The following is a 144,179-nucleotide window of genomic DNA, read 5'->3' on the forward strand; positions in this document are numbered from 1 at the left end:
ACGTAATCGTGAATTTAAAACGGGAAAAGAAGAGACTCCACCTGGCCTGTCTGGGGTTCAGACGTTTAGCATTCTGTAGTTACTGTAAATTCTTATGATCAGTAAAGGTCGTTATGGAGTGAGGGGAACCTTCCAAGAGATGACGCCACTCCTCCAACGCCAATTTAATTGCGAGAAGTTCCCCATCACCAATGGTATAATTTCTCTCTGCCTGAGAACATTTTTTGGAGAAGAACGCACATGGTTGACGTTTCTTTTTAAAGTCCTGAAGAAGCACAGCTCCCACCCCCATCGAAGAAGCGTCTACTTCAATAAAAAATGGGTCCTCAGGATTTGGTCTCCTCAAGAGAGGTCCAGAGACAAAGGCCTGTTTCAGGTCGTGAAACGCAGAGACAGCCTCGGGAGGCCAGTCTTTGGCATTCGCACCCTTCTTGGTCAAAGCGATAATAGGCGCGGCAATGGAAGAGTAATTCCTTATGAACTGCCTATAATAATTTATGAAGCCAAGAAAGCGCTGTGAGGCTAGCGGGAAGGGGCCAGTTGGTAATGGCTGAGACCTTTCCGGGATCCATGCGAAGACCCGCACTAGAAACAAAACATCCCAGAAACAGGACCTCGGAGCATTCAAAGGAACATTTCTCCATCTTGGCATAGAGATTGTTCTCTCTAAGGCGCTGAAGTACGGTGTGTACATGGTTTCTGTGAGCAGGCAGATTTTCGGAAAAGATGAGAATATCATCCAGATAGATGACAACAAACTGGTACAGTAGATCCCTAAATATTTCATTGACAAAGTTCTGGAACACAGCTGGAGCATTACACAAACCAAAAGGCATAACCAGGTATTCGTAATGCCCGTCCCTAGTGTTAAACGCGGTCTTCCATTCGTCACCTTCCCGTATTCAAATGAGATTGTATGCACCTCTGAGATCCAACTTAGTGAAAATGGAAGCCCCCTTCAACCTGTCAAATAGCTCAGATATTAGAGGTAAAGGGTATTGGTTTTTAATAGTCACAGCGTTTAAACCTCTATAGTCGATGCAGGGTCTGAGGGTACCATCCTTTTTGGCAACGAAAAAGAACCCTGCTCCTGCAGGCGATGAGGATTTCCTGATGAAACCTCTCTCCAGATTCTCGGCGACATACTCAGACATGGCCTGGGTCTCTGGAATGGACAAAGGGTAGGTGCGACCCCTGGGCAGGGTTGCTCCAGGGACAAGGTCAATAGCACAGTCAAAAGATCTGTGGGGAGGAAGCACCTCAGCAGACTTCTTGCAGAACACATCCCGGAAATCGCTGTATGCCGCGGGAAGATCAGACGATACAGATGTGGTAGCAATGGGAAGTTTCCTCTTGGGGGTCACCTTGGGAAGACAGGATGAGAAACACGAAGGACCCCAAGCCAGGATCTGCCCAGAGACCCAGTCCACATGTGGCGAGAGGAGCTGTAGCCAAGGAAGGCCCAATACAATGGGGGTAGAGGCCTTGGGTAGGATGAAGAAGGAGATCCACTCCTGGTGGAGTATCCCTACCGACATTCTAATAGGTAGCATCTGGAAACGGATAGGGCCCCCTGGGAGCACAGTGCCATCAATTGCCGAAACTACCAGTGGAGTAGCGAGGGGAGAAAGGGTAAGCTTCATAGAAGAAGCAGTTCTCCAGTCCATAAAATTGCCGGCAGCCCCGGAGTCCAGATATGCTAGGACCGATTGGGGAGAAGTGCCTACATGGAGGAACACCGGAAGAAGAAGATGAGAAGGTGATGTTTCTGGGTCCAATACTCCACCTTCCAAATGTATTAGACCCGAGCGTTTCCCGGACGAAGCGAGCAGGAGTCACGAAAATGACCCTTGCCCCCACAATAAAGGCACAAGCCCAGAGTTCTGCGTCTAGCACGTTCTTCGGGGGTTAGTCTGGTCCGGCCCAGCTGCATGGGTTCCTCAGCAGACAGAGGATGCTCCACAGGGCGACGGGGAAAAAGCTCAGGCTGACTAGGACCTAGGGGGTGCTGGTGTCTTTTTTCTAAGGACCTCTCCTGGAAACGAATGTCAATCTGATTGCATAAGGAAATTACATCGTCCAGACCGGCGGGGATAGCTCTTCCTGCTAATTCGTCCTTCACTCGGTCAGAGAGGCCATGTAAAAAGGTTGCGACCAGGGCCTCATTTTTCCAGCTCAATTCCACTGTGAGGATACGGAACTGAAGTGCATATTGTCCCACTGAACAAGATTCTTGGCGAAGGCGTAAAAAGGCACTAGCTGCAGAAGAAACCCGAGCTGGCTCCTCGAAGATATTACGAAAGAGCTTCAAGAAGTTGGACAGGCTGGAAACCACTGGATCATTTTTCTCCCACAGGGGAGCAGCCCAGGCTAAAGCTTCACCGGAGAGGAGGGAAATTATATAGGCTACCTTTGCCCAATCTGAAAGAAAGTTTTGAGGCTGGAGCTCAAAATGAATGGTGCATTGGCTGAGGAAACCCCTGCAGGCCTTGGAGTCCCCAGAGAAACGGGACGGAGCTGGCAGTACTAATGAATGCGTTTATGCGACTGGTACAATAAGTGCAGTCGCAGACTTGAGGCTGCAGGTTCGGGGTCCCCAAGGAAGCCTGTAGCTGCTCGAAGCAGGAAGCGAGATCTTGAAGGAATCGCATCACCTGAGTCTGATTAGATTTCTGGGTTTCAAGTCTCCGAACTATGCCCTGCAAAGGATCGACTGCAGGAAGCGGCACGTCAGCCGGGTCCATGGCTGATCAAACTGTCGGGTCCCCTTGAGGCCAGGTGACAGATGCACACCGTAGGGATTAGGAGTGCACCGCAAGATTGTGGACCCTATGGCTGACTGCTGCGGACGGGGGTCAAGGTGATAGGAAGGCAGGGCCGCCAGAACACCAAGATGGATCCCACCGGGGTTAGAACGTAAGATTCCCTGGGGCACGGAGTCTAAGAGCCAGCAGGTATTCACCAGAGCCTCGAGTGGTGAGGATGGACTTGGCTGCAACTGGCTCCAGGTCGCGACCCCCAGGGTCCCCCAGCTCACACCCACAGTAAGCAACAGGAGGATAGGGATGGTGAGAGACAAAGCCAAGGTCAGGGCCACAAGCAGACAGGAAAAGTCGGGGACACGCCAAAAGGCGAACACAGGCAAACAGGGATAGTCAAGGACACGCCAAAGTCGGTAACGGAAAACAATAGCAGAGCACACGGCAGGTAACAGGAAGCTAACACACAAAGGTTGATCAGCAGGGTTGGCTAGCAGTGCACAGGTTAATATAGAGTTCTCTGATAGGAGCTAGGGTGGAGCCATGCCAGAGGATGGATTATAAAAGCAGTCAGGTGAGGGTCGGCTGGTCTCTAGAAATGAACACATGGAGACAGGTAAGCAGACGAACTCTATTGCATAACCATGACACTCGGGTACTCAGATGAACTGTGACAGGTACTCAGGTACTCAGATGAACTGTGATAGATATTCAGGTACTCATATGGACTTTGAAAGGTACTCATATGAACTGTGACAGGTACTCGGGTACTCAGATAGACTTGGACAGGTACTCGGGTACTTTGATGGACTGGGACAGGTACTCGGGTACTCAGATGGACTGGGACAGGTACTCGGGTACTTTGATGGGCTGTGACAGGTACTCGGGTACTCAGATGGACTGGGACAGGTACTTGGGTACTCTGATGGACTGGGACAGGTACTCGGGTACTTTGATGGACTGGGACAGGTACTCGGGTACTCAGATGGACTGGGACAGATACTCGGGTACTCTGATGGGCTGTGACAGGTACTTTGGTACTTTGATGGGCTGTGACAGGTACTCGGGTACTCTGATGGGCTGTGACAGGTACTCAGGTACTCTGATGGACTGTGACAGGTACTCAGGTACTCTGATGGACTGTGACAGGTACTCTGGTACTCTGATGGGCTGTGACAGGTACTCGGGTACTTTGATGGGCTGTGACAGGTACTCGGGTACTCTGATGGGCTGTGACAGGTACTCGGGTACTTTGATGGGCTATGACAGGTACTCGGGTACTCTGATGGGCTGTGACAGGTACTCGGGTACTCAGATGGACTGGGACAGGTACTCGGGTACTCAGATGGACTGGGACAGCTACTTGGGTACTCTGATGGGCTGTGACAGGTACTCGGGTACTCAGATGGACTGGGACAGGCAGGTACTTGGGTACTGAGATGGACTGGGACAGGTACTCGGGTACTCTGATGGGCTGTGACAGGTACTCGGATACTCTGATGGGCTTTGACAGGTACTGACATTTTTACAGTAATCAATTTAAAGAGGAGGGCCAGTTTAAAAAAAAAAAAAAAAAAGTCAGCAGCTGCAAACACTGCAGCTGCTGACTTAATAAAATCACTTACCTGTCCAGGGCGCCCGCGATGTCGGCCGCCCGAGGCCGAGCCGTCCCTCGGCTCTCGGGTCCCGGCGCCGCCATTCCCTGTAAGGGAAACAGGCAGCGGAGCCTTACGGCTTCACTGCCCGTTTCCTACTGCGCATGCGCGAGTCCCGGAACTACTGCGCATGCGCGAGTCCCGCAGCGCTTTCTGAATGGGACGCGCTGTGTTCTGGAACACACAGTTCCCAGAACACAGCGCGACCCATTACCCAGAAGACGCCGCGACGAAGACAGAAGACAGAAGATCTCCGCGGAGGAGGAAGAGGAAGATTAGGATAAAGTGCCTAGCAACAGGCATTTCTGGTAAGTAAAAAAAAAAAAATTTTCTCATTTTATTTTTTTTAGATTTTTTTGTCATTTTTAACATTTTTTGGTTTTCAGGGTGGCCCTCCACTTTAATTTTATAGCATTGATCTGTATTAATAGTAATGGTCCGAAAAATGTGTCAAAATTGTCCGATGTGTCCACCATAATGTCGCAGTCACGATAAAAATAGCTGATCACCACCATTAATAGTAAAAAAATAAAAATAAAAATAAATTAATAAAAATGGCATAAAACTAACCTGTAACAACGCACTGGACCAGATCGCATAAAAAACTGTACTCCGAAGCCTTCAAAACCACTCTGTCCAAAAAGATATCTACAATAACCTTAAACCACTCTACGGAGGAAACACTCAACTCCCTGAACAAGGCATTACTGCAATCAGCAGACTCGGTAGCACCAAAATGCAGGGCACTCATCAGGAAGAAAAATGCTGGATGGTTTAATAGCTCCCTCTCCGTACTAAAGCAAGAACGCAGAAGAGCGGAAAGAACATGGAGAAGAAATCCCACCGAGGAAAACCTATTTAACTACAAAGGTCTGACAGAGAATTATCGGAAAGCAATCTTCAAAGCCAAAAAGGACCACTTCTCATATACAATCTCAACGGCCTTAAACCAACCACGGGAACTGTTTAAACTGGTTAATCAATCAATGAATCCGGTGTGCCTAGAACCCCCAGAAAGCGAATCCCAGGATTACTGTGACAAACTGTCGGATTTTTTCATCGATAAAGTCAAAACCATCAGGGAAACAATTTGTCAGAAGAAAACATCCAACCTCAGCCAGCAAATACATAAAGAGGATGTCTGCACCAACATACCGCAACCGCCAAAATTTTCACTATCCCCAATTACCGTAGACACCGCAAAAAACATCATTAATAAACTGCGTGACAGTACCTCACCTATTGACATCATCCCCACAAAACTACTGAAAGAATTCTCCGACATCGTGGCTCCAACCATAACCCACCTCATAAACCGATCATTCCACGAAGGGATTGTTCCCAGCATCCTCAAACAAGGCATCGTCAAACCTCTACTCAAGAAACCAAACCTGGACCCTCAGGATCCAAACAACCGTAGGCCGATTACAAGCCTCAACACCATTTCTAAGATCATAGAGAAAGCTGTAGTACATCAGCTACAACTTCACCTGGATACTCACAAACTCCTGGACCCGCTGCAATCAGGCTTCTGCCCGGGTCATGGAACAGAAACAGCTCTCCTCAAGATTTGGGATGACGCCCTCGAAGCAGCAGATGACGGAGAGCCGTGTCTCCTCGTACTGCTAGACCTAAGTGCAGCGTTTGATACAGTAGATCACAATACTCTACTCGTCCGCCTCACAGAAGTAGCCGGAGTCCAAGACATAGATCTCCAATGGTTCGCGTCCTTCCTAGGAAATCGGTCACAGACAGTGAAACTAGGAAAATTCCTCTCCGAAACTCGGGCAGTCACCTGCGGAGTCCCTCAAGGCTCTCCGTTGTCACCCGTTCTCTTCAACATTTACATTCGCCCACTCCTTCAAATCATCAGATGCTCAGATCTCTGCTTCCACTCTTACGCTGATGACACGCAGCTTTATTTCCGGATCAATGGAAAAAAAGATCACCAACAACAACTTGAAAACTGCCTCAAATCAATAGAGGACTGGATGACCACCAACTCCCTCCAGCTGAACCAATCAAAGACAGAGCTTCTTATCTTACACCCAAATCATAAGCCCGCAACCAAAACCTCCTGGTCTCCACCAACCGTCTTTGGGCAGACTATCTCCCCAAAGACCAAAGCGAAGAGTCTCGGGGTTATTTTAGACGCACAAATGTCAATGGATGCTTCGCAGATTCATCCCTTTTATCCCAAAGAATGACAAAGCAGTGGTAGTTGGAACAATCATTAATTCACGACTGGACTACGCAAACTAGCTTTACATAGGATTACCACAATATCAACTTGCGCGATTACAACTGATCCAAAACACGGCGGCAAGGCTGATAACAGGAAAAAAACCCTGGGAATCCATTTCTCCTTCACTGAGGAGCTTACATTGGCTAACCGTAAAAAATGGGATCACATTCAAGACCCTTTGCCTCACCCACAAATGCGTGCATAGAGAAGCTCCGCAATACCTAATGGAGAAAATAAATCATTACACACCAAACTGTAGTCTTCGATCAGCCAACAAAAACCTCCTCCTCGTGCCCAAAGCCCGGTATAAATCCAAGGGTGATCGGAGATTCGCTGTCCAAGGGCCTCGGCTATGGAATGCTCTACCAATCAACATCACTGGAAGAAAATCACCTGGCTTTTAGGAAAAAACTCAAGACCTTCCTCTTTTAGCAGATGATCAAAGCTCGCCACAGCGCCTAGAGGCGATTCAGTTCGCATTGTGCGCTATACAAGTATTTCATTCATTCATTCATCTCCTATGTTGTAGACGCTATAACTTTTGCGCAAACCAATCAATAAGCGCTTATTGCGATTTTTCTTACCAAAAATATGTCGAAGAATACGTATCAGCCTAAACTAAGGGAAAAAAGTGTTTTTTATATATTTTTGGGGGATATTTACTATAGCAAAAAGTAAAAAATTATGTGTTTTTTTCCCAAAAAAATGCAGAGGTGATCAAATACCATCAAAAGAAAGCTCTATGTGTGGGGAAAAAAGGACGCCAATTTTGTTTCAGAGCCATGTTGTATGACTGCGCAATTGTCAGTTAAAGCGACGCAGTGCCGAATCACAAAAAGTGCTTTGGTCTTTGGCCAGCCAAATGGTCTGGGGCTTAAGTGGTTAACAAGTGTTCCTATAGCGTTAGTATGGGCATTAGACTTGCGTTTATGAGCTTTAGTATGGGTGTTAGACTGGCATCAAGGAGCTTTAGTATGGGTGTTAGAGTGGCATTTTACCAGCGTTAATGACTAGTTAAAAATGCTCCTCAAACTCCCTATGCACAGAATTGAAGCATTTGATGAATGTTAAAACTGTTCCACAATGGAAAGTGACATTACAGAAAATAAACGAATTTTAACGCCCCAAAACCACCATGCAACCCGTGATGCAAACTCCTGCCAGAGTGTTTGCGAAGCGTTACCATAGACTTGAATGGGAGGTGTTGAAAAGCTTCAAACGGCTCCTGACCCGACATGAGGATTGAATTTTGAAGCAACACTAACGCTTCATGTTTTGATAATGTGAACGATACTATGTGCTGTACATTGTATCATTTGCATAGGCGTTTGAAGAGAATTTTTAACGCCCCTCAAATGCCTGCTTTTAATGCCAGTGTGAACTTAGCCTAAATCTGCTCAGATATTGTATATTTTTGAAATTCTTTATTTAAAGTTTTTTGGGCAAAATACAGTATGAGAATACAAACAGGGAAAAAAAAAGCAAAACAAAAAAACGAGGTTACACTGGAACATACAGTAGCTGAAAGTTTCAGGGAAATGGACCAGAATAGATCCACTTACTGCAAGAGGGTTTCCTACCGCAGAAAAAGCAGGGTCCCCTCATCCACTGTTAGGATTCGCCTTCCACCTTTATATAGAGTTATAACGCCAGGGCTCCAGAGTACGGTTCAAGAAAAAAAGGCGGGGGGGGGGGGGGTGTGCAACCAGAGGCCCGACCCCAACCGTATCATACAGTGGCCATCGGGGGGGGGGGGGACAAAAGCTCCCAGAGGACATGAGAGGTAACCCCCCCCCCCCAGAAGGTACATGTCAAGGCTCCTAGAGCAGGGGTTTTGAACTGGACAGGTTCTGGTGGCGAGGTCACATATAGTATATTGACTATATTATATAAAGTTTGCAAATAGTTTTTCAGCTCTTTAGCGCCACCCTTTGGGCTCCTTCTGCTAATTTCGTGTTAGTAGAAGTTTGGTGAGCGTTGATTCGCGCTTTTCATTTCACACTTTTCAGTTCGTTTCTGAACGGCCGTTCGTCAACCAGCCATGTTGCGAAATCGGAGGAATGAACAATGATTTGATTTGGTATTTTTTCTATATTTTTGGATGCATAGAATGAACTTTTTGGTTAAGTTCTATTGGCAGATAGCATGTCTAATTTTATTTGTTTTAGTTTTTTAATGCAAAATAAAAAAAATGTGGAGAATAATACTTGGCTATGTGTTTTGCTTCAAATGACAGTTGGGGAGTAGGCAGTCACATTTAAAAAAATACAATGTAAAATTAACAAGGGGCACCAACATAGTTGTATCTTTGATCTTAAAAACTACGGGATAATGGTGCTGTGGTATCTCCCCCTTTCCCAGCTCTCCTCTCTGCACAAATCTCCCCCTTTCCCAGCTATCCTCTCTGCACAAATCTTCCCCTTTCCCAGCTCTCCTCTCTGCACAAATCTCCCCCTTTCTCTGCTATCCTCTTTGCAGAAAACTCCCCCTTTTCCAGCTATCCTCTCTGCACAAATATCCCCCTTTCCCCGTTCTCTCTGCACAAATCTCCCCCTTTCCCAGCTCTCCTCTCTGCACAAATATCCCCTCTTTCCCAGTTCTTCTCTCTGCACAAATCTCCCACTTCCCCAGCTCTCTTCTCTGCACAAATTTCCCCCTTTCCCATTTCTCTATGCACACATCTCCCCCTTTCCAAGCTCGCCTCTCTGCACAAATCTCCCCCTTTTCCAGTTCTCTCTGCAGAAATCTACCCCTTTCCTATCTCTCCTCTCTGCACAAATCTCCCCCTTTCCCAGTTTTCTCTGCAGAAATCTCCCCCTTTCCCTGTCCTCTCTGCACAAATCTCCCCCCTTTCCCAGTTCTCTCTGCACAAATCTCCCCCTTCCCCAACTCTCTTCTCTGCACAAATATCCCCCTTTCCCAGTTCTTCTCTCTGCACAAATCTCCCACTTCCCCAGCTCTCTTCTCTGCACAAATCTCCCCCTTTCCCAGCTCTCCTCTCTGCACAAATCTCCCCCTTTCCCAGCTCTCCTCTCTGCACAAATCTCCCTCTTTCCCTGCACTCCTCTCTGCACAAATCTCCCCCTTTCCCTGATCTCCTCCTTGCACAAATCTACCCTTTTCCCAGTTCTCTGTGCACAAATCTCCCCCTTTCCCAGTTCTCTCTCCACAAATCTCCCCCTTTCCAAGCTCACCTCTCTGCACAAATCCCCCCTTTCCCAGTTCTCTCTGCAGAAATCTACCCCTTTCCTATCTCTCCTCTCTGCACAAATCTCCCCCTTTCCCAGTTTTCTCTGCACAAATCTCCCCCTTTCCCTGTCCTCTCTTCACAAATCCCCCCCTTTCCCAGTTCTCTCTGCACAAATCTCCCCCTTCCCCAATTCTCTTGTCTGCACAAATATCCCCCTTTCCCAGCTATCCTCTCTGCACAAATCTCCCCCTTTCCCAGCACTCCTCTCTGCACAAATCTCCCCCTTTCCCTGCTCTCCTCCTTGCACAAATCTCCCCTTTTCCCAGTTCTCTGTGCACAAATCTCCCCCTTTCCCAGTTCTCTCTGCACATATCTCCCCATTTCCAAGCTCGCCTCTCTGCACAAATCTCCCCCTTTCCCAGTTCTCTGCAGAAATCTACCCCTTTCCTATCTCTCCTCTCTGCACAAATCTCCCCCTTTCCCAGTTTTCTCTGCACAAATCTCCCCATTTCCCCTTCCTCTCTGCACAAATCTCCCCCTTTCCCAGCTCCCCTCTCTGCACAAATTCCCCCCTTTCCCAGCTCTCCTCTCTGTATAAATCTCCCCTTTCCCAGTTCTTCTCTCTGCACCAATCTCCCCCTTTCCCAGCTCTCCTATATGCACAAATCTCCCCCTTTCCCAGCTCTCCTGTCTGCACAAATCTCCCCCTTTCCCAGCTATCCTCTCTGCACAAATCCCCCCTTTCCCAGCTATCCTCTTTGCACAAATCTCCCCCTTTCCCAGCTCCCCTCTCTGCACAAATTCCCCCCTTTCCCAGCTCTCCTCTCTGTATAAATCTCCCCTTTCCCAGTTCTTCTCTCTGCACCAATCTCCCCCTTTCTCAGCCCTCCTATATGCAGAAATCTCCCCCTTTCCCAGCTCTCCTCTCTGCACAAATCTACCCCTTTCCCAGCTCTCCTATATGCACAAATCTCCCCCTTTTACAGCTCTCCTCTCTGCACAAATCTTCCCCTTTCCCAGCTCTTCTCTCTGCACAAATCTCCCCCTTTCCCAGCTCTTCTCTCTGCACAAATCTCCCCCTTTCCCAGCTCTTCTCTCTGCACAAATCTCCCCCTTTCCCAGCTCTCCTATATGCACACATCTCCCCCTTTCCCAGCTCTCCTCTCTGCACAAATATCCCCCTTTCCCAGCTCTCCTTTCTGCACAAATCTCCCCCTTTCCCAGCTCTCCAGTCTGCACAAATCTCCCCCTTTCCCAGTTCTCTCTACACAAATCTCCCCCCTTTCCCACTTCTTCTCTCTGCACAAACCTGCCCCTTTCCCAGCTCCCCTCTCTGCAGAAATCTACCCCTTTCCCAGCTCTCCTCTCTGCACAAATCTCTCCCTTTCCCAGCTCTCCTCTCTGCACAAATCTTCCCCTTTCCCAGTTCTCTCTGCACAAATCTCCCCCCTTTCCCAGTTCTCTCTGCACAAATCTCCCCCCTTTCCCAGTTCTCTCTGCACAAATCTCCCCCTTTCCTAGCTCTCCTCTCTGCAGAAATCTACCCCTTCCCCAGTTCTCCTCTCTGCACAAATCCCCCCCTTTCCCAGTTCTCTCTGCACAAATCCCCCCCTTTCCCAGCTCTCTTCTCTGCACATATCTCCCCCTTTCCCAGTTCTCTCTGCAGAAATCTTCCCCTTTCCCAGCTCTCCTCTTTGCAAAAATCTCCCCCTTTCCCGGCTCTTCTCTCTGCACAAATCTGTACCCTTACCCATTCACCTAAAAACAAAAAGCGTAAAAAATAAACAGTACACAGGTTTTAAAGTATTTTATTTAGTCAGCTCCGGCATCTCTTCCGATTTCCTCTCCCATTTCTGGCTCTTCTCCATCTTCTGGCGATGTCTTCTCTCTCTGCCAAGTCTCCTCCACTCTCTGCTCTGACCGCCTGGGGCATGATGGGGCAGTGACATCACAGGGAGTGGGGTTTTCAGATGACGTTAGTGGGTAGGCCTGTCCCATGCCAATATAAGTATTGGCACACGGCGGCCCGACAGCAGTGCAGTGGCAACACGGTGGCCCGGGTGCAGTGGCAGTGTTTGATGGGTACTGTGGCTGCATTTGCTGGGTGCAGTGATTTCATTTGATGGGCACAGTGAGACAGCGTTTGATGGGTGCAGTGGCTGCGTTTGCAGGGTGTAGTGGGAGTGTTTGATGGGTGCAGTGGCTGCGCTTGATGGGTTCAGTGGCTGCGTTTGCTGGGTGCAGTGGGAGTGTTTGATGGGTGCAGTGGCTGCGCTTGATGGGTTCAGTGGCTGCGTTTGCTGGGTGCAGTGGGAGTGTTTGATGGGTGCATTGGCTGCGCTTGATGGGTACAGTGGGTGCATTTGCTGGGTGCAGTGGGAGTGTTTGATGGGTGCATTGGCTGCATTTGATGGGGGCAGTGGGAGTGTTTGATGGGTACAGTGGCTGCATTTGCTGGGTGCAGTGGGAGCGTTTGATGGGTGCATTGGCTGCGTTTGATGGCTACAGTCGCTGCTTTTGCTGAGTGCAGTGGGAGCGTTTGATGGGTGCAGTGGCTGCGTTTGATGGGTGCAGTGCCTGCGTTTGATGGGTACAGTGGCTGCATTTGCTGGGTGCAGTGGGAGCGTTTGATGGGTGCAGTGGCTGCGTTTGATGGATACAGTGGCTGCGTTTGCTGGGTGCAGTGGGAGCGTTTGATGGGTGCAGTGGCTGCGTTTGCTGGGTACAGTGGCTGTGTTTGATGGGCACAGTGGCTGCGTTTGATGGGTGCAGTGGCTGCATTTGATGGGTACAGTGGCAGCGTATTTGATGGCAGAACAATGTACTGTATTTGGACTCAGTGCTATGCACGGGGCCCGCCCCCCTCCCCTCTCCAAGCTCCGCTCTATGTCCGCCTTGTGCATGCGCGGTAAAGCCCCGCCGTCAACTGTTTGAGTGACAGAGCTGCACAGCAAGTGACGTGGCCGAGATTCTGCATGGGTCGCAGAAATGTTTACAAATCCGGGAGTTGTAGTTCAGTGGGAGGAGGGGGTGTGACAACATATTCCGTGACCCATTGCAGTTTGCTACCCACACGAATTTTGCACTTTAGACGCATTTATAACAGTAAAGTGAGTTTCTATAGTGAAATACAGGACATAGAACTCCATCTGACTGCTTAGATGTTTAATTTTAAAAGCAGCAAACTTCTGTCAGATTAACAAACCTGTGAGATGAGCAGGGTTGCCGCTGCTTTTAAAATTCAAGATCTAAGTAGTCTGACGGAATTGTAAGTACTGTATTTCACTATATAAACTGACTTTACTCTTATAAATACGTGTAAAAAGCAAAACTCCAGTGGCTGTAAAGATATGTCCACTCCCCACTTTCTTAGCTTACTGTGGACGAGTGTGGAGTGTAGCTAGATGGTGGTGACGAAACGTCACTTCCGTAGCAAAATGCCATGGGTCGCCGAATATGTCGTACCGCGTCACTTGCACACTCTAGGCATGCCGGGAGTTGTAGTTCAGTGGGGAAGCTGTACAGTCTCTTGCACTCGCTATGCATATCGGGAGTTGTAGTTCAGTGGGGGATAACCTGTGTTCCGATGGTAGGCGGAAGTTCACACCCTCTACGGGGTTTCCTGCGTTGTTCTCGAGGGGCCTCTTCCTTTCTGTCCGACATCTTTGAGACAGCAGCAGCATGGTGAGGCTCCGGGTCCGGGGTGAGCGGGTTGGACGGGCAGAGTTCTCCCGGGTTGGGGGAGGGGGGTGTACCGCACTCGGTGTATTATGGGATGGCTCTGCACAGCCCGGGGAGCGGTCCTGCGGCTCCTCTGCTGTGTGTTGTGCTGCTGTATGTCGGTGTGCTCGGTTGGTTGGATTTGGTTTAAGCAGGGCTTTCCTTGTGCCTGAGTGGTGACAGACCGCGGATTACAAATAAAACAAACCTTACTAATCCTCTGGTTTTGTAGTTGGGATGATAGTAACGTGTGAGTGAGGCGTGGAGGGATCTCGGGTTTTTCTATAAGCTAAAAAAAAAAAATTCCCCTTCCCAGGGTCAGAGTCCCAGGTGACGTCACTGCGCTGCCTCCAGATCTGTTGGATTGGAGTGATCCAATTGGCTGCAGCACCTTCTCGTAGGGCACTGAGCGCCCGTGTTCTGTCAAAAGCTGTCCGGCCATCGGATAGTGTCCGCCCGTACTGCACAGTGCGGAGGACACGGAGACTCCGAAAGTCTCTGAAGATGAATTGAGTCTGCGAGTCCAGATGCAAGCCCCACCATGCAAGTGGACATACAGTAGCACATAGTAACATGGCCTCATGCCACGCTTCGGGGCCCGACCTCCCTTTACTCTGCAATTTTTTTTATTCTATGTCCACTTGGATGGTGGGGCTTGAACCTGGACTCGGTGCGCAGGCGCTGTTCATCTTTGGAGATGTTCGGCGTCTCGCTGTCCTCTGTACTGCGCAAGCGCACTACAAGGCGGACGGTATTCAACACAACACCGGCTCCCCCTGTAGGGATGGGACCTCACTGTCCCGAGACAACCAAAAAGAGGACAGTTCAGTCCCCACCCCGGGAGGTGCAGGTGGAAAGGGTAAAACCACTGTCAGTTTTTTGGATTAGTTGATGTCACTTCCTGTCTTAACTCAAAAGGAAGTGAGCGTATATCTTAGGTTGTTGTCAGAGCAGCAAGTGTCCCAGTAGGAAGATTCCCCTCTGTTTCTGTTCTGATGGCGACCTGTATTTTATACATTTATTTATTTTTATATATATATATATATATATATATATATATATATATATATTGTGCTTTTCCAATGAGGTCATGGGGCTATAATGTGCTCCACGCCACCAACAAAAGCACTGGCACCATTTAAATGAATGGGCACTATAGAGATGAATGTAACTTCCATTGTCCTGCAGCACTATTGGTAACATGCTCATGTGAATGGAGGACTACAGTGAGGCCCCAACAGTGATCTGTCCTCTCTGTCTGTCCTAAATTAGAACATTTGCCTTCGGTTACACTTCAGTGCCTCCATTGCTGACATAATATGCTAAATATTTGTCAGTCTTATGTGAATTCAGCTCTGGCAGCTACACGGGCTGCTGGGATCTTCAACATCCAAGGCCCCTTTTACACGGGTGGACCAATAGGAGGAGAGCAGTCTGTGTCCGCTCTGTGTAAGTGGAGCACACAGACCTGTCACCCGCCTGCTCAGTGGAGATGAGTGGTCAGGTTCCTCGCTGAGCAGGCAATACGCTGCTGTAGTCTGTCCTTGTGAAAGGGCCCCGAACACTTTATGGTGTCCCCAACTCCTCACTATAGTCCACAGCCAGCTGCTGTCATTGGTGTTCCCTCCCTGGGCACACCAGTGTGTTAGGAGCCCAGTGTATAGTGAGGGATGGTGTTTTTGAACCTTTGTGTCTACAAACATCAGAGTTCAGTAAAGTGCATGTAACGTTTTATATAAAAATAAATGTTGACAATGAGAACTTGCTGAGAAGTGTGCAGGGTTTTCAGCGGTCACTGGAGAGTGGAAATGCTTGTAGTAGGTGAGCACTTCTCAGCTGCCTGAGAGGATCTCCTCACTTTCTGTTGTGACCCAAAGCAGGAAGTTGAAGAAAATCTCCCCAAAGAGACGAAGCATTTAAACGTTTCCTTTCACTACCTGAAACTGGCTTTAGGCGTTATTATTTTTCTTATTAGTAGCCTTGCATCAAGAGAGGAGTAATAAAGCACAATGATTTTTATCAAACATTTTGTGCATACGGCTGTTTGCTGATGGGAGTTGAAATGGCAAAGGTCTGAGACACTACTACATCACCTCCCATGTGAACATGGCATTGAGCCCCTGTTCACATCCGTGTGATTTCACAGGGCAAATCTCATGTCCAATTGGAGCCCATTGCCGGTAATAGGAGCGTCACAATTGGTGCGACTTTGTGGCGCTGCACCACTGTCCAAAAGTAGTTCCTGCGCTACTTTGGCGACTTAAGAGCAATTTCAATAGACATCTGTGCATGAACCCGCATAGATGGTTTTTCAAGTTGCCCCTAAAGTCGGACTAAAATGCAGTGTTAAAGGGGTTGTAAACCCTCAAGGGTGTTTCTCCCCCAAAGGGGTTGTACATGGGTTTTATTTATTTATTTATTTTTTTTCACCTTGGTGCATTAAGTTGGAAAAAACATCTGATTACCTGAGCCCTTGAAAGTCCTGTGTATTGTCAAATCGCTGGCTTCTCGGCTCAGTCATTTGATGACTGATGGCAGCGCAGCCACTGGCTCCCGCTACTGTCAGTGATGCGGCGCGCAAGGGGGGGTGGGGGCAGGGCCGAGTGATAGTCGGCAGCTGTAGCCACTGACTATCACGGCAGTGCACCCACAAGCTAACCCCCTTGGGAGGGCGCTTCCCAGAACGGAGTTAGCTGATGTGGGGAGAAGCTGAGAGCCCAAAAGACGAGGATCGGGGACACTGTGCAAAACGAGCTGCACAGTGGAGCTAAGTATGACGTCTGTATTTTTTTTTTTTTTTAGGAGCCTTTACAACCCCTTTAATGCATCCTATGCATTAAAGTGAAAAAAATTCTGTCGCTGACCAGAACAGAATGCATTAAGATATAAAACATTTTTTAAAAATCTGCCTTTACAATCACTTTAGTATTACTGAGTAAAAAAATTAGAAATAACATTTTGAAAGTCTAACTTGCAGTACAGCCTATTTAAATGTATCGTTCTCTTATCCAGCCACCTAAAGACGACAAGAAAAAGAAGGATGCTGGCAAGTCTGCCAAGAAGGATAAGGACCCAGTCAATAAGTCTGGAGGCAAGGCCAAAAAGAAGGTAAACGTTTGCTCATTTGTCTGTATATAAACAGATTTAACAGAAAAAATCTGCCAGTAAGAGAATCGGTAAATTATAGGAGTGTAAGGGGGGTGTACAGTGTGCCTGAATAGGATGAAGACCCAGATATTATTCCCAGCTTGAATGGATAGAACACACCACCTGAATTGATGGAAACTCTTAAAGCGGAGTTCCAACCTTAAAGCGGAGGTCCACCCTAAAATGGACCTTCCGTTCATCGGATTCCCCCCCCCCTCCGGCGCCACAATTGGCACCTTTTCAGGGGGGAGGGGGGTGCAGTTACCTGGATAATCCAGGTAACTGCACCCACTTCCGGGCTAGCTCTCTGCGGAAAGGGGCGTACATTATGCCCCTTTCCGCAAGTGCCCCGCTGCCTGCTGGGAAACACACAGATCCCAGAGGCAGCGGGGACCGTCCTCATTGCGCAGCGCATGCGCAGTAGGGCACCGGGAAATGAAGCCGAAAGGCTCCATTTCCTGATTCCCATACCCAAGATGGCGGCGGCAGCACTCGAGTGTCGATCTAGAGATCGGCTTCGGGCGCCGACATCGCGGGCGCGCTGGACAGGTAAGTGTCACTATTTTAAAAGTCAGCAGCTGCAGTATTTGTAGCTGCTGACTTTAAAAAAAAAAAACGCGGACTCCCGCTTTAAGTGGACCTTCCGCTCATTGGAACCCTCCCCCCTCCGGTGCCACAATTGGCACCTTTCAGGGGGGAGGGGGGTGCAGGTACCTGTACAGTACAGGTATCTGCACCCACTTCCGGCGTAGATTCTGCAGAAGGTACGCCCCTTTCGGCAGAATCGACGCCTCTTTCCGAAGGTCCCCCGCTGCCTGCTGGGAAACACACGGATCCCAGAGACAGCGGGGACCATCCTTATTGTGCAGGGCGACTCGCGCAGTAGGGAACCGGGAAATGAAGCCGAAAGGCTCCACTTCCTGATTCCCTTACCCAAGATGGCGGCGGCAGCACCCGAGAGACGATCGAGAGATCTGCTTCGGTTGCCGACATCGCGGGCCCGCTGGGCGGGTTAAGTGTCAGCAGCTGCAGTATTTGTAGCTGCTGGCTTTAAAAAAAATAAACGGCGGACTCCCGCTTTAAAGACAGCAATACCAAATGTTTAACTTTATTTCTTAGATCATGTGATGCAGGGCTTAACCCTCATAGCAGTATACTTAAAGGCTAACGTGTTACCAATGTACTGGCCCCCGCTGCCATGATCAAATTGTTCTTTGTATGAATGGCCTACAACTGCTAACATCCTTTGCGTCTGTTGGCTTGTAGTACTTCATGAACTACTACAGCACTATTGAGCGCTGTGGTAGTTCATTGATTCTTTCCTATCAGTGTGACACTGCCTGTCCCTAGGATGTACAGGCAGACGGCTCACACTGACAGTCTGCTTGAGACCTGCATGGCATCAGCACTATGATTGCTGGTGCAATGCTTTCCAGACTCCAAATAAATAGTGCATGCCCTTCTTACCTCCCAAAAAGGTACATATTTTTTTGAAGCAGCGCTCCACCCAAAATGGTAAGTTTTGCTTTTAAGGCCTCCACCCTGGCTCCTGTTTGTGAAATGAAGCTTTTGGGGAGCAGGTTCCCACTTCATCACCTTAGGTGATCAGAAGCTGAAGTCCTGGTCTGGTGGCCTGTTTTTTGAGCTGCCTTACTTCTCCCTGGCCTCTGCATGTATTCAGTGCTTCAGGTTGGTCAAATGGCGCCCCCCACTCCCTGCAGTGACTCGTTACCTTGTGGGAGATGCCAGAAGACTTATTTTCATTATAAAATTGAGTGTAGGTAATAACTGATCAAGTGAGTTAAGGGCTTAATGATAAAACTGCATATGACTATTTTCATTTTATTTTTTTCTCAAGTAGAAGTGGTCAAAAGGAAAAGTGAGGGACAAGTTGAACAATCTTGTGCTCTTTGATAAAGCCACTTATGACAAGCTGTGTAAAGAAGTTCCCAACTACAAACTTATTACTCCAGCTGTGGTGTCTGAGAGGCTGAAGATTAGAGGCTCATTGGCCAGGGCTGCCCTCCAGGAGCTGCTCAACAAAGGTAAGCATTGGATTGCGTTGTGTTAAAGAGCTATTGAGATTAGATCTATTTTTTTTGCGTGCTATAGGTTCTAAATTATAGAGAACGAAATATAAAAAAAAGTAATGTCCTCTTCATGAAACATTGAACTTGCAGGGCAAACCGACAGATTCTTGGAGCCTGTGCATACTTGTTCCTTTGCTTTTATTTTGTACAGATGTTCTGCATGCTTTTCCACATTTAGGACCCCTCAGTCATAAGTAGCCTTGTGATGTTGCTCATCACCTCTACTTTTAACATATCTAGTGAGGAAACCCGTCCCTTTGGGCTAAACCCACAGCTGTCTAATGACACCAGTACAGTTTTGGTACCAATATCCACCCTTAATGAATTTTGCATAACTGTTGGTGAGCTGTTTACCTTTTTGTAGTAAAATAGGTCAAAAAGCCTTCACAAGAGATTGGAATTCATTCACCTTTTATGTAACTTTATTTTTCTTTATTTTTTTTCCTTCAAAGGTCTGATTAAGTTGGTGTCCAAGCACAGAGCCCAAGTCATCTATACCAGAAACACAAAGGGTGGAGATGCACCTGCTGGAACTGAGGAAACGTAGGTGTTTTGTGTGTTTCTTTTTATATATATGTCTGTGTATGTGTTCTGGGATAACTCCCCAGCCAAGACTTCAAATCTGTGAAGGGTTGAGCTTTGGAGGTTTCTTCCCTCCATCACCGAGACAGGAAGTGAGGAATCTGATTTAATGTCAGTTTTTTTTTTTTTTTCTATCTGTGACCCTTGCTGTTCTGGTGATATCCTGTATGCCAGAGTTTGGGCACAAGTAAGCTGACACCTCCGATGGGGACAGATGACGACAAAAAAACAGAAAAAAAAAAGTGGGCTAACAAAATGCAATGTTTTATTAAACGTTGATCAATTATGAATGATCAGACAGGGATATTTGGCCCGAAAATATGCTCTTTCCTTTAGGGCACCCTATAGTTCTGCATTTTAAATGCTTTTGTTCCGCTGTGTGTAAATTGAGTTATTGGTTATATAAACAGGCCCATAGATAAGTCGGAATGTTTTTGTAAAAGTGGAAGTAAACCCTCCTATTTTCCGTCAAGGAAGCTGCCATCTTGGCCTTTGTTTAATCTTCAACTGCCATGGTGCTGCACGTGTGATCAGTTATAACACCTGCCATTGTGATGGTTTGCAGTTTCTTATTCTGTAGAATATTTTGGTAAACTTTCAGATTTTCCCCCTCAATGATGGCAAGTGGTCCAGACCCTGGGCGGCAAAGCAAGTCCAAATCATAATGTACCCTTTTACCATTGGGGCTTGATTTTGTAAGCTGTGTGCCCTTTATGCGCCATACATAGTACTGTTTATTCTTCCTGTACAATTCAAATTCAGTTCAGGGAGCTCTGAGAACCAAGCGATCGGCAATGTTCTCTCTGTTCTCAGTATTTGAGGCTCTGGGGGACAGATGCAGCACCCACCTAGATGAGTGTTTCTTAAATGAAAACCCATAAAGTGGTTGTAAAGATAGGTGTGTGTGTTTTTAGTATGTATGTAGTCTTCTGTGTGCAGTAGCCTCCCCAGCACCCACTAATACTTACCTGAGCCTGTCTCGATCTAGCAATTTTGCACGAGAGACTCTGCTGTCTGGGACTCTCTCACTTGGCTGAGGCTGCAGGGAAGTGGCATTGGCTCCCGCTGCTGTCATCAATGAGGGGAGAGAGAAGGCCAGGCTGCGGCTCCGTGTCTGAATGGTCACATGGAGCTGGGGCTCAGGTGCCCCCCATAGCAAGCTGCTTACTGTGGGGTGGGTCAGGACCACAGAAGAGGGACCCAAGAAGGAGGATCTGGGCTGCTCTGCAAAATCAGAGCAGCAGGTAAGTATAACCTGTTTTTAACAAAAATACTTTAGTATCACTTTAAGCACATTGTGATTATGATGTGGACCAGATCCCATTTTATGGAAAAGTGCTTCAGAAAATAGTGGTTCACATACATACTTGTCGCTATGTGTTGTGGGTGTCTTTTGTATAGTGAATCTTGCATGCATGGGAAGCCTGACTGATCACTGATTGTCTGTCTGTGTTCATGTGATCTAAGGCTAAGCAAATTAATAAGAACTAGGACATCTTGCCTTAAGTTCTCTGTCATTTAAGGATATTGATCTCCAAATGGATCTAAGCATTAATACATGTTCTTTCATTGCAGGGCCTAATGGAAGGATCCAACTTTTCTATGTACATTAACAGAAATAAATCCGTCTAAAAAAAACAAAACTGCTTTTTTATTTTGTTTGCTTTTAAAGTATATGCTTTACAGCCAAAAAACCCATGGGACGATGTAAAAAAAAATATTTTAAGGAAAAGACATCTTTTAAACCCCTTTCACACTGGGGCGTTTTTCAGGCGCTTTAGCGTTAAAAAAAGCGCCTGTAAAGCACTTGAAAGAAGCCTCATCTGCAGTCCCAATGTGAAAGCCCAAGTGCTTTAAGAACCCTTTCACAATGTCAGCGCCTGAAAAACGCTCGTAAAGCGCCGCTTAAACTAGCAGCGCTTTACCAGCGTTTTTCGAGCGTTATTGGGGCGCTTTTAACCCCCTGCTAGTGGCCAAATAAAGGGTTAAAAGCGCCCACAAAACGCTGCTGATAATAGCATTTTACAGGCACTTCCCATTGATTTCAATGGGAAGGGGCGCTTTATTCACCGCTCCAAAAGCGCTGCAAAGAAGCTGCTTGCAGGACTTTTTTTGACGCCCTGCCAGCGCAGCGCCTTGGTGTGAAAGCACTCGGGCGTTTACATTGGGATTGCAGTTGCAGCTTCTTTCAGGCGTATTTTTTTAACGCTAAAGCGCATGAAAAACGCCCCAGTGTGAAAGGGGTCTTAAATATCTAAACCTAAAAATGCATATATTACTGCTCATCAGTTCTTAGACACACCTGCCATTAGGCCATCTGTATCAGAACAAAAAGCTAGAAATGGAGTACAGAACCCTGCCCTTGTTTGCTATTGATAACCTAAAGGGGATGGTTCTGTAGTCATTAGACAATCTCCAACAAGATCAGTAGGTATATTTTGAACTTATTGAGCATACGTAACCAAACCTTTTCAATTTAACACACCAAAGTACCAAATGGGAAGCCCATTGTTTGCATGATAACTTTTGGCTTGTTGTAGCAGTAAAGTGTCTTGGATTTCTTTAAAGCAGGGATCTCCAAACTATCGCCCTCCAGCTGTTGCGTAACTCCCATGAGGTGTTGTAAAACTGACATTCACAAACATGACCAGGCATGATGGGACTTGTAGTTTCTGAACTGGAGGGACATAGTTTGGAGACCCCTGCTTTTAAAGAAAGCTAAAGTGTGGGTCCCCCCCCCCTCATTCTGTCTTGTAGACTTGACAGGTGAGAGGATTTCTTTCCAATATAGGGGACATCCCCTCTGACAGTTATCATAGGCACAAGTGTTCCATCAGAAGATTTTGAATTTATTACTGTTAAGGTGGGACATCAAACCCTCATTTTCATTCTTGGAGTTATTGGTGATCAGGACAGTTGGAGTGAGCGGATCTCTTAATAGGGGACACAGGCTGGTTTCTGACAGTGACTTGAACAAACACCTCCCTAGTCAAACTAAGGGGGAAAAAAATGCCTTTCCAAGGTTAAGTATTACTAAATGTGCTCTGACTTTGTGATGTCTGTTTTGGGTCACTAAATGGATACATAAATGTTAGTGTTGCCCGCATACATGGTTCATATATTGTACAACTGCCTTCCATTTCAGGCACCTTTTGACTCTATTAGGAGAGTGGGGCTAACTAGTTGAGTGTTTTGGTTATAGAGCATTACAAATGTAAAAACTTCTGACATGTTAAAAAAAAAAATAATATATATATATATATATATGTACATACATATTTTGCCAGATACTTGAGACCTATAAACCAAAACATTTTAGGTAATTTAGCGAGAACAAATCCATGTGAAAGCTTATTACGTTCTCTTAATTACCTAGATCTAAACCCTCCTATCCCTTTTAGCCAAGGAAGCTTCCATCTCGGCCTCTATTCGGTCGGCAACTGCCAGCATGCTGCACGTGTGTTCAGTTATAACTCCAGCCATTTGAGAGCACAAGTTTTTAAAGTGCACATCTGATTTGGGGTGGCAGTTTAGATTCATAAAGTCATAAACAGATATGTGAGTGTTTAATTTAATGTCTGGGGGGGGGAGCGAAAGGGTCAGGAGTGGGATCTGAGGAGAGGATCTGGACTGTACAGAGCAGGTAAGAATAACATGTTTTGTTTCTGTCTATTTTTATAGAAAAAAAAAAACACACTTTACAATCACTTTAAAGGCCTGAGCGGACAAACTATCATCTACTACTGTACAACAAGTACACCAACTGTAGGAGGCACAAGATGGAGCCAACAAGTGATCTAAACTGTGGCCTTTGCCCTGCAGTGTCCCCTAGTGGCAGCAATGCATATTTTTGTTTTTGAAGTAAGTTACTTTCCAGGTTTTTGCTTGTCTGACTTCAGCTGCGCCTGGAGGAAGTTGCAATAATTTAAGACTTCACATAAAGTCTCAAATCTTTCATTAAGGCCTTCATATAATATAGTTTGAATACCTCATTGCACCAAACCGATAAGAGGTATGGAGGAGCTCACATAAGTGGGCCATATAATGAACTTGGTGTTGAGTTAATATTATTATATAGCGCCGACAGTTTACGCAGCGCTTTACAACATTGGGGTAGACAGTACAATACAATTCAAGACAAGGGGAATCAGAGGGCCCTGCTTGTTAGAGCTTACAATCTAGGAGATTCACTTTCTGGTCATCACAGGGGACAAAGGGGCACTCTATGGCTGGAGGAAAAGAGATTTCATCTCCAAATATGGAAAGCTTTCTTCACAGTAAAGGCCAGTACACACGATCAGAAAATCAGAAGTAAATTTTCATCTGATGAACCATCTGCTGATTTTCGGATTGCTAGTATGGTGCTTTCAACAGCTGATTGTGAATTTTCAGATGACAAAAACTGGATGTGCAGGCTATAAAATTTTTGTTGTATGAACACAATTTCCGATTTTCATTTTTAGTACAGTTTTTCACCTGGGGGAAAAAAAAAAAAAAGTAAGAGAGAGACTATGCATGCTCAGAAACAAAAGAACACATACAAAACAATTTAACACATTACTTCTGAAGTTTAATTCGGTGGTATGAGAATTTTCGTATGTTTAGTAACCTCTTCACTTTTGATATCCAGACTAGCATGCAACAAAAAAACTGACGAAAATTTGTCTGATAATCTGATCGTGTACCAGGCTTCAGAGTTGTTGAAATGTGGAATAGGCTCCCTCAAGAGCTGGTTCTGTAACATTCCACCCCCCCCCCCCCTTTTTTTTCCCCCCAAGCAAAAAAAAAAAGGGGTTTGGAAAGAAACTTTTTTCCCTGGCCTTCCATCTCTAGGTGGACCTTCTAATCCTGGGGTAACCTAATTGTACATGTTGGTTCCTTTAGAAAGTATAGAACAAACACTCCTGGATCAGGTATGGTAGTTTGAGCTGGGGGTAACCGTGCCTTCTATACTGTACCAATGGACATGTTTCAGTGGAGAAGGTAAGTTCTGGGTATGAGGTAAGGCCTCAGGTACTCACAACCCAGACAGCCAGTCAGTAAGGTTTAGATGGCTGGAAGTGACCCAAGTTACTATATGGGCAATATATACTATTTATTTAAGGTATTTATATAGCACAGACAATTTGTACATATATATTGTACATTTAAATCAGTTCCTGCCCCCAAAGGATCTTACAACTGAAGTCTCTAACTCGCATTCATACATACTAAGACCAGTTTAGATAGAAGCCAACAAACCTACCAGCCTTTCTTTGGAGTAGATGCAGACTGGAGATTAAAGTTCCTTGTGGCCCATTGCAAAGCAGAAACAGCTTCCACGGTGCTGAATGACAAAAAAGAGAACATGTGACACTCCACCCAACCGATAATGTCAGCACTCAGGCCTTCAGCGTTAACCTTTTCAGTAATACCAATCGAATGTGAGACATTCAAAGGCAAGCAGCAGTACAAACAATGCGCTTTTGGAGCTCAGCCCAATTGGCCCACTTACAGCGTTAGGCTGTGTTCACACTATTGCGAATTGGATGCTGGTTTCTCCACATCCAATACACATGACAGGAGAGTGTGACTGGCTCTCCGTAGATTGAGTTCACACATCTCCAGGGCAGCCACGGAGAGCACAGAAGAATAGTCCTGTGCATCTTTGTCTCAGTTTCAGGTCTAATTTCAGGCAAAAATTTGGACCTGAAGCGGGACGCACTGAACACCCAGCTGTGCCCTGTGGTCGTACGTAGTGTGAACCCAGCCTGAGTCTTTGGAGACAAGGCAAATACTGAAGTCAATGCCAACAGTTCTGGACTTGGGAAAGTGCTCTGTTATAACAGGTTACAAAATAACAAGAGCCCAATATGCAGTCTAGTGCCTGAAGGTCTCTTCCAGGCTAGCCCTGCAGTGCCCAATCCAGTGGAATCTGGGTGAAGATCAAGAAGTGATGTAGCAAAGAATCTCCATTGAGAAAATAAACTATCATAATAGAGTTAAGGTGTCCTTCCTCCTAATATTCTAGCAAAAAACTGAGAATCACAAATCCAACCAGAATGTACTGTAGCACAGAGCTGGAGCATTTCCTGTTCTGGGATCTTTAACTTTCATGGAATCCTGTAGTAAGACCCAAGGACATCTCTAGCGAGCCTATATGAAGCAGTTGAAAGCCGGGGTCTACGTTTTTTTTCCTGGTTTATGTTTCTTAAATTTTTTCTCTTATCGATTTGTTGAGCCTACGCTGTGCTCTATAGGTTAGTTTGAGCCTGCGCTGTGCTCTATAGGTTCGTTTGACACTTGCATGGATTGGGAATGCTGCTCTTTAGTCAATGTACAGAGGTGCTATTAATTCTTAGTGGCACTATATGAATCAGGAAAACTCCTGTGATTTTCACTCACAAAACCGCATGGTGGTGCTGCAGCAGTATGCGATTCCATGCAGGGTGATCTTAAAAACAGGATCCTGGACTTCTTTACCTGTGTTTCTATGGGTAGGACAGCCTACTGAACTGAATGCGCTCCTCTACCTGCAGAACATGGGTTGCATCAATGTAATTGAAGCATTAAAAGAGAAGTTCGGGATTTAAAAAAAAAAAAACATTTACATTCACCTAGATGGATGCACCATCAATCCGATGCTGCATCTGTTCCCCTCCGCAGTGAGAACTGTGTGATCAAACACTGCTGATTGCTCAGTTCTCCCCTCCGCTCTGAGCAGAGAGCCGGGACTATCAGTCACTGGCTTTCTGCTCCCCTCCAGTGATCACTGGAGCACAGGGCTGTGGAGGGGGCAGGAGGGTCTAGCTCAGGGGAACGGATCACTGACAGGCTGGACCAGGAGCCAGTCCAAGTTTGTTGGCAGATCCTGACCGGACGAGTGACATCTGCTGAACTGTCCTCCTGTGATCCATAGGAGAGGTATAACCTAAATAGCTTTGGTCACACTTCTCCTTTAATTCAGCAGATACACAGTAATTACTAGGCAAAACTTGGAGGTTAATGTCTCTGAATTCGTCCCCACTAAGACCCTTTTCACACCGAGCCACCCCGGGTGTCAGTGGTAAAGCAGCTCTATTTTTTAGCACCGCTTTAGTGGCGCTATTCAGCCGCTATCGGGGTGGGTTTAACCCCCACTAGCGACCGAAAAGGGGTTAAATCCGCCTGCAAAATGCCACTGCAGTGGCGCTTTGCCTGCGGTAAAACGGTGCTGCCCCGTTATTTTCAATGGGCAGGAGCGGTGAATACACCGCTGCAAAGAAGCTGCTGGCAGGACTTTTTGTGACGCCCTGCCAACGCCACAGTGTGAAAGCACTCGGGCTTTCACACTGGGTTTGCAGCTGAGGCTTTTTTCAGGAGCTATTTGTAGCGCCTGAAAAATGCCTCAGTGTGAAAGGGGTCTAAGGTTTTCTTGGTACTGACATAAAAAAAGCAATATTACTGCACCATCATATACACTGAAGTACCAATAGAAGGACACAACTCATGTCTAGCTATAGCAGTTCCCCGACCCTGGCTTCAAAAAAATTCAGACTTGCCAGCTAGTGGAGCATATTGGAAATGCGCAGTGCAGGTATGAGAAGCGTGAGCGTGCACGCAGGCACTTGATGTACTCAGGGATTTTCGCATTCTACTACAACGCTCTAGAGAGGCAGTGTTCCATCTTGCTATACCCCGCACTCTTCCACAGTAACGATACAACGAGAAAGGGGTGTCACGTCTCATTCGGCTACCCATCACATTTTGCTACTAGCTGGAGTGCGCATGCACGACACCGCCATATGCGTTTCAACAGAGGGCCCCTCGCAAGCTCGCCGTGCTTCGCTCGGCGTAAATATAATCAGACTCTATGTCCACTTGGATGGTAGGGGCTTGAATTTGGACTCGGGTGGAAAGCATATGGCATGTGCAGTCCAGCGAGTAGCCAACTGTGATGGGTCGCCATATGTGACGAAACAAGCGCAAGAGGACATCTTGTTACACCCACCGGAGTTTTGCATTTCTACGTTATTTTTAACAGTAAACGAAGCATATATGGTGAAATACAGTATTTGCAAATCGATTGGACTGTTTGCACGTTGCATTATAAAAGCAGCAGTGTTCTGTTACATTAGCAAACCTGTGAGATCATCAGGTTTGCCGCTGCTTTTAAAATTCAACATCTAAACAGTGAGTCTAATTTCTAAATACTGTATTTCACCTTATAAGCTCAGTTTTCTGCTAATAATAACTGTGAAATGCAAAACTCCGGTGGGTATAACAAGATGTCCACTTGCCCCCTTCTCTGTGTATCCTTACTGTGGAGCAGTGCGGGGTGTAGCAAGATGGCGGCGACGGAACGTCACTTACGGTACGATTTCTGACGGGTTAACAAATCTGACGTAACACCGGTGTATAGCGGAAGTAGTGGCTTGCCATTACACAACATGGCGGCGGTGTGACATGCTGATAGTTGTCAGGTCACCCCTGCGTAGAGGCGCTCGATCACCATGACAGCCCGAGGTACCGCCAGCCGCTTCCTGACGAGTGTCCTGCAGAATGGAGTGGGCAGATATGTGTGCCAGCTCAAGAGACTCACCCTTACCTTCAGCAAGGATGCCCAGCCTTCCCGGGGAGCCAGGTAACCCGCTGTGTGCCCACTGGGGGGTAATAGTACATGTGAAGGAGTGCTCAGGCCTTCTACATCTTCTCTGTATATATGTAATATTTATGTTCTATTACTCTGTACATCAGTGGGTGTATCTGCTGCTCTCTATAATTACTTCTCTTCTGACACCTTCCTCAGTGTGCCCATCAGATAACCCCACATTATACTCCTATCAGCCATGACATGACAGGTGATGTGAATAACACGAATTATCTCATTACAATAGCATGTGAATGGGATAGATTAGGCAGCAAGTGAACATGTTGTCCCTGAAGTTGATGTGTTGAAAGCAGGACAATTGGGCAAGAGTAAGGGTTTAAGTGATTTTGACAAGGGCCAAATTGTAATAATGACTCCAAAACTGCAGCTCTTGTGGGATATTCCTGATCTGCCGTGGGCAGAACGCACCAAAAGCGGGCCAAGGAAGGAAAAGCGGCAAACTGGCGACAGGATCATGGACAGCCCCGGTCATTTGATGCAGATGGCGAGTGAAGGCTGGCCTGTGTGCTTTGATCCAATAGAACAGCCACTGAGCTCAAATTGCTGAAAAAGTTAAAGGACAAGTTCATCTTTTGTAAAGTGTTACACCCGTATTCAGGGTGTATTATGTTATTGTTACAGCAGCCGCTTCACCTCTTTCCTGACCCTCTGTAGTAACAGACAGTGGGGGGATCTTCTTCCCCCCCCAATCGCTGTCACAATTTAAGCAAAAGTGGCTCCACCCACCCGGCTGTGTCATTCATTCAGAGTTCTGGGAATGTGACCACAACAAGTACTGACTGCCCTGACAGCTTGCAGTTCTCAATGAACTACCAGGGCACTGTTGAGCGCTCTAGGTAGTTCATTGGCTAAAGGTATGAGCAGACAGCGTATACTGACAGTCTGCAGGAGCCCTGCATTAAACCTGCGATATGCTGATTGTGGGTGCAATGCTTTGCAGGCTCCTAGCAAAAAATAAATAAAACAATGCACATCTTTTTAGAGGCAAAATTAAATGTGCCATTATTATTATTAATTTTTTTTTTTTTTTTTTTCTCAGCAGCCTGTAAACACATTGTGGGTCCAAGGCTAGGCTCCTGCAGACTGTCAGTAATCTGTCTGGCTGTACCTCTGATATACAGACAGGCTGTTACTGAATAGCAGGAAAAATCAGTGCACTACAAGAACGCTCACCGGTTGCCTCGCAGTTCATTGAGAACTACAAGACATCACCTGCGGTAGACGACTTTACTTGTAGTTCATTCACATTCTGTGAATATATGACAAAGCTGTGTGGACAGAGCCCATCATGACCGCATTGTTTTTAAGTTGTGACAGCGGGTGAGGGGAGAGAATCCCCACCTGCTGTTCCATGTTCCAAAGGTGAACTTAACCTTTAAAATGGAAGTAAACTCCCCTATCGTTTTCAGCCAAGGAAGCTGCCATCTTTGCCTCTGTTTAATCTTCAACTGCTATGGTGCTGCACATGTGATTTGTTATGACACCAGCCATTGGATGGTTTGATAGTTTGGCTGAGAGCACAGCCAATGTGCAGTTAGCATTCCCGGCATCCCTTTTTTTTTTTTTAACTGTTTAAATCCATGGGTTTACTTCCACTTTAATGCTGGTTTCAGAGAAAGGTGTCATAATACACAGGGCATCGCAGTCTGTTGTGTATGGGGCTGCATAGTCGCGGAATGGTCAGGGTACCCATGCTGACCCATGTCCACAACCAAAAGCATCTTCAATGTGCACATGAACATCAGAATTGGTCCACAGAGCACTGGAAATGGGCAGCCTGGTCTGATGAATTAAAGAATGGTTAGAGGGACAGAAGAATGTTTGAGATGCTGACTTGGCCTTCAAATTCTCCAGATATCAATCCAATTGAGATACTGTGGGGTGTGCTACAAAAACAATTGTTATCCATGGAGGCCCCACCTCACAACTTACAGGACTTGTATGCTACTGGTGGCTTGGTGCCAGATACCACAGCATACCTTCAGAGATCTAGTGGAGTCTATTCCTTGAAATGTCATGGTGGGTGGTCATAATGTTATGGCTGGTTGGTGTATATATTAGAGTAATCAGAAACAAAATAACAGGGTGTGTCACTTGTTGCAGTATTATAGTGTCTTAGTGCCCATGTATACCTAAACTACTAGCAAGTCTCATTTTTTTTTAACCACTTTCCACCCATGCTATAGCCGAATGACGGCTACGGTGCGGGCTTCCAGTGTCAGGAGGGTGCCAATAGATGTCCCCCTGGGGAGCACACTGTGCTCACAGAACAGGGTAAAGATGATCGGAGATCGTATCACCACAGAGTGGTGCTGAGGATATGAGAATTGGGTATATAATGCCACGTCCCGGTAAACTTGATTTTAAAGAATAGGTTTGCAGATGATGGACTTTATAGGCATAACACAGGTATATATTAAAAATGGATACATTATAGAAACATACAAGACAATTGCATTGCTATTCACAAATATGCCTGGAAGCAGGAACAACGCACCACCTACGTATCATATAAAGTAGGGATGCCCCGAATGGGTTTTTTGGTCCCGAAACCGATACCGAAAATGAAAAATACACTAGGCCGAAAACCGATACCGAAACAGCACCGATACAGAAAATTACTGTTTTTAAAAAATATTTTTATACAGGAGGTGGTCAGAGACTGGGGACATGGTACAGGAGGTGGTCAGAGACTGGGGACATGGTACAGGAGGTGGTCAGAGACTGGGGACACGGTACAGGAGGTGGTCAGAGACTGGGGACACGGTACAGGAGGTGGTCAGAGACTGAGGACACGATACAGGAGGTGGTCAGAGACTGGGGACATGGTACAGGAGGTGGTCAGAGACTGGGGACATAATAAGGCATAAGTGCAGCCAGTGTTGCCCCCCCACTGATGCCGCCAGCGTTGCCCCCCCCCACTGATGCCGCCAGCGTTGCCCCCCCCCACTGATGCCGCCAGCGTTGCCCCCCCCCCCACTGATGCCGCCAGCGTTGCCCCCCCCCCCCACTGATGCCGCCAGCGTTGCCCCCCCCCCACTGATGCCGCCAGCGTTGCCCCTCTGCAGTGAAGAGAGCCGTCTGGTTGAATAGAGCGCCGGGAACATCACAGACTGGGGACATGGTACAGGAGGTGGTCAGAGACTGGGGACATAATAAGGCATAAGTGCAGCCAGTGTTGCTCCCCCACTGATGCCGCCAGCGTTGCCCCCCCCCCCCACTGATGCCGCCAGCGTTGCCCCCCCCCCCACTGATGCCGCCAGCGTTGCCCCCCACTGATGCCGCCAGCGTTGCCCCTCTGCAGTGAAGAGAGCCGTCTGGTTGAATAGAGCGCCGGGAACATCACAGCTTTAATTTCAATAGCTGTGTGTTCCCCGTCGCGCGCCGTCACACACAGCCCCTCCCCCTTGTCCAGGCACTTTGATAGACCGATCACCCGTCCAATCTAGACAGGTGATCTGTCTATCAAAGTTCCCCGGACAAGGGGGAGGGGCTGTGTGTGACGGCGCGCGACGGGGAACACACAGCTATTGAAATTAAAGCTGTGATGTTCCCGGCGCTCTATTCAACCAGACGGCTCTCTTCACTGCAGAGGGGCATCGCTGGCTGCATCAGTCCTGCGCTATTCACCCCCATCATGGGCGGCACCAGGGGCAGGGTGGGGGCGGAGTTCCGTCCCAGGCCCCGCCCCATTTTCGGCTCAATTATCGGTAGTTTTTTCCTTTCGGCAAATTGCCGAAAAGGGCATTTTCGGCCGATATGTTTCGGCGGCCGAAATTTCGGTGCATCCCTAATATAAAGTAATATACTTAAAATGAGGGACCAAACGGGTCACTCTCCAATAGTTGATGAGGTAGCATATGAATGAAAGAGGCGGTGTGCCATAATACAGCTCAGCTCTATATGTTGTGCGTATTCACAAGACACTTCTTCAGGAGATTATGGCGTGTGAGTTTTATAGTCAAAAAAAGGGGAATAGAGACCGCATAAAAGCTGGGGATGCGGGGAGACATCTTCATGTAGCTTCTCTAGGTCAATCTGGGAGACAACCTCACACAAGAAACCTTGGGGCAATTGGTGGTGGCTTGTAAAACCAATAAGAAATGCTGATGGACAACTATTATGGAAAGTCTGGATAAATCAGGGGGGACACTAATTATATAGCTCCGTTGTCCATGTGTAGATAGTTCCCAAAAGGGATCCTATGGGATAGAAGTCTCCTGCAAGTCTCCACTTAGGTGACAGCCACTGAGCATAGTACAGTGGCTGTCACCTAAGTGGAGACTTGCAGGAGACTTGGGGTTTTAGCCCTCGCTAGCGGCCGAAAAAAAGGGTTAAAATGACCTGCAAAGCGCCGCTTTGCTGGTGGTTCAGCAGCGGTGCCCATTCAGTTCAATGGGCAGCGGAGGTGTATACACCGGTCCTTCACCACTCCAAAGATGCTGCTTGCAGGACTTTTTTTTTTTTTTTTTTTTTAGCAGCGTCCTGCCAGCGCACCGCTCCAGTGTGAAAGCACTTGGGCTTTCACATTGGAGAGACAGGCACTATGTTTAGCGCCTGTAAAGTGCCTCAGTGTGAAAGGGGTCTAATACACAGGCTCCTTCTGCATTTTTTTTACACTTATACCCCATCCCACGATCTATACAAAGAACCTTCTATCATGTGTCTGGAGTAGGGATGAGCTTTGAGTTCGAGTCGAACTCATGTTCGAATTGAACATTGCCTGTTCAGCGAACAGTGAACAATTTGGACTGTTCTGGCTTTTCGAATTTGCCGCAAACACCCTGTACAAGTCTATGGGAGAAATCTAAAGTGCTAATTTTAAAGGCTAATATGCAAGTTACTGTCCTAAAAAGTGTTTGGGGACCCGGGTCCTGCCCCAGGGGACATGGATCAATGCAAAAAGAAAGTTTTAAAAACGGCAGTTTTTTCGGGAGCAGTGATTTTAATAATGATTAAAGTGAAACAATAAAAGTGTAATATTCCTTTAAATTTCGTACCTGGGGGGTGTCTATAGTATACCTGTGAAGGGGTGCAAAATTGGTTAAATAAGACAAACACACTTTTGAAAAATTCCTTTATAAAAAAAATAAATAAATAAATAAAAGATTCCAGCGGTGGTAATCCACTCTTGCTATCCAGCGACGGATGATCATCTCTCCGGGGGCCAGCGACGGGTGATTTTCAGTCCAGCGCAGTCCATCCATGCATCCATCTTCTGTCTCCACTGGAGGACACACTGCGGGGGCCACCCGTCACCTGACCCCGCCACTTCTGACGCTAGTGATGGAAGTCAGGGGTTCCCCAATAACGTATGGGTTACCGCGCCCCCTCTGATGTAATGCAGGTTTCCGTTACATCAGAGGGGGGCGGGGTAACCCATACGTCATTGGGGAACCCCTGACTTCCATCACTAGCGTCAGAGGGGACGGGGTCAGGTGACGGGTGGCCCCGCCCTCCTAATATAAGAAACGTCAGGCGCTGGGATCCCCGCAGTGTGTCCTCCAGTGGAGACAGAAGATGGATTACCACCGCTGGAATCTTATATATTTTTATTTTTTTAATAAAGGAATTTTTCAAAAGTGTGTTTGTCTTATTTAACCATTTTTTACGGGATGAGGCCCTTGTCCACATGGTGCTTTGAGGGGTCATAGACCCCCAAAGCATCCTCCCAATGTTGAGGGCATGTGGTCTGGTACGGTTCAGGAGGGGGGGGGGCGTTCTCTTGTACCCCCCCCCCCCTCTTTTCCTGCGGCCTGCCAGGTTGCGTGCTCGGATAAAGGGTCTGGTATGGATTTTTAGGGGGACCCCCACGTCTTTTTTTACTTTGACACGGGGTTCCCCTTAATATCCATACCAGACCTGAAGGGCCTGGTAATTGAATTTAGGGGAATCCCACGTTTTTTTTTATCAATGAATGAATTGTCGGCTCCCGTAATACAGAGAACACTCATTGACTGTTCTCTGTATTACGGGAGCCGACAATTCATTATAGCCGCGAGTGATTTTAAAAGACTTTTTTTCCTGCAGAAATGACACTTTGTGCAGGGACAGTTCTAAGCATGGGAAACATGCGCCCCTTCACAGGCATACTATACACTCCCCCCAGGTACGAAATTTAAAGGAATATTACACCTTTTTATTGTTTCACTTTAATCATTATTAAAATCACTGCTCCTGAAAAAATTGTCATTTTTAAAACTTTTTTTTTTGCATTGATCCATGTCCCCTGGGGCAGGACCCAGGTCCCCAAACACTTTTTAGGACAGTAACTTGCATATTAGCCTTTAAAATTAGCACTTTAGATTTTGAACGTTCGAGTCCCGTAGACTTTAATAGGGTTCAAGTTCACACAAATTTTAGGTCTGTTCGCAGGTTCTGGTGCAAACCAAACGGGGGGGTGTTCGGCTCATCCTTAGTCTGGAGGAAGTAAACAGTGGGCTATAAGTGGAGTGACATCACTAGGGCTGAAACGATTAATCGATATTCTCGATAATGAAAATCGTTGACAACTATTTTCATTATCGATTAGTTGGTCCGCACCATGCGATCCGCGGAGCGGGCCGCGGCCTTAGGAAAGGCTGCGGCTTCGGCGCTGGCGGCCATTTTGGTACACCCGGCGGCGGCGAGCTGCGCGCTGACGTCGCCCCCAGCGCGGCGTTCAGCCTGTGTCAGCCCAAGTGAAGGAATTCTGGAGGGGTCACGCTGGGTGCCTTGCCTGCCCTCATTCAAAACTTATTTTATGCAGGTACCACTACATTTATTACCTAATCTAACCTAATAACTAACTACTATCTATTAGATACTAGTTAGTTAGTTATTATCTAATCCTATCTAAGTCTTTCCACTTGCTCGGCACAGCCACAGTTGATTTAAATAAAAGGTACAACACTATCTCTCCCCCCCCAATAAAATGCAGCTTATTATAAGCATAAAAACATAGCATATCACTGACGATTTGCGCCAATAGGCATCCCGGGACTCTGTTTGGAGGAACTTTGATCGGTGGTGAGCTTGGCGCAAATCATCAGTGATATGCTGACTGTTATTATGCTTGTAATAAGCTGCATTTTATTGGGGGGGAGATGGTGTTATACCTTTTATTTAAATAAACAATGTGGCTGTGGGGGGCGGGGATAGTGTTATTTTTTTTGCTGATCCGAAAATTGATCCAATCCATGACTCTGATCCGAGGAACGATCCGATCCATGAGTTTTTTGATCCGTTGCACCCCTGCCGGTCCGTTAGAATCCTGTTTATCCTCCCGTGTCCTACGCATGCACCACGTCCATGACCACGCAGCTACGCCTGCTTGCAATCTCCACCCAGCTGACGTCCCGCCAGCAATGCTTAGGATTCTAACTCCTCCTCCCCCCTCTACCCAGCAGCCTTCCGATAGACCCGCCGCAGAGCGCAGGAGCGTTAAGGCCTGGCCGGGCCGCTTTCCAGCGCTGCCGTGATTGGAGGTTGTGCTCTGCACATGCGTGCATCCATCTCCCGGCTTCGGGGTGCCCTTTGCTCCATTTGGAGGAGTCGGCCGAGTCACGTGTGGCGGGTCCGGACTGAGACTCCGCCCCACACCACCCCGGCACACCGAGGAGGAGCCGCTGTCACCATGAAGGGGTGAGAAAACCCGAGACACCGGAGGGGGGGAGCACTGAGTGGAGGTGGGTCATTGACACCATGTGAGAGGGGAGGAATGTGTCATCTATACTGGGGGGACGTGTGTGTGTGTGTGTGTATATAATATATTCTCTCCCCTTTTTCAGTTGTTTTTTTTATATCCGATTAATCGATTATGAAAATAATCGTTAGTTGCAGCCCTAGACATCACTCCCAGTGCAATTCACATGGGGCTGTAGTCTTGACTTTCACAATATCGTCCTTGTGAATGGATGATGCATCAGTCATGGCCACACTGAATGCAAATATCTAGAACACATTCTTCTAGAGAAGGGGTCTCAAACTGGCGGCCCTCCAGCTGTTGCAAAACTACAAGTCCCATGAGGCATTGCAAGGCTGACAGTTACAAGCATGACTCCCACAGGCAGAGGCATGATGGGACTTGTAGTTTTGCAACAGCTGGAGGGACGCCAGTTTGAGACCCCTGCTCTAGAGCATTTCTGGTGTCTGGGCAGTTTTGAGGTGGGGGGTACAGAAATGTGACCATATTACAACCTTTAAATATGACTAACGTGAATCCTGATTAGAAAAATGCACTAAGCCTTTAAAAAACAGAGCTCCAACCTTGCCCATAAACAAAATGTCTGCCACATCCCCCCCCCCCCCCCCCCCCAGCGTATGTAGAATATAATGCTCTTTTTGTCTCAGAGGGATTTAATACCAAATATTTATTTTCTTAATCCATGGTCCAGCAGTCCTCACTTGACTGGTTCCAGGTGTCTTGATCAGTCCCCTGAAGACTATCTTGCTGATCATCGGGGACAGTGTGGGATTAGTGTTGTCTGCAGTCACTGATGATGTAGAACAATCGCCATGCTTACAGCTGGCAGAAAGCAGGTACATTAGCCAGCCAAGGCTTCAGATTACAGTACAGTGATGGTGCCTGCTAACGCTCCCTCAGCTCTGTTGCCCCCATGTGACAGTGGTCAGGCCTGAGGGACAGTGATGTGGTCCACCCAGGTGAAGCATGAAACTGGAAGGTGGACTCCTTACAGCAGAGGAGGGATAGGTGCACATGGCAGATACTTTGCCCCAAATAAACAGGATGACATTGCCTCTTCAAATCTATACTTGCCTTATGTCTTCGTTCCTGTCTGCTAGCATGAGATGTTGGCTCCTTACATATTTGTGTGTATGTTCACACTGATAAATGGTAAAAGGCAAAAAAGGATTGTAGTACCTGTAGTCAGGGCCAGATTAACAAAGGGGCTATTGGAGCTGCAGCTCCAGGCCCCTTTCTCAAGATAGGCCCATTTGCCCAAAATAAAAAAATAAAATAAAAGGATGGACTTCGTGGATTGTAGCTCGGCGATCAGGAGTCGCAGAGACCCCACATTTGGGAGGTAGCTAAAGACCCACTCCAGCACTGGTTAAAATATGGGGCTGCTATCATCTATGGTTCCGGACAGGGCTTGACAAATTTGCGATCTGGACCTGTCCCTGGCCTGACATGGAGACAAGTGAGGGGAAGATGGCGCCCCCCCCCCCCACCTGTCTCCAAGTCATTGCCCATAGCTCTTAGAGGGACTTTTTATTTTTTTCAAATGGCAACATTTTTTTTTTAAATTGCATTTTAGTGTAAATATGAGATCTGACGTCTTTCTGAACCCCCCCAGATCTCATATTTAAGAGGACCTGTCATGATTTTTTCTATTACAAGGGATTTTTACATTCCTTGTAATAGGAATAAAAGTGACACAATTTTTTTTAAAAGCACAGAGGAAAAATTAAAAATAAGTTTAAAATAAATAACAAAAAAAAAAAAACAAACACACGTGAGGTATCGCCGTGATCTGTAGAGCGAGAACAATAATTCTAGCCCTAGACCTCTGTAACTCAAAACATGCAACCTGTAGAATTTTTTTAAACGTCGCCTATGGAGATTTTAAAGGGTAAATGTTTGTCGCAATTTTGAAGCGTGACATGTTGGGTATCAATTTACTCTGCGTAACATTATCTTTCACAATATAAAAAAAAAAATTGGACTAACTTTACTGTTGTCTTATTTTTTTTTTTATTAAATTATTTTTCCCCCCAAAAAAAAGTGCACTTGTAAGACCGCTGCGCAAATACGGTGTGGCAGACAGTATCGCAACAACCACCATTTTATTCTCTAGGGTGTTAGAATAAAAAATATATATAATGTTTAGGGGTTCTAAGTAAAGGGAAGGAGATAGGTGGGCAGTGAAAACAGGCAAGGGAAGCTTCATTAACATTGCTGGTTGTCATACCAATGGCCACCACAAGAGGGCGCCAGATTCCAGAAGGAAGCATGGGACCGCAGAAGGCCTCAAAGCCGGGGCCTCAATTACCGGCTGGCGGCGGCGCGGCCCAATGCGATCACGCTGGGGGGGAGAGGGGGTGTGCACGGAGACAGGATACCCCCCCAGCTGTGCTGCCCCAGGCGCCAAGTTGCTAATTCTAATCGCAAATGCGACCTGGAGCCTGGCGTTTATCGAGCCCTGGTTCCGGAAATACAGGGCTGTTTGCACAGCCTGTCATAAGCTACATACAGAGTGGCCAGTTTAACTACAAGCTGGAACACTCTGCAGCAGACAGAGGATGAACTCACAGAGCTTATAATAATTATTTGTATATTACTTATGATAATTAACCCCTTGCCACCCAGGCCTATTCTGAGACTTCTCTCCTACATGTAAAAGTCATCGTGTTTTTTTTTTATGCTACAAAATGACTCAGAACCCTCAAGCATTACATATTGTTTTAGCAGACACCCTATGGAATAAAATGGTGGTCTTTGCAATGTTACACGATATTTGCGCAGCAATTTTTCAAACTTTTTTTTGGGAAATAAATTGTTTCATTCATAAAAAAAACAGTAAAGTTAGCATTTTTTGTTGTGTACTAAGCGATGCTTTAATTTTTATTTATTTTTTTACAGGTTACATGTTTAGAGTTACAGAGGAGGTCTAGTGCTAGAATTATTGCTCTCGCTCTAACGATCCTGGCGTATGTAACCTGTGTGTATCTGGCTCTGATACTAACCAGTGCCTACCCAGGGACTGACTAGTATCTCTCCCCAGCCTGTCCCCACACACCCTCTCACCTGCTGACCTGTGAATGGGGCAATCACCCCCGCAGTGTTATTGTGTTCTGCCAGTGAATACAATGATTAGTGTTGCTAACTATAGCTGGCAGCACTGATTGTTTTGGGGAAAACCTGACAGGCTGGTTGTACTCAAGTCGCTTATTAGGTTGACTTGTGTAAAACCAGCTAGACCATGCATAGATCGACTATGGCTGGTCTCTGCTTAATTGGTGTAATTTCAACCCATGTATGGCCCACTTAACCACTACGCAGTCCCTAAACATCCTTCCACAAACCTTTACATTTTTCCTTCCCAGACTACTTCATCCTCCTCTCCTATACATAGTGCCTACTGTCATACTCTCCACACTTCTCTCCTATACATAGTGCCCACTGTCCTACTCTCCATACTTTTCTCTCCTATACATGGTGCCTACTGTCATATCCTACACACTCCTCTCCTGTACATAGTGCCCGCTGTCATACACTTCTCTCCTGTACATAGTGCCTGCTCTCGTACCCTCCACACTCCTCTCCTGTACATACTACTCACTGTCATACCCTCCATACTCCTCTCCTATACATAGTGCCCACCGTCACACCCTCCCTCCACTCTCCTCTCCTGTAATTACTGCTTACTGTTCTACTCTCCACACTTCTTTCCTGTACATAGTGCCCACTGTCATACCCTCCACACTCCTCTCCTGTACATAGTGCCCACTGTCATACCCTCCACACTCCTCTCCTGTACATAGTGCCTTCTGCCATACCCTCTGCACTCCTCTCATGTACATAGTGTCCACATTCCTCTCCCTCACCTGCACATAATTCCCACTTTTATACCATACATACTCCTCCCCTATGCCTCTTACCCACAAAAACTGTTCTTTAAAATCATACTGAATATCCTCAATGTTACCAGCTCTAGAATGGGCACTTTTGTCGGTTCAACTAAAGGAAATCTCACAGTCCTCATATTTGTTCTGCTCCATTATTAGTACTTATTTAATTATGTAATTACTATTGTGATGTATAGAGGAACATAGGGGATGTCAGCTACTCCAAATATAGCACTTAAAAAAAAAAAAAGCGTCCCTGAAAATATTTTTGAAATGTTGACAACTATGCACTTAGGCACTGCCCAAGGGCCACAGGGTCAGTAGGGGGCCCCATGAGAGGCCCCTGTGATATTAAAGTGGTAGTAAACTTTTCTAACATTACTACTTTTTAGACGCCCTGGGGTAGGTTATGCCATAATGTACAAGAATGCACAGCATATTAGCACATTAGGGTACACTTAAATTGTCAGACTGAGCCCTCCAGTGCTGTGATCAGTCTGGCGGGGCCCCGGGCACTTCCATCTTCACCCGGTCTTCCTTCTGGGTTCTGTGCCTTTGGTCATTTGCCTTGGCCAGGCTGCGTTGATGTCATTCCCACACATCCTCATGTGCATATTCTCTCTCTCTCTCTCTAAAATAGTTTGCATTTTTATTTATTGTTTATAAAAGACCCCACCAAAATCCTCAGCACCAGGCCCATGATGTTCTTAATCTGGCCCTGGCTGTAGTATCTGAATGAACTCCTGAATGCTGCACTTTTAAACCAGAACTCCTGTGTGTATATGTATATATTATATGTGTTTCCCCACGGTATGCTTCTGAATTTGTATTGAAAGGCATTGCAGCAGGTACACTTCCTGTGTGGTGCACGGCTTCCCACAAGACCAACTGACTGTCGTAGACACTCCCCCTGGGCAGCAGAAGGAGTCGGTCACTGCTGCTATGTTCTTTGTGATGCATAGAACTTCTATATAGCCAGTTTCATCTGGATGAGAAAGGGTTCGCTGCAGAGCCTGTCACTTCCCTGGGCATACGGATTCATAGGACTCGGATACCTGTGTTGTAGATCTGCACGATTCTGGCCAAAATGAGAATCAAGATTTTTATTTTTTTGCTTAGAATAAAAAGATCACGATTCTCGCGACGTAAAATCTTTCACGTTTATACAAAAAAAAAAATTGGGTTAACTTTACTGGTTATTTTTTATAATTCATTAAAGTAACTTTTTCCAAAAAAAGACCACTGCGCAAATACAGTGTGACATAAAATATTGCAACAACCACTATTTTATTCTCTAGGATCTCTACTAAAAAAAAAAAAAAAAAAAAAAAAAAAAAAAAAAAAAAAAAAAAAAATTATTTATATATATATATATATATATATATATAAAATGTGTGAATGTTTGGGGGTGTTCTGGATTATGGATGAGGCAAGTTGAAAACCCATTTAATGCCTGTATTTTTTTTTCCATCTCTGATTTTTAGGGAGTTTATTGAAGAAAAGATAGTCGACTTTGCCAAGCAGAATCCCAGTGTTGTTCTGTATGTGAATCCGAAGCCATGCAGAATACCCAAACTGGTGGGGGAATACCGTAAGTACTGATAAATTGTTTATGCCGTCAATAAAAATCAGAGGTGTCTTATGAATCCTAGCAGATCTAGAGAAAGTTGCAAGCAGTTCTAGGCTTTTATTGGCTGCAGCCCATGTTATACACTCTTTAAGCTGGCAGCACATTTAAGTGCTCTCGCACAGCACAATGGTGTGGATCTCCAGCAGTTCTACACAATGCTCTGATCAACATTACTCAGGGAGTGCTAGTATTGTCAGTCGGAGCACAGTAGTTGTGACTGGACAGGTGCATGTCGGATACTGAAGATGTGGACTGCTGTACTCTGGCACTGGGCAGTTTAGCATGGGCAGCAGCGTTGACAACTAAAAACAGACGCATGCTTTCATTTTTTTTAGTCCACCTGACTGCATCACAGTAATAGAAAAATAGGATTTTTCTAACGGCTTACCTGTAAAATCCTTTTCTTTGAAGTACATCATGGGACACAGAGCCATAGTAATTACTATGTGGGTTATAGGCCACCTTCAAGTGATGGACACTGACACACTCTAAATTAAAAAGTGCACTCCCTCTATAACCCCTACCACTGGTGGGAGTACCTCCATTTTGTAGAAAAGCAATACACATGTATACCAAGAAGGGAGGGACCTCTGTGTCCTGTGATGTACTTCAAAGAAAAGGATTTTACAGGTAAGCTGTTATAAAAAAAATCCTGTTTTCTTATCATAGATCCCGGGACACAGAGCCATAGTAGTTACTATGTGGGAAGTCCCATAGCGATGCCAACTGAAGGGAGCGAGACAAAACAAAGTAGGGCACCAAGAGACTAGAGGACTCATTCTGCAACCTGCAGTAGACTTCGCCCAAAGGCAATGTATGGACTGAAGACCAAGTTGCGGCCTTGCAGATTTAAGCCATGGAGGCCTGGTGATGCACTGCCCAAGAAGCACTAACAGCCCTGGTGGAGTGCGCTTTAATATGAAAAGGAGGAATTTTCCTCTTTAAACCATGGGTTTGAACAATTGCTTGACGATTCCATTTAGAAATAGTAGATTTCGATGCTGCCTGTCCTCTTTTAGGACCATCTGGCAACATAAACAAAACATTTGTTTACAAATCTGAGCAGTCACTTTCAATAGACCTTGACCGCTCTCACCACATCAAGAAAATGTAGTGACCTTTCTTCCACAGAAACAAAGTTCTGGAAAAAAATGAAGGCAGAACAATATCCTGGTTTAAATGGAAACCCGGTACTACCTTTGGTAAGAATTCAGGATGAGGCCACAATACAGCCTCTTCCTTATGAACAACGAATACAGCTCCTTACAAGAAAGAGCAGCCAACACTGATACTCTTCTTGCAGAAGATATGGCAACCAAGAACATCATTTTTTTCCCCGTCAAGAGGACCAAGGGAATATCTCGTACTGGCTCCAAAAAAAGGCTGCTTATATAAGCCGACAAGACTAAAATTAAGTCCCAAGGGTTCAGGGGTGACCAAACTGGAGGATTAATCCACTTTACCCCCTGAATAAAGTTACGAACCAGAGAGAGGGAAGCAAGTGGTTGATTAAAAGAGACTGATATGGCGGACATCTGGCCATTGATAGTACTCAAGGCCAGCTTCATTTCTAATCCTATCTGTAGGACTTCAAGGATCCTACCTATGACATATTTCCTGGGGTGCCAAACCCTGGATTTACACCAGGAGATATATGACTTCCAGATTCTTGACTCTGGAGGTCAGCTTCCTAGCATTTAACCAAAGTAAAACTACTGAGGCTAACTGCCCATGATCTTTCAGCATGTGGGTCTCAATAGCCAAACCGCTAAATTTAGCGTTTGTAAGGTAGGATGGAATACCGGACCTCGCGAGAGAAGGTCTGGACATAGTGGTAGGGTCCAAGGGTCCCCCACCGCCATCTTTATGATATCTGCAAACCAAGATCTCCTGGGCCACACAAATCGCCTCCTTCCCTTCTTGCTTGATCCTGCAAAGAAGATGTGGAAGCAGCAGAACAGGAGGGAATGCAATGCATAGATCAGTAAAAAACTGATCCCACGGGAAAAAAATAATCAAGGCATCTGATTCGTATGGCATCGGATCCCTTGTCCTTGACACAGAGTTCCACATCCATAACACCCCATCTTCTCGTCTATCAACAAACATGTTATGAAGGGACCATTCTCCCGGGACAAATTGTTGGCGACTCAAGTAGTCCGCCTGCCAATTCACTATTCCTGCAATGAAAATTGCTTATAGGCAAGGAATGTTGTTTTCTGCCAAGATAAATATGATTCCCCTCTTTCTGAGCCGCACAACTTCTTGTGCCCCCTTGATGAATGATAAAAGCCACACTGTTGGAATGGATCCTGATAGGACAGTTCCATAGTTTGAGCATCCAGGCCTCGAGGACCAGGCGTACTGCCCGAATCTCTAGAATATTGATGGACAAAGTCATCACCGGTTTGGACCATTTCCTTAGGACAGATGCTTCTTCCAGGACTGCTCCTCAGCCCAGAAGGCTGGCATCTGTTACCACCTTCCAGGTAACTGGTAGAAAGGATTTCTCTTTTTGAAGATTCTTGGATATCTGACGCGCATTGGGAAGCCCAGAGCTTGGGCCTTCTTGTTCCCAGTTGAGAGGATACTGTTTTGCAGCAGTCTTAAATGAAACGCGCGCATAAGGAACTGCCTCAAAAGAAGCCATCATCTTTCCCAACAAATTCATGCAAAGCCGAATAGGATTCTTCTTTGACTTCAGTTCCCTTATGTAACTGATCGTTTCCTGGGGGGGGGGGGGGGGGGGAACATCCTCTTCAGAGCTGTATCAATGATCAGCCCCAAGTACTGCAATCTCCTTGATGGATTTAAGGAGGATTTCTCTAGGTTGAGAATCCAACCTAGGTATTCCAGGTAGCTATCTGCGGTAAAAAAAGTTTGGATTAAGCGAGCTACCAAATTGATCTATGAAGAGAAGATCTAAGTAGGCTGGTATTGTTATACCTTGAGCCCTTACCCTGGCTGAGGACCTTTGTAAACACTCAAGGTGGAGTAGCTAGACTGAAAGGCAGAGCTATTCAAAACCGGTTTAGATTTTTGAGATCTAAAATGGGTCTGACATCCCTAAAAAAAAAAAAAAAAAAAAAGTTTGAATAAAACCCCAATCCTTGCTCTACCAAGGGGACCACCGATATCACTCTGAGACAAGAGATGATCCTAAGCTAGAAAGAGACTTCTTTTCACTGGATCTCTGGGAATGTTTTGATTTGAGAAAATGAGATGGGAACTCCTGCCAGACCCTTAAACTGTAGAACCACCCCCCCCCCCCCCACACACACACACACACACACACACACACACTCGAGTGACAGGGGTGCCTTTTCATAAGGCTTTAGCATTTTGTTTTGTGGGTTACCTCCCCCAGGTCCTTTCGACTCTGGGACTTACCCCTGAGGTTTACGTCTTGAATCCTTATGGTGGAGGCCGTCATGACTGCCTGGAGGCAGATGGCACTGGAGAAGAAGCACATTTAAAAGAAAAATACTTAAACTTAACTGGGAAAAAGGGGAACTTTTCCCCATTAGAAATTCTTTGGATATACTCACCATAAGGGAAACTGGGCAAGAGTTTTTTTGCATGGCACTTCGGCTGACCATCTTTCATTGTATTGTATTGTATTGTATCGGCTGGCAGAGTATTGGGCTGTGTATGGAGGGATGGCTGCTTCCATCCGACCTCTCAGTACAGAGAGGGGAGAGAGAGAGAAACTGGCGTCATATCATGATGCCGGTTTGTTTACAAGTGATCGCTCCGTCAGAGCGATCACATTGTAAACGCCTGGCATGTGCCGATCCGAGCGGGGTGACCCGTTGGGATCACGGAGCGGTGATGATCCGTTGCACCCCTAGGGACGGCAACAGGGAGGGGGAGAAGAGAGGGGGATGGCGGCACGGAGGGCAGCGGTAGATACTAAGCACTGCCACTGTGACGCATAGACGCCCTGCACGCACGTCGACTCGTCGTGGCAGCTCTAGTTGGAATCTTTGCATATGAGCATTGTCTACTGGACAAGTCAGGTGTTTGTTTACAGAGGATATAGCAGTGTTAATTGCTGGAACTCCCCATAAAACCCTTCCTCCATAGAAAAGTAGTGAGAACTTTTTCAGAGGAAAAAAAAACACAAACTGTTTATCTGCATGCTCTCACTCAGAATACATAAGTTTTCTTATCCATGAATGGATAGGAAAAGCATGAACAGATGGGGGGGGGGGGGGGGGTGGGCTTTAGTGAACCCAAAGCAGAAGTGGGCTCATCGAATGACTGACTGAGTTACTGGCAGTAAAAATGTGGAGCAGACCAATTCAGTGAGTGACTGTAAACAACCTTTCCTGCGAGCTTGATACTTTGCCTCACGTTCTGCGGAAGAGAAGACATCAGCCTTTTCCTGGTCCTAGACAGAAATTTGCCATCCCTCGCTCCTTGTTCCTCAGTGTGAGGGTCCTGACCAATGGACGGCGACCTGTTATACTTAGTCACACTAAGGGATGCGATTAAAGCATCAAACTTTTACTTCAAGCTTAAAACGGTTGAAGATAAAACCTGCTTAGTAATATACACAGGGGCTGCAGTGTTTAAGAGCAGCTGCAACACTTGCCCCTCCTGTCGGCTCACCGTGACCAGCCAGTATGCGCTGATTGTTTATCAGCGCAGCCCCCAGCATGTGCATGGCCATCCACATGTAAAAAAAAAAATGCCAATCAGTGCCCACAAATGGGCACTGACTGGAACCTCATTTACATTACAAAACAGGGATGCCCATCAGTGCCACATACCAGTGCAACCTCATTAGTGCAGCTATATCAGTGCCCTTCATTGAAGAAGCAAACTTATTTACAAAAAAATTAACAAAGAAACTTGTTTTTTTAGCTTTTGGTAACAAAATGATAAAAAAAATTGCAAACCATGCAATTGTCATTCAAATTGTGACAGCGCTGAAAATTGGCCTGGGCAGGAAGGTGTTTAAGTGCCTGGTATTGAAGTGGTTAAAAACCTTTGGTGCCCTTCTCGTGTGCCTCATAATGAGCATCCTTTTAAAAAGCAGGACATTACCGATAAATAGTTAGCAAGAACGTACATTATAATCACACTGCCAAAATGAGTGTGTGCTGTAAGACCCCTTTCACACTACAGCGTGGTGCTTTGGAAGAGCTGCCCATTCATTGCAATGGGCAGGGGCATTTTGGGAGACCTATTTACAGCGCTCCCAACTTGCCCAAAAGATGCTGTTGCAGGACTTTTTATAACGTCCCACAAGCGCACCCAAACCTATAGATTTAATGGTTTAAAAACTGAGCCTGTGTAGAGCAGGGTGAGACAATGTGTTACTGGATGATAAACAGTATAGGCACTTATTTTTATTGGGGGCCAGCCTGAAGTGATCTAGCGGGATTTCATTTTCTTACAAAAGTTATACTTTAAATCTGTCCTGACTGCATTGTAACCACCAATTAGAACAGTGATTCTAAAATCGGGGTTCCTTCAGTATTGGGCCAATTCTACCTTTCAGATAAATTCCCACCGACACCATTGGTCTTTTTAGCCATCTGTAAGGAGGTCATTTTTCCCAATGACCACAAGTGTAAGGACCATTCTTTCCACCAACAATCACACTAATGTATGATGAGTTGTATATTTCAGATTTTTAGCAGGGGTTCCTCTGTGTTGAAAAGGTTGAGAAAGGCTGAACTAGAATATGAGTGGAAATCTTAACATTTTAATCTTGTGCCTTTGGTATAACAGACATTTTTAAATTCAAGACTCATTGATGTAAGTGGCAAGTCTATGCAATCAGATGAATATTGAATGCTTTTGTTCCTTCTTTCAGTGAATGGGACTGTCAGAGAAGAAGCCATTAACAGCAAAACTGCAGCGCAAATAACAGAGCTGGTGCAGAAAATGGCCAACCAGTCTGGTCTGGAGATCATCCGCATCAGGAAACCTCAACACACAGACAACCCCAGCATTCAGGGACAGTGGCACCCCTTCACTAACAAACCATCTTCCATAAACATACACTTGTTGGATGTTGTTAGCCAACAGGCTGAATCCCAGCCATAAATATTAAGGTTAAGGGAATATTGTCATTTCTTATGGCACTGGTCATTTCTTATATACACAGCCTAATCCTTGCAAGTGACACTTAGTTTGAGCACTGCTTGAGAGAATCGGGCTGTGTGAGGCTTTCCTGGGATGGAAACAGAGAATTTCCACTCTTTAAGACATCTTTGTGAAAAGGTAGCTTTTGGACAGATAGCAGCAGAGAGCAGGGATATGTAAAAGAATAGACAAATAATGCCTACTGGTCTCAAGAAGACCTCTGTGCCCGTCTACTTCTGTACAGCTGGACTAAAATGTCAAGTTTATTATGTATAATGTTAGACATGTTTGTGTATAATAAAATGTTCATAATACCATTTGTGTTGTATAGTGTGCAAATCAATTTTGCCATACAGATAATCTGAGCCTGCTGTGCTGGCATTCAACCACTGCCAATTAAAACTTAGATTTAAGTTTCAATGACAACTCCAAGCAATATATGCAATTTGCAGTCTACAGATTGTGCGCCTCTGGTGAGGACTGCAAGCTACAAAACTGACTGTATATTGAAGAATATGCACAATAGCTTAATACATTGTAAACAAATTATTCTTGCACAAAATTCAATCATAGCTGATGGATATGTATGTTTTAACAATGGCATCTCTGCCATCCTTTAAGTGGACTTTAACGTCCATGAGGCATTGTGGGTTCTGTTTCCTGGGATTGGCTCTCAGCGGTCACATAATTGGAAGTCCATTCTGTGCAGTTCATATTATAAGGTATCTTTAACCATTTCCTGCCCGTAGGATGTCAGATTAAGTTTTTTAGGTTTTAAGTGGCGATACCTGGATAATGTCATGACGGCACTACAGGCTCTGACAGATGTAAAACACTGCCAGTTTTTTTTTCCCCTGGAAAGCAGATATATAGATAATAAAATACATATATATCACACACACACACACACCTATTTTTTTTTACTCATGTTTTTTCAGGGTAAAGGAAATATCTCCATAAAGAGGACCTATCATGCTTCATTTCTATTACAAGGGATGTTTACATTTCTTGGAATAGGAAAAAAGTAAATAAAGTGTAAAATTAAAGCACTTGCATATATGTAAACGGCGTTCAGATCCACATGTGAGGCATCACTGCGAACATTATCGGGAGAGCAGTAATTCTAGCACTAGACCTCCTAATTCTAAACTGGTAACCTGTAAATATTTTTAAAGCGTAGCCTATGGAGATTTTTAAGTCCTGAACTTTGGCGCCATTCCACGAGTGTGCGCACTTTTAAAGCATGACATGTTGGGTATCGTATTACTCGGCCCAAAATCTTTATATTTTAACAAATTGGATTATATAATTCACAAATTTTAATGCTAAAAAAAACTTTCCCCGAAAAATAGCATTTTGAAAAATTGCTGTGCAAGTACTGTGTGACATAAGTTGGAATGACCGCCATTTTATATATAATTTTTTAATTTTTTTTTAGGGGTTCTGAGTAATTTTATAGCTAAAAATAAACATGTAGGAGAGAAGCCAGAATTGGATTAAACATGTTATGTAAAAAAAAAAATGAAATACCCATGATCTAGAAAATAAAACCTTTATCAAGTTTACTTTTTCACAAAATGTACGGACACATGACATGAAAATATATTTAAGAATCTACTGGAAAATTCAGAAGTCAACACTGGATTTTGTAACATTTTAAAATTAAAGAAGGATGCAAACTGCATTGTAAAAATACTTCTAATATCCACATCACATTTACAGTTAAATACAGATAACTCAGTATCAAATAAGGAGTGCCTTGAAATTTACATATCTTCATTACGTTTCCTTTTTGTGCCAGTATTGCCAGACTCTTTTCTGTATTGATGCCTGGGAGACAGAAAAAAAAAAAAAAATCAGAGGTATGGGAGTTAAAGGTCGTAACAAAAGGTCTCAAAATAATTGTGGTTTTGCTCTGCTTTATGTGTGGGCTCACAATATTCTCTACGGAACATGGGTGATTTTCAGCTAGCTTCAAAATATGGTGGAATTGCCTAAAAATGATTGTTGCCTGGCTGTGCTAAAGATTTGCATTCAAACCAGTCCAGTGAGCAGAACATGAAAATTACACCTTTCATTAAATTGGAATCACAAATGCTGAACGAGATAAAGTATTCATAATAGGAGAGCAAAATGTTTTAGTGACTTTAGAGGTAGTACATATTTATAAAGACTGTAAGAAACATCAGTATGACAGTATACATATATTTATTATATCTCACACACATGCACGCAAATATTCACCTGGACTGCCACCTCCTCCCGCTATTCCACACCCTACCAAAAGAGGGAAGCCAGCCCTCGTCAGTTGGGGTATTGTGATCGAAGTTTGCACCCACTCTCTTTGGAGGGAGTTTCTTCAGCACCATTTTCTCTTCTGTTAAAAATATGAAAAACGTGACAAATTTCTGAAAACCTTGAGAGAGGTATAGTCCAGATCTATTTTAATTCTTTAACTAAAATATATAAATAGGGCACTACTTTTATTGTATTTTCAGAGCAGCTGTATTAAACATTTCCTATGAATGTTTGGCTCATTTCCTCTTGTATTGTCAAATACAACATTTTTTACAAACTACACTTTGGGACATTAACTTCCAGGCACATAACTATCAGCAGTTCTATGAATATGGCTATGCTTAGGGGTTGTGCCGCTTTACCTTTTCCTAGTCTGAGCTCTGCTGTATGGGGAATTTCAAGAGGCTGATAAGCCAACTTCAGGAATCTACACTGCTTGCATTTAAAAGTACACTTTTAAATTAAATGTATTCATTACTAGAGGTCTGCATTAATTTGTGTCCGTTATAGCTGTCTAGTGTTTCTCTTTAAATGTGAATACACTGTGCACAATTCTGTTAACAGGCCTATTGGAGATATCATAGTTTAGACTACATTAGGATTTTCAGTTTACATTGCAGGACACAGGGATCACTCTTCATTGCTTACTACAAAACTGAGGCTTAGCTCAGCTGGGAAGGGTTATGCCTGGACAGGGAATCCTACTTTTTATTTTTTTTTGGCTGCATAAACCAAGTAGTCATGCATATGACGTGCTCTGTGTCCTGTGATGTACTCCAAGTAAAACGATTTTACAGGTAAACCAAAAAAGTTAGTTTGACATTAATTAGAATTTTACAGCAGCAAAAAAATTGAAGCTTTACTAGATCTCCAAGAAAAAGGAACTTTTACCTACATGTAAATATCTTGGAGTACAGTTAGTTATTTATATGCAGATATCTTCAGGTGAATGACCACTGACAAAAGCTTTGCTGGAAACATCCCCCATTGCACCCCTCATAACCCCACCCAGCAAGCAATAAAAGGAGAAACCTGTGCCCTGTACGGTCTTCCAAGATACGGAATTTACAGGCAAGTCAAAATTCCCATTATCTTGTACAGGACACAGTCAATAGACCATGGAACATCTCTAAGATGACGATTTGAAGCACTTTGTGACGAAGGCTTGCATTAGCAGAGGCATTGAGATCCACCTGATAAAACTTTGAGACGGTAGTAACATAAGATCAGGTTTGTAGAACTGTGAAACAAATGCTTGATGCTGAAAAGACCAAGAAACTCGGACAGATCTAGTAGAATGAGTCCCAATAGGAAAACAAAAGAAATCCTTTCCCTTTTTGTAAGTTCTGAAAATGAGCTGCCTGAGCCGCCTAGCAATGGTGGAAGAGAAAGCAAATACAAAATCTCTGTGCCTTGCCTCAAAACTAAATAGGAATATACAAATATAATAACAAACAATATTAGAGCTGCAGCATACACTAGTAATATGTTAGTAATAACAGTGTTGTGCTAATCACAAATGCGTGTAAAGTGCCTTACACTTCAATACTAAAGAAGTTATAATACCAATTATTGGGATTAAAACAAAATAATTAACCACTTGACGTACCAGTACGCCCCCTGGACTTCAAGTGGTTATACCGAGATGATACCTGCAGCAAGAGGCTGAGGTTCAGGGTGATGCACACCGTTTAGCCCTGGAGACTGAGGGTTCTAGAAGTGAAGAGAGTTTTCCAAGGAAATCGGACATGGTTACAATGAAATCTGCCTTAGTCAGCACACCAAAGTCCGATCATTTAGAGTGCGATGGCGTACGAAGGGACAAGAAAAGGAAGTTCAATAGCTGCCCTTACGTCATTTTTGGTCCGTCGGAACAGCATACAGACAAACGGTTTTCTCCATAGGAACTGGTTCCGATGGAAAGATTTGAAACATGTTTTGTTTCTAGGTTCGTCAGAATTTTAGAAAGAAAAAGTCCAATGAAGCCCACACATGATCGGAATGTCCAGCAGAATGATTCCGTCTGACCTTTTCTGCTGGAAAGTCCGGTCGTGTGTACAGGGCATAAGAGGGTGTCTGGGTAAGGAGCTGCTATAACCCAGGCACTGACTGATGTCCTATTGCTGTGTTCCTGGAAGGTAGGCAGCCGGAGATCAGTCAGCGTGCTCCTTGCAGTCTCAGGGAAATGGCTGGTGGAAGTGCTTCAGCTGGAATATGGATTGCAACTACGTCACCACCCAAGTAGCAATGCTGAGTTAAAATCCTGGCAAATTTAAACAGGGAAACATTGGAAAAATATGACCCATCGCCCAAAAAGGAGACTTTCAAAGGGGTAGATATACTTTAAGAACACCCTACATGTAAAAACAGAACTTAGTCAAAACTACAGAAAACCCAGTAGAACTTTATCCATGATGCATGTTCCTGGGTGGGAACCAAAACTTCACCCATCATGGTGGGCATACAGCACAAGTTATATTTCAGCTATGGGTGCAATAGGCATGAAACATGGCCCTAACCCTGTGTGGCCCCCCCCCCTGCGGCTAACTACATTTGATGCACCACATGCCAAGGTGAGCACTGAATGCAGGATCCAGTGGCTGGGTCCAGTTCCCAACATGTACTTCTAAGGACAACCAATCAAAAAAAAAAAAAAACTGAATTAGCCCTAAGGCAATAAGCAGTTGGATATTGTGTTATTCGCGGAGGTGAAGAAAAATAAAAAATAGTTATAAAAGCTTCTCCGTAGGAAAAAGGGGTTAATCACCTAAGGACATCAGCAAAAGAAACTAGAGTACCATTGAGTGCATGGGGCATTATGAGAGTGTACTGGGGATGTTTCAGCAAAGCTTTTTCCAATATCCAGTCACCTGAAGGTAGTGGCATATAATCCATGGTCTAGGTTTACAAGTCCTGTGTCTTGTACTGTACAATTAAGACATTAAAACATTTTCTTTATCCCAAACACTCACCAAGTGAATGTTCCCCCCATAATTCTGTAACATAACATACGCACACAAATGTAAAATTTATAAAAAATGTTTTGCTATATTAGAGATGATTACTTTGTTTTAGGAAAGCCTAGATTTACTACATTTATAAATATATTTTACTACATTAGGGATACTTACTGTGTTTTAGAAAGCCTTCTAAAGCTGGTCCGATCTCTTGTTGTTTTGTAGTGTCTTCTTCATCACAGATCATCCATGGAGGGACAGCACCTTAATATTAGGAGCACGATATTATGACATACTGTATATGCTTTTTAGAATTTCAACCTGCAAAGGATTCAGTGAATACCAGGTTCCCCTAAAATTTTCATCAGCAACATAATGTTCAATGTGCTGGTAGAAATTAAAACCCAAAATTTCAGTAAAATACCGTACTTTAAGCTTTTAAGTTTAGTAATTGTACATTGTGACCTTCTATTGTAGGTCTGCTCACTTTTTGCATTCCATGCAGTTGGCTATACAATATTTAAGTTCACCTTTTGTACCATGTTACATATTCGGGAGGTAACATGTTATAGATGCACTGCCTCCCCCCGTTTGAACAGTGAGCTGCTCGATCTTCTCCCCTCCTCAGTGTCACAATCTAAGAAAAGCTCGGACGGGCGGGGCTCCAGTGTTCTGTAAATGTGAAAACTACAAGCACCGACAGCCTTGTAGTTTTCAATGAACTATCATGGTGTTGAGTGCTCTAGGTAGTTCATCGAGTTTCCTGCCAGAGGATAACTACCTGCCCGTATCGCAGGTATGGGCAGACAGCTACATTCTGCATGACCATGGCATTACACTCAACAATCTGCTTAGCATGGGTGCAATGCTTTATGGGCTCCTGTAAATAAATACATTTTTTTGCATTTATAATTTTTTTTTTTTGTAAAGGTGAACTTATCCTTTAAAGACCTACTAAACCTTATATTTTTTTTTTCATTTTTGATATGGTAGGGAAAGATTTAAACCCCATCTGATATTAACTGATATATATATACAGTGGTGTGAAAAAGTGTTTGCCCCCTTCCTCATTTCCTGTTCCTTTGCATGTTTGTCACACTTAAGTGTTTCGGAACATCAAACCAATTTAAACAATAGTCAAGGACAACACAAGTAAACACAAAATGCAATTTGTAAATGAAGGTGTTTATTATTAAAGGTGAAAAAAATCCAAACCATCATGGCCCTGTGTGAAAAAGTGATTGCCCCCTAAACCTAATAACTGGTTGGGCCACCCTTAGCAGCAACAACTGCAACCAAGCGTTTGCGATAACGTGCAATGAGGCTTTTACAGCGTCCTGGAGGAATTTTGGCCCACTCATCTTTGCAGAATTGTCCTAATTCAGTTACATTAGAGGGTTTTCGAGCATGAACGGCCTTTTTAAGGTCATACCACAACATCTCAATAGGATTCAGGTCAGGACTTTGGCTAGGCCACTCCAAAGTCTTCATTTTGTTTTTCTTCAGCCATTCGGTGGTGGACTTGCTGGTGTGTTTAGGATCATTGTCCTGCTGCAGAACCCAAGTTCGTTTCAGCTTGAGTACACGAACAGATGGTCGGACATTCTCCTTCAGGATCTCTTGGTAGACAGCAGAATTCATAGTTCCTTTTATCACGGCAAGTCTTCCAGGTCCTGAAGCAGCAAAACAGCCCCAGACCATCACACTACCACCACCATATTTTACTGTTGGTATAATGTTCTTTTTATGAAATGCAGTGTTCCTTCTACGCCAGATATACTTGGACACACACCTTCCAAAGAGTTCCACTTTTGTCTCATCGGTCCACAGAATGTTGTCCCAAAAGTCTTGGGGATCATCAAGATGTGTTGTGGAGAAATTGAGACGAGCTTTGATGTTCTTTTTGCTCAGCAGTGGTTTTCTCCTTGGAACTCTGCCATGCAGGCCATTTTTGCCCAGTCTTTTCCTGATGGTGGAGGCATGAACGCTGACCTTAACTGAGGCAAGTGAGGCCTGCAGTTCCTTGGACGTTGTTGTGGGGTCTTTTGTGACCTCTTGGATGAGTCGTCGCTGCGCTCTTGGGGTAATTTTGGGCGGCCGGCCACTCCTGGGAAGGTTCACCACTGTTCCATGTCTTCGCCATTTGTGGATAATGGCTCTCACTGTGGTTCGCTGGATTCCCAAAGCTTTGGAAATGGCTTTATAACCCTTTCCAGACTGATAGTTCTCAATTACTTTCTTTCTCAATTGTTCCTGAATTTCTTTGGGTCTCGGCATGATGTGTAGCTTTTAAGGATCTTCTGGTGGACCTTACTGTGTCAAGCAGCTCCTATTTAAGTGATGCCTTGATTGTGAACAGGTGTGGCAATAATCAGGCCTGGGTGTGGCTAGAGAAATTGAACTCAGGTGTGGACAACCACAGTTATAGTATGTTTTAACAAGGGGGGCAATCACTTTTTCACACAGGGCCATGATGGTTTGGATTTTTTTTCACCTTTAATAATAAACACCTTCATTTACAAATTGCATTTTGTGTTTACTTGTGTTGTCCTTGACTATTGTTTAAATTGGTTTGATGTTCCGAAACACTTAAGTGTGACAAACATGCAAAGGAACAGGAAATGAGGAAGGGGGCAAACACTTTTTCACACCACTGTACACCAGATGTCACTGGGGCACATGCTGTAAAAATGTACCCTGTCTCAATGTAGAAGTAGATTAACACCCATACAATGGAGACCAGTCACCAAGTGGGGATTAACGCATGCAGACTGCTTGCACAAATACTTGTGTGCAGTCTCTGCATCCTGGTGGCACATCGCATTATACTGATGAGTAAGATGTGTGTGTATCTCACTGGTGGTATGGATACTGAGAAGCTGTGTACTGGAGTGCAGATTGTATTGGTGCAATTAATATAAGGTAATGAGCTGTGAGTAATAAACTGTAGATCTCACTGGTAACAGATACTCAAGTCAGCTGTGTGTCCAGGAGTATAGAGATCACTGGGAAGTGAGTAGAGTATGTGCTGAGGCTGAACACTGGGGAAACACATTTATCCTCCAGCAGTTAAACAGGGAATTTTAAACCCTAGATCAGTGTTACTACTATATATAAAATAGGAAAGGATATACAAGTTTACACACATGACTATCCAATCTCCTCACCTGTATGAACATTGTCCCCATTATGAGCCACCTATGGGAGGAATGACAGCAGATTAATATTATAGCTGAGCAGTTAAATTTTTTTCTTAAAATTTTGTTAATTTTTTTTCCCACATTTATCGTTTCGGCTATTACAATGGGTTGAACAAGCCCCTTTGTGATAGCTTTTGACAGTGACAGGTACTCTTTATAGAGACATCGGGGGACATAGCATCTGATCAAAACACAGATCAGGTAGCTCTACAGTGCTGGTAAAGTGATTGGTCAGCCATATCACTTTTACTAAAAAGATGGCTCTAAAAAAAAAAAAAAAAATTGTACCTGGATCATAGTCGCTTTAGTCTGCTTTACAGATTCAAGTTTCTTAACCACTTCCCACCCGGCCAATGCACATATACGGCCGGGTGGGAGCCGTCTACTCCTGATAGGACGTTCAGGAACGTCCATCAGGAGGAGCGGGATCGCGCACGGGCGTGCCCGCGCAGCGGCGCGATCCCGATGCACCCGTGTCACCGGGACACGGCGCATCTCAGATCGGCAGGAGGGCTCTGTGATTGGCCCTCCTGATCACATGACGGCCGTGTCCAATCACGGCCGTCATGTGATGTAAACAAACAGCCGGTTGCTAGGCAATCGGCTCCTCCTCTCCTCACACAGAAGTCATCGCTGAGGAGAGGAGAGCAGATTGCTGCAGCCGGCTGATGATCAGTGAGTATGAGCTGTTTTTTACAGCTTTTTACTCACTGATCTTCAGTGTAGTGTAAACACACAACACAACACACCACACAGTGTAAACACAGTCCCCACATATGTCCCCATAACACACATGTCCCCAAAACATACATGTCCCCAAAAAATAAAAACACATGTCCCTAATAATAAAAACATGTCCCCCACATATGTCCCAATAAAATCACTTGTCCCAATGATTATGTGCACACATATGTACGTGATCACCTGCACACATATGTACATGATCATTTGCGTACATATGTCCGTGATCACACAAACCAATTATTATTACACTGAACGGAATTTTTTTTACCAAAAACATGTAGCAGAATACATTTTGGCTTAAATTTATGACAAAATTAGATTTTATTGGATTTCTTTTAAAATGGAAAAAAGAAAATATTGTTTTTTTTCCAAATTTCCGCTTTTTTGCGCTTATATCGCAAAAAATAAAAAACGGAGTCGGGAGTCGTGAATAAATACCACCAAAATAAAGCTCTATTTGTGCGAACAAAATGATAAAAATTTAATTTGGGTACAGAGTAGCATGACCGCGCAATTGTCACTGAAAGCGCTAGAGCGATGAAAGCTGAAAATTGGGCTGGGAAGGAAGGGGGTGAAAGTGCCCTGTATTGTAGTGGTTAAACATTTTGAATTTCATACTACAAAAAAATAGGATTTTTGTACTCACCGTAAAATCCTTTTCTCTGTAATTCACCGACCGACACAACTCCTCTCTGTAACTAAATGGGTTTGTTAGCCTGCCATTAGGAGAACTAGGCAAAAATTGTAACACAATACACAGAACTTTAGTCCCGCCCCAGGGGGCGGACCCTGTGCTAACAACCCTCTCTGCTCCCAGGCAGAATTCAGTACGTCAACAAGCAGTATAACGTAGAGAAAAGGAGGGGTGGGTGCTGTGTCGGTCGGTGAATTACAGAGAAAAGGATTTTACGGTGAGTACAAAAATCCTATTTTCTCTTATATTCCCCGACCGACACAGCTCCTCTCTGTAACTAAATGGGACATCCCCAAGCAGTGCCAAACGAGGGGTGGGAAAAAACAGCATTAAAACTTCATCCACAATGGCAAGTGGGAACTAGTGAAACTAAACCCACAAAAAAAAACAGCAGTGTACAGAAAAACACACCGCCATAACCAGGCATTCTCAACAGGAGAGATCTCCAACACCACAACCTTTTTTGCGGAAGTAATGCAACAGTGCATTAACAAACAGTACTGCGTTTTTATCGAAAAACAAGGAAAAAAAAAACCTCAATTGCAACTACACGGACGCCTGCAAAACTTGGTGTCGGAAGGCCCAAGACGTTCCGATAGCTCTTGTAGAGTGGGCCGCGACTGGAAAGGGGGGCACCTGCCCCTTCAAGGCATAGGCTTGGTCTACAATCTGTCTGATCCACCTGGAAATGGTGGCCAACGAGACCACCATACCCTTCTTTGGGCCAGCCACTGAAACAAACAGCGAGTCTGACTTCCGAAAGGGAGCTGTGGCAGACAAATACACCTTCACAGCCCTAACCACATCAAGAGCGTGATGGGCCACCTCTTTAGGACACAACAATGGTAATACAATGTCCTCATTGATATGAAAAGTCAAAACCACCTTTGGTAGAAAGGATGGTTGCAGACGCAACACCACCTTATCCCTGTGGATGACCAGATAAGGCAACTTGCATGACAAGGCCGCCAATTCCGAAACCCTCCTGGCCGACGTGATGGCCACTAGAAAGACCACCTTCTGTGAAAGGGTCAACAGAGGAATTGCCCTGATATTCTCAAACGGCGGCTTCTGAAGCGCCGACAACACCAGGTTCAAATCCCATGGGGGTAACGATGGACGCACCGGAGGGACTACATGTCGTACCCCCTGGACAAAGGTACTCACTAATGAGTTAGGTGCCAGGGTCGCTGAAAAAAAATACAGCCAGGGCTGAAATTTGCCCCTTATTGGTGCTCAACGCCAATTTCTGGTCTACTCCTTGCTGAAGAAACAGCAGGATCCTGGATATAGAAAAGGAGCGCGGATGCCACCCTTTCTCCTCACACATGGAGATGTAGGCCTTCCAGGTACGATGGTATATCGTTCGTGAAGAAGATTTCTGCGCCCTTGGCACAGTTGGAATCACTGAGTCAGACAGACCCCGGTTCCTCAGCACCTGGCTCTCAATAGCCATGCCGTTAAAGCCAGCGATGGTAAAGCAGAGTGAAAGATTGGACCTTGAGATAGGAGGTCCTCTCGCAGCGGCAGTCACCAGGGAGCGTCTGCCACCAGACGCACCAGGTCTGCGTACCAGGGCCACTGAGGCAGTTTTAGTGGAGGAAAGGCGTAGATCAGCTGGTACAGATTCCACAAAGCCACCAGCGCGTCTGATGTGTCTGCCCACGGATCTCTTGTCCTGGACATGAATCTCGGCACCTTCCTATTGAGATGGGAGGCCAATAGATCCACATCTGATTTGCCCCATTTCAGACACAGCAGCCTGAATATCTCCGGATGCAATGCCCATTCTCCTGGGTCCAGCATCTGACGACTCAGATAGTCCGCCTGACAATTTTCCACCCATGGGATGTAAATGGCTGACAGAGCCAGAATGTGTCGCTCTGCCCGCCGAAGTATGTGAGCGACCTCCCGAGTAGCAGCTGAGCTTTTTGTTCCCCCTTGGTGATTTATGCACGCCACTGCCGTGGCGTTGTCTGACTGTATCCTGGTCGGACATCCTTGAAGACACGTCGACCACGTGTGGAGGCACAGCCTGATCGCTCTCAATTCGAGCAGATTGATTGGCAACCTGGAATCATCCGTCGACCAGAGGCCCTGAGCCGACTGAATCCCCATCCCTCCACCCCAGCCTGAGAGACTGGCATCCGTAGTGATCACCGTCCATTTCAGAGGAAGGAGCGATTTTCTGGCCTGAATCACCGGGGACCTCAACCACCAGATCAGAGAGTCCCTGACTAGCTGGCTCACCTGGACCTGTAGATCCAGGGACAAGGGAGATTTGTCCCATTTTGTCAAAGTCTCCTTCTGTAGGACTCTGGTGTGGAACTGGGCAAGGAGGCTACCACTTGTGGTTCATCAGTAGTTTGACCGCAGATCTGAGAGTCTGCAATTTGTCTGAGGGGAGAAAGACCCTCGCTTCCCTGTAGTCCAATAGTAAACCCAGGCACTCCAGACGCTGGGTCGGCACAACCACCAACTTCTTTAGGTTCAACAGCCACCCAAATTCTCGCAGAGTCTGCATGGCGATCGCCACATCCTCCTCTAATTCTGAGGAGGAAGATGCTCTCAGGAGGAGATCATCTAGGTAACCCACGATCGCGATCCCGCGCTGTCGCAGCAACGCCAATACTGGAGCCAGTACTTTGGTAAAGACTCGGGGGGCTGATGCCAGGCCAAAGGGAAGAGCCACAAATTGGTAATGGGCTTCCCCGACTGCCAAACGCAGAAATTATTGATGCAGAAGGCATATGGGTATGTGCAGGTATGCATCCTGGATGTCCAAAGACGCCAGGGAGTCCCCTAGATGGAGTGCAGCGACTACTGAGCAAACCGATTCCATTCTGAACCTCTGCACTTTTACAAAGTGATTGAGGGCTTTCAAGTCCAAGATTGGATGTACCCCTTCCTTCTTGGGAACCACAAACAGATTTGAGTAGAACCCCTGGAAGCGTTCCGATTCTGGAACTGGTACAATCACCCCCTGATTCAGCAAGTCCCTTACTGCCCCTAGCAGAGCCTCCCGGCGAACCGGGGACGGGGGTATGCTGGAGGGGAAGAATCTGTTTGGTGGCCAAGAGAGAAACTCTATCTTGTAGCCTGTGGAAATCAGGTCGCAGACCCATTGGTCGGATAACCGAGAGGTCCACTGGGCTGCAAACTCCCGAAGGCGACCCCCCACCCGATACGCGGGTGGGGGTAAACCTTCATGCAGTAGCACTTTTGTTCGCAGGCTTGTTAGGCTTGTGGTTCCAGGGACGCTTTTGACTGTCCGTGGACGTCCTGTCGGGCTGGGAACATTTTGTCGAAGCACCGGGCGGGCTTGTGAGCGGAAAAAGAGGGCCCTTGCCTGTGTCGTGGCTCCTCAGCCTTCCTGCCCTGTGGGAGCAGTGTACTCTTACCACCCGTGGCATTTTTAATAATGTCATCCAACGAAGCTCCAAAGAGCCGGGCACCAAGGAAGATCCGTCAGGGCTTTTTTGGATTCCTGTTCAGCAGACCAGCATTTAAACCAAATCAGGTGCCTCAGCACCACAGCTGACACTGAAGCCCTGGATAACAGAGGGAGAGTATCAGGGCCGCGTCACAAACGTACTTAAGGCTTTGCACTAGTTAGTCTGCTAGTTCCACGCAGACAGGGGAGGCGTTTTGCTCTCCCAATTCACAGTGCAAAAGTTTTGCCCACTTAGTCAGTGTCTGTGACACCAGTGCGGATGCCAGCACTGGTCGCCCAGCTGACCCCACAACCGTAAACAAGGAACGAGCCACTGCCTCTGCCTTCCTGTCCATGGGATCCTAGAATACAGGAGTCCCCTCTACCGGGATCATGGTTACTTTATTTAACCTGGATAGTGGGGGGTCCACAACCGGAGGAGCCGACCAAAGGGGCCTTTTACGTGCACCTTTCCTTCCACGCACCGCCTCTATTTTAGCAACAAAAGAGTTAAGGACCGCAGTCAGAGTGTCCATGGGCACAGCGCTATCCGCAGGTGACCCGGTTGCCATAGCCTGGATTTTGGGGGAAGAAACACCAGTTTCTAAAGCCATGCTGACCCTACCCTGTCTGCCACCTGCAAGGGGACTTCGGACAGTGAAGATCCCACCCTCCAGCTGCCGCCGCGTGGGGGGGGGGGGGGGTACCTAGCACCAGACTCACCACCCTGGGGCGTTCTGTGAACGTTACTAGCCATGCCTGTAGTCCCTAGGAGGTTACCCAGTAGCAGAGTGAAGAAACTGTGTCGGCAGCAGCTGTATAGAATAGCAGTGAAACGATCTGCAGCGCTTGCACCAGCGTTCAGGGAAGAGCCATCCAGGGTCCTGTATACACAGTGGACACAGGAAACAGCATGTGAGAGCACATGTAAAGCTGTCACAAGAGAACTGCGGTGAAAAGAGCGCTCAGGACCCCCCAGACCGGGACCCTGGGGACCTTTTGGGACCCCCCAGACCGGGGACCAGGACGAACGCTAGCCGCACAGACCCCCCTACAGGTGAGAGACCCAGCGAACCCCACACACACAAACCGCTCGCAGCACATGCAGCCACCCCCCGGAGGGGGGAAGGAGGGGAAATAAGGATGTGGGAGAGAAGAGAAGGAGGTGAGGTGGCCCCAGAATCGACCTCCCAGGGAATGCCCAGCTGCTCACCCTACCGAAGCAGGGAGAGCCGTACTTACCAGTCCTGAAGAGCTGGGAGACATTCAATCACAGACCTACTCCTGCGCAGTTACAGGGTAGCTGCTGGCCCGGTATACTGTGATCCGGACATCAGTAGCCCGGTCATATGTATACCATTGAAACTCACCGACCACCTCTGGAGCTGAGGTATGTCGTGGCCTGCCAAGCCTTAGCTACGGCCTGTACACGCTCGATGGCTGGACTGGGGAGACTACAAGGATAACTTAACCAGCCTGTCACCTAGCCGGCAGTAGATGAAAGATCCTGGGATCTTCTATCTTGCGCAAAAAACATCAAACCTGCATCAAAAAAATGGACCAAAGGGCCCGCAGGGTTCCTAGGTCATTCTCCTTCACTAGGCAAAATAAAACTTCTCCAAAATAAAATAAAACATTTTTTCTCTGTAATTCACTGACCGACACAGCACCCACCCCTCCTTTACATTATACTGCTTGTTGACGAGTTGTTGGCACAGGGTCTGCCCCCCGGGGCGGGACTAAAGTTCTGTATATTGTGTTACAATTTTTGCCTAGTTCTCCTAATGGCAGACTAACAAACTCATTTAGTTACAGAGAGGATCTGTGTCGGTCGGTGAATATAAGAGAAAGTATTAATTTTGCTGTCCTAGAGAGAAGACCCTAAAAAGGATTCTGTACAGTAGGCATCACTAAAGGGTGGAACAACGGTTCGGATCCAGACTCATTGTCCCATCTGGACCCACTGCAGCTGCGCCACTTAACAGCCAATCCTTCCCCCTCAGCCTCCACCACAGCAGAGTGGAGAGTGGGAGGCAGGACAGTTCTGGACAGAGGGCAAGAGCTGCATGGGTTACCCTTTCACATTAGCCAGCTGGTTATCATCAGCTTGTTAATATAAAAAGTTAACTCCAGCAGCTCTTTCCCTCTGTCTAGAACTGTCCTGCCTCCCACGCTCAGCTCTGCGCGAGGTAGAAATGTGAAGGGGGTGCTAGCTAGGACACTGGTGTGTGGGTACGTTTGTCTTCGTGCATGATGTGAAAGGAGCAAAGAACAGGGAAGTTGTGATGCAAAGGCCCCCAGGCTTTGCACACTGATGTTACAATGGGATGAATAAGAAATAATGGAGATTTGTCCCATTTGGACAGGATCTCTTTCTGCAAGACTCGAGTGTGGAATTGGCCATACGGTACCGCCTTGAAAGTGGCTACCATGAGACCCAGAACTCGCATGAAAAAACGCAGCGACGACCACCTGCGGGACACCAACAACTTTACCGCAGCTTGAGGAGTCTGCAGCTTATCCGAAGGGAGAAAGACGCTAGTCTCTGAGGAGTCCAGAAGCAAGCCCAGGTACTCCAGGCGTTGAGTCGGCACCAACACCGACTTCTGGAGGTTCAGTACCCATCCAAACTCCCAAAAGAGTTTGCATGGTGATCACCACATCCTCCCTTAATTCTGAGGCAGAAGCTGCTCTCAGGAAGGAGGTGGTCCAGGTAACCCACGATCACGATCCCTCATTGTCTTAGCAATGCCAGAATTGGGGCTAGCACCTCGGTGAAGACCCTTGGTGCCAACGCTAGGCCAAAAAGGGAAAGCTACAAATTGGTAGTGCTCATCCCTGACCGCAAATCGCAGAAACCTCTGACCTCAGATTGGAGTAGAATCCCTGAAACCTTTCTGATGTTGGTACAGGTACTATCACTCCGCGCAGCAGCAGGTCCTGTACTGTCCCGAACAGGGCTTCCCGAAGAGCCGGAAGAAGATGAAGGTTGGAGGGAAAAAAAATCTGTTTGACGGACAAGAAACTATCTTGTATCCTGATGAAATCAGCTCGCAGACCCACTGGTCAGAAAGTACGGAGGTCCACCAAGCTGCAAACTCCCGAAGGCGACCCCGCACCCACATGAGTCGGGCGGGGGCAAACCTTCATGCAGCAACAGATTTGCTTGCAGGTTTGTTAGGCTTGCGAAACCAGGGGCGCTTTTGTCCCTCAGCGGGCACCTTGTCGGACTGGGAACTCTTACCTGCCGACCCGGGCGGACGAAAAATCCGCTTCTGAGCGGAAAAGGAGGGCTCTTGCCTACGGCGTGGCTCTTTACCTTTTCTGGACTGTGGGAGCAACATACACTTTCCGCCAATGACATTCTTAATAATGTCATCTAGCGAAGCTCCAAATAGCCTCTCTCTCCCTGGAAGGGCAAATCCACCAGTGCTTTCTTAGATGCCTAGTGCGCAGACCAACATTTTAGCCAAATCGGGCGACAAAGCACCACAACTGATACTGAAGCTCTAGAGAGCAAGGGGGTTGTATCTAAGGCCGCATCACAGACATATTTAAGGCCCTGCACCAACTGGTCCACCATCTCCACACAGACCGGGGAAGCTTGTTGCTTCTCCAACTCACGGTGCAACAATTTTGCCCATTCAGTAAGCGTCTGTGACACCAGGGCCGTGGCTAACACTGGCCACAATGCTGACCCCACCACCGCAAACATGGACCGGGCAACTGCCTGTCGGCAGGGTCCATGAAAGCAGGAGTCCCTTCCACCGGAATCGTTGTTACCTTATTTCACCTGGATACCAGGGGGTCAACAATTGGAGATGTCCATTTCTTCAGGAAACTCTCCTCAAAAGGGGTAACAGACCGCCATCTGTCTCCGGACCGAAAAGGCCCGCTGCGGCTTCCCCACCCTTGTAAATAAACTGATCAAAATAAGTTAGGTAGGGAAACACCTTAGACGTGCGGGCCGGCTTGTGGGATCCAAAAGAGACTGACAACCCTGTAGATGCCCCCGTCGTATCCTCCATCTTTAGGGTATCCTGCATTGCTGTAATCAGTGCTCCTACAAGCGCTTTTTCCTGCGCTGAACCGGACACAGAGTCATTCTCACTGTCCAAACGGTCCTGGTCCGCATCTTTTGAAACTTCAGAACAGGAGCCGCCTGCCACAGCAGGACCCAAATCTAAATCAGAGCTTTCCCCAGATGACTGTGGGGGGAAGAGGGCGTTTTTTATCCCTCTTACGCCTGCACGCCGCTTCCACCCTGGCAACAAAGGACTCCAGGACCGCTGACAGTGCGTCCATAGGCACCGCAGGTGCAGGGGAACCAGTTATCACAACCGGGATGTCTGGGAAAGAAGCGCCAGCTTCTGACACCACACTTACCCACACTGTTTGTGACCTAAGGCAAGTCACACAAAATGCCCACCCTCCTAGCTGCCACTGACTGAGCCCCCCCCCCCGCAGGACTCACCACCCTGACCCAGGTACTGCGTTGTGCTGCCACCGTCCGCTCTCCAGTGTCAGCCATGAGATGTTCTGTGTAAGTTTTGTGCTGTTCCAGAAGAACCAGTCACCCAGTGCTAGAGGTAAAACAAGCTGAGGCTACTAGAAAATGGGCGCCTCAGCAAAAAAAACGTCTGAGGGTGCAGGGAAAATGGCTGCCAAACTTCTAGAAAATGGCAGAAAGAGAAAAACTGACTGTGGCTACAGAAAAATTCCTGCGGTCCGCACGGCAGCCTCCCCACATGGCGTACACAATAAATAGCCCACCATGGCCCAAGAAACAGGGAAAAAAGGATGAGCGGACCACCAACACTCAGTGCAGCCCCCTGCCAGGACTCAGCCTCCCCCGGCCAGGTACGTGCACTGCACCCCCTATGCCCAGTCACACTGTGGCCCATAGCATGGGGAGGAGGGAAAGGGACAGTGAGAGAAGAAAGGGAGAGGGCGAGACCCCCTAGTCGACCTCCCAGGGAATGCCTAGCGGCTCCACCCTGCCAAGACAGGTGGAACCATACTTGCCCCTCCTGCAAGGACTGCTGGACGCATTCCACGGACAGACCCATCACCCGAGCAGTACGGGCTGGCTGTCGGCCACGGCACACTGACACGGAGAGCAGTAGCCCGGTCATATGTGTGCCCCGGAGCATGTAGCTCACCAGCTGCCCCTGATTCAGAGGGGGCATGTCGTGGCCAACTCAGCGCGTAGCTAAGGTCTGCTCACACTCGATGGCCAGGCTGGGGAGACTACCAGGATCTATATTATCCAGCCCGTCACCCAGCCCGGCTTAGATTGTAGATCACAGGGATCAAAAATGCAGAAAAAATAAAAAATTACCAGGATCAATGGTCCCCACCGGGAGCCAGGTCCTTCAGCTACACTTGGCAGAAAAAAACTGAGCTGCTGGAAGCAGTGTGAGGGGTTATAGCCAGTAGGACTGCCCCCTGAGCGATACTGTGCAGTTTTGCTATTTTTACATGTTCTGCCTAGTCCTCTCCTGAAGGTGGGGATATAACCCTAAGGTGTTTTTAAATTGTAAACACCCAATCTCAGAAAGAGGCTCGGTCCTCAAGTGGTTAAATACCAGGGTATGCAAACTTGAGCACAACTGTATATCTTGCTTCACGGGGCAAGAAAAAAAATAATAATATTGAGCCTGGAGATGGGGTTTCATTTTGATCAGCTACTGTGCTAGCTTTCAGCTGCAAAAGTACACTGATCATATTGATCGAAGACAGTGGCACGACTGATTTTTATATGCATGGACTGATGTTAAAACTATTTTCTACAAAAGGGGGGGGAAAAAACTGTATATTTTTTTTTACCCTCTGTCAAAAAGGCATTACATATAATAGAACAGAAAAGAATACAAAAAAGCTCCAAATATATTTTGAGAAAAAACACTGAGAAACGTCTAAAAACTGTAAAAACGGTAATTGTTTACAGAAATGATACTGCAATGAAAAAAGGGTGAGAGATTTCAGACTACCTGTTGACCGATGTATGTGAGTGATGTAGATGGCATCACAGATGGGTTTCCACGTACACTGGATACACTGCCAGAACTGGATGCTGTTGCACTGGTGAGACATAAAATCTATTGTCACTATGGTCATTTTGCTGATACTGGAGTCATCACTAACAATTCTAAACAGGACACTTTAAAACACTGTCCATTCCTTTTTTCATTGTACTACGGTCTACTTTTATTATGGACACCTTAATAACAACCTATTAACATTTTAAAAATAAAAACATTTTAAAATGAATATTGATGCATTTGTAAACATTTATTTTAACAAGTGTTACATGCATGCAAAATGGTACCAAAATGCAATCTACACTAAATGCATATGAAAATAGACATTAAAATTGATGCGTTTTCAAATGGTGTAAAATGAGATTATTATCCTTATTTTTTCATTAGTAGTATAATGAATTTGTAGTGAAATATAAATTAAATTGTATATACAAGAGCTTAACCCCTTTACAACTGCATAACACATAATGTGACATCCAGGAGGTGATATAAAATCTGGGTGCTGCATACATGTGTTCTTTTTTTGCTGGGAGCACAACCGATGGCACACTTCCAGCACTAAGACTAGACTGTAGATGACAGCCGCAGGTCTCTTACCAACTATTTGAACACGGGATCTGATCACATTATCACTGTGATAGCTTCTATTTGGCGATCACAGGGATCATATATTCTATACCCCTTAGGGTGGAACATATAACATGTTCCAGCTCCTGCCTTCCACCCCTCCTCGATCCCCCCTCCCCGTGACAGTGGGTGGGGGATCCTCTCACTGCACCAGCCGTCACAATTTAAATAACCGCACAGTCGTGCTGGGCTCTGCCCACTTGGCAGCGTAATTTATTCATAGTTTCCCGTTAATGAATGCCTACAAGTACTGTCCGCCATTGCGGCTGATGGCTTGTAGTTCTCAGTGAACTGGAAGGGCACTGGTGAGCAATCCCATAGTCTATTTATTCTTCCCGCCATTCACTAAGTGCCTCCTGTACGAGGAATGGGCAGACAGCTTACTGCCTGTCTGCAGGAACCAGGCATTGCACCCAGAATCTTCTGAAAGTGGGTTCAATACCTTACAGACTGCAGTGAAAAAAAATAAATGCAATTTTTTTTAACCTGCAAAAAGATGGGCATTTATTATTTCTTTGTAAAAAGTTATCCTTTAAGAAAAAAAGGTTTCAATTTATTTTGCAGTGTTTTTTGATGGTGGTACATAGTAATGGCATAAAAGTATACAACTAAACTTTTTTTTCTCTTTTTTTTTTTTACTATTTTGGGTCAGTTTTTCTTTGATATTACATCAAAATCGGGATATATCCATTTATTCATAGCACCAAATGAATGCCTAATATGTCCTGACAAACAAAACAAGATATAATCCACCTGAAGATACTAATGTCACGTACACACGACCGGACTTTCTGGCAGACTAGGTTCGATGGGATCAGTCCGTCGGACAATCTGATCATGTGTGGCCTAGTCCAATAGTTTTTTCAAAAAAATAAATCAGACGGACCTAGAATTAGAACGTGTAGCCGTTTGTCTTTGTGCTAGTCCAGACCAAATACGACGCAAGGGCAGCTATTGGCTACTGAACTTCCTTGTTTAGTTCCATTTACGTCATCACGTTCAAAATGAATGGACTTTCAAACGGACTTAATCCGTTCGTGTGTGGCCAAGTCAGTTTGTTAAGTCTGTCAGAACTCCACCAAAAGTCAGTCGGGAAGACCGTTGGACCTAGTCTGCCGGAAAGTCCGGTCGTGTGCATGCGGCTTAAGTGTAACTCAACCAAGACTTTACACTTTGGATAGATTGAGGAAGATTTTTTTCTTTGCTTCTGTTCCCAGTAACATTACTGTCAGTGAGATTAGTAGCGAGGAAAAATTGAGTAGATAAAAAGTAGCTTTTTATAATGTAAGAATTAACTGCGGTTTGCTCAGTGGCAAGTTTTAAAAACAGACTCGATAAACTTACTGGAAACTTGAAAAATTGGATTAAAACTTTATAACCATTTCAGATTCATGATCACAGTAAGACAAGTAATTTTTTTTTAGGTAAACCATCACTGTTAAAATAGCCTCAAAAATGGGAAGTCCTTACCTGCATTGCAAATGCACACTGGTGTCCCAAGACTCCTCTTCAGCTCCTTCATCATGTTGTATTGGCTATGCGATTCAGGAAATGTTAACAGTTTCATTTAATTTAAAAAAAATTAATAAATAGAGATATAGATCTCTCTCTCTCTCTCTCTATATATATATATATATATATATATATATATATATATATATATATATATATATATATATATATATATATATATATATATATATATATATACACACATACACACAATTTTTTTTTTTTATTATTTTTTTTTTTTTTTTTAAAAGGTCTATCTAGAAGTATCAGGTTTTCTATGTAAAACACATGTACAAGCAATAAACAGAGAATTGACAAAAACAGAGCAAAGCAAATCATACATTTTTCATGGCAGATAAGTAAAATGTAAAATACTGTTAGAAAACCAAAGAAATCAACCCCCTTTTACCCGGCTATTTGCTTTGTAGCTGCCGTATTTGTAGCTCCTAACTTAAAAAAATAAAATAAAAAACATTGGCGGACCTCCGCTTTAAAATATGGAAATTCAGTGTCTGATATGCTAATCTATAGTTGTGCTCTTAAGTTTACACACCCTGGTAGAATTTATGATTTCTTGGCCATTTTTTTCGGGAATATGAACGATAACACTACATTTCTTTCACTCGTGGTTGATAATTGGCTTCAGCCAAACACTAATCAACTGTGTTTTCTCTTTTTAAATCATAATGGCAACAGAAACTACCCAAATAACCCTGAAGAAAAGTTTACATACGCCAGTTCCTAATGCCGTGTATTGCCCCCTTTAACAGCAATGACAGGTTGAAGTCTTTCGTAGTATTTGTGGATGAGGCTCTATCTTCTCAGATGGTAAACCTGCTCATTCCACTTTGCAAAAAGCCTCCAGTTCTTGTAAATTCTTGGGCTGTCTTGCATGAACTGCACATTCAAGATCGTACCAGAGTGGCTCAATGAAAGTGAGGTCAGGAGACTGAGATGGCCACTCCAGAACCTTCACTTTATTCTGCTGTAGCCAACAACAGGTCGACTTGGCCTTGTGTTTTGGATCTCTGTTGTCATGTTGGAATGTCCATGTCCATCCCATGCGCAGCTTTCTGTCTGATGAATGCAAAATGTTACTCCAGTATTTTTTGATAACATACTTCATCTTTCCAACAATTTTGACAGAATTTCCTGGGCCTTTGTAGCTCACACATCCCCAAACCATCAGTGATCCACCTCTGTTGACTCCTCTCCAAATGTAGCATTTATGGCCAAAAAGCAAAATTTTGGTCTCATCAGAAGCTTTGAGGCTTGTCTCTGTGCTGTTTGGCATATGGTAAGCGGGAAACTTTGTGGCATTTTTATAGTAATGGCTTTCTTATGGCAACTCGACCATGCAGCCCATCTTTCTTCAAATACCTCCTTACTGTGCATCTTGGAACAGCCACATCACAGGTTTTTAGAGAGTCCTGTATTCCACCTGAAGTTATTTGTGGGGGTTTTCTTTGCATCCCAAACAATTTTCCTGGCAGTTGTGTCTGAAATTTTAGTTGGTCTACCTGACCATGGTTTGGTTTTAACAGAACCCATAATTTTCCACTTCTTGATTAGAGTTTGAACACTGCTGATATGCATTCTCAATTCACTGGATATCTTTTTATATCCCTTTCCTTTTTTTATACAGTTCAACTACCTTTGACAATTCTTTTGCTTTCCCCATGACTCAGCATCCAGAAACGTCATTACAGCACTGGATGAAAGATGCAAGGGTCTGTCAGGAGTCCAGAAATGCATTGACCTTTTACACACACACACACACACACACACACACACACACACACACACACACACACACACTAAATTACAAGCAAACAGATCACAGGTGAGGATGGTTACCTTTAATAGCCATTCAAACCCCTTTGTGTCAACTTGTGGGCATGTTATCAGGCCAAAATCACCAGGGTATGTACATTTTGGATCAGGGTAATTTGGGTAGTTTCTGTTGCCATTATGATTTAAAAAGAGTTAAGACAGTTGATTGATAATACATGGCTTCAGCCAAATACTAACCATGCGTGAAATAAATGTTTTTGTGTGTTATTCATATTTTCCGAAAAATGGCCAAGAAATCATAAATTCTACCAGGGTATGTAAACTTATGAACACAACTGTACATTTGGTCATTGCAGACTCCACGGTAGCCAGAGTTCCTAACACAGGTAAGTAAGCTCATGTTCAAAATTAGTAAACTTTTGTTTACCGTCCCCTCTCACTTTTTTCTTCATTCTGAAGAATCACAGTGTTTTAAGTTAACAACTTAATCACCTCGGGTAATCAGCCAGGCTCCCTGGCTTCTAAATCTAGATTAAAATAATATTGCATCATATTTCAATGCCGAAATTCACCTCACAAGGGGAAGCTGCCAGCCATTTTAAAATGAAAAAGTCCTTGATAGAAGCACGTACCATAAAGCTTAAAACACGAAGGCTGGATTCACACCTATGTGAATTGGATGCGGGTTTCTCTGCATCCAATTCGCTTAGCAGGAGAATATGACTGGCTCTCTATGGAGCCGGTTCACATGTCTCCGGGGCGGCTGTGGAGAACACTGCACAGAAATGCAAAGATTCTGCCCTGATTTGTCCCTGAAACAGAGAACAGGGGATGGACAGCGTTTGCTGTGCGATCCGCATCCGGCTTAGGTGTGAACCGAGCCTAACTCTAGGTTGGGATATCTCTTTAAGAAATGAGTACCAAATGTTCTGTCAATTTAATTCAATATGAATTGATCGGATACGCCTTTAAATAGGCATTGTAATCACGTAAGCCGTGTTCCGATATACAGGATTTTTTAAATTCGTTTTTATAAATTTGACAAAGCACCATTGATATCTATGTGTACTTTAAGGCTCTGAAAATGCTGCGTGCATGACTTGAATGCACACTGCATGAAACTGAATTTGTCATAATGTGAAAAACAAATTAGAATATTAATCAAAAGATGTAGAACAGAAATACTGAATGTTAAATATAAACTCCCAGGTGCTGTTTTTCTTCCCACGCATGCATCAACATGTTTTTCATGGTTGTACTCTTAGCCTAGATTTACAGTGTTACCGCATACATGTGTTTTTCAGGGCAATTTTAAATAACTTGTTATAAAACTTTATGCTTTTTGTTTTTTTGTAGCAGGTTCTAAAGTGGTACTAAAAAGGCAGATTTTCTATGCATTAAGATAAAAAAAAAAAAAAACCTTCTGTGCTGCAGACCCCCAAATACTTCCCTGAGCCCCATCTTCATCCAGCGACAGGGTAGATTAAAATTGATGATAAACATTTTTTTTAATCAATTTTATTTGAATTAAATGCTTTTGGAGTAAAAATCTATTTAAAAAGATAGTTTTCTAACTTAAGATACATTAATAATTTAGTTTATTCAGCATGAAATGGAGCTTAGTTATGTAGCATGAGACTTTCTATTATATAGAAAGCCTCTATATATTCTATTCTGCAACATTTACATTTTTGGTAAACTCATTCAATGAATCCAAGCTTTGCAAGCTGACATAACATGCACTGCATTGATGTATTCACGCAATTTCACAGTAGCCATGAGATGAAAAAGTTCAGGAATATTCCTTTATCTCATCGTTTTGCAAATCTATGTACACCAAACTCTGCAATTGTTTGACGAGAAATGCATATGTACCAGGCTCTAAGTGTGAGGAGGAAGGGCAAGCAGTAAAAATTAAAATGAAACCTAAGCAGCTTATAAACCTTGCAATCTTTCTGCACATAGCTTGAAGTGCTTTATTCCTCCCTTGAGGAGCAAAATGGCAGCAGGCCGTAAAAGAGACCCAGTTTGGGAATACTTTAATGAAGTTTCTCTAACTATAGGTAAAGCAGGTATGTGTGCAAAATGCAAACAATGCAACAAAGAGATGCAAGGCCTGGTTCCCCGAACGAAACTTAATCATGAGAAGACCTGTTGTGATGAAAGTACCGGGCTTGAACTTATTTTTGTGTGGACCCAGCTGATATATTCAAGTTCTTTTGTTTGCATTTTAACCACTTCAGCGCCGGAAGAATTTTCCCCCTTAATGACCAGAGCATTTTTTGCGATTCGGGAATGCGTCGCTTTAACAGACAATTGTGCAATCGTGTGACCCTGTATCCAAACAAAATTGGCATCCTTTTTTTTCCCCACAAGTAGAGCTTTCTTTTGGTGGTATTTAAGCACCTCTGTGGTTTTTATTTTTTGCACTATAAACAAAAAAAAAAAAAAAAGACGTCAATTTTGAAAACAAAAAAAGATTTTTTTATCTCACTTACATGTAAAATCCTTTTGAGTACATCATGGGACACAGTGTCAGGCTAATATTCAATATTCAGACAAATAGAGTCTGACTTCCGGAAGGGAACCGTAGCAGACAGATACACCCGTAGAACCCGGACCACGTCCAGGGAATGTAAGGCAACTTCTTTAGGGTGTGTCGGCTTAGGACATAAGGAAGGTAATGTCCTCATTTAGATGCAATGCCGAAACCACCTTTGGAAGTAGAGGGCTGCGGACGTAGCACCGCCTTATCCTTGTGGATGAGAAGGTAGGGAGACTTGCATGACAAGGCCGCCAACTGAAAAACCCTCCTGGCAGATGTAATAGCTAATAGAAAAAATACTGAGAGAGTTTTAACAACGGAATCTCCCTAATGTTCTCAAATGGCGGTTTCTGAAGCGCCGATAGCACCAGATTCAGATCCCACAGAGGTAGCGGTGGTCGAACCGGAGGGACTACGTGTCGAACCCCTTGCACAAAAGGTATTCATCAATGAGTGAGTCACCAAGAGGCTTTGAAAAAAGACAGTCAAAGCTGATATTTGTCCCTTGATGGTGCTTAAGGCTTCTGATCCACTCCTCGCTGCAAAAACTGCAGGATCCTGGAAACGGAATAAGTGCGTGGACGCCACCCCATCTCCTCACACATGGAGATGTAAGCCTTCCATGTACAATGGTAAATCTTACGAGAAGAAGACTTCTGTGCCCTCAGCATAGTGGAAATTACCGAGTCTGACAGACCTCGGCCCTTTAGCACCTGGTTTTCAACAGCCATGCCGGTAAAACCAGTGACGGTAAAGCAGAATGTATCTGACCTTGCGCTAGAAGGTCCTCTTGCAGCAGTAGCCGCCAAGGAACATCCGCCACCAGTCGTACTAGGTCGGTGTACCAAGGACGCCGAGGCCAATCTGGGGCAATCAGAATGACTGGAATCCCCTTCGCCTCCACTCTGCACAGCAGAAGCTTGAGTGGGGGGGGGGGGGGGGGGGGGGGGAGATATATAATAAATCAGCCGATAATGCCGCCATGGAGCCACCAACGCATCTGGAGTGTCCGCCCAGGGGTCTCTTGTCCTGGACACAAACCTCTGCACCTTCCGACTGAGCCAAGAGGTCCACATCTGGTGTGCCCCACCTTAGGCAAAGGAGCCCGAATACCTCCGGATGCAACGACTATTCCCCTGGGTCCAGCATCTGACAACTTAGGTAGTCCGCCTGACAGTTTTCTACGCCCGGGATATATATGGCCAACAGGGCCGGCACGTGTCGCTCTGCCCACTGGAGGATGTGAGCATCCTCACATGCAGCAGCCGAGCTCCTTGTTCCTCCTTAATGGTTGACATACGCCACCGCCGTGTTGTTGTCTGACTGGATCCTGACTGGACACCCTTGTAGCCTCATTGACCACGGGGAGAGGCAAAGCCTGATTGCCCGAAGCTCGAGGACATTGGTCGGCAGTTGGGATTCTTCCTGCGACCAAAGGCCCTGGGCCGACTGTACTCCCAGCACCCCCCCCCCCCCAACCGGTCAGGCTGGCATCCGTTGTGATCACTATCCAATTGAGAGGAAGGAACGATCTCCCGGACAGAAGGGCCGGAGACCTCAGCCACCAGAGAAGGGAATCCCTGACTAACTGGCTCACCCGAATTTGACAATCCAGGGATAATGGAGATTTGTTCCATTTTGACAAAATTTCCTTCTGCAAGATTTGAGTGTGAATTGAGCGTTGACCGCCTCGAAAGTGGCTACCATGAGGTCCAGAACGCACGTGCAGAATCGCAGCGACGACCACCTGCGGTTCATCAACAACTTCACTGCAGCCTATAGAGTCTGCAGCTTGTCTGAAGGGAGAAAAACTCTCACTTCTGAGGAGTCCAACAGCAAGCCCAGGTACTCCAGGCGTTGAGTCGGCACTAACACCAACTTCTTTAGGTTCAGCACCCAACCAAACTCCCAGAGAGTCTGCATGGTGAGCGCTACAGCCTCCCTTAATTCTGAGGCAGAAGCTGCACTCAGAAGGAGGTAATTTAGGTAACCCACAATTGCGATCCCACGTTGCCTTAACAGCACCAGAATTGGAGCTAACACTTTGGTAAAGACTCGGGGCGCTGGCGCAAAGCCAAAAGGGAGAGCCACAAACTGATAGTGCTCATCCCTGACTGCAAATTGCAAAAACCTCTGATGCCTGAGGCACATGGGTACATGTAAATACGCGTCCTGGATATCCAGGGACACCAGGAAGTCCCCCTGATGGAGTGCAGCGACCTGATTCCATCCTGAACCTTTGCACTTTCACAAAGCGGTTGAGGGCCTTCAAAGTCCAGGATTGGATGTACCCCTTCCTTTTTGGGGACTACAAACAGATTGGAGTAGAATCCCTGAAACCTTTCCAGCATCGGTACAGGTACTATAACCTCACGCAGTAGCAGGTCCCATATTGCCCTGAACAGGGCTTCCCGACGAGCTGGAAGTAGTGGTAGGTTGGAGAGAAAATATCTGTTTGGTGGACAAGAAAAACCATCTAGTATCCCAATGAAACCAGTTCGCAAACCTACTGGTCAGACAGTAGAGAGGTCCACCAGGCTGCAAACTCCCAAAGACGACCCCCCCACCAGAGAGTTGAGTGGGGGCAAACCTTCACGCAGTAACATTTTTGTTTGCAGGCTTGTTTGGCTTGCGAAACCAGGGACGTTTTTGTCCTTCAGCAGGCTCCTTGTGGGACTGGGAATGCTTACCTGCCGACCCGGGCGGGCGAAAAAGCCATTTATGATCGGAAAAAAGAGGGCCCTTGCCTATGGCGTGGCTCCTTACCCTTCCTGAGCTGTGGGAGCAACGTGCTCTTCCCACTGGTAACAATTTTTAATAATGTCATCCAACGAAGCTCCAAAAAGCCTCTCACCTTGGAAGGGCAAATCCGCCAGTGCTTTTTTAGATGCCTGGTCCGCAGACCAGCATTTCAGCCAAATCAGGCACCATAGCACCACTGCTGATACTGATGGTCTAGAGAGCAGGGGGACAGTATCAAGGGGCGCATCACAGACATATTTAAGGCCATACACCAACTGGTCTGCCAGCTCTACGGAGACCAGGGGAGACTATTGCTTCTCCAATTCACGGTGCAACAGCTTTGCCCATTCAGTAAGCGTCTGCGACACCAAGGCCGTGGCCAGCACAGGTCGCAATGCTGACCCCACTACTGTACACATGGACCGGCCACTGCTTCAGCCCTCCTGTCAGCAGGATCCTTGAAGGCAGGAGTTCCTTCTACCAGAATCGTGGCTACTTTATTTAAAGGGGTTGTAAAGGTAAATATTTTTTTCACCTTAATGCATTCTATGCATTAAAGTGAACACACATAAAACTACCCAATTGTCTGGTAAAATGTAAACAGATACCCAACATGTCAAACCTTAAATTTGTGGGCACCGTGAAACGTCGACAAACTTCAGTACCCTGTATTTTCCACAGCAAACACTTTAAACGCCCCCTATAGGACATCGGTTTAGTGTTACTGAGGTGGTCTGGTGCTAGAATTATTGCTTACTCCGGTGTGTATGCCAATATGTAACGCAATCAGCTTTTACGTGTAGGCACCCCCAACACATGCGTTTACATTTGTATGTGCATATATGCGATAGTGGGGGAGGCTTTAATAAAATAAAAAAATAAAAAATAAAAATGGGGGGGTGTGGATGTGGATGCAATGGTCTGTCTGCAGCACAGCGAATGCTTCCATCTGACAGGCATGAGGTGTCAGATTTACACACAATCCCACTGGCTATGTGTGTAAAAACTCCTTGCGGTCAGGTCCAAAATGAAGTAGGAACCTGGCAGCGAAAGGGTTAATACGTTATCTACCTTGCAGATATATTAAGACAGGAAAGTGTATTACTGGCCAGATCACCGGGCAAAATAAAAGGGAAAAAAAAGCTTAAAAAATAAAATAACTGCAGCCGCCACATCTAAGGCTTGGTAAGCTGCAATATATTACTTTGTTTTTGGGTTTAATACAGCTTTGAGACTGGCAGCTGTTGACTGGGAAGCACATTAGTTATTGTATCAATTTTCAAGAATATAAGCAAAAAGAAACTTCACTTTATGAATTTAACTTTTACATCTGGTACACCGAAACAATGTTGTGTAACCATTTTGGTTTGTGGTGGATACTGTTCTGTAGTTCTTTTCCAACAAACCTCTAGGGTATTCTGTAATATCTCACGTCTGCTCTCCTCTACTCTCTGAATCTGATCAGCCATCTGTGAATAGGAAGCAAAAAGAAAGAAAAAAAAAACCTCAGGTCACCAAGAGACTATACACAATACAATAACAACAATAAATATGCCAACCTGTTTAATAAGCACGTCTTCCGATTCCTCATAGCCTTCTAAAGCTTTAGTTACTGAAGATTTGAACCTAGAGGCACACAAATAGCGTTCAAGTGACTTTATTAGCAAAATTTAGTACTTGAAAAGAATGTTGGAACGTTAGGGGAGGCATGCAATGGAACATATTTATGAACACATACAATAAATATATTGAGAACTGATAAGTGAGAGGTAATCTTCAATGGGAATACAGACAGCAATGAAAAGCTAAGGTAAAGCTAATAAAAGCTAAAATGTCCCTTGCATCACTGCAAGGGACATAAAAAAGAAGAAAAAAATAAAAAAATGTACCAGAACAGTTGGCAGGTTATGTACATACAAATATTTCCATACTCCCAACAATTAAGCTTTTAAACAAACCTTCACTGACCTCGGTAAACTTTTCAGTTTCAATTTCCCTTAATAGCTCAGCATAACCCACCCCACCCCAATTTAGGGTGGTCCCTGTCCCCAGCTGTAACCATGCATGTTAAACTAATGCAACCATGGAAGTTTATGGAAGGGTATTTGGTGGTAGATGCGGTTGGGTTTTAATAACAATGTATTCTGTAGGACGCAAGCAACTAATCGACATAATTGATTATGAAAATAGTTGTCAACTATTTTCATAATTGATTAGTTGGCCTGCATACAGAAAGCATTATTTGTTTACATATCAGAAAATACAGTGCAGCACACATACAGCTCAGTATGCCATCCATATGTGTCAGTACCTGAGAACTGTGAATGTGTGAGGAGCAATGCCTCATCGGACATATAGTCCTGGGCAAGAGAAGGAAGCACATGATTTTAAAAAGGCAAACGTTTTTTTTTTTTTTTTAACCTTGTTTTAGGGGCACATTAAAGGCAGGAGGAGCCAGAAGTGCCAGTGAGGGCCCCAGAAGAGGAGAGTCGGGCTGCTCTGTGCAAAACCTATACACAGAGCACATAAGTATGACAAGTTTGTTGTTTAGAAAAAGTTTACAATCAAATCACTTTAAGGGCACTGTGCAGGGAAGATCAGCATCCGTACCCAGAGAAGCTGGAGGCTGATAGACTGTAGGTAATATAAGGCATTACAATTACATTTAAAGTAAATGTTTATCAGTATTGTGCATTATATTTAAAATCATTATATCCATGCAAAAAAAAAGTCTTAGCCTACTTTAATATAAAAGATTTATATTCCCTCCATCCACCCTTCATGTCTGACTCCCAGTTAAAATACCCTGTGTACGATAGAGATGACAGAGATAAAGACAGACACACACACACCTCAAACAATTTGAATATCATAAAAAATGTAAATTTAGTTCAGTAATTAAATTCAAAAAGTGAAACGCATATATTATATAGATTCATTACACACAGAGCGGTTTCAAGCATTTTTTTCTTTTCATTTTGAGGATTATGGGTTACAGCTAGTGAAAACCCAAAATTCAGTATCTCAGAGAGTTGGAATAATATTAGAAAAAAAAATAGACCAAAATAAAAGACCAATAAAAAAATAAAATAAAAAAAAGAAGGATTTTTAATACAGAAATGTTGGCTTACTGAAAAGAATGTCCATGTACAGTATAGTGGGCACTCAATATTTGGTCGGGTCTCCTTTTGCATAAATTACTGCATCAATGCGGCGTGGTATGGTTGATCAGCCTGTGGCACGGGTGAGGTGGTTTGGAAGCCCAGATTGCTTTGATAGCGGCCTTTAGCTTGTCTGCATTGTTGAATTTGGGGTCTCTCATCTTCCTCTTGACAATAACCCACATATTCTCTATGGGTTTATGTCAGGCGAGTTTGCTGGCCAATCAAGCACGGCGATACCATGATTGTTAAACCAGGTATTGGTACTTTTGGCAGATGCCAAGTCCTGCTGGAAAATGAAATCAGCATCTCCATTAAGCTGGTCAGCAGAGGGAAGCATTAAGTACTCTAGAATTTCCTGCTAGAGGGCTGCACTGACTTTGGACTTGATAAAACACAGTGGACCAACACTAGCAGATGACATGGCTTCCCAAATTACTGACTGTGGAAACTTCACACTGGACCTCATAAAACTTGAATTCGGTGCCTCTCCACCCATCCTCCTGAACCTGGGGCCTTGATTGTAAAATTAAATGCAAAATTTACTTTCAACCGAAAAAGAGGACGTTGGTCCACTAAGCAACAGTCCGGTCCTTTTTCTCCTTAGCCCAGGCAAGATGCTTCTGACATCTCTGGTTGAGGAGTGGCTTGACACCAGGAATACAACAGTTGTAGCCCATTTCCTGCACACGTGGCCAATCCTTGTGAATCTTCCCCCAAATTCTTGAATGGCCTTTGCTTCACAATCTTCTCAAGGCTGCGGTTATCCCTGTTGCTTGTGCACCTTTTTTCTACAACGCTTTTTCCTTCCACTCAACTTTCCAATAATATGCTTGGATAAAGCACTCTGAACAGCCAGCTTCTCTAGCAATGACCTTTTGTGGCTTACCCTCCTTGTGAACAACTGTCAAGTCAGCAGTCTTCCCCATATTTGCATAACCTACTAAACCAGACAGAGACCATTTTAAGGCTCAGAAAACCTTTACAGACGTTGTGCTTATTAGCCGATTAGAGTATGACACAGTGGGGGTTATTTACTAAAGGCAAATCAATTTGCACTACAAGTGACATCGTAAGGGGCGGGGTCACCATGGGACATCAACCCATGTGACATCAACCGAAGACCCCGCCCCTTGTCCCTATATAAGTCGCCGCGTGCCCGGTCCCCGTCATTGTGAGCGGAGGACTCGGCGAGGCAACATCTGAAGAAGAAGAGAAGAACGGAAGGCGGCGGCGGCGGAGGCGACAGAAGACCGGGCCACCGCCTGTAAAAGAGCTAGAAGAAGGCGCGGTGGCCCGGCAGAAGAACTGAAGAGGGGGACAAGACCCCCGAAGTCGGAAGAAGAGGCCGGCGGCGAGGAAGAAAGCCGGGCTCCTCCGCTAGCAAAAGAGCTACAAGAAGATAGCGGAGGAGTCCGGTGAGAAGACCCCGAAGACGGAAGACCCCCGGAGCTGTGCAATAAACTATTTTATCTTGTGTGTTGTGTTTTTTTTTTGTACTTTATTTTACAGGTGAATGGGTAGGGGTACATTGTACCCCATACTCATTCACACAGGGTGGGGGGCCGGTATCCGGGGCCCCCTTATTAAAGGGGGCTCCCTGATTCCGATATGCCCCCCGCCCGCAGACCCCGACAACCAACGGCCAGGGTTGTCGGGAAGAGGCCCTTGTCCTCATCAACATGGGGACAAGGTGCTTTGGGGTGGGGGGGCCGCGCGGCCCCCCCTTCCCCAAGGCACCCCCCATGTTGAGGGCACGAGGCCTGGTACGGCTCAGGAGGGGGGCCGCTCGCTCGTCCCCCCCCTTTCCTGGCCGCCCGGGTAGCGTGCTCGGACAAGGGTCTGATGTGGACCTGGGGGGACCCCCACGCCGATTTTTTTTCCCCTTAAGCCCCGCCTACCTGAAGACCCGCTCGAAATGAGCAGACTTTTCTCCGGGCGGGAAAAGTCCGCTCATTTCAAAAGTACGGCGGACTGGCATACACACGGCCGGATTGTCCGCCGGAATGCGAGTCCGGCGGGAAGATTGGAGTGTAAAACTACTTTCTAAGTACGCCGTACATTCGGGTCAAAAAAGTATGCCGGAGGCTACACACGGGGGGATTGTTTGGCGGACTTCAGTTTGCCGGACTTTTCCACCCGCTTGTTTGATCGTGTGTACGCGGCATAACTCTGCAAATTAAAAAAAAAGCCTTGTATTCACTGATAAAAATATTTTTAAAGGATAAGGTTACCCTTTGTAACATGTTACATCCATATATGTAGGGTGTAACATATTTCTGTGCTCCATCAATTTGCAAAACCCCTCCCCCAATGTGACAGCAAGTGGGGGATTCTCTCCCCGTACCCAGTCACAATTTAAAATGCGCACGGCCATAAATCCTGTATAATAATAACTTAGTTAGCCCACATAACCGAGTCATTCATTCACACTGTGAATTAATTTATTGATCTGTGAATGAAGGAACCATTACCATCTTCTGCCACAGTAGACAGCTTGTAGTTCTCAATGAACTGCCACGGCATTGATGAGCGCTATTGTAGTTACGGGAGGTACCGGCAGACACTATACAGAGTTTATATAGGAGCATGACATTGCACCTACTATCTGCTGATGCAGTTACAATGCTTTGCAAGCTGCAGTGTAAATATATATATTTGCACTTTTTTACCTGAAAAATCATGTGCATTTATTATGTTAAAAAAGGGTGAACTTTTACTTCAAAGTATTCAGGTAGCAAGATACCAGACAGCCTTCAAAAAACTGGGAATGGTACCGTATATACTCGAGTATAAGCCGAGATTTTCAGCCTCTTTTTTGAGGCTGAAAGTGCCCCCCTCGGCTTATACTCGAGTCATCGCCGTCTGCCTGCCCGATCAGCGTGTCGAGCAGACAGACGGCGGCCGTTCTACTATTCAAAAAGCCGCGCCTCCCTGTCTGTGATAGGCGGAACACTCAATTTCCCAGCAGTGAGTGGTCCGCCTATCACGGACATCCGCTCATCCTCATACTACGGACGAGGATGAGAGGATGTCCGTGATAGGCGGAACACAGACTGCTGGGAAATTGAGTGTTCTGCCTATCACAGACGGAGGCGTGGCTTTTGAACAGTGGAATGGCCGCTGAGGCGCCGACGCCGTCTGTCAGACGAGAAGAGCGGCGATCCTGGCATGGCAGAAGCACACAGGCTCGGGACGCAGGCTCGGGACACAGGGATGGACGGACACACAGGGATGGACAGGCATGTCTCACCCTCGGCTTATACACGAGTCAATAAGTTTCCCAGTTTTTTTGTGGTAAATTGGGGGCCTCGGCTTATATTCAGGTCGGCCTATACTCGAGTATATACGGTAAATAAACATTTTTTCATTTGGTTTTCATTGTCTGCTTCTGTGAGAATAAAACACTATAATAGAATCGGTACTATAACCCCTGGTGTGTTATTTTTTTTTCATTCATTGCTTCCCAACCGCATGCTTGCTTATTATACAGGAATGAAAAAAAAAAAAAAACACACACACACACAACAACAAGTATAAATAGCAGAGGAGGAAATCAATTAGGTTAGGGTTTGAGTGAATACACAAAAACCTAAATACTTCTGGATTTGGCAACTGTCTTCTTAACAAGTAGCTCCAAAAAATAGATTAAAGTAGAACTTGCAATAACTTACCTGTCAAACTCTTCTGTGGAAAGAAAAAAACGTGCCTTTAGTTTCACATCAGCCTGGTGTGTCCACCAAAATTTGTTTACTGCTTTCTTGTGTTCTGGACTGTGAAACATGAAAAAAAAAAAAAAAAAAATATATATATATATATATATATATATATATATATATATATATATATATATATATATATATATATATATATATATATATATATATATATATATATATATATATATATATATATATATATATATATCTGGTACAATATTTTTATTAAGGCAAATAAACAGGGACATCCACAGAAATCCCACGCTGAGGATACAAACAGTAAGCATGATCAAGAGCCATAGTAGAGCACTACAAACAGAATGTGCTCAAAGGAGTATTATAGCAAACTAGAATGTCCTCCCGATCGAGGCCAAGGGACAACACTCCAGGGGATGGGTACACTAGTCCTAAAAATAAATAAAATAAAAAAGGGGGGGGGGAGGAAAGAGATCCCCAGGCTGGGGAATAGACGACATCAGGTGGGAAGGCCCCAGATGGACCGATGCAGAGTTAGAAGAGCACAGGACTACCACGGGGACCACACCTTAAGAAATTTAGCGTGAGAATCATGGAGAATACTGGTCATCATACTGGTAATGGGGAAAAGGGGTGTGTTAGTGGGAGGATATATTAATATCATTAATAATAAAACAGTTTATTACCATGATGTTATACACGCCTATAATGTAAATAACCTTTGAGACATAGCTGTCACAAGGTTACCAGGATAATAATACCATCTGGTGATGATTAACCACTTCCCGACCAGCGCACGACGATGTACGTCGACAGAATGGCACGGGCAGGCATATTGGCGTACAGCAGGGCTCGACAAACCCCAGGCGCCTGGTCGCATTTGCGCCTAGAATTCGTGTCCTGGCGACTGGGGCAACGCTGCTGGGGTATCCCGTCTCCATTTGGACCCCGAACTCCGCTGCGCAATTGCATCAGGCCGCGCCGGCCAGTAATTGAGGCCGCGGCTTTGCGGCCTTCTAAAATCTTTCGGTAGTCTGGCGCCATCTTGTGGTGGATGTATAAATTACACCCTATTCCAATAATGCTAATTCCTAATGGAGTGAAGCTCCCCTGCCTGTTTTTCACTGCCCGCCCATTTCCTTCCCAAAGTGAAGAGAAGGAAGTGATTGCGGGCGTCATCTGGCGCCTTTTGCCCAACGGTGAGTGTGGTGGCTGGTAAATGGCTTCTCATTATATTATTAATTTATTTAATTTTATATATATATATATATATAAAAAAATTTGTAAAAAGTAAAAAAAAAAAAAAAATTTTAATTAAGGAAAAAAAAAGGGGGGGGGGGGGTTGGGGCTGCGGCGCTATCTTCCCCTCACTCGTCTCCATGTCAGGCCAGGGACAGGTCCGGATCGCTGTTACCGACCTGGCTCCTAACTTTTTAAGCTGGCTCCTAGGATTCCAAGCAAATTTGTCAAGCCCTGGCGTACAGGTACGTCCAATATTCGATGGCGCCCTGCCATCGGGAGCGCGCCGCCGGCGGCGTGCTCCCGCGCTGGTCGGGACCCCCGTGATTCCGGTCGCGGGACCCGCGGACTCGATCGCCGCGGGCATCCCCGCAATCGTCTCACGGAGCAGCCGAATGGAGGAAATGCTGTATAAAACAACATTTCTCCATTCTGCCTAGCAACTAGTGACGCTGATCTCTGCTCCATGTGATTGGAGCAGAGATCAGTGTACACTAAATGAAAGCCCAACCCCCCCACAGTTAGTAACACACCCCTAGGAACACTTAACCCCTACACTGCCACCCACTGGTTAACCCTTTCACTGCCAGTGTCATTTACACAGGAATCACTGCATTTATATAGCAGTGATTACTGTATAAATGACAATGGTCCCAAAAATGTGTCAAAAATGTCCGATGGGTCCCCCACAATGTCGCAGTCACAATAAAAATCGCAGATCGCCGCCATTACTAGTAAAAAAAAAAAACAATAAAAAATTATTAATAAAAATGCTATAAAACTATCCCTATTTTGTAAACGCTATAACTTTTGCGCAAACCAATCAATAATTGCTTATTGCGATTTTTTTTTACCATAAATATGTAGAAGAATACGTATCGGCCTAAACTGAGGGAAAAAAATGTTTTTTTTATATATTTTTGGGGGATATTTATTATAACAAAAGGTAAAAAATAATGCGTTTTTTTTCAAAATTGTCGCTCTATTTTTGTTTATAGCGCAAAAAATAAAAATCGCAGAGGTGATCAAATACCACCAAAAGAAAGCTCTATTTGTGGGAAAAAAAGGACGTCAATTTTGTTTGGGAACCACGTCGCACGACCGCGCAATTGTCAGTTAAAGCGACGCAGTGCCAAATCGCAAAAAGTGGTCTGGTCTTTGACCAGCAAAATTGTCCGGTCTGCAAGTGGTTAATACTTGGTTTCCTGTCCCGAGTCTGTGCACCCCAAAAAGAGGAAAGCGGGAGATACCACATCTTATTTATACATTATAAAATGCTCACAAAATTCTTATGCAAGCAAGTTTATGCATGCTCTTGTGACATATAGCTAGACACTAAAAGTGAAGTATAAAACTTCAGAATAAGTTCTCAAAACTAAATTAAAAGCATATTGCTCTATAGCCAGAACAAGATGAAGTCACTATTGTTCAGTCATATCACTACAAGTGCCACATTAGCAGGCCATGTGCCGTGGGTGTCCCCGATACCGGCTGTGTGTGTCCAAAGACACATACAGCTCCTGTAAGGCACTCCCCTCCCTCCTCACAGGAATTTGACTAAAAGCAGCAGGACAATATATAGAAAAATATAAATATTTTTTTTCATATATTGTATTATTAGTATCACTTCTAGAAGCAGCACTGGTTCACGATTAATTATTTATATTCACGTGTTGGCGCCGATCCCCTTTTTTTGTTAATCATTTTTAACAGCACCTCAATGTCTCCTGGGAGAATTGGAAGTGAGAAAGGTGTTGCTGGAGTTGGAGAAAGGGCTGGATCTGTGAGAGAAGTCAAGCAAGTGTTTCGGTATGGAGGTGGGTAGGAAAAAAAAGGTTTTCATTCCAAAACAGAAGGTGCATTCCCTGCATTAACCACTTGAGCTCCAGTAGATTTTACCTCCTTAATGACCAGGTAATTTTTTGCTATTCAACACTGCGCTACTTTGAAGTGGAAGTAAAGTCACCCAATACAATTTTCCCCATTTAAATAATCAGCACATATGCTATCAATTGCCGTCTCTAGATCTAGTCAAATTTGCTTACTTTTCCTGCAAACTGTTGCTGTTCAGTTATACGACGTCACCGGCGCATGAGCAGAATGTCCCGTTTACAGCACACTTATCATGCCATTAGTCCTTTTAGTAACATGCTATGGTGCCATCATGTCCTCTCTACAACCCTGTGAGAGTACAGACCCAGAGTTTCCCCGTTTACACTCCCATGTGACTTGAAACATCACAGGGGGTGTAATCATCTGTGCATAGCACAGGACAGGTGGGAAGAGGTCACCTGACAGGGTTGCCACAGTAATCCAGAATGAAAAAACGAGGCTTGGCTAAAACCTTACTGGGCATGTGCGAGATTATGGCGGGGGAAACAGAAAGGGCAGAACCAGACACCGCTGCTGCCTTGGAAGACCATATGCAAGATGGCACTGGCTTGAGACATGAAGGAAGAAAGTAAAAAAAAAACACACAACATAACAGTAAAAAACATCCGAAGAGATCACTAATTAGGCAGAATGCTTTATTATACTGGCTGCATTGAGAAGGAGCACTTGAGGGGCAGAGTTTACTATCTGTTTACCTGGTAATTGCACGCTGTACTTAAACAAAATGTATATATTTTTTTATACAAATAGTGCTTTCTTTTGGTGGTAGTTGATCACCACTGGGTTTTTTATTTCTAATATAAAAAAAAAAGTTTATATCAATAATAAATCATACATCCCTGTATGTTGTCATGGTTAAGATGCCCATCTAATGCTACATACACATGACTGGACTTTGACAGCAAAGGTCCGACAGAACGATACCGTCAGACAATTCGATCGTGTGTGGGCTTCATCAGATCTTTGCTGTCCAAAAATCTGACGGACTTTAGAAATAGAACACGTTTTAAATTTTTTCGCCGAAACTCCGCCAGACCCAGTTTCCATCGAGAAATCCGCTCGTGTGTATGCTAGTCTGATGGACAAAAGCCAAAGCTAGGGCAGCTATTGGCTATAAACTTCCTTATTCTAGTCCGGTCATACGTCATTCGAATCCGGAGGACTTTGGTGTGATTGTGTGTGGCCAAGTCCGTTCATTCGGAAAGTCCGTCGGAACTCTGCCGAAAGTCCGTCGGGTAGACCGGTCGTGTGCATAATATATTTTTGAAACTATCGATGCTCCATGCTGATACCACTATTTGTGGAAGAGAATGCCACATCTTTACTGCTCTGACAGTAAAGAACACAGATAAAGGTTAAACCGCTTCTCTTCCAATTTTAGTAAATGGTCCTGTGTCTTTTTAACCATTTCCAGACCGGCTCACTTTGAAGAGGGATATCGTTGTTATGGCAGCAGCCAACTACCATAACCCCAGTATCCTCTTCTTCAGGGAGCGGTCCGGTTTCAGATAAAAGTGGTCTCTGGGGCGGATTCACCACGAGATCCCATTCATTGGCAGCTCTTCTGTGCCCTCTGCAGCTTATCGGAGCCGTTGGTAGTGGCGGAGGTGATCAGTTCCTCTCCCTGGCTGGGTATGGAGATGAGTGAGGGGAAGATATATTTAACCACTTGCTGCCAGCAATATAGCAAAATGACGGTGGCAAAGTGGTTTTAATATCCTGACCAGACGTCATATGACGTGATCAAGATTTTCAGCCACTGCGCACCCCCGGGGGCGCGCATCGTGGCGATCGTTGTTGCGGGGTGTCAGTCTGGCACCCCACAACTACGATCTCGGTAAAGAGTCTCCGACGGAGACTCTTTACCACATGATCAGCCGTGTCCAATCACAGCTGATCACAGTGTAAATAGGAAGAGCCGTTGATTGGCTTTTCTTCACTCGCGTCTGTCAGACGTGAGTAGAGGAGACGATCGGCTGCTCCTCTGACCAGGGGGGGGGGGGGGGGTCTGTGCTGATCGATTATCAGCGCAGCCCCCCCTGAGGATGCCCACACTGGACCACCAGGGAAACCACCAGAGATGCCCAGTACCAGGTATGCCACCCTAGACCACCAGGGATGCCAATCAGCACCCACAATGGGCATCACTGATTGGCATGCATTGTTTGGCATCCATTAGTACAATATAATACAATGCTGCCTATCAGTGCCCATGCCAATTTGTGCCACCTATCAGTGCCCATCCGTGTCGCCCATTAGTGCCACCTATCAGTGCCACCTCATTGGTGCCCATCAGTGGCACCTTATCAATCAGTGCCCGTCAGTGCAGCCCCATCAGTGCCCATCAGTGACCACGCAATTGTCATTCAAAATGCGACAGTGCTGAAATCTGAAAATCGGACTGGGCAGGAAGGGGGTGAAAGTGCCCAGTATTGAAGTGGTTAATATTACTTTAATATGCTTTAGAGCCACTTAAAGCAGAGCTCCAACCAAAAGTGGAGCGGGCACCTGTTTTTGACAGGTACACGCTCCCACTTCTGGGGGATTTTTCCACGATGAGTTCAGCCGGAAGTCCCCCCTCCCCCCCCGCTGCTGGGCCATTCACAAAGGGGAGCGCGCTTCGTGCATGCAAAGCAGGGAAGCGGCTGTGAAGCCTGAAGTCTTTAATTGCTGAATTCCCTTACAAGCAATGGTGGCGGCAGCAACGGAGAGGTGATGGGAAACATCGGCTGGGGGGCCCAACATCGCAGGATCCCCGGACATGTAAGTGTCCATATATTAAAAGTCAGCAGCTGCAGTATTTGTGGCTGTTGACTTTTTTTTTCTAAAGGAGACCTGAGCTCCTCTGTACAGGCACAACACTGCCAGTACTGTGAATGGACTTTTACACTAAACAAGGCGCCTACACCCCTCACACACACAGAGCCCTGAGAGGTGTCAGTTCTGTACCTGCACATGTGTTCCAGCATCCCTCCGTACAGCACCGTCACACTGCCGTCACTGATGTGTCTCCCCACCTCCTCCTCACAGCAATGACACCAATACTTCTCCTCGTGTTCCCGGGGATTAAACTTCTCCACCACGGCCACCGCAATCATCCTCCGGGCCGCCTCCACCTGAGGAAAGACGTGTAGAGCGCTGAGCTCCGGTACACGGAGAGCACCGACCCCCCCTCATCTCCCGATCCCCTTACCTTGTCGGAGAAGGCTTGGAGCAGAGCCTGCAGCCTCTCCCGGTGTCCCTTCTCATAGACATGTTTCCTCCGGCCATAGAACGCCGTCCTCCGACACACCGCACACTCATACACCACCATCATCACCACTTCCGGGTACCGCAATCGCAATACACGTCACATGACACGCTCCAATGTTTGGTCACATGGCACGCACTAATGTTTGGTCATATGACACGATCCAAGGTTTGGTCAAATGACACGCCCCAATGTTTGGTCACATGACATGCTACCCTCTTGTGGATTGGTAGTTGTTGGCTTAAACTATGAATACAGTAGTGGAGACTGGAGAGGAGTGTGGGGAATTCATGCAGGGGGCCCTACACATCTTTTAGAAATTCTTTGGGGTTCAGCACCAGAAGTGTCAGTTTTTAGACCTCATTTATGTACCCCAGAGAGTTTGTGGGTTCTGTACCGAGATGCAAAACTGTACCTGAACCATCATTTTCTTTCCACAAATAGAGCTTTCTTTTGGTGGTATTTGATCACCACTGGTGTTTTTATTTTTTTCTAAACAAACTAAAAAAGACCAACATTTAAAAAAAAGTGTAGCGCCAGCTCCTGAAGAGCACTCGCTATGTGTTTTGTCATTTAACTTTTCCTGGAACCGCAGTTTGATTTTGGGTTTAATTACTTAAAATTTTGACCTCAGTACCAGTCTGGCTGGACTGCATGGTGTTCTGCCTGACCATAGGTGGCGCTGTCATCCCTGGCAGGGTCAAGAACGCAGTCTAGTTGGGTGCATTAAGGGTTTACTCTCAGAACCAGCCCAGTTGGAGTGTCACTCTTGCTGTGCATTCTGGGAGAGGCTACTTAAAGGGGTTGTAAAGGTAAATGTTTTTTCACCTTAATGCATTCTATGCATTAAGGTGAAAAAACATCTGACAGTACCTGCGCCCCCAGCCCCCCGTTTTACTTACCTCACCCCTCGAAAATCCCGCACTCGCCGCTGCCATCCTTCCTCGCCACTCAGCCTGGGCGCTGATTGGCTGGAGTGGATGGATGGAAAGCAGCGCAGCCATTGGCTTGCGCTGCTGTCAATCACATCCACTGACGCGGAGCGCCGGGGGGTGGGGCCGTGTGATACAGCAAGTGGCTATAGCCGCCAGCTGTATCACGGGAGCGCGCCCGCAGGTGCTTCTCACCATGCGAGGGAGCTCGCATGAATGTGAGAAGTACCTGCGGGAAGAAGCAGAGACAGCTGCCGAGGGACCCCAGAAGACCAGGTTCGGGGCCACTCTGTGCAAAACGAGCTGCACAGTGGAGGTAAGTTTAACATGTTTGTTATTTAAAAAAAATGTACTTTACAATCCCTTTAAGGTGCTGACGTCACGTGCTTTGGGGTTCCGGTCCAGAAGTGCTTTCTGGCTGATTGTCCTGGTCCTCCTGACCAGCCCCCAGGACTCTCATGGCCTGGGGTGTGGATCAACCTGACTACAGGTCTTGGGCTGGCTAGAAGGATTCAAAGGTGGTCCGGTGCATCTCGGTTTGTGGAGAAGCCCAGCAACTGTGAAGGTATCCAGGGGAGGACTCTTCGGGAGAAGGCCACACAAGGGTTGGCATCTCAGCAACAGCCTGGACAAGTTGAAAGACCCCAAGTGAATCTGGTCTTGTGTGGTATCGCCTGACCGGCTACAAGATACTGGTACCATACGAGATTTCTCAAAGTGTTCTACAGACTTTCAGTTTTACTTAAGTGTTCTATAGAAAGTCTATGGCAGACTTGGTCTGATTGAAACACCCTGTTGGCTGCTAGGCCTGGTGATAGAAGGACTATTCGATAAGGGTGAGAATCCAGCTGTGAATGGCTATTCTCTGGATTTCCTGATGTGAGAGACTTTTCCTATTTGAATTAGCACTAAAGAGTACCTGGACTTTCCTACCTAAACCTTCTAACCCCATGTTGAGAGACTGTGTTTGTTAACATTTTTTTACAAATAAAAATCCCTTTAAATGGATCTAGCGTCAGTGTCTACAATTCTATACTCCTGTTTATTCTCCATCACCAGCATCTGAAGTGAGGAATGGGGATATTTGTTCAAGAATGGTTGATACACCTAAAAGGCAAAGAGAAAAGAGAGATATTCACCCACCAAAGAGAGTGATTTACGATACACTGGGTGAATGCTCTGAAGCAACTCAACATACTAGCAAAAGAAACTCTGAAATGCCTGGTCCCTCTACCTTTGATTCATTGAGGGACAACCCCAACCCACCCCTTGACACATCTGTACCGGACACTATGGTGTCAGCTGTGAGTGCACAGGACAGCTCCCCATCACAAGTGAACTGATTGGAAGCTCCTCTATCTGTATTGTGTAACCATATAGAGACAAGAATACAGGATAGAGTCAAGAGTTTGAACTTCTTCGGGGACCAAAGAGACAAAGTAGGGTGAGTGTGTAGCGATGATATCCTTGTCTTCTGATGTGTATTAGCATTATAATGAAAGTCTATGGATGGTTCTATAGCTTAGTGTTTGACGCCATCTAGCGGCCAAATACTGAAAGTGAACTCAAATGATATTTGGCTTTCAAGCATTGAACTTGAATTTCCAGGAAGTAACTGTTATTTACATTGGAGAGTTGACCCCTTTACCCAGGATGCTGAGTGACCTAACCATGGACACCCTTTATTGCATTGCATGCTGGGTAGGAGATAAAAGGACCCTGAGCGGCCATTTTAGGTCTCTGGGGAATGCATGGCCTGTCTTTGAGGACTCGTGGAGAGGCCTCCCAGAGTGACCTATTGCCTGTGTGGAGCGCAACCCTGCTCGGTTGTGTGAGTGACCTGAAGTGCCAGCGATTCAGAGATCAGATTGAGAGGATCCAGAGACACTCGTTTGATCATTGGAAGGCCAGGTCCACCTGTCAGAATTGGACGGAGTGACGGAGCTGGCTGACGCAGAAGCAAGCGGCAACTACCAGCCCAAAGTTACCATACCAAGGTTCAGATCCAGTTAGTGAGTGGGTTGCTAGCCACCGTTTTCTAAACCATTGCATCTAGTCAGACTTATATACAGGCCTCACTGGGATACCTAGTCCCAAGGAGAAGGAGTATAGCAACTGACGCTAGGCAGGCATAGGGCCCACTTACTATCACACTTCAAGCACTGTATTATATTTGTGGAAGCAATTCTAGAATCATCCTTAAGTCAATTTTAACTGCTTTAACCTTGGATTCCAAATTTATATCAAGTTACACTTGCTAGCGAAGATACGAAGATAAAGACTGAGTACTTTAAGTCAGATCTCATGCATAGCTACAAAAGTAGGGGGAGCTCCCATATATATATATATATATATATATATATATATATATATATATATATCTATATATATATATATATATCTATCTATATATATATATATATATATATATATATATATATATATATATATATCTATATATATATATATATATATATATATCCTCATTGTTTGTAACTGTATGTTGGATGACAGTACAATTGTTGTAATCACCCATTTACATATATAAATATAGTAAAATATACTTTGGTTAAGTACCTTGTTGTGTGGAGTATTGTTTTCTCTCAGCAGGTGGAGCCAGTGGATCCTAAGAGGACAATACAGGTATATTGGGATATATTAAATTGTACTGTATTGTATTGCACCACAGCTGTGTCAAGGGGACTGAGGCAAGTTAGTGGGGTTTTGTCACTAGAGTGCATGCCCAATCAAATCAGCCGCTCCTTCGGGAGTCAGTGCTACAAAAGTTTTTCTTTGTTTCGGTTATAAAATGTTGTTTTCTCCTTCACTGATGGGCACTGATGAGGCAGCACAGATATGTAGAAGTAATGGGCACTGATAGGTGGCACTGATGGACACCAATAGGCGACACTGATTTGCAGCACTTGATGGGCACTGATAGGCGATACTGAGTGGCACTGATGATGAGGTACTGACAGGTGTCACTGATTGGCACTGTGATGGGCACATACAACCGTTTTTGTTGGGACACTGACTGGCAGCTGATGGGCACCATTTTGGCAGCTGTGGTTTCACATCTGATGGGGCTGTGCTGATTGCCCCCCCCCCTCCTGACAGGGAGAGCTGCTCTCCCTGTCAGCGCGAACCAATGAATGCCATTTACCAGCACATCCAGGTTCACGTGATGATCAGTTGTGATTGGTCACAGCTGATCATGTGGTAAGGAGGCTCCATACCATGATCAGAGATGCAGTGTGTCAGTGTGCGCACCTGCATGTTATGATGCTGGACGTTATATGACACCCAGTCAGGATAACAGGACCACCGCCCGGCCGTCATTCTGCTATAGTCCAGGTGAGAAGTGCTTAGGGTAAAATAAACTTTCAAAAGCTGCTCCCCCAGCCCCCCTTAACCATTCACCAATCTCGATCCAGCACTGCCCTGTCGTCTCCTCTCTCTCTCTTCTCACAAGAGACTCAGAAGTAGCGGGAGCTATTGGCTGCTGCTGCTATCCATAAAATCCTGTAAGAGGGCTTGCTATGGGGGCACTCAGAGAAGAGGAGGAGCCAAGATCGCATACAGGATACTCCAGAAGAGCAGGTTTGGGGCCACTCTGTGCAAAACTATCACAGAGCAGGTAATTATAACATGTTTTTATTATTTTCAGAAAAAAGGAAGCTTTATAACCACTTAGGCTAGGTTCACACATGTCTGCTCCAAATCTCCCCTCAGTTTTCACTACCAATTTTCAAAGCAGCTGTTCAGGTGCGATGTAGATGCGGTTCAGATGCAAATTTCTGGAGCTGGCAGCAGGGGCGTACCTGGAGCATTTGGCACCCGGGGCGGATCCTATATCTGGCACCCCCCCCCCCATTAAAATTTAAAAAATGCCCCACTGTGCCCCCTGCATCCTTCAATTTCTCTTTGTCACTACTGCGTACCCTCTCTCCACAACTGCACCTCTGGATCCCTTTACATTACACAGCACCCTGCACCTCTGGGCCCCTTTACATTACACAACACCCTGCAGCTCTGGGACCCTTTAGATTACATAGCACCCTGCCCTTCTGGACCCCTTTACATTACATAGCACCCTGAACCTCTGGACCCCTTTACATTACACAGCACCCTGCACGTTGGGACCCCTTTACATTACATAGCACCCTGCCCTCCTGGACCTCTTTACATTACATAGCACCCTGAACCTCTGGACCCCTTTACATTACACAGCACCCTGCATCTCTGGACCCCTTTACATTACACAACACCCTGCAGCTCTGGACCCCTTTACATTACACATCATCCTGTAGCTCTGGACCCCTTTACATTACACAGCACCCTGCACCTCTGGACCCCTTTGCATTACACAACACCCTGCCCCTCTGGACCCCTTTACATTACACAAGACCCTGTACCTCTGGACCCCTTTACATTACACAAGACCCTGCATCTCTTGACCCCTTTACATTACACAGCCCCCTGCGCCTCTTGGCCCCTTTACATTACACAACACCCTGCCCCTCTGGACCCCTTTACATTACACAAGACCCTGTACCTCTGGACCCCTTTACATTACACAGCACCCTGTTCCTCTGGACCCCTTTACATTACACAAGACCCTGCCCCTCTGGACCCCTTTACATTACACAAGACCCTGTACCTCTGGACCCCTTTACATTACACAACACCCTGCCCCTCTGGACCCCTTTACATTACACAAGACCCTGCATCTCTTGACCCCTTTACATTACACAGCCCCCTGCGCCTCTTGGCCCCTTTACATTACACAACACCCTGATCCTCTGGACCCCTTTACGTTACACAGCACCCTGCAGCTCTGGACCCCCTGCATGTTACACAGACCCCCCCCTTCAGTGCAGCCCCCTCTTCAGTGCAGCCCCCCCGTTCAGTGCAGGCCCCCCTGGTTCAGTGCAGGCCCCCCTGGTTCAGTGCAGGCCCCCCTGGTTCAGTGCAGCCCCCCCGTTCAGTGCAGCCCCCCCATTCAGTGCAGCCCCCCCATTCAGTGTAGCCCCCCCTTCAGTGTAGCCCCCATTCAGTGCAGCCCCCCCCCCGTTCAGTGCAGCCCCCCCCCGTTCAGTGCAGCCCCCCCCCCCGTTCAGTGCAGCCCCCCCGTTCAGTGCAGCCCCCCCCGTTCACTGCAGCCCCCCCCCCGTTCACTGCAGCCCCCCCCCGTTCACTGCAGCCCCCCGTTCAGTTCCTCAGATCAGCACGGCGGCACATGCTCAGCACTGGGTGGGGATCTGAGTCAGTAGATCCCCTCCCCCTGTTTACACATAAACAGAGAGGAGGGGGAGGCGGCTGCTCGGCTGTGCCTGCCTGTGTGACATCCGTGATCGCACAGACAGACAGCCCGCGGCCGTGAGAGGAGGGGATGGAAGGAGCACCGCTGTCACCCTGCACCCCCCGCACACCCCCTCCCCCTTGCATCACAACTCGATAGATAAGCTTGGCAAGCTCTCCTCTCCCTGCGTGCGCCTGTCACTGTGCTATCCCGCAGCGCTGCCACCGCTATAATCGCGGAGGGGGGTGCCGGCCTGACACCCCCCCAGTGTGTAGTACCCGGGGCGGCCCGCACCCCCCGCCCCCTACTTAGTACGCCTCTGGCTGGCAGCCACCGGCGTCTTTAACATTAGCTGGTTGTTAAGGAGCAGGCCAGGAGGCACGTCCTTATCAATGGATGACTTAAAAAACAATGTCTCCCTGTGTAGATCTCCATCATTATTACCGATGCCTGCCGCCACTGCCGACCTGAAAAAAAACAAGGTCTGCTCACACTGAAGGCTCCCGTCATCTGACAGTCCCTAAATGGCTAAGGGGCAAGGCCACCCGGCGATGTCCTCAACCGGTGCATGCTGGGTCAGTGATGTGACATTGCTGGGTGGCCCCGCCCCTTAGCTATTAAATAACTGGCAGATGGCGGTAGCCTGTGACGTGAGCGGACTTGTTTTTTTTTTCTTCCGGGTCGACAGTGGCAGCAGGCATGGTGAATGACCATGGATCTACACCGTGGGACATTGTATTTGTTTTTTGTTTTTTAATAATGGATTGTCAAAAATTGTCTCTGTGTTTTTATTTCTTTTTGACAGTTTTTATGGTGAATGAGTAGGGATACAATACTGCCCACAGTCCCTCACAACCACCAGCCCGGGTTGTGGGAAAGAGGCCCTTGTCCCCTTGTTGAGGCTATGTGGCCTGGTATGGTTCAGGAGGCAGGGGGGGTGCTCATTCCTCCGCCACCCCCCTGCCTTTACTGGCCTGCCAGGCCGCATGCTCGGATAAGGGTCTGGCATGGATTTTGGGGGGGAACCCACGCCATTTAAAAAAATAAAATATTACGGGATTTCCCCTCAAAATCCATACCAGACCTAAGGGTCTGAGAAAATGCACAGGACTCCTTTAAATTTGCACCAAATTCACACTGACGCTGCACCGCATATATTTAAACTGGCTGCATAGAAAGCTGCTTTGGTTCACATGTCATGCGAATTGGATGTGGATCAAAGCGCATCCAATTCACATATATGTGAACAGAGCCTTGAACCAGTCACGCTGACAGCCAATGCCAGGACAAGATCATCCAGTGTAGAGAAAGGCTAAAACCCCCAATAAAGCATGAATAAAAACACAATTTTACAGCTCTTACTGCGAAGAAACCTTTCCGTATTTGGAGATAAAATATCTTTTCCTGCAGATGTAAAGAGTGCCCCCTTGTCCTCTGTGATGACCTTAAAGTGAATAACTCAACACCAAGTTCAATATATGGACCACTTATGTACTTGTACATGTTGATCATATCCCCTTTAATCTCCTCTTCTCAAGAGAGAATACATTTTGTCTCAGTTCCTCTAATCTTTCCTCATAGCTGAGCTCCTCCATGCCTCTTATCAGTTTGGTTGCCCTTCTCTGCACTTTCTCCAGTTCCCCAATATCCTTTTTGAGAACTGGTGCCCAAAACTGAACTGCATATTCCAGATGAGGTCTTACTAATGATTTGTACAGGAGCAAAATTATATCTCTGTCTCTGGAGTCCATACCTCTCTTTTTTTTTTTTTTTTTTTTAAATAAAATTTTATTGAACAAAGGCATACAACAAGTTGTACAAAAGTTGTGGGCTAATACTTTTCTCATTGAGACAGAAAAAAGATAAAGGCAGAGAATAAATAAAAACAATCAGGTAACTCGGGGTTTGATAAGAACTAAGCAAGTTGTATATAACAAAAAGGAGGATTCACCATTCCCCCAAGAAGGGAGAAGGGGAAGCCTCCCCTGGATGGATCTGGTGGTTAGAAGATAACCTGGTGTGCAATATAGGAACAATCTACAAGGTAACATAGAGTATAGGTGTAATGCAGTACATAGGGGAGGAGGGGGGGGGGGGGAGGTGCTGCACAGTTCCCGGCCGTCCATGAAAGGCGATGCATGAATGAGGCCCCATGTGAGGGGGAGATAGATAGGAGCACAGAGACACGCATGGTATGATTTCAGGTTGCAGCGATTGGCGCCGGTAATGCGTGACCCTTATAGATGGAGTGGTCCTCGAGGTGGGCTCGTTCCTGGGGGGTGAGTTTTGAAGACACATATAAGTCCCATCTATTGTGGAAGCGAAGTTTGGCTTTGGCGTGCAGAAAGCTAGTGTTTAATTTGTCCCGAAAGAGGAGGTGCATGAGTTCTCTGTCCACTTGTGATACAGATGGTTTGTTCGTGGAAGTCCAGTTGGCCAGGATGTTTCTTCTGGCGAGTAACAAACATAGCAAGGCCCAATCCTTGCCCAGAGGTGTGGAAGTAGCCGACCAAGGAAGCAGTTTGGGGTCCCAATGACCAAAGATAAGGAGTACCGGATCCTTGGGGATTTTCAAAAGTGTTATCTTGAAGATAAATGCCAAAATTTCATCCCAGAATGAGGAGATAACCATGCAGGACCAGTAACGATGGGTAAGGGAAGGTCTTGGATGCTGGCAGAGAGGACACAAAGAGACCGCAGGTTGACCTGAGGGTGGGGAGTATAGAAAAGGTATGTGCGCTCGGTGCACAATTTTTAGTTGGGTTTCCCTCCAAATTTCATTTGGGACCAACTTGTAGACTGATTGTAGTCCTTGTAGGATTTTGTCCACAGTATCAACACTTGGAAAGTCTTTAGCCCAATTAGAAACCGAGGAAAGTTCCAAAGAGGGTGTAGTATTCAGCAATAGAGGTTTGTAGATATCTGAGATACCATAAGAGTCTTTATGGATGAGTACATCAATGAACGAGGATTGGAATCTTGCGTGCTCTGCTCTGCATGTTTTCTGCATGAAACTGAGGCATTGACCATAGTGGAAAGCAGATGAATCCGGCAAAGAAAACTTAACGGCTAGCTGGCGGAAGGAAAGTGGTCGACCAGAGTCCGGGTCACACAACGAGAAAAAGGAGTCAAGGCCTTGTTGACGCCATGTATCATAGGGTTGGCGGTCCAGCCCCGGGGTAAAGGTCGGGTTGCCTTGTAACGGGAGATGTCTAGATATGTAGGGAGACAACTTAAGGCTCTTTCGTGTTTCTCTCCAGGCAATGGCCGTGTCCCGCAGTAAAAGGTTGTGTTGCAATGACGGATCCAATTGTTTCCATTTGCAGTGGAGAAGTGCAGCTAGGGAGTAAGGATGGGTCATTTCAGCTTCCAGTGAATAGTTGGAGCAGCGGGATTTTTGGGATATCCAGTCCAAACCTACCCTTAAAAGACATGCTAAATTGTACATTCTGAGATTGGGAAGACTAATACCCCCTTCGCTCCTGGGAAGGTGAAGTTTAGAAAAGGCAATGCGGGGCCTCTTACCTCGCCACAGGAATTTGGAAATTGATGAGTTTAAAAGTTTAACATCCTTATGCCTGAGGAGTAAAGGTATCGTCTGAAGGGGATACAGAAGGCGAGCAAAACTAACCATTTTTACCAGGTGACACCTTCCCAAGAGCGAAAGAGGCAGATCCATCCAGTTATCCAGTTCCTGCATAAGTTTAGTAAAGAGGGGGGGGTAGTTCAAGTGATAAAGAGATGAGGGGAGCTTCCCTATCCTAATGCCCAAGTAAGTAATATGGGTGTTAGCTACCTTAAAAATAGAGTGGTTTGCCCATGTCGGAGGTGGAAGGGAACCCAAAGGGAGTATTTCGCTCTTAGAGTAATTAATACGCAATCCCGAGCACTGCCGGAATCGGTCAAATATGGATTTGATCGTGGGCATGTCTGAGGAGGGGTTGGCAGAAAATATCAAAACGTCGTCGGCAAAGAGGGAGGTTCGTAACTCATGTGACCCGACTCTGATTCCGTGCAGCGGTGCATTATATGTCAAGTGTCTGGATAATGGCTCTAACGCTAGGTTAAAGAGAAGTGGGGACAGGGGGCAGCCCTGTCGGGTCCCCTTATGTAGCCGGAACTCATCAGACAGAAGGCCGGCGGCCACCAGTCTGGCTGCAGGGGAGGTGTACATGGAGCTGATCAGGTGCAGGAAAGGTCCGGTGAAGCCCATATCCCCCAGTACCATGGAAAGCCATTCAAAATTAACATTATCAAATGCCTTTTCGGCGTCCAAAGTAATAATAGCCAGATCGCTGGTTGGATGACATCTAGCATATTCTAATGCCATCATCACCTTCCTGATATTGATAGTTGCCGTTCTGCCCTTGACAAAGCCTGACTGAGCGGAATGAATCAGGGAGGGGATGATGTCGGCCAGCCTGTTGGCTACTATTTTAGAAAGAATTTTGACGTCAAGATTAAGGAGAGAGATGGGTCTATATGACCCAGGCTCTTGCGGGTCTTTACCCTTTTTTTCTAACAACTTAATAATTGCTTGGTTACCTGACGGGAGATAGGGGCCACCAGACCATATATGTTGGTAGACAGCAGCCAGAGTCGGAGTTAGAAGAGTATTCAAGGATTTTTTTAGAATTCGCCTGTTAATCCATCCGGGCCTGGGGCTTTGGAGGAGGCTAGCTTACGAATCGTGGCAGATATCTCTGAAGGGGAAATGGGGGCGTTTAATGAGTCGAGTTGAGAGGGAGATATTCGAGTCAGGCGCGTACCATCAAGAAAATCGCGAAAAGTGGGTCGATCAATGGGGTCCGCCGCATACAGAGAGGTATAAAAGCGGAGCATTGCCGCATTTATGCCCTTCGGAGTAGACATGACCGTGCCGTCGGGGTTGCGTAGCGACGATATGACCGTGGGACGGTAGGGTCCCTTGCACAATCTGGCAAGAAGCTTGCCAGCTTTGTTGCCAAATTTATGTAACGTGGCGTCAAAGTGGGCCCTTTTAGTGGTTTCCAATGTTTCAGCCCAAGTGTCAAATGACTGTTTGGCTGTGTGCCAAGCTTCGCGATTTTCAGGGGAGTTTAAGTTAGAGAGCGCCCGCTGGGCCATATGTAGTCTGGAACTGGAAGCTTTGTATTGGGACTGGGCGTGTTTCTTGAAAGAGGAGGCATACGAGATAATGCGTCCCCTAATGCCCCGTACACACGAGCGGACTTTTCGACATCCAAACTCCGACGGACTGAGTCCGGCGGACTATCCGCTCGTGTGTGGGCTGCAACGGACTTTAGCTTCGCAAAAGTCTGACGGACTTTAGAAATGAAGCATGCTTCAAATTTTCCCGACGGAACTCCGCCGGACCCGGTCCCCTTCGAAAAATTCGCTCGTGTGTGTGCTACTCCGACGGACTAAAACCGACGCTAGGGCAGCTATTGGCTACTGTCTATGAACTTCCTACGTCGAATCCAGTCGTACGTCATCACGTTCGACTCCGTCGGAGTTTGGTGTGATGGTGTGTGGTCAAGTCCGTTCGGTCGAAAAGTCCGCCAGAACTCCGGCGGAACTCCGCTAGAACTCCGTCGGAAGTCTGTCAGACTTAATCCCTCTCGTGTGTACGGGGCATAAGGAACGCCTTACCTGCATCCCAGAACAAGTGCGGGTTGTCGACATGTGTTGCGTTAGTTTGCGAGTATGATGCCCACTCTTTCAACATGTAGGTTTGAAAATCTGCATTGTGCTGTAAGAAGGAGGGGAAGCGCCAAATTCTGGGATTAGGGTGTAAGCCGGGGGTGTCTAGGGTCACTGATATCGGAGCATGGTCTGATATGGCTATGTCATGGATTTCCGCCGTCGGAAGGAAAGGGATTAAATCGTCAGAGCCAAAAAAATAGTCAATCCTAGAGAAGACATTGTGTGGATAGGAATAAAAGGAAAATTCCCGGTCGGTCGGGTGGTGTAGTCGCCAGATGTCATGGAGGTGGAGGGATTCCATAGTCAGCGCCAGGGTCGTGGGAGTGATAACAGTCGAGCAAAGTATAGGGCGGGGGGGGGAGGATTTGTCGTCTGCCGGGTGAGCAACAGAATTAAAGTCACCCCCTACCAGATGTGGGAGGTGTGGGAAGTGCAGAAGCCAACTGGTCAGCGTGCCAAAAAAGGATTTTGTGGGACTATTAGGAGCATAAACATTTGTAATAGCAAGTTCCTTGGTCCCTATGAGGGCCCTGATAGTGAGGAGTCTGCCCTGATGATCTGTGTCAGTAGAAAGGATCTTACAAGGGAGGTTCTTATTGATAAGAATAAGAACCCCTGCTTTTCGACCCACAGCTTCAGCGCCCGCCACCTCACCTACCCAGAGCTTCCTCATCCGGACAAAGTCCGATGAAGAGAGATGGGTTTCCTGTAGCAGTGCTACGTCAGTCTTGAGTCTCTTGAGGTGACGCAGTACCTTCATGCGTTTGTTGGGGGAACGGAGCCCTTTAACGTTCCACGATACTACTTGTAGCATGGTGAATCGTTAAGAGCAGTGATAGCGGGAACAGATAATACCATGTGTTCGGGAGGACCCGGGACATAAAACAGCAGGAGCTGCGCTCCAGAGAAGGCCAGGATGAACCTTGGTAGAATGACAGCAAGGGGGAATACATCAGGTATAAGTGCAGCTGTATAAGAAGGGGGAAGGAAGGGACGGGGAAGGGAGTGGCAAACAGGCCAACCAAAACAACTCACTGTGAACTTCACTTTTTTCCGCATGGGGGGTCACTGTGTAGACCAGCTCCCAGAACCAGGCCATCGAACTGATATAATTACGGCTGCCCTAGAGAAGGAATATGGCCCGCCGTCACCCCAGGCAAGGGTCAGAACGAAATGAGATGGTCCACACAGAAGACCCCACAAGGGGAACCAGTGATTGTAACCTGAAAGAGGGAATTGAGAGGCTACACACAAATATTGACAGAGGAGGAATAAAATAAGATACATGCAGTTCTAATAATACAATAACATAACATCCATAGGCCAAGGGCCCATGGGCCATGGTGAAGACATATGAACAGATAGTGCAGCGCCCAGAGCCAGTCACGGCCCTGGGCAAATAATACCTTATGAATGCGCACAGCGCGCGGGTGGACCAGGATGAGAGTAAGTCAAAACAGGAGCCACTTCTACCAGGTGGAAACGGGTGGTAGGTGAAGCTGTGTCCCTAAAAAAGAAGGGAGAACAAAAAAGAAAACACGGTCCAAGTGTTCATCAACGAGCATTTAAAGCGTGGGGGGCAGGACCTGAGGCCCTGAAGCGCTTGGGGGAGTCCTTCCGTGGGCTCCTCTGGTCAAGAGCTCTATTGACAGGGGCTGCCTTGGGAGCCGGGCTCAGTGGAGGACCCGAACGTAGCGATTTCAGAAAACGCGATGCATCATCGGGGTCTTGAAAGGAGAGTTGTTCTCCGTTGGGTGCTTTGATCCGTAGAATTGCCGGAAATGCAAGAGTGAATTTCAACTGCCGTTGGAATAGTTCCGTACAGATATGTTGAAAAGCCTTCCTCTTCTTAGAGACATCCACTGAATAGTCAGCAAAAATCAGGATTTTGACTCCATCAATTTGAAGCGATCTGGACTGACGATACTGCTGCAAAATGGAGGCTTTGTCTGCGTAATTTAGATATTTAGCAATTATCGGGCGTGGGGACTTGCGGTCCGAGTTCGGCGCCCCTACACGATGTGCTCGTTCCACGACGAAGGGTCCCCCCAGGCCCAGAGCCTCCGGGATGCGGTTTGCGCACAGGTCTGATAGGGCAGAATGGTGGAGCGACTCTGGAATACCAACAAAACGCAGGTTGCTCCTCCTGGACCTATTCTCGAGGTCATCGAGTTTTTCCAAAATAAATTTGTTGGTTCTGTCCTGGGCTTGTTCCAGGGACTGTGTTTGGTATAATTCTTCCTCTAATGTAGAGATGCGACTTTCAGCCTCATTAAGTCTGGATGCATGTTCCCCAAGTTGGGCCTGAATTTTATGCATGCCCAGGGTGACAGCTTTTTCAACAGAGGCCGCTATCATAGGGGAGAGGAGAGCAGCCACGGCTTGTGCCAGAAGCTCAGTCTGTGGGTCTTGCAGCTGTGGGGATGGCAAAGCTTGTAGCATGGCCGCAGGTGCTACAGGCCCAGGTACTTGCGTGGAGGCAGGTGGATGCATGGGAGGGGGTGTCTTGGAGGCCGTCTGGCCTTGCGCTGGGTCTCCTACCTCCATCGCTGGTGTCTGCTCCTCCGGGTAGGCCGCGCTGGCTGGAGCGGGGGCCGAAGCGGTGTAGGCCGAAGCCGGGGCCTCGATTTGCGGCGCGGCCTGCCGCGCGGTGGCGGCCGCGTACGAACGCGGCCCGGTTTTTTCAATGAACCGGTCCATCGTGGAGCCGGTATCGTGGGGAGGATGGCTGGCCGGTGTAACGGGCGAAAATGCCTGATTTAGAGCAGATTTGCAGGCCGGTCTGCGGGAGCTGTGTGGCGGGACAGCTACTCCATACGGCGCTGGAACCGGAAGTCCATACCTCTCTTAAAGCGGGAGTCCACCGGGACTCCACGTTTTTTTTTTTTTTTTAAAAGCCAGCAGCTACAAATACTGCAGCTGCTGACTTTTAAAATAGTAACACTTACCTGTCCAGCGCGCCCGCGATGTCGGCACCCGAAGCCGATCTGTAGATCGTATGTCGGGTGCTGCCGCCGCCATCTTGGGTATGGGAATCAGGAAATGGAGCCTTTCGGCTTCATTTCCCGGTTCCCTACTGCGCATGCGCGAATCGCGCTGCGCAATAAGGACGGTCCCCGCTGCCTCTGGGATCCGTGTGTTTCCCAGCAGGCAGCGGGGCACTTGCGGAAAGGGGCGGGCACTTGCGGAAAGGGGCGTAATATACGCCCCTTTCCGCAGAGAGCTATCCCGGAAGTGGGTGCAGAATACCTGTACTGTACAGGTATCTGCACCCCCCTCCCCCCTGAAAGGTGCCAATTGTGCCGCCGGAGGGGGGGAGGGTTCCAATGAGCGGAGGTCCACTTTAGGGTGGACCTCCGCTTTAATACAAGAAAGGACTTTGCTCGGTTTGGAAACTGCAGCTTAGCATTGTATGCTATAATTACGCTTGTGATCTACCAGAACACCCAGATCCTTCTCCACTATGGTGGTGTCACTGGAAGGAGAACTGTGCCTGCATCAGTGGTGTGTTAGTGAAAAGAAAAATGCCCCTGCGTCAGTGGTGTCAATGGAAGGAGAAGTGTCCCTGCATCAGTGGTGACACTGGAAGGAGAACTGTCCCTGCATCAGTGGTGTCACTGGAAAGAGAACTGTACCTGAGTCAGTGGTGTTACTGGAAGAAAAAGTGTCCCTGCCTCAGTGGTGTCACTGGAAGGAGAACTGTCCCTGCATCAATGGTGTCACTGGAAGGACAAATGTCCCTGCATCAGTGGTGTCACTGGAAGGACAAATGTCCCTGCATCAGTGGTGTCAGAGGATAGAAAAATTGTCATTCTGCAAGCACTACTACCCCTTGAACGTGACAAATTCACATAAATGGGGCTGTGCTGTAATGCATGCAGTTGCGGCATTTGTAGGAGGTTAAAGCAGGCAGTGAGGAGACAATACAATGCCTCTTTGCCGCCTGTCAAATGCTCTGGAGAGTGATCTGAATGCAGATCACTCTTCAGAGATCACTGCAAGTGCAAATGAGGCCTAATGCAGTGTACACACAACTGGACTTTCTGGCAGACTAGGTCCGATGGTCTTCCTGACGGACTTTTTTTTTTTTTCTCAAAACGGATTTTATTGGTACAAAAAAAAAAAAAACAAATCACAAAATCAAGATAACATACATGTTCATACAAGAACCAAGACTTACAGCATACAAAGAAAAGTACTTTTCACTTGTCAATATCACGTACCGCTACGGGAAAAATAAGCTCTTCTTCCTGTATAAATAGAATACCAACTTAAGAGAATAATATGGCCCATCAGGCCTCAACCCCTGTGCAGCCAGACATGCCCATACCAACTCTGTTGTTATACATCTATATCCCCAGGTATGACTCTTCTTTCACGTCTTAGATAAGTAATCTATCTATAACCAGCTCCAGGGGGGACAACCCGGGGGTATTAAGCCAAGGAGCCCACAGCCGCTCAAATTTTCCTGCACGGCCCCTGTGTTGGTAAATGTACTTTTCAATGCGTAAAGTGGCCCCCATCTGAGCTATCCATTCCTGCAACCTCTGGGGGTCACTCGCTCTCCAGTGTTGAAGGATAAGTTTACGGGCCTAGAAAAGGGCTCTACCTATGGCCTCCTTAGGGTTTGCCTCTATTGGGAGGTCGTCCATAATACCTAGGATACACACCTTTGGATCTTGTGGCACCGCTACCATGAAGACCCCATTGAGAGTTTCAATGACTCTCCTCCAATATAAATGTAATTTGGGGCAGCGCCACAGTAAATGAATGAGATCTCCACGGTCCCTGGCGCACCTGGTGCATTGATCCTCCTCCCCAATCCCCATCTTGTACAGTCTGGCCGGCGTACGGTGCACCCTCATGACAATGTACAATTGTGACAATCGCTGTGCTATATTCAGCTATCACCTTGCATCGCCTGTAGGGCCTCAGCCCATTGGTCCTCCTCAAATGCTCCTACATCCCTCTCCCATGAGGTAATCACCTTTGCTGGGAAGCCAGGCGAAAATGCGTTAAGTAACATAGCATATGAACTGGATATAAAACCCTTGTAACTGGTGACTTCTATCATATAACAAAAGATTGGGGTGGGGGATTGTATCTTCCTGACGGACTTTGGGCGGAGTTCCGACGGACTTTCCGAACGAACGGACTTGGACACACACAATCACACCAAAGTCTGACGGATTTGACCGTGATGACGTACGACCGGACTAGAATGAGTAAGTTCATAGCCAGTAGCCAATAGATGCCCTAGCGTCGGTTTTTGTCCGTCGGACTAGCATACACACGAGAGGATTTTTCGACTTGAGTCTGTCAGAAAGATTTGAAACATGTTCTAAATCTAAAGTCTGTCTGATTTTTCAACAGCAAAGGTCCGATGAAGCCCACACACGGTCGAATTGTTGGATGGATTCGTTACGTCGGACCTTTGCTGTCGAAAAGTCCAGCCGTGTGTACATACCATTACAATTACTGGCAACACCACACTCCTGCAAAAGGACTTCACATTTTTGTGCTTTGCAGGAGCGTAGACAATTTTGTGTGCATTCCTGTATTGTACAAATGTGAACCTAGCTTAAGTGAGTGAGGAGGCTCTGAGGATATGTCCTGGCTGACTACACTTCATTGAACTAACCCAATACATCTAGGGCAAAAAGTGCTGAATGCATTTTTGAGAAGGGGGATAAGAATCGCAAACTGCTAGCTATGCTAGTGGCAGAACAAAGAATACAGACAAATATACCATGTATTAAAAACATTCAGGGTGACATTCTCACAAACCCAACTGATGTTATGGACACATTTGTGGAGCACTACAAGGCTTTGTATGCTCCTATTCCAGTCTATGATAATCATAACCTAGATACGCTGTTGTCATCTTTGAATGTCCCAGTCTTGTATGAGTCAGACAGAGGCACTCTGGAGGCTGAGATAGCGGAAAAAGAAATCGAAACTGCTATCACGGTTCCCCCCACAAATCACCTGGCCCAGACGGTTTCTGTATAGAGTGGTATAGGCCAAATATGGAGGACTTAGTTCCCAGACTGAGAGCTCTTTTCCACTATTGTCTTAAACATAAACGCCTTCCAGACACCTGGCTAGAGGCCCAGGTGATCCATTAACCTGCTCCTCATATACATCCATATCACTCTTAAATCAGGACCTTAAAATTCTGACAAAGTTACTAGCCACAAGACTTTCACAAGTTATTACTACTGGGCATAGACCAGACAGGATTTATACCCCAAAAATCTACGGACACTAACCTGCACAGATTGTTTGCTTATTTGCAGATCGACCATAACAACGTGGGGACTAGGGTGGTGGTGTCCCTCAACATGGTCAAAGCCTTTGATTCTGTAGACTGGAATTCTATGTTAGTGGTACTACGCCATATGGGGTTTGGGGAATTTTTATGACATGGATTTCACTATTATATAGTAAACCTTAAGCGGCCATAAAGTTGGGCACCTTGGTTTCCCCTCAGTTTCCAGTTGGTAGAGGCACACGTCAGGGGTGCCCGCTATCACCATCCCTATTTGCTCTAGCGATAGAGCCTTTGGCTGTGGCTCTGCGGAGGTCACTTGAAGTGAGAGCACTGTAGGTGGGAGGTATACGAGCTTGCATTACACTCTATACAGATGACATGCTTCTCTTTCTGCAAGATGCAGGGTCATCACTAGAGGCAGTGTTTGAAATTTTTGATACATTTTCCACGTTCTTTGGACTGTGAGTAAACTGGTAGAAATCCAATGTGATGGCCATTGACATCAATGCCCAAGCTATGGCAACCAAAAAGGTTCCCATTTCATGAGCATTGGAGCTCAAATACCCGGGCATATGTATATCACCCAGGGTGGGAGATTTCATGTCCCTAAATTTACTCCCCTTGCTGGTTAAGGTCAAAATACAGCTTGATGCATGGAGACATCTGCCTTTATCCCTGATTGGAAGGGTTAATCTATTAAAAATTTAAATTCTCCCAGTTTTCTTGTATTTCTTACAAAACACGCCAATTTGGATCCCCTGTTCTTTTTTTAGGAGGGTGAACAGCTTATTTAGCTCCTTCTTTTGGTTCAATGCACATCCTGGGAATAGCCTTCGTATACTGCAGGAGCCCTTGGGTCAGGGTGGACTAGCGCTACCTGACCTGTTTAAATATTTTATAGCTGGACAAATGGTGATAGCTAGATGCTGGCTGACAAGGGTCAATGGGGATTCAGCAACAGTGCTAGAGGCAGTCCTCATGGGCTCCTATGAGAGTCTGTTTTACCTATTATACAGGGGACCCCAGGCCTCTCCATCTCTGACTGCCTCGATGCCTGTCACTATACATGCATGGGACAGGGCACAGACATTGATGAAATCTGCAGATGGTAGTTGGTCACAAGACACCCCCTCTGGCTCAACCCTAGACTACCCCACTTTTGTGCAATTCCTGACCCAATAATATGGGCCAGGTTTGGCATTAAACAACTGAAACACATAGTGGGGGTAAAAAAATTGTTCACGTTTGACCAAGTGAAAGATAAATATAATCTTCCCAACTGGTATTTATTACGATACATTTAGTTAAGACACGCTTTCCTGACACAGGTCAGCTCAGACACGCTGGAGCGGAGTGCATCCCCATTGGCGAACATGATGAATTACAAAAACTGTTATCAGCAGTTTACAAAGAATTATTTGTGGAAAGGCCAAAGATGCTCAACTAATGCAAAGATACATGGAGTGCACTGCTAACAGATTTGGGGAGGTGGGGGGGTGGATTGGGATGATATGTGGGATCACCCATTCCAGACTCTAGGGCCCACCAGAGATAGGCTATTTCAATTTAAAATACTAGACAGAGTTTATTATACCCCTGCTAGGATAGCTGGCATCTATGGTACCGGTGCAGCAGAGTGCTGGCGATGCACATACAACCATGCTGATTTTGATCACATATTTTGGCAGTGCCAGCCGATACTGGATGGGGGAAACACGCACTACTACTCAGAAAGTGCTTTCGGTGCCGATTCCTGTAACGGTCTCAGTTTGTTTGTTGGGCCTGGTGGAGGAGTTGGTGCCACGAAGGGCGCAAAGAACCACGATTTCTCTCTCCCTCTTTTATGCACATAAAGCTATCTTGTTGTGTTGGAAAAAACCTGAACCACCTACAGCAGGGATGCCCAACCTTTTGAAGAGCAAGGGCCACTTAAAGAGGAAGTAAACCCTGATGAGTTTACTTCCTTTTTGTCTCCCTGCAAAGGTAAAGCATAATGGGCTACTATGCTTCACATAGTAGCCCATTATGTGTCACTTACCTGACACAGGAGCCAGCGATGTCACCGTTGTCCCCTGTAGTCCGGAGCGTCCATCTTCTTCCGGGTATCGCTGCAACGGCCATTCACAGCGCCGGAGCAGCGATGACGTCACTTCTGCGCATGGAAGCTGCCACTAACAGCATATTGCCGTTAGCAGCGGCATGCCACTAACGGCGATAGTGCGCTGCTGTCTTGTGACTGACAGTGCCCTAAAAAGATACTAATCAGTGCTCAGAAATGGTGCCAGCCAGTGCCCACTACAAATGCCTGCCAGATGTCTCAGTGATGCCCAGCAGTGCCATCCATCAGTGCCCACCTATAAGTGCAACCCATAAGTACCCATCAGTGCAGTCTTTCAGTGCCGCCTATGAGTGCCCATCAGTGCTGAATACCCGTGCCACCTATCAGTGAAGGAGAAAAAAAAACGTACTTATAACATTTTGTAAATAAGAGAAACAAAGAAAAACTTTTTTACCTACATTTTCAGTATTTAAAAAAAAATAAAAAAAAAAAACAGCAGTTATCAAATACCACCAAAAGAAAGCTGTATTTGTGGGAACAAAATGATAAAACATGTGTTTGGGTACAGTGTAGCTAGGGTGCCCACGTGTCCCGGATTGCCCGGGATTGTCCCTTAATTAATATTTTTGTCCCGTGCACCTTCATTCCGGGACAATACAGTGTCCCGGGCTCCCGGAATCCGCCAGTCCGCCACCCTGATAAACATTTGCTGAACTGTATGGTTGCTAGGGCCGCCCCGCGTCTAGCAACCAGTGACGTCGGCTGACACGTGGGCATGTTACCCTATGGCTAAGCAGCGCGCCTCTGAGTCCACTCCATCCATAGTTTCATAGTTAGTTAGGTTGAATAAAGACACCAGTCCATCAAGTTAAACCTGAGTGTCTACAATTGTCCCTATCCCTGTACATTGCACACTCACATAGGTCCCTACCCTTAAGGAGCCCACAATCCAAGGTCCCCATTCATATACTATGGCCAATTTTTTTTTTTTTTGACTGAAGCCAATTAACCTACCTGCATGTCTTTGGATTGTGGGAGGAAACCGGAGTACCCGGAGGAAACCCACGCAGGCACAGGGAGATCATCCACCTCCTCTCCTTCTCCGCCTCCGGCTGCAGCAGCAGAGAGAGAGAAAGCAGCCACCAGTATCTCGGATCTCTTCCTCCTGAGTCTTCTGACTGGTAGTGGCACTGCTGTAAGGCAGGATCCAGCCTGTGCCCAGTGCCAGTCCCGGGGACCGCTGCCGACTACTTCCGCAGCCGCTGCCTGCAGCAGCACATTGCCAGCCAGCAGCCTGACTTCTCCAGTTCTCCTCCTGAGCCTTCTCCCGCCCACAAGGGCCATGACCCAACTTCAAGCTGCCAACAAAACTTCCAGGTATGTGTTTGTTGTTGCAGGCTGGCAGCAAATATCATGACCAGCTCTATAATGTGATACAGCAACTTGTTGGCAAATACGACTTTCTCTTTACACTTCCCTTCATTCTTTAGTCACTATTAAATGATTAAAACCTGCAGACGTTCCACATCAAAAAATAACTTCAAAAAATAACTGCACTTTAGCGTGGGCATGTTTGTCTTATGTACATGTATTTCTATTACAAGGACAATATCACTAAAAGCCTTCTTAAAAGCCTTAAAAGACAAAATAGTTTCTGTCATAGGCAGAACAGAATTCTTCCTGCTCCCAAATTAGGATGAGATATTATTGATGAAGTTTCCATCTGAATATCTGAAAGTTTCATATAGATTTATACATAATCACATTTTTTTTTAAAACAAAAAACGCAATAAGCGTATATTAATTGGTTTGCGCCAAAGCAATAGCGTATACAAAATAGGGGATAGATTTATAGAATTTTAATATATTTTTTTTTTTTTTTTACTAGAAATGGCGGCGATCAGCAATTTTTTTTTTTTTTTATCGGGACTGCGACAGATTGGACACTTGACAAATGTTTGGGACCATTGTCATTTATACAGCGATCAGTGCTATAAAAAGGCACAGATGATTGAAAAAGTGTCACTGGCAGGGAAGGGGTTAACACTAGGGGGGGTGATAAAGGGTTTAACTGTATTCCCTGTGTGTGTTTTAACTGAAGGAGGAGGGCACTGGCAAGTATCAAAAACCATCTTTTTTTTGGGCAAGCATGGGTGCGGGGGGGGGGGGGGGGGTGTCCCTGAATGGCAGTTTGAAAATGTGGCCACCCTAAGTGTAGCATGACTGCGCAATTGTCATTTAAACAGCGCTGAAAGCTGAAAATCGGTCTGGGCAGGAAGGGGCGAAAGTGCCTGGTATAGAAGTGGTTAAAGGAGCAAGATCCATTTTTTTTAAACAAACGCTTTAATCAGTTTTTTTTCCTTCAGTCACTGGCCAGTGGGACAAAACTGGGACTGTTGTAGCAAGTTGCAACTGTCTTTATGTACTGTTGCTAGGTAAATGCAGTTCAGTTCTGTTAATTACAGATAGTCAGAATACTGCACGTGTTTAATCAGATCTTTCAAAATAATGTTTTCTTATGGCTTGTCTGTATGAGTACACTTGCACGCTCTTCGCTTAGGCTATGCTTGGCCTAATTAATTTTATTGAAATACCCCAAGGCGTGTCAGTAAGTGCTGGGTGAGTGAAGTGTGTCACCTTCAGAGAAAGTGTGCAGAGAAACCACAAGACAATTCAGCGGCTCCTCCTGGAGTAGCGTTACAACAGTAATGTGTGTGCATAGTACTATATGTCAAACCTAATCATGAATCCGCAGCAAATATTTTTATCTCTTATTTTTTATATTATATTATTATTATTTTTTTTTGGAACGTCTAAGATAACAACTTTACCTGCACATAAGCCCAGTCATAGCTGCTGTGCTTTATTATTTCACAATAGGATCTGCTCTGCTGGTTATTATCTTTTACATTTTATTATAGGAAGTTTGCTCATTGAATATAAAGAATATTATTTTCAGTAATAAAGAATACGTACAACTAAAATATCCAGTATATTTATTACATAATCATCACACTGTTTAACATTTCTGTGCTTCAAGTCCTAATTTACACTTGTGACCGAAAGCGGTAAAAACTGGGAGTTGAGCTGTGGTTTTACTGCACCCTGACCACCCTCCCTCCAAACCCAACACATCATTTTCTACTTCTTTCATTTATAAACAGTTTGTATTTGATATGAAAAAACAAAGAATTAGAAAAAAAAACTATTTACACAAAACTTTGGTAAGAATACATTCACAAACATTCACTTACAAACGTGTCACACCCCTTATCCGTATTATGTCACGCTGTGTAATATTTCTTCACAGTGATAAGAATGGATCCTTGTTTCAGCTAATAAAAGGTTCATTAATGTGGCCACTGTACTTTTATTTCTCGCCTTTTCCTCCCAGTACAAGTACTACAATCAAACCAACGACGAGCAAGAACATTGCAATAGATAACAGAACAGTAATCACAACCATTCCTCCACTGCGAGCAAAAATAACTGGTACGGTATTAGACACTGTAATAAGAGAGAAAACACACATAACATTAATTTTTAAGCATATATACAGTTTATTATTCTAGTAGAAAATGGGCAAATGTACAGAAATATCACTTATAAGAATTCACAAGATATAGGCGACAACAGGGTGGCTTAGTGATTAGCACTTCTACAAAAAAAAAAAAAAATATTATATATATATATATATATATATATATATATATATATATATATATATATATAAAAAACAAATAAAAATAAAAAATAAAAATTCTCGTCCCCCCCCCCTGCCATTTCCAGTGGGTGGGATGAGTGGGTAGGAACATCATGGCAGCAGGCCCAGGATTACCCTCAGAGAGAAAGTATAGGCCTTTTTCAAACATCCAAATGAAAGCCTCTGGTTGAATTGTAACGATTCGGTGGAATTGGTAAATATTACATGAGAACAGCAAGAGAAATAATAATAATAACCATATGATACTTTGATAAATTTTGAAATTCTCTTTTTTCTTTCTTTTTTGATTATTTGCAGAAATATGACTCGCCCCCCTTTTTTTGCACTGTTTCCCCCTGAAGAAGACCATAATTCCTAGATGGTCGAAATGCATCGGGGTAGCAGGGGTGCTTTTTTACTCAATGGTTTAACCTAATGGATTAATAATTTAAAAATTACTGTAATTGTTTTCATTGTTTATGTAAGCGATGTATGTATTTCTATCCATTTATTTGTTCAAACAATATATACCAGAGCTTGAATTTTAACTTATGGTGGCTACAATGCTTTTTGGATCAATAAAATAATTTTATATATCTATCCTGGTTTCTCATTGCTGCCAAAAAAACCCCAAGGAGAACCCATTTTTTTTATATTTTTTGTAGAATTATATGGGGTGTGCAGCTAGCTTGCAATCTAAATTCTTTATGTACTTTCTTTTTTACATTTAAGTGATTAGCACTTCTGCCTTGCAACTCCTGGAGTTTCCAATAAGGACAATATATGCATGGAGTTTGCATGTTCTTCCTGGGCTTACATAGATTGTCTCCCACACGCCAAAGACATGGAGGAATTCACCTAAATTGGCCCTAGTTTGTGTGTATATGAATGTGAGTAAGGGCCGGTTCACACTATTGGGATGGCAGACATTGCATGTAATGCGCAGCGCACTGCTGTTCACATTACATGCGATGTCTGTGCGGGTGCGATTTCAGCCATACAGATAGTTTGGCTTATATCGCATTCGGTGCAAACACACACAGGACCCTTTTTTCTGTTTGGACCAGAATCGGATTGCATGTTTGTTCACACCTATGCTATCTGATTCATGTCCAAACTGTCAGTTCGCAGTGCAATATGCAAGCTGAAATGGGGGTGTCGTTAACATATAATGACACTCCCCAGCAGTTTGCATATGGCAGTGTGAACTGCTGTGCGTGTCAAGTGCGATGCGGAAATCCACAGGTGATTTGCAGGGTTCTCGCATCGCAATAGTGTGAACCGGCCCTTAGGGACCTTAGAGCGTAAGCTCCTTGAGGGCGGGTAATGATGCGAATGTACAATATGTAAAACGATACCTAAATTGTTGGTGCTATGTACATACCTGTAATAAATATACTTAGTAATCATGATGACTTAGTCATACTCAGAGTATGATAACAATTCTTATAGGCATCTGTACTTTTAACAATTATATAATTATGGGAACAATTAAAACTTGAACCCAGAATGGACGGCAGCGTGCTGTCCACGTGACATACAGAGCACTACACCAGTCAAAATAATAGGAAGAGCTGTGGAGCTTCATTTTACCTCTATATTGCCATTATGCCTCACATAATAAAAAAAAAAATTATATATATATATATATATATATATATATATATATATATATATATATACACACACACACACACACACACACATCTATATGCACATGCATGATCTATGAATGTGTACCATGTTAGTGACAGACAGAAAAAAAGGAAAGAGGAGGCAAGAATAGGGTGGTATTAATCTGTTCTAGTGTACTTACAGCCATTAAGTGTAGTAAAAGTAACTCCTGAAAACGCTTGATTGTTGATCACATAATATGCCCTGCAAAACGACAAATTACATTTTGTATGTTAATTTTATGCAATATTGTATATTTCTGTGTTATATTGCATAAGAGAGCAGAATATATTTGGATCCTAAGAAATATAATACCCTTCTAGTTGGACAAAAAAACATCTTCTGGCAGCAAAGACCCCACCCTCAAATTGAGAAGAGTGGTATTTCTTCAATGTATATACAAATGTACAGTCCCTAGGGTTACTTGTGCTTTGCTTTGTGTACCAGGAATGGCATCAGATTGGGTGTGTGTTATGCCGCGCACAGACGAACGGAATTTCCGACAACAAATGTTCGATGGGAGCTAGTTGTTGGAAATTCCGACCGTGTGTAGGCTCCATAGGACATTTTCATCGGAATTTCAGACAACATAAATTTGAGAGCTGGATCTCAAATTTTCTGACAACAAAATTAGTTGTCGGAAATGCCGATCGTGTGTACACAATTCCGATGCACAAAATTCCACGCATGCTCAGAATCAAGCAGAAGAGCCGCACTGGCTATTGAACTTCCTTTTTCTAGCCCCGTCGTATGTCTTGTACGTCACCGTGTTCTTGATGTTCAGAATTTTCCGAAAACATTTGTGTGACTGTATGTATGCAAGACAGTTTGAGCCAACATCCGAAGGAAACAAAATCCACGGTTTTGTTGTTGGAATGTCCAGTCGTCTGTATGCGGCATTACACTGACAGCAGAGCTCTGGTGAATATACGGGGGCAGCTGCCTCTCCCAGTTTGACAGCTCGGTCCTGTCTTTTAGTCCCCACATTCACTAGGACTCCAGTACAGCGGTACGATCTGTGATCACAAAATGTGGTGCTCAGTAGCAGGCCGCTGTGAATGGCCCAGATGCCACGTGATCGCTGTGCAATCTCATGAATAACAGTCAGAAATGGAGTTCATTCACGACATCATTGTTCGCTGCTGTGTGTGATCTGTAATTGGTCACCAGTGATCACATGGTATCTAGGCCAATCTCAGAACCCTGTACCATGTGATTGCTGTGGCCAATCACAGCATCACAATAGTAAACAATAGGTCATGCTTGAAAGCCATTCATGACAGTTTAAACAATTGCTGTTACAGTGATCACCACAACAAGCAATGACATTATAAAAAAAAAAAAGGTGACACTGAACTCCTCTGATGAATGTATGTAAAAAAAATAAAAATAAAAGAAAAATGGAAAAAGATGTTAAAAATTTAACAAAACAAGTTAAAATTTGTATTTATTTATTTTTGTACATACTGTCATCAGCCAGTATCCCTGATCGCCACCACACCAGTCATATGATAATGCTGTACTGCAATGGTGACAGTATGAAAAAGTTAAAAAATACCATTAAAAGAAAGCTCTATTTGTGTGAAAAAAAAATGATAAATGTAATTTGGGTACAGGGTTGCATGACCGTGCAATTGCCAGCTGAAATAGCACAGCGCTGAATACCAAAAAAATTCCTGATCTTGAAGTGGGTACAATTTTTCCACCCCCTGCATCATCATCTCATTCTGCTGTAGTCCAAGCACATGGCGGACAACACAGCTCTGATTTTATAAGCAGTATTGTTGTCCCCATCAGAGGAAGCTGCATTAGCTGGACTTCACTGGCAGGATCAACAGGTTTTCTAAGTCTTTGCAGGGAAATATGAAAAGTGCAGATACCCTAACAATTAAGTACTGCAGCACATATTTGTTTTTTTCAATGAGAGGCCATAGTTCTACTGCATTCCAGATCCATTTCTGCATGTGCGTTTTTATAGTGTTTTTGACGCATTCCAGTGCGTTTTTGATGCATTTTTAATGTGTTTCCAGATGCTCTTTTTTTTTTCTCCCCCACCCCCCGCTTTTTTTTTCCTGTACTGGGTCCAGTCTGTTTTTGATGCGTTCCAGGGCATACTGGTGCACTTTTGATGTGTTTTACCACGTTCCAGTACAGTCTAGTGCAGAAAAAAAATGCAGCATGTTCTACTTATTTTTTTTGGAACTGGAATGCCCTGGAACTTACCACACTGATCTGAACTATGCCATTGGAAACCATATAACCTGCTTTTCATGCAGCTTTGATGCAGAAATAAAAAATGCACTGGACTGCATGTGGTGTGAACTGGCCCTAAAAGATAACACAGATGCATTTTATTTTTAATTCTGTATATAGTTTCTAGTTTTTGATAGAAATTATCATATTTATACATTTTAAGAGAGAAATAAATAAAATATACAAATCTAAAACAGCAATGGAACCCACGTGTATTGGGTGTTTGCAGTCAGGTTTATAACTTGGTAACCCACGTTGACGGTCTGCGTGTTGCCAGACTGCGAGTCGTTAACCACAACAAGGTCACGTTTCAGGCGGCACTGTGGTGTCGTAAAGGTATAAGCTGCAAAAAAATGTATGTGAAATATTTATCATTTAGTATTCTTATAACAGGAGGGTAAATCTAAAAACAACATGCCTTAAAACAAGGCAGACATTATTATTTGGACCACCCATCACATGAAATATAAAAGAAAACGTTGGAACATACAGTGGATGATACACTATTATTGCTTTTACTGCCCTAATTAAAAAAATAAATAAAATAACAGTAAGCCCTTGTACACACGCTCGGACATTCCGACAACAAAATCCGTCGGATTTTGTCCAAAACTTGTGTTGCATACACACGGTCGGACAAAGTTGTCGGAAAATCCGATCGTACGCAACGTCATGACGTAATTTCGTTACGACGGGACTACGTTCAGGCTAGAAGCAAATAGCTTTGGTCTAGGAATTTGATCTGAGCATGCGTGGTACTTTGTCCGATCGGAATTCTCTACACACAATTGGACAAAGTCTGATCGGATCATGTTGTCGGAAAGTTTTATAGCCCAGCTCTAAAACTTTGTCCGTCGGATATTCCGACGGAAACAGTTCGATGAAGCCCACACACAGTCGGATTATCTGACAACACGGTCCGATCGGACATTTTCCGTCGGAATGTCGGACCGTGTGTACAAGGGCTAATAGTTAAATAGTCAATCAGCAAACATTATTCCAAATTTTATAGATCAGTCATAAACAGCCTGATATTTCTAGGTAAATGATAGGGGCTGGTCCAAGGCACTAGTTGCCATACTCTGCCCATGCAGGAGTTACCAGGTAAGTGGCAATAAGTGTAAACATGGTTATTATGGCAATATTGTAATATGATAAAATATCAGAGGCCAATTAAAACTGTTCCTTTTCTCATTATTTTACCGATAATATCCAAAAGAAACAAAAATTCAGATTAGGAATCCTGTACTGCAATCCTGAGCCATTGATTCCACCACTTTCCCAGTCACTGGCCTGTAGCCAGTATACATAGCAGGATTTCAGCATTCACTCATCACCCAACTGCATACTTGTTCCAATTCCATGAATAGCAAAATAATAAAGCCAGTAGGCCCGTATTGCAGCCAAAAAGCAAATACTTTCAGGAGCTTATGTAACAGCAGCTTCTATATTCAGGATGTTTACTTTATAAACTACATTATATACTTACTAGAATTTTGGTTGACTTGGTTGACATTAAGCTGTACTTGCTGCAATGAATATTTACATGCACTAGGAAATGCGATAATTACAGATGTGCTCGTAAGATTTGCAATGATCCCAGTAGCTATAAGAGTGGCATTGTCTTCTGCAAGAAAGAAAAAAAAAATGGTTTAGTGTACTTCCAACACGCTAGGATCCTCCATCCATCTAAAGAGCCGACAGTTGTTTAACTTGTTTCCTTGACCTATATTAGTTGGAAAGAATATGTTGTTAGAGAGAATACACAAGTACCATAAAGGAGTGCTGGGCACTCACCAGTGCTTGGCATTCCAGAAATATATTCTGAATAGTCAGACTCGCACACTATCCTCATTACATTTCCTGGTCCATAGTGTACAGCAGGGGTAGTGAATTAAAATTCACAGGGGTCCGGTCAGAAAAAAATTATTCTAGTGGAGGTCCGAGTGTCATATTGGTGCTATGACTCCACATTATATCCTCCACATCGCAGCCTCCTGTGCACGTTACAGGCCCCTCATCTCAGACCCCCATCACAGACTGACTACCAATCGCAGACTGACCCCCAATTGCAGACTGACCCCCTCCATTACAAACTGACCCCCTTATCACAGGGCTGGCCCCCCATCACAGACTGACTACCAATCGCAGACTGACCCCCCATTCACAGACCGACCCCCTCCATTACAGACTGACCCCTCCATCACAGGGCTGGCCCCCCCGATCATAGACTGACCCCTCATCACAGGGCTGGCCCCCCATCACAGACTGACCCCTCATTACAGGGCTGGTCCCCATCACAGACTGACCCCCCATCACAGGGCTGGCCCCCATCATAGACTGACCCCTCACCACAGGGCTGGCCCCCCCATCACAGAGCTGGCCCCCCATCACAGACTGGCCCCCCATCATAGACTGGCCCCTCATTACAGGGCTGGTCCCCCATCACAGACTGACCCCCCATCACAGGGCTGGCCCCCCCATCATAGACTGACCCCTCACCACAGGGCTGACCCCCATCACAGGACTGGCCCCCTCCCCCATCATAGACTGGTCCCCCATCATAGACTGGTCCCCCATCACAGACTGACCCCCCATCACAGACTGACCCCCCCATAATAAACTGACCCCTCATCACAGGGCTGGTCCCCCATCACAGACTGGCATCTCATCACAGACTGGTCCCCCCATTACAGGCCCCCCTCGATAGTAAACTCCTGTCCTGCATAGCACTCCCCCCTCCCCACATAGCAGTTCCTTATTCACACAAGACGGAAAGCACAGCAGCCCTGAACAAATGGTGGGATTTTTCACATTAAAGTTGAGTGATTGATTGCTAGGACTGCCCTGCTGTGTAGCAACCAATCACTTCTTAACTTAAAAAGGCCCGCCCTTTGTCCAGAGAGGCCGCACTTCTCATCTTGTGTGAATAAGAAAGGCAGTGTGAGGAGGGGGGGCAGTGCAGCAAAACTATCAATGGGACAGACCCGTGCGCAGTGCACCTGACATGCTGTGAATATAGCAGCACAAGGCACGCAGGCGAGCCGGCGGTGGGGAGAGGACACACAGGTAATTTGGCGAGGCTGCGGTCTGGGTAGGATGGCTACTGGGGCCGGAACCAGACCGCGGTCCGCCATTTAGTGATGCCTGGTGTACAGTATGCAAGTCTGACACATACATACGCAGCGGTCCTCAGACCCAACGTAGAAGATGCCGAGTTGCCCTAAAGTGGTAGTAAACCCAAAACCAAAAATGTAAAATATTGCAGCTTACCAATTATTAGATATGGTGAGTACGATAGTTTAGTTTTCCTTTTTTAGGATGTCTTCCCTCTGTTTGCATCTGGTGATCTGACCAGTGACACCCTTAAGGTATTAGAGTGCCTTCATTCTGGATGAAGGAGCACAGGGGGCACCTTTTGACAGCAGCATTGTCAGTCTAGAGGGAGGGGAGTATTAGATGTACCAGCAGCAGCGGCCAGTCCATAAGGGGTGCAGGGTCGCCCCCCCATCCATGCGTCTGGCCCCCTAATCTACATGCAGGGCGATGGATGCATGGATTCCAATGAGGTTTTTTGTTTTTTTTGAAGCATGTGATTAGAGCCTGAGGCTCTAATAGGCTTAAAAAAAAAGGTGGGCTCGGGGTGCAGAGCACTGTGCCCTGAGCCCACCCAGTTGTGTGACAATAGTGAATGGAAAAACTGAAGCCAAACTTCAGCTAATACTTCATAAGCAGTTACAGCAGTTTTTTTTCCTTTTGGGATAATGGTTTTACATAAGTAAAGCCGATCATTGTAAGCATCTCTGTCAGTAGTAAATGGTTTATCACAACTAGGGATGAGCTTGATGTTCAACTCGAACATCGGCCGTTCGTCTGTTTGGCAAATTCAGAACTTTGTGAACCGTTTGCACCAAATTCGTGTGGCACGAACCGCCCACAATGCACTACGCCATCACAGTGCATTGCTGGCTCATGATTGGCCAAGCACGCACTGTGACCCTGCATGCTTGGCCACAGGCAGGATGACCATATTTAGGTGCATTTTCTGTGTCAGTCGGCTTCCCTCCTTGGCGGGGGCTTCTTCCTCTGCAGCTTCCCTCGGTGTGGCGGCCAAAACAATCGCCTCTCCTCTCAGCCAATCAGGTCTCAGGACCTGCTTCCTGATTGGCCAGAGAATCAGGAAGACATTAGTGAATATTAATTTGCTATTTTCACACAACTGAGTGAGCTCAGGGCGCAGTGCTCTGAATCCCAAGCCCACACTTTTTTTAAGCCAATTAGAGCCTCAGGCTCTAATCATGTGCTAAAAAAAAAACCCATTGGAATCCATGCGTTCGGCGCCCTGCATGGAGTAGGGGAGCTGCGCCCCTTGTGGATGGGTCGCAACTGCCCTTCTAATGAGCCTGTAATGTCTTTGTGTGCATGGACACATAGGCTTATATACAAATGCTTTTACAGGCCATAAAAAATAAAAAGGAAGCTCAATGCCTGTACAAGCGGTGTTTCTTTAAGCTCTGTGTTCATGAGGCAGTGGCGGAATTATCAGAGTTGCAGCAGTCGCAGTTCCGCCACTTCTGGGGGCCACCGCTGCTGCCACCCCCCCCCTCAACACCACCACCGCTGCCACCCCCCCCTCAACACCACCACCGCTGCCACTCCCCTCAATACCACCACTGCCCCCCACCTCAACACTGCCACCCCCCTCAACACCATGGTTGCCACACCATCAACACTACCACTGCCACCCCCCCCCCCAACACTACCACCCACCCTCAACACTACCACCCACCCTCAACACTACCACCCACCCTCAACACTACTGCCACTGATGCCACCCCCCTCAATACAAAATGCCTTTTTCGGGGGGGGGGGGGCTTCATGATTTCTTGCACCGGGGGGCCCTGAAGTTTCTAGTTACACCTCTGGCATGAGGCCTTGCAAAAAACTACAAATACTTATATCTAAGCATTTCCAGGGATAGTGTTGATTTGTATTTTACTCTGTACATCTTACATCCCTTAAAGGAAAGAAAAAAAAAAAAACACGAATGTGTTTAAGTTTTGCTTATTTTAGCCTACAAAAAATATTATTCAAGGTAATACATATCTTGTTTAATTAGATCTCATATTTAATACAGATTATCTGTGAAATCACAATAAATACATATACTGTAACATGATACCATTTTCTGTAGTAAGTTTTACATATACAAATAGCAATACAAACTAAACACAATGGAGTTGATTTACTGAAACTGGAAAGGGCAAAATCAGGTGTAGTTCTGTATAGAAACCAATCAGCTTCCAGGTTTTATTGTATTAGTTTAATTGAACAAGCTGAAGTTAGAAGCTGATTGGTTACCATGCACAGCCTACTTGATTTTTCACTCTCTAGTTTTAGTAAATAAACCTCAATACCCCTGATTTATTAAGGAGTAGAGCTTTTTTCATTTTTAAAGTGAATTTTCACTTTGCAAAGAATTTTTACCGGTCTTAGTGAATGAGTTTAAACAATGTAAAAATTCACATTGCAAAGAATACCTATTCTGGATTATGGTTCATAGATGATTGGAGTCAGCACTTTATCCCATTCAGTAAATGGAAAGTCCACCACAAAAAAAAACAACTAATAAATAAAATGTAAAAAAAATAAAAAATAATATAGGTTTGAACATGCTCTGCTTTAGTAAATCAACACTACCATCTGTAACTATAGTAAACAGGACATCTATAGAAAAAAAAAAAAAAGAACAAATATTCAAACTTACGGGCATAAGAGGTACAGATAAGCAGGAGAAAAACGGAAAGCCCCAGAAGCTGCATGTTGTCTCCAGGTAGTTCCACCTGTTTCTAGTGTGTCTATAAAGTGAAAAGCAAAATAATGAGTTTCACCTTTTCTGGACGGACCAATCAAGGTGTAGCGAGGAAAAGAATGTGGCCATGCCGGAAATTCTCATCTACAAACACACCCTGACCTGAAACACTGTACCCTCTGCATATCTAAGTCTGGTTCCCCTACAACCTTTTTCGCTTTAGACATTGCTGTTATTTTAAGATATTGATGAAAGATAAAAACACAGGTCCAACTACGTGACTTACTGCATTTTTCATGTTTTCTGCCCATTACGACTGTTGAGGTGCATTACTGCATTAGCACTAACATTCCATATTTGTGTCAAGGCAACCCATTAGGTTTGAACATACAGTAGATTCAACTGAAAATTTGAAAATCAGACACGTTCCTTGTGCTGGGCTGCAGCACAGGTGCATTTAAGGCTATTGTACTTGAGTGTTGGCTTCCATTTAAAATGTATAGCACTGCAACACAACGCACATCACATTGTGTTCTATCATGCACATTGAACCGTGCATTATTGCAATGTACAGATGTGAGTCCAGCTTTAAAGAATTTTGTTTTGTACAAATATGTGAGATTTCTATCATATCTAAATTGACTTCGCTCCTTAAAATACCTTCCTCTGTTATGCTTCTACCCTCTTCAACAATTGCAGAAAAAAACTATTCTAAAAGAACATACCTTTCATTTTTTTTTTTTTTTTTCAATTCTCCAATTAGTCCAAGAAATTGTCTGTATGCCGCTGTGACAGGATTGTATTGGGGCACAGATCCGGAGAAGGGTACAGAAAAAAATCTGAAGCATTGAAGGTCTCAATTAGCACAGTGGCCTCCATCATCTCTTAACCTCCCTGGCGGTACGATTATTTCGGATTTTAGGTGCTAAAAGCGGTACAATTATTTTGCATGAAAATTTGGCGTTTTATATTGTAGTCCTGTAATTCTTAGCAATAACACTTAAATCTGTCCAAACCAGAGTCTAGCAGACATCCCGGGTATGATAAAGTTTGAAAAATGAAATCATAAATTATAATATAATAAATAATTGTACCAAATAATAATATAACAATAATAAAAATTATTCAATAATGTAATCAAATCAAAAACACAGAAATTTGCTCAGTTGCAGAATTGTCACTGTCATTACTTTTCAGTATTTGATGACGGATCTCCCCACAAATCGCTATTGCTCAATTCCACGAGTGATTCTAATTTATTGAAGTAGAAAAGATGTAGCTGGATAGCCGCACTCCGAATTATTCAACTTTATTTCAAAAATGTAATTAAAATCATAGCATCTAGGCTGGTAAACAGACTAACTGCACAGCCGCTGACATGTTTCACACCGAACACGGTGCTTAGTCATGAGCTACAAACAGAGCCAGCACCCTGTGGGATTGTGGAGACAGCTGTTTTGGGAGAAGTCATTACCTTAGAGCGGTAATTCTTTGTATTGATTCTAATTTATTATCGCTGTTTTCTAGCTGGTCTAAAATAATTTTTGATGTAAAGGGACAGTTTTGGTTGCTATGGACAATCTCCAGTTTCCAGGCATAAAGAACAGTTTTTATATTATAAAACTACATGCAGGACACTCGACAGACCACTAGGGACAAAGGGGATGTGAAATATTTACATACAGCAATGTAATCTGTAAGATTACATTATACTGTATGTATGCTGTGTGTTTCACTTTTTGAATTTGGCGCCAATCTCCGCCCCTGTGCGTCGCAGCGCTCGCAGGGAACGGAGATCGGCTTTGTGATGAATCGAGCAGAGGATGAGCTGCTCGTACAGCGGGGGGACATCGCTGGATTCAAGGGAGAAGGTAAGTAAACCTCCTCCTGCATTCAGCGATGCGGTCCCGAGTGTGGCTCGGGGTTACCGCTTTTGGTATAAAAATTCCACCCCGAGCCAGACTCGGGAACACCGCCAGGGGGGTTAATGAAAAAAGTTTGGAACTACCAGGACTCTTCCTATAGCTCAGCCAAAGCAAGAGATCAGGGGAGAAGGGCCTTAGTCAGGGAGTTGACCAAGAACCCGATGGTCACTCTGAAAAAGTTCCAGCTTTTCTCTGTGGAGAGAGAAGAACCTTCCAGAAGAACAACCATCTCTGCAGCATTTCACCAACCAGGTCTGTATGGTAGACAGACCAGACAGAAGCCACTCCTCAGTAAAAGGCAATGACAACCCGCCTGGAGTTTGCCAAAAGGCACCTAAAGGACTCTTAGACCATGAGAAAAAAATTCTCTGGTCTGATGAAACAAAGATTAAATGCTTTGGCCTGAATGGCAAGTGTCATGTCTGGAGGAAAGCAGGCACTGCTCATCATCTGGCCAATACCACCCCTACATCCGCATGCTGTGTGGATGTTTTTCAGTGGCAGGAACTGGGAGACTAGTCAGGATCGAGGGAAAGATAAATGTACAGAAACATTCTTGATAACCTGTTCCAGAGAGCTGTGGACCTCAGACTGGGGTGAAGCTTCACCTTCCAACAAGGAGTGGCTACGGGACAACTCTGTGAATGTCCTTGAGTGGCCCAGCCAGAGACCAGACTTGAACCCGATTGAACATCTCTGGAGAGATCTGAAAATGGCTGTGCACCGATGTCCCCCATCCAACCTCATGGAGCTTGAGAGGTCCTGCAAAGAAGAATGGGAAAAATTGCCCAAAAATAGGTGTGCCAAGTTATAGCATACTCAAAAAGTCTTGAGGCTGTAATTGGTGCCAAAGGTGCTTCAACAAATTATTGTTTTTTTTGTTTTTAATAAATCTGCAAAGATTTCAAACAAACTTCTTTCACGTTGTCATTATGGGGTATTGTTTGTAGAATTTCGAGGAAAATAATGAATTTAATCCATTTTGGAATAAGGCTGTAACATAAGAAAATGAAGAAAAGGTGAAGTACTGTGAATACTTTCCGGATGCAATACTTTCCGAATGCATTGTATAATATACGTTCCAGGAGGTGGTATTGCTATTTTTAAATTACGAGATTCTGTGCAGACACATAATGAATCTCTGACAGGTCCTACAGACCTAACAGAGGCCTGCCTTGTGTCTGCGCACGTGCAAAAGTTGCGTGTTCCTTCTCCTTCTGTATGCACATGTATGTTCTAGGTCTCTGCCAAGGAGATCCCCGAGTTTCCCCATGCATGCGCAGACACACCACAGGTCTCTGCTAGGTCTCAGGTCTCTGTCTATGGGACCTGACAAAGACTCATGGTGTATCTGCACAAACATGGGATCTCCTTTCAAGATAGTAGCGTGGGAGCTGTCAGCGCGAGGAGAAAAAAAAAACGATCACTGATCTTTTGTTTACATCATGTGATCAGCTGTCATTGGCTGACAGCTGATTACATGGTAAGGAGTCGGGACCGGCCACTTACTCGAGTCTCGGTGATTCAGTGATCCCGGAAATTCACATGAGCCTCTTTGCAACCACTTCCTGTCTACATGCATGTGCTCCAGTGATGATACCATGACACCATGACTATAGAAACATCGCCGGGTGACGTCCCCGCCCATTATGATGTCACAGTCCCAGTATCCTCTGGGACTGTGACATCATAATGGGGGGGACATCACCCAGCAATGTCCCTATATAAGTTGCCGCACGCCGCGTCCCTGTCATTGTGGCCAGAGAGAGCGTCAAGTCAACATTTCAAGGAAGAAGAAGAGAAGAACAGAACAGAAGGCGGCGAAGACAGCGGCGACAGAAGACCGGACCACCGCCAGTAAAAAAGCTGGAAGAAGGAGCGGAGGCCCGGCAAGAAGAACCGAAGAGGGGGACAAGACCCCCTAAGTCGGAAGAAGACCCCTGCGCGGCGGTGACGAAGAAGAAAGCTGGGCTCCTCCGCTAGTAAAAGAGCAGAAGATAGCGGAGGAGCCCGGCGAGAAGACCCCCCAACATGGAAGAAGACTCCCGGAGCTGTGCAATAAATTATTTTAAACCCTTGTGTGGTGTGTTTTATTTACATTTTTTTTCACAGGTGAATGGGTAGGGGTGCATTGTACACACTTATTCACATAGGGTGGGGGCCCCCTTTTTAAAGCTCCCAGATTCCGATAAGCCCCCCGCCCGCAGACCCCGACAACCAATGACCAGGGTTGACGGTAAGAGGCCCTTGTCCTCATCAACATGGGGACAAGGTGCTTTGGGGTGGGGGGCCGCGCGGCCCCCCCTTCCCCAAAGCACCCCCCCATGTTGAGGGCACGCGGCCTGGTTCGGCTCAGGACGGGGGGCGCTCGCTCGTCCCCACCCACTTTCCTGACCGGCTGGGTAGCGTGCTCGGATAAGGGTCTGATATGGACCTAGGGGGGACCCCCACGCTGTTTTTTCAGCGTAGGGCTTCCCCTTTAAGTCCATACCAGATGACGGGGCAAGCGACGTGTCAATCTCGCATTGACTTCCTTCGCTAGTCCCGTCTACCTGGAGCCGCGCTCAAAATGAATGGACTTTTCTTCGTGCGGGAAAGTCCATTCATTTCAAAAGTACGGCAAACTAGCACACACACGGCCGTATTGTCTGCCGGAATTGCGAGTTCGGCGGACAGCTTTTGAGTCAAAACTACTTTCTAAGTCCTCCGGACTTTTGGGTAAAAAAAAGTCCGCCGGAGCCCACACACGGGTGGACTTTTCCACCGCATAGTCTGATCGCGTGTACGCGGCATAAGGTTGCGTCTTGTATTCTTTCTATGTATGCTTGTTTACTCTGCCTTCCCACATTCAGAGAATGCAAAACGTTTGTGAACTGCTGTTTCTACCCCAACGAAAACTGTCAACTTTGCTGGGAATGTCGCTCAGCTGGTTTGTACAGCCAGACAATTCTCACATTCTTTGTGTGGAGGAATGAATAAATTGTCGTCATACCAGATGAACGACCTGAAAAGTGGTACAAGGGGGGTGAGCACTGAAAATACAAGAATTTGAAAACAGATGCAGTTTCGACAAGCAGAACATGTTACATACATTACATGAGATCACCTACCCTCATGATAAAAAGTTTTTTTCTTAGAAAACCTTCTAAATTGCAATTTAAAAGCTAAACCCATCTTTTTCTACAGCATGTTTTACGCTACACCAATATTTATGGGGAAATTAGGTCACATGAGCCTACAACCCTTCACCCCACCAACTTGGGTTGATGACACATGGGCGATTGTTTTCAGAAAGTTTGATTGCTGCTAAAAAATGCTGATGCAGAGATTAGCAAGAGATAGTAGCAGTGATTTCATGGCTAGAGAGATGTACTACAGCTACAAAGTGCTCTTATTGTTATTTCAGTTATTTTAGCTAGAAATCTCTGTATCGGAAAGGAGGGTTTGGTGGGGTTAAGGTGGGATAAGGCCCCATTCACACCAAAAAGCCTATTGCATTAAGGTGTGCACCCCAAAGCTCAAACACATGACTTTCTCTGCAGCCTCAGCTGCACTGGACAGTGAATGAATGGGAAGCCCTCTGTGCTGAGTGGCTTCTTGTTCTTTCACAAACGGAAGCATAGAAAAACACAATTTACTATGCTTCCGTTATGAATGGACACTGTGAGTGATTGTGTTCATTAAGAAAAGGAAGAGGCTGGTAAATGACAAATTTACCAGCCCCTTCCTCCACTCTCCAACCTGAAACATCCTCCGCAAGCAGCCGGGGTTGAAAGGAGAGGAAGGAAGCCAGCAGCACTGCGGGGCGGGGACAAAGCCTGGGCAGTAGGGGGACTTGGCACAGCACATAGTGATTAGGGTGTTCCCAGGCACACCCCCCTGCACACGTCCCTGGCCCCCAGGAAGATGTCACCTTGTGACAAAGCACGTCGAGAGGAGGGACGTGCCGACGTCACTGTGTAGCTATGATCCCAGAAAGACAGGAGGTCTATGCAGGCCTTTGCTTTTATACTTTGCTTTTAATTCGGCTCCTTGCTGTAAGTGCAATGACCATTTTTTATGATTAAAGGTGTGGTTGGTTTTACACCAGTGACGGCTGGTGGAAACATTTTTTGTCGGGGTGGCAAACAGTATGACACCCCCCCCCCCCCCACCCCCCGGTCAGTCTGTCGGTCAGTAGCACTTATCCCATCACTGGCAGCTTCCCCTGCTTGGCAGCATCTTCAATCACGCTGCCCGACGGACCCCAAAAAAAAAGCTTGGCATCGATCGGAGGCCTCATGCGATGTAACAGGGGGTGGGGGCATCCGGTTACATCAGCGGGTGTCCCTGCCCTTGCCTATATAACAGCTGTCACAGCCAAGATACAGCAGTTGCCGGGAAGCAGAGTTTTTAAATGTTTGTTTTTCATTTTTTGGGTTCCGTCAGGCAGCGTAATTGGATGGATGGATATCGCGGGACATTTATGGATGGATATCGTGGTACCCTTCCTTTGGCCAATTATGGCTTTCTGAGCAGAGGGTGCTGTAATTGGCCAAAGGATGCAGGTCAGGTGCATGCTTTGGCCAATCATCATACAGCAGTGCACTGCGATCTCGCAGTGCATTATGAAGCGTTCCACAGGTCTCGAATTTGCTGCGAACGCCCCATAATGTTCGCTCTTCTGCGAACGGGTAAACATCCGATGTTCGAGTATAACTTATGTTCGACCTGAACATCAAGCTCATCTCTAGTTATAAGATAATAATTTATTATTTATCTATTTACTGTGAAATTACTGGTTGGAAGATATAACTTTAAACTTCAGTAATTTGTCCGTTAAGCCACCTGCTTGAGTACAGTTTTTGAAAATATATTAAATTACCTTAACCACTTCCCGGCCTATAGCAACATTTCGGCCGCTTGGGGGTTCAGTTATCCTGACTGAGCATCATATGATGTCCAGCAGGATAAGCCATGATCGCACGCCTTAGGGGGTGCGCAGCGCGGCGATCGCTGGTGTGTTAGTCTGACACACCGCAACACTGATCTCAGTAAACAGCCTCTAACGTGTCCAATCACATTTATTGACTTTTCCTCACTCGCATCTGACAAAAAATAAAAATCGCAGAAGTGATCAAATACTACCAAACGAAAGCTCTATTTATGGGAACAAAATGATAAAAAATTTTGTTTGGGTACAGTGTTGCATGACCGCGCAATTGTCATTTAAACAGCGATAGCGCTGAAAGCTAAAAATTGGCTTGGGCAGGAAGGGAGAAAAGTGCCCGGTAATGAAGTGGTTAAAAAAAAAAATATAATTTTTTTTGTATATTACTTACTTATGGTAATTAAAGAGGTTATAAACCCTTACAACACACTTTGACCTACAGGTAAGCCTAGATTAAGGCTTACCTGTAGGTTCAAGAAATATCTCCTAAACCTACACGGTTTAGGATATATTTGCCGAAAGACAGGCACCGCTGTCTACGGCGCATGCGCGCAGGCGCACTGAGCACGCCGCCGTCAACGGCGATATGTCGCGTGTGGCGGCTCCCCTGCGCATGCGCCGTAGTGATGTCATTGCGGCTTCGCCGAATGACGGCGGCGGAGCAGCGAAACCCACCGAGAAGATGGATGCGCCGGATTACAGGGGACAGCGGTGACATCGCTGGCTCCTGTGTCAGGTAAGTGACACATAATGGACTACTATGCCTTTTACCTTTGCAGGGAATGAAAGAGGAAGTAAACTCATCAGGGTTTACTTTTTCTTTAAGCCCTTGCCACCCAGACCAATTTTGACACTTCTCTCCTACATGTAAAAATCATCATTTTTTTGCTAGGAAATTACTCAGAACCCCCAAACATTATATATATTTTTTAGCAGACACCCTAGGAAATAAAATGGTGGTCATTGCAACTTTCATGCTATTTGCGCAGCAATTTTTCAAATTTCTTTTTTTTTTACATAAAAGACTTTCAAGAATATAAAATAAAAGAAGTTACGATATATATGCCTTGTATGCTAACGTGCTCCTTTTTGTGTCAGATGTGTTCTCCTTGTATTTGGTGCATGTTGCACCGTACTCACATGTTTGTTTTCTCCGATCTCTATGCTCAATAAACGTTTTTGAATTAAAAAAAAAAAATAAATAAATAAATGTAGTTAGCCCGTTTTTTTGTATATTATGAAAGATGATGTTACGACAAGTAAATAGATACCTAACATGTCACTCTTTAACCACTTATCGCCGGCACACTGTCAAATGATGGCTGGGCAGTGTGGCTCTCATTCTGGGCGGACGTCATATAATGGCTTCCCAGAACGACTGCTCTCGTGCACCCCCGGGGCATGCAGCACGTCGATCGCGGATGCACCGTGTTGCTAGGATGTGGCGCTACACGCGATCTGTGTAATGAGCCGTGGCCATGGCTCTTTAATCATGTGATCATCTGTGACCAATCACAGCCCGTCACATGTAGACACGGAGATGGCGGTAATCGGCCCTCCTTGCCTCACACTGACAGAGTGTGAGGAGAGGAGAGCTGATCAGTGGCATCTCCTCACAGGGGACAGCTAGGTATGTAATCAGGGCACTGATCATCAGTGCCAGCAATGATTGCCCAGCACTGACAGCAATCAGTGCCAACCAGTGCTCACAGTTGCCACCAATCTGTGCCCACAAGTGCCAGAAATCATTGACCAAAAGTGCCAGCAATCAGTGGCCATTAGTGATACCAGTCAGTGCTGGCTATCAGTGTTGCCCATCAATGCCCATCACTGCTGCCCATTAATGCTCATCACCGCTGCCTATCAATGCCACCCATCAATGCCCATCAGTGCTGCCCATCAGTGCTACCTATCCATGCCGCCTATCTGTGCCCACCATTGCTGCCTATCTGTGCCCCTCAGTGCTTCCTATCTGTGCCCAGTGCCCACCAGTGCTACCCATCAGTGCTGCCTATCAGTGCTCATCAGTGCCATATATTAGTGCCGCCTAATCAGTGCCCATAAGTGCCACCTCATCAGTGCCCATCAGTGCTGCCTTTTCAGCGCCCATCAGTGAAGGAGAAAAATTACTTATTTGCAAAATTTACTGACAGAAACTAAGAAAAACTTTTTTCAAAAGTTTTTTTTTTTTTTTTTTAGGAAAAAATTTAAAACCCAGGAGTGATTAAATACCACCAAAAGAAAGCTCTATTTATGTGAAGAAAATGATAACAATTTCACATGGATTACAGTGTAGCATGACCACGCAATTGTCATTCAAAATGTGACAGCGCTGAAAGCAACTTGTGGAATGGCGCCAAACTTCGGTACTTATAAATCTCCATAGGCAACGCTTTCAAATTTTTTTACAGGTTACATGTTCAGAGTTACAGAGGAGGTCTAGTGCTAGAATTATTGTTGTCGCTCTAATGTTCGTGGTATATGTAACCTGTGTGTATCTGGTTCTGATACTATCCAGTGCCTCACCAGCCACTAACCTCACCGCACGTCCCTGGTTTCTATCTATAAAGCAGAAGTGTCATACCATCGTTTTGGTTTCAAAACAACAGTGAATGATTATTTACTTTGAATTTTTTTTTATTAAAGTACATTTATGTAGTACAAACATGTTAAAAAACACACAAATTCAGGGAATAAAAGGTATATAACAATAATAATAATAAATAAATAATAATTGATATGGCTAAAAGACTGACAATGGGACTTTACACATTCTAGGTGTCTTCAGTCCCTAAAGGAATGCAAAAGGCACATACATGAAATTGAAAACTGTTATAGAGCTAATAAATCAACACAGTTTATTAGAACAGCCTGTAGGTGGCGATATGTTACTGGCTATATTCTAAACCTGGTGGCTCAGAGGAGAAGAAACTTTGTATCTAAATGTTTCTAATTGTTGTTGATCATTTCCTACTTCATACAGAATAGAGCTGATCTCAATTTCTTCATTCACACCTCTTAGGGAGATACTATTTAACCACCTCAGCCCCGGAAGGATTTGCCCACTTCCTGACCAGGCCATTTTTTGTGTAACGGCACTACGTCGCTTTAACTGACAATTGCGCGGTCGTGCGACGTTGTACCCAAACAAAATTGATGTCCTTTTTTCCTACAAATAGAGCTATCTTTTGGTAATATTTGATCACCTCTGCAGTTTTTATTTTTTGCGCTATAAAAAAATAGCAACAATTTTGAAAAAAAAAAACCCAAAAAATAAAAAATGTCTTCACCAGATTAGGCCAATATGTATTCTTCTACATATTTTTGGTAAAAAAATTGCAATAAGTGTATATTTATTGAGTCACGCAAAAGTTATAGCGTCCACATATTAGGGGATATATTTATGCCACTTTTATTATTATTTTTTTTTTTACTAGTAATGGCGGTGATCAGCGATTTATTTTGTATTGTTTTGCGGGACTGCGACATTGTGGGGGACAGATCTGACACTTTTTTGGGACCATTGACATTTATACAGCGATCAGAGCTAAAAATAGCCACTGATAACTGTATACATTTCACTGGCAGGGAAGGTGTTAAAACTAGGGGGCGTTCAAGGGGTTAAGTGTTCCCTAGGGAGGTGTTTCTAAATGTGGGGGGGAGTGGACTGACTTAGAGTAGAGAGAGATCACTGTTCCTGATCACTAGGAACAGCAGATCTCTCTCTACTTCCCTGACAGAATGGGGATCTGTCTATTTACATTGACAGATCCCCATTCTGGCTCTTTGAGGAGCGATCTCGAGTGAAGAGAAAAAGGTGGGGAAGTGACCCTTCAGAAACAGAAGAGAAAGAAACAGAAAGGGGAACTGAAAGAAGGGTGGGGAGGCGGACTTTCCCACTGGGAACATCAGCTTATTCCCAAGAGCTAGGAGGTTGAACAGAAAAACAGGGGCCCGTCAGATTATAGTTGGTGCAGTTATGTAGTGTGGTTTGTTTCATTGCCATAAAAATGTATTTCCTTCAGAAGATTAGAGTGCTGGACCTTGCACTTGGCACCTTGTCCTTGGCACATCTTTTATTGGTCTGTGGAGAAGAGCTTCCCAAGGAATTTTCTGGATGTTAATTTGTGTAAGTGATAGGATCCTGTACACTCTTATCTATTGGCAAGCAACGCTGGAGAAGACCACTATGGATGAAACGTGTCACCGTCGACCCCACGGCCCCGAAAGCAAGAGGACTTGCAATCAGGGACCTTTTTTTTAGCAATGCGTGCTGATGTGAAATACCATTGGGAAAGAACTTTGTACGATTTTTTAAGGGCTTCTATGTTGTGACAGCATTTTGAGATGGCTTACCAGATCAACGCCCAGTCCTTTGGTGGGAGAGACTCTTTCAGGTCTCACAACCCAATGGGCACAGTAGGGTGGCATTTGGTCAGAGATGTGACCTCTAATAGGCACGTAAATCAGGAATAAGGCACATTTAGTGGTCGTGGCAGATTTACAGAGAGATTTGAAGCCTGTTTTTGGCAGAGGTAAGGTTCTGCACCAGTGATTTGATGAAATGGCATAATTTAAGGTAGTACAAAAACTGTGTGGCCTGGACATGGCGGAGTAGAGAAGTGAAGTCCTTGAGCTCCTGCATGCTTTCCAGCAAAGCATCACTGTCCAGGCAGTATACTATCCCGGAATGTGCCCTGCTAAACAGAGAAGGGTGAAAAAACTCTCCAACCGAGCTTCTGCCCGGTTGGAGATCCCACACTTCTCTCCGGGACTGCGTTCTTCCAACTCCTGGGTCCACATGGCAGAGACACACATGGTAGAACCTCAGAGGCCTCTCTGATGGTGGAACCTCCAGCATCCCCAACCTCATCAGCCTCAGATACCTATTCTGACTTACCAGATGCTTTCCGCTCCCGCTCGATGGGTTCTCCATCTGGGCATTCAGGGTCACTGCTGAACCCGGTTAATTTGGACCTGTGAGCCCTCATCCAAGCACTGCTGACTAAGGCTGATATTGAGGTACTCTTCCAAAGACTGGAGGAATCACCCCAGCGTGATGTACAAGCTAAAACAAACAGAAAGAAGCGCCTCTAGGTCAGGATCAGTCAGATTCATTGGATACACCAATGTATTTGTCCACTTACATGTAATTAAAACAAATTCAGCACAAAAAATCCTCAATTAGTGGCGTCTGCCCAGTGTGGTCATTCTGTGTAATACATCCTTCCATTAGCAAAGAATAGAGTCCCGTCCAGCAGGATATCCTAATTCAGTCTATTGGAGCTGAAAACAAGGGTTGGCTCTAGTCAGCCGTGGACCACAAACTATACATGCTAAGAACTACTCAAAACCCACTGCTGGCAACTCATTGCGTTACATTACAGAAGTTGCCACTATCATAAGTGGAAGAATAACATCCCTAGAGGTCAGTTTTGTTGCCTCAAACGTAATTGTACAAATCATAATGATTTTATTGAGGAGAGTAGATTGCTTAGTCAGAAACTAAGGGGCAAAGGATACCCAGAATCATTGATTCAAGAGGCCCACACGCATTACGCATCAGATTTTCCACTGCAGAGCACAAAAGGTGATTCAGACCAATCAGTTCGGTTTACTACCAGATTTCATTATGACAATAAAAAATAGAATTCATTCTAAAAAAGGATTGGCCAATACTTTTAGAGGATTTACACCTTAAAACCCTCCTACCTAAATTTTTGTCAGGGCTGGCTTAGCCCTTCCTCCTCTGTGCTGGCCGCTCAGCTGTCGACTAATTGCCAGCTCTCTTCTCTTTTCACAGTTACCAGCTGTTCCCGATGATGATCGTCTGACCTGCCTATTTAAAGCCTTCCTGCTCACTTTTTCATTTGCCTTTGCGTTGGTCACATCACAGGGAACCATCTCCTGCTGTTTGTTTCAAGACTGGCTTGCTGATATGCCACCTGGCTTCTTATCCTGCTTGAGGTTGCTCTCCTTGAATCCCTGACTTCTGGCCTGCCTGATTACCCGATCTGGTTAATGAACTTTGGACTGGCTGACTACCCGATCTGGCTACAGGACTCTGGCTATGCTTGACTACGCTTTTTTCTATTTATCTTTTTATTTTTATTAATAAACAAGTGTGATTTGATTGTACTTCTGTCTCAGTCTGTTTCATGGTTTCTGACAATTTTCCAAAGTCTCTTATAGAAGAGCACCCAACATAAAATATAAAATTGCCCCCAGCAAGTTGAAACCTCTCCCTATTCAGCCAATACCACGTTTATGTTTACTTCCATTTTTTGTATTCATCTCAATCCAGCAACAGCACTACTAACCACTGTTCTGGCGATGTACAAGCTGTCTGCACTGAAGTACACCAAATCGCGGAGCGGGACTCCACAGCCATACTGGAAGCTGCCCAGGCCTCTCAAGCATTCTATGTGTCGGCCCTGCAACTACACCTGAAGGACCTAGAGGATCGGTGCCTCCGTAACAATGTGCAGCTCTGGGGTCTCCCTGAGGCTACTGGACCAGAGCAACTATAATATACAGTCATGGATATTTTTCATAGACTCCTGGACTCAGCCCCCCCGGTGAATCCAGAGATGGACAGAGCCCATGACCCCTGATCCTTGCATGCCGGCATACCACGGTATGTGATCTGCCAGCTTCGCTATATACACATATGGAGCTTATCCTCCGGAAGACCTGGGGGCGCTGTGAGGTGGACTTTGATGGAGCATCAGTGAAGATCCTCCCAGACCTCTCTAGGGCGACCCTCCAGCACCAGGCGCTGCTCCGTCTACTCTTGGATAAACTGCAACAGCTGGGTTGCACCTACAGATGGGGAAACCCCTCTCCCTCAGCATCCGGAGGGGCTCCTCATCTTTCATCCTCCATCATCCAGAGGATCTTCCAGCCCTGTTTACCTAACTGGGGACGAATGCCACTAATGTCACAAATTGGCTGCAACAGCTCCTACGACCTGCAAGGTGAGCCAGTTCCGCTCTGGGCCCCATTGGTCTTCCATCCAGACCGTCAGGAAATCTCCGGATCCCGGAACCCACCTCAGCCCTCAGATCCTGAGCCCTAGACATAATCCTATGTTCTTTCCTTTACCGTCCAAGTCATCACGCTGCTGAGGTATGTTGGAGATGCAGCTCCGGTTATCTGACATACTGTACTGTGCCGCTACTCCTTCTATAGCATGTTAATATCAACGGCTTGGACCCCTAGTTGTGTCTGGGCTCAAACCTTATCCCCTTATCGTCCTCCCATTGGGTGTGTTACTTGTTAGCACGACATGGAACTTATTTTCAGTTTGGATGGCTTTGCTGGGTTGTGGCAGTTACTAGATATACAGATGATCCTGCATTACTGTCTCACTGTGTGATGAGTCATGCTTAATTGTCCTGTGACACGCCCTGGAACTGCTTCTACACCCTTGCCTTTACTACTCGGGACATTATGCTGCTAAGAAGTGGTGCAGACACAGCCCCGGTTACCTTCTATAATACACTACTGACCCACCTATAACACGCTAATGTCAGGGGATTAGTACCCTAATTTTTTTCCTGGGCTTAAAACCCAATCTTTCTGTCATTTTCATAATCTCCCTGGCGGACCTGCTATTGATGACCACCACATGGAACTTATCCTCAGGTTGGAGGGCTTTTTCACATCCCTTTTAGCAGCACAACTAAACTGTTCAGGACTCTTATTTGAGATTTCAGTCAGCACCCCTTCCCTTGCCCTTAATTTGTAATAACGTACATTTGATTAGTCAGTCTTTAGGTAAAAAACAGGTTGACCCATGGTAAGGGGGTGATTTAGAAAGAGGCAGCGTGTTCAGCGTGTCCAGCAACTCTGCAACTCTGGGTCTACAGGTCTGGGTGATTGAAACCATCTCCAAACATCTTCCTGCTGTGGAGCATTTTAAACGGCTGCGCCAGCAGGAGACCTTCTGGATATACTCTTTAAGCACTCTCTCGCCAGGGGGGCTTAACGAAGAGATTGAGATACATACTCTGTTATAATACATGTTCATAGATACCAGCTTCTTTAATACTATTTAATTTTTTACAGTAGAACTGTACAGTCATCATCTTCAAATTTGGATATCGTTGGGCCCCTAGTCTGCAGTTGGGGGTGGTGGGATTGTAAGTAACCATCTCACACATACATTCATTGGTGTGTATCTGCATTTGTGTGGCCATACAGTATACAATAATCCATATCTCTCACAAGCATACATTGGTATGTATCTGCATATGTGTGGTCATGCAGTATACAAAGATACAAAAATACATTTTATGATGTCTCTTTTACAAATATATGAATTCTGCACATAATGTCATTCTTACATATTCATTTTCACACGTTTTTAAAACATTTTTAATAGATTTTTTAATATTGATATTCAGATCGTGCACCCTTGGGCTGGGTTTCACCTGTTGCGACCTGAAATGCGCACGATTTTGACGCAATTTCTTGCTGCAATTTTGATGCAACTGTGGACTGTGCCTGTGTATTCTTGGGACCTATGGACCTTGAGTCGCATCAGAGTGGGACCAGAGTAGTGCAGGGACTGCTTTGAAGTCGCTGCTACTTGAAGTTGCACAGATGTGAATGGTGCTCATTGGAAGTCATGGGGAATGACTTGTCGCGCCACTTTACAGTCCCACGTCGCATGATAGGTAGCACTAGTGGTAGCCAAGCATTAGTTTGATTTTCGGTCTTTTTTAGCTCAATATATGCAATATGTGCTCTGTTTTGCGTCTGCTGTCAACCTTTCTAAGCCAAACTATTTATAATCTACTATTTTTCCGAAATTCCTTCATTCCATTGCCTTTGGTTCGCTGACCGTATGTAGTTCTACGGCTGCGGACGTCATGCCCAGGAGGGTGTATTTAATAATGCTATGTATATATATAATATATATATATTTATATATAATATATATAGAGATGGGCAAATGGTTCGGGCCAAACTTTGGTTGTTCGGACATTCAGCGAACAAGAAACATTATGCAATGTTCACTGAAAATTCAAAAGCCACGGAACTCCGTTATCCAGTCTATGGAACACTAACATGAAAAACCAAAAGTGCTAATTTTAAAGGCTTATATGCAAGTTATTGTCATAAAAAGTGTTAGGGGACCCAGTCCTGCCCCAGGGGGCATGTATCAATGCAAAAAAAGTTTTAAAAACTGATTTTTTTTTTTCGAGAGTTGTGATTTTTATAATATTTAAAGTGAAACAATAAAAATGAAATATTCCTTTAAATATAGTGCCTGGGGGGTGCCTATAGTATGCCTGTAAAATGGGCCCCTCAGGTCTGGTATGGATAATAAGGGAAACCCTATGCCAAATTTAAAAAAAAAATTGCGTAGAGGTCCCCCCAAAATCCATACCAGATGGGTTTGGTATGGATTTTAAGGGGAACCCTGTGCCAAAATGTAAAAGAAAAAGGCGTAGGGCAGTGATGGCGATCCTTGGCACCCCAGATGTTTTAGAACTACATTTCCCATGATGCTCCACTACACTGCAGAGTGCATGAGCATCATGGGAAATGTAGTTCCAAAACATCTGGAGTGCCAAGGTTCGCCATCACTGGCGTAGGGGGTCCCCCCCAAAACCCATACCAGGCCCTTATCAGAGCACGCAACCTGGCAGGCTGCAGGAAAAGAGGGGGGGGGACAGAGCGCCCCCCCTTCTGAACCGTTCCTGGCCACATGCACTCAACATGGGGAGGGTGCTTTGGCCTCATTCCCCACAACCCATCTCGTGCTGCCCAACGGACCGAAAAAAAAAAAGCTGCAACAGCTCCGCCTCCATGGGAGGCTCCTGCCAAGTGATGCCTTTTCGCTGTTTTATAGCTTAGCTGGGGGCAGGGCCACTCTGTGATGTAAATTGCCGACCCCGCCTTCCTCTGGCATCGGGTAGTGTGAGATGGATCTACATCGCGGGATATTTTTATTTTTTAATAAAGGACTTGTCCCAAAGTGTCTCCTGTCTTTTTTACTATTTTTGACACTTTTTTTGTGAAATGGTATGGGTACAATGCACCCGTTACAAATTCACATAGGGAGGGAGGCCGGGATCTGGGGTTTAGCTTCTAGATTCTGATAAGCCCCCTGCCCGCAGACCCCACAACCACCGGGCAAGGGTTGTGGGGATGAGGCCCCCTTTTCCTGCAGCCTGCCAGGTTGCATGCTCAGATAAAGGTCTGGTATGGATTTTGGGGGGGGCCCCAATGTCATTTTTTTATGATTTGGCACAGGGTTCCCCTTAATATCTATACCAGACCTGAAGGGCCTGGTATGGATTTTGGGGGGACCCCCATGCAATAAAAAATAAATTAATTAATTTTGCTTTATTATTATTATTATTATTATTATTATTAATATAGTATCTCAAGAGCTGTATAGAGGAGAAACAACTTTTTATGGTAAGTAATATCAACCATGTAAAACACCCCTAAAAATAGTATTATTGCTTCCATAGGGATCACCATGTGGATAAATGTGCCAGGTTCAGTGTGACATTTACGTCAGGGAGCATCCCCAGCATTATACATGAGACACTGTGAAGTGAGTAATACACTCTTTGTAGTATGCACTAAGTTTTTTTATTTTGGAGTCACATGCAGAAATTTTACCTGCACCTATCTGTCTCTCGCCATGGAAGTGGAAGATATTGTTGGATACCCTCTTCCCTATCACTATCAGTTAGGGTAGGAACATCTTGCTGCCATGTCTGGAAAAATCAAGTAACTTTCGAAGTATCGGTTTGGGATAGGCAAAGGTATAAAGAGGAAAGGAGTTTATCCATATGTTCTGCTATCAGGAGATGTTCAACCACATAACAGTACAATAGTAAACTGTTTTGCTTTGGTCTGTCTGGTATAAGCAAGGAAGCTCAGAACCCTGCAGGGGTATACAAGGTAATACTGACATATATACGCCCTCCGATGAAAGTGATGACTTAAAATCGTCGGGGCGGAGCTACGCAGCACCTGACCGAGACGAGTGTGTGAGGACTTTTCTGGCCTGCCTGGGAACACAGCGGGAGCGGTGTAAGGTTAGAGACCTTCTCACGCCTGATATTATAACTGATACGCCTCATTAAATTCATTGTTTGTGAGTGTTTTATCTTGAGATTTTTATTTGATTAATAAATGAGAGTGATAACGGGATTAGGCTATGATGCTTCCTTTTTTTTGATGGCGAGCTTAACACACATCTAGGGTGCTGGCTTTTATGAGAAGGTTCATCTGTACCTCCGATAGGTGCTTAAACCAGCTGAGTCTGGTAAGTGTATTACCTGCAGGGATCTGCACAGGAGGTGTGGTGGAGGAAGTTTTCCCACGTCTGAATCATCTTTTAACCTTGTTATATGGACCTTGTGCGGGTCGGCACAGTCACTTTAGTTCACCAATGAACTTTATAATGAATTGCTAATGAATTTTGGTTGAATGAAATCAGTAACTATAACGTAAAAATTCAATGTGCAGTTTAAAATCAATACAGCATTATGATTGAGAGTAATTTAAGGGGATTTTGAAGAAGCACTGCTAATGTTGTTTGGAATATTTCCTTGTGACATATTGTGTGAATACTGACATATAATTGCACACATAGGTTAGACTTGTGTCTTTTTTCAACCTCACCTACTATGTAACTATGTATTAATGTGCTTTTACTAAACGAAAATGCTTTACATACAAAACTATTACAATATTAGGAAAACAATACAAGACTGACATATATACCTATAACAAGCAAAATGCTAGCAAATAAGCACAAAGTGTGGTCTGTAAACAGTAGAGATACACTTATAAGTTACTTAACTGAGGTCACAGTGTGTTCACAATCTCTGTAGGCAATGAGGACTCAGACTTAATCTATAAGCAGTTGCTGGAACACAATTTGGGCCTGAGCTGCATGCCTAAACTGTAAGTATCTGAAATGCATCCTATTGGGCAGGTAGTTCAAGGATTGCAGTATAATATAATATCCTACAGCGTTTTAATATCATATTTGGCCCAGATAGATGGGTCCAATAGGGAACAGAGATGTGGGAGCATGGGATTCCTCCAAAGTGGGATGTGTGGAGACCATACATCTGTGGTTCCTAATTCAATGCTGACCTGTCTTAAAACACAGAGAGTAGCCTTCTTAGGAACAGTGATGCTGGGATTAGAACAGGGACAATAGAAGACTAAATCACTTAATTTTGAATAGGAACCTAGTAAAACTGCCTCTAAAGTAACTGCTTGTTATGTACATAAAAAACAACTGATCAGCAGCACTGGAGCCCAATGGTATTTCTGGAAACATTGGAGGGCCAAGGGTAAGTGAAAGCTGAAGGTTAGACTTAGCAATCCTGAGGCCGCGTACACACGGGCGGATTGTCTGCCCAACTTAGTCTGCTGAACCGTGTTTCAGCGGACAATCCGCTCGTGTGTGGGCTTCAGCTGACTTTTTCAGCGGACAGTCTGACGGACTTAGTCTTTCGGAATTTCTGTAATTTTGTCCGTCCAAACTTGGTTTCAGCGGACAATCCGCTTGTGAGTAGGCTAGTTCGACGGACTAAGTATGGCGCATGCTCAGAAAGGATTTACACGCCGAAGGTTGCATTGCAGTGTATTGGACGTCGAATTTCTAGTCCCGTCGTACGTGCCGTACACGTCATCGCGCAAGCTTTCGGCGGACTGTCTGTTCATCGTGTGTGGTCAAGTCCGTTCATTCAAAAGTTGAACGGACTGTCTGTCGGATTGTCTGACGAACTTAGTTGGGCAGACAATCCGCCCGTGTGTACGCGGCCTAAGAGTACCACCTGCCCATATGAAGGAAGTAACAATTTGATTCAGTTTATTAAAAAATGTTTTTGGAATTGGGACAGGGGTATGGTGGAACATATATAGAAATTTAGGGAGAAAGGTAATTTTAAGGCTAGCTCACCGCAGCGGATGAAGGTAGAGATTTCCAGACAGCGCATCTTTGAGTCAAGTGAAGAAGCACAGGATGTAAATTAAGACACAAATAGGATGATAGGTCTTTTTAAATTGTAACCCCCACCAGATATTAAAAGTGAGAAACCCATTGGAAACCCATAAGATAGTGTTTAAAGGAAATAACATGATTTGTCCCATCAAGTTATAATTAGGCAATTACACTACTTCATTTATAGAGCTGCATTAATGTGTGTCTTTTATAGCTATAAAGTCCAAATAGAAGCAGCACATCCCACTGTACATGACTATGTGATGATGGGTGCTCAAAGTGAATGCCACAGTTTAAGAACTAATTGCAAAGATGCAAAGTCACCAGCACTCCAAATGGATGTTTATTGTAAAGACACTATCGCGTATGTCATAAGAAACTGATACAGTGTTGTATGCCATTTAATGCATCTGGTTAGGTAGTAGCACATCACAGAGCACATGCTAAGCAAAATAAAAGTGCAAATAAACATGAAATAAGCAAGGAAAGCTCGTCAGAGAGCATTATTTTGCGTATTATCCATGTATCCTTGGAGGTAAATCATATGCATATAAAACTTGTGCATCAATAAAGGTCAGTTGGAAGCAAGTATTTACAAAAATGCTGACAGGCAGGGAGAAGGGCTTATGACAGAAGAGACCAATAGGTTCTCTTCTCTCATAAAAACTCTACATGTCAGTTTTTTTTTTTTGTTTAATTCCATTTTAATATACAGGTCAGAGAGGGTGATCATGGGGGTGATTTACTCAAACTGGTGCATACAGAATCTGGTGTATCTATTTAAAGTAACCAATCAGCTTGTTCAATTAAGCTTTGCCAATAAAATCTAGAAACTGATTGTTTACTATGCACAGCTGCACCAAATTCAGTTTGCGCCACTTTTAGAAAATCCCCCCCAGTATGAAGATCGGATGTAAAGATCACACTCAGTTTAAAAATCCTTCCACAAATTAATCAACAAATTTTTTTAAAGCCCCATCTTGATTCTACTGCTGATCAATGCTTTATTTATAAATACTCTTTCCTCACCCTTCTCCATTGTGGGAGAAAGGAGACGCTGGGCTCTTGCATTTAAACACTTGCAGTGCCTTTAGTTAATTACCCTCATTGTGTCTGCAACTGATATGCACAAGTAGTCAATCAAATTACATGTCCACCACTCTACCATTTTTTCCCCCAGTACAGTGGTATTGGGGTGTTTAAGCATTGAGTGGATCTGCTGCTGGGATGGATTTTTCTCTGGCCAGTTGCTATTATTTTTCCCACAAGATAGGTCAACAGTGGGGATTGTTAAAGCGCTACACCTCCCATCTCCATATAGCCAAATCATTGACCTTTACGCTCATCTCTATCTTTTCTAAACCCCCAATCCCTGAGCCGCAAATCCCAGCCCTCCTGCACTTATTCTTCCAAAAATATACGAGTTCCTTTTTCCAAGGGTTTTTGGGTGATCTGGTGGCATCATGGACCCTTCCACTTCTTACCAGTTGGCAG

General features: G+C 45.3%; 4 protein-coding genes across 4 annotated transcripts; 2 read left to right on the top strand and 2 right to left on the bottom strand.

The window, feature by feature from the left end:
- Positions 1–13,408: 13,408 nt before the first annotated feature.
- Positions 13,409–21,031, top strand: RPS25 (ribosomal protein S25). Its single transcript, XM_077456901.1, has 5 exons — positions 13,409–13,533; positions 16,582–16,677; positions 18,578–18,761; positions 19,259–19,349; positions 20,964–21,031. Exons 1-5 carry the CDS (start codon positions 13,531–13,533, stop codon positions 20,968–20,970), a joined length of 381 nt encoding a protein of 126 aa, XP_077313027.1. The 5' UTR covers positions 13,409–13,530; the 3' UTR covers positions 20,971–21,031.
- A 6,736-nt stretch (positions 21,032–27,767) lies between these two features.
- Positions 27,768–47,634, top strand: MRPL43 (mitochondrial ribosomal protein L43). The gene is made up of 3 exons (XM_077456903.1): positions 27,768–27,990; positions 41,073–41,179; positions 47,046–47,634. Exons 1-3 carry the CDS (start codon positions 27,860–27,862, stop codon positions 47,276–47,278), a joined length of 471 nt encoding a protein of 156 aa, XP_077313029.1. The 5' UTR covers positions 27,768–27,859; the 3' UTR covers positions 47,279–47,634.
- Positions 47,635–48,855: 1,221 nt separating this feature from the next.
- CENATAC (centrosomal AT-AC splicing factor) lies at positions 48,856–89,260 on the bottom strand. Its single transcript, XM_077456902.1, has 11 exons — positions 89,089–89,260; positions 88,845–89,011; positions 82,743–82,841; positions 77,467–77,533; positions 77,314–77,376; positions 68,785–68,849; positions 66,637–66,727; positions 55,740–55,770; positions 52,747–52,836; positions 49,562–49,694; positions 48,856–49,147 (listed from the first exon to the last, which is right to left on the bottom strand). Exons 1-11 carry the CDS (start codon positions 89,209–89,211, stop codon positions 49,084–49,086), a joined length of 993 nt encoding a protein of 330 aa, XP_077313028.1. The 5' UTR covers positions 89,212–89,260; the 3' UTR covers positions 48,856–49,083.
- Positions 89,261–112,376: 23,116 nt separating this feature from the next.
- On the bottom strand, positions 112,377–122,950 carry UPK2 (uroplakin 2). The gene is made up of 5 exons (XM_077456904.1): positions 122,795–122,950; positions 118,517–118,654; positions 117,238–117,370; positions 114,917–114,978; positions 112,377–112,904 (listed from the first exon to the last, which is right to left on the bottom strand). The coding sequence occupies exons 1-5, from the start codon at positions 122,847–122,849 to the stop codon at positions 112,768–112,770; spliced, it is 525 nt and encodes a 174-aa protein (XP_077313030.1). The 5' UTR covers positions 122,850–122,950; the 3' UTR covers positions 112,377–112,767.
- Between the last annotated feature and the right edge of the window lie 21,229 nt (positions 122,951–144,179).

The sequence above is a fragment of the Lithobates pipiens genome, unplaced genomic scaffold, assembly GCF_037356315.1.
Source record: "Lithobates pipiens isolate NorthernLeopardFrog02 unplaced genomic scaffold, aLitPip1_a1.2 Scaffold_27, whole genome shotgun sequence".
In the NCBI taxonomy this organism is placed as follows: Eukaryota; Metazoa; Chordata; class Amphibia; order Anura; family Ranidae; genus Lithobates; species Lithobates pipiens.

Coding starts and splice junctions, on each gene's coding strand:
- MRPL43 (XM_077456903.1), top strand. CDS start 27,860: ATGACAGCCCGAGGTACCGCCAGCCGCTTCCTGACGAGTGTCCTGCAG. Junction 27,991..41,072: donor CAGCCTTCCCGGGGAGCCAG/GTAACCCGCTGT, acceptor TCTGATTTTTAG/GGAGTTTATTGAAGAAAAGA. Junction 41,180..47,045: donor CAAACTGGTGGGGGAATACC/GTAAGTACTGAT, acceptor TCCTTCTTTCAG/TGAATGGGACTGTCAGAGAA.
- CENATAC (XM_077456902.1), bottom strand. CDS start 89,211: ATGATGGTGGTGTATGAGTGTGCGGTGTGTCGGAGGACGGCGTTCTAT. Junction 55,771..66,636: donor TCACATACATCGGTCAACAG/GTAGTCTGAAAT, acceptor TTCCTCCCATAG/GTGGCTCATAATGGGGACAA. Junction 49,695..52,746: donor AGAAGGCTTTCTAAAACACA/GTAAGTATCCCT, acceptor TATTTTTAACAG/AAGAGAAAATGGTGCTGAAG.
- RPS25 (XM_077456901.1), top strand. Junction 16,678..18,577: donor GAGGCAAGGCCAAAAAGAAG/GTAAACGTTTGC, acceptor TTTCTCAAGTAG/AAGTGGTCAAAAGGAAAAGT. Junction 18,762..19,258: donor CCAGGAGCTGCTCAACAAAG/GTAAGCATTGGA, acceptor TTTCCTTCAAAG/GTCTGATTAAGTTGGTGTCC.
- UPK2 (XM_077456904.1), bottom strand. CDS start 122,849: ATGCAGCTTCTGGGGCTTTCCGTTTTTCTCCTGCTTATCTGTACCTCT. Junction 114,979..117,237: donor ACTGCAAACACCCAATACAC/GTGGGTTCCATT, acceptor GTCGTTTTGCAG/GGCATATTATGTGATCAACA. Junction 112,905..114,916: donor TTTTACTACACTTAATGGCT/GTAAGTACACTA, acceptor CTCTTATTACAG/TGTCTAATACCGTACCAGTT.